Source organism: Solea senegalensis, linkage group LG19 (genome assembly GCF_019176455.1).
Source record: "Solea senegalensis isolate Sse05_10M linkage group LG19, IFAPA_SoseM_1, whole genome shotgun sequence".
Lineage (NCBI taxonomy): Eukaryota > Metazoa > Chordata > Actinopteri > Pleuronectiformes > Soleidae > Solea > Solea senegalensis.
The window spans coordinates 4652060-4780024 of NC_058038.1; the positions used below are offsets into that span (position 1 = coordinate 4652060).

At 43.4% G+C, this 127965-nt stretch overlaps 10 protein-coding genes, 2 long non-coding RNA genes and 1 other non-coding gene across 23 annotated transcripts; 4 read left to right on the forward strand and 9 right to left on the reverse strand.

The window, feature by feature from the left end:
• Positions 1-1865: 1865 nt before the first annotated feature.
• Positions 1866-6255, reverse strand: LOC122785251 (5-hydroxytryptamine receptor 3A-like). The gene is made up of 8 exons (XM_044050975.1): positions 6178-6255; positions 5611-5655; positions 5403-5512; positions 4855-5027; positions 4574-4734; positions 4186-4387; positions 3698-3856; positions 1866-3211 (listed from the first exon to the last, which is right to left on the reverse strand). The coding sequence occupies exons 1-8, from the start codon at positions 6253-6255 to the stop codon at positions 2916-2918; spliced, it is 1224 nt and encodes a 407-aa protein (XP_043906910.1). The 3' UTR covers positions 1866-2915.
• A 1909-nt stretch (positions 6256-8164) lies between these two features.
• Positions 8165-12802, reverse strand: LOC122785699 (5-hydroxytryptamine receptor 3A-like). 2 transcript variants are annotated; one of them, XM_044051606.1, is made up of 10 exons: positions 12228-12802; positions 11779-12017; positions 11521-11696; positions 11349-11393; positions 11126-11235; positions 10521-10693; positions 10139-10296; positions 9863-10064; positions 8986-9144; positions 8165-8681 (listed from the first exon to the last, which is right to left on the reverse strand). In XM_044051606.1, exons 2-10 carry the CDS (start codon positions 11843-11845, stop codon positions 8413-8415), a joined length of 1359 nt encoding a protein of 452 aa, XP_043907541.1. In that variant the 5' UTR covers positions 11846-12017; positions 12228-12802; the 3' UTR covers positions 8165-8412. The 2 variants fall into 2 exon arrangements, with proteins under 2 accessions (XP_043907541.1, XP_043907540.1); XM_044051605.1 differs by having other exon boundaries at positions 10136-10296.
• A 73-nt stretch (positions 12803-12875) lies between these two features.
• Positions 12876-19433, reverse strand: tsen54 (TSEN54 tRNA splicing endonuclease subunit). Of its 4 annotated transcripts, none has more exons than XM_044051600.1 (12): positions 19352-19433; positions 18905-19063; positions 18085-18148; positions 17263-17346; positions 17074-17172; positions 16914-16966; positions 16704-16817; positions 15952-16408; positions 15730-15865; positions 15022-15082; positions 14172-14285; positions 12876-13306 (listed from the first exon to the last, which is right to left on the reverse strand). In XM_044051600.1, exons 1-12 carry the CDS (start codon positions 19405-19407, stop codon positions 13156-13158), a joined length of 1548 nt encoding a protein of 515 aa, XP_043907535.1. In that variant the 5' UTR covers positions 19408-19433; the 3' UTR covers positions 12876-13155. The 4 variants fall into 4 exon arrangements, with proteins under 4 accessions (XP_043907535.1, XP_043907537.1, XP_043907538.1 ...); XM_044051602.1 differs by lacking the exon at positions 19352-19433 and adding an exon at positions 18393-18551 and having other exon boundaries at positions 18905-18969; XM_044051603.1 differs by lacking the exons at positions 18905-19063; positions 19352-19433 and adding exons at positions 18393-18551; positions 18654-18849.
• A 2393-nt stretch (positions 19434-21826) lies between these two features.
• LOC122785531 (pentraxin fusion protein-like) lies at positions 21827-25212 on the forward strand. Its single transcript, XM_044051369.1, has 4 exons — positions 21827-21877; positions 21953-22023; positions 22884-23091; positions 24592-25212. Exons 2-4 carry the CDS (start codon positions 21972-21974, stop codon positions 24995-24997), a joined length of 666 nt encoding a protein of 221 aa, XP_043907304.1. The 5' UTR covers positions 21827-21877; positions 21953-21971; the 3' UTR covers positions 24998-25212.
• A 206-nt stretch (positions 25213-25418) lies between these two features.
• Positions 25419-25490, reverse strand: trnat-cgu. The gene has a single exon. It is a non-coding gene; the product is annotated as a tRNA-Thr (tRNA).
• A 360-nt stretch (positions 25491-25850) lies between these two features.
• Positions 25851-29108, forward strand: LOC122784722. Its single transcript, XR_006362215.1, has 2 exons — positions 25851-26019; positions 26794-29108. It is a non-coding gene; the product is annotated as an uncharacterized LOC122784722 (long non-coding RNA).
• A 2819-nt stretch (positions 29109-31927) lies between these two features.
• On the forward strand, positions 31928-47602 carry LOC122785812 (dual specificity mitogen-activated protein kinase kinase 4). Of its 5 annotated transcripts, XM_044051775.1 has the most exons (15): positions 31928-32459; positions 34065-34100; positions 34975-34999; positions 35249-35250; positions 35488-35492; positions 37635-37783; positions 37972-38146; positions 38235-38354; positions 38725-38844; positions 38945-38996; positions 39094-39221; positions 44406-44483; positions 45481-45629; positions 46712-46757; positions 46882-47602. In XM_044051775.1, the coding sequence occupies exons 1-15, from the start codon at positions 32303-32305 to the stop codon at positions 46993-46995; spliced, it is 1356 nt and encodes a 451-aa protein (XP_043907710.1). In that variant the 5' UTR covers positions 31928-32302; the 3' UTR covers positions 46996-47602. The 5 variants fall into 5 exon arrangements, with proteins under 5 accessions (XP_043907710.1, XP_043907705.1, XP_043907706.1 ...); XM_044051770.1 differs by lacking the exons at positions 35249-35250; positions 35488-35492 and having other exon boundaries at positions 34967-34999; positions 37681-37783; XM_044051771.1 differs by lacking the exons at positions 34975-34999; positions 35249-35250; positions 35488-35492 and having other exon boundaries at positions 31929-32459; positions 37681-37783.
• Positions 46192-51889, reverse strand: LOC122785814 (microfibril-associated glycoprotein 4-like). 2 transcript variants are annotated; one of them, XM_044051779.1, is made up of 6 exons: positions 51723-51889; positions 50815-51012; positions 50109-50205; positions 49809-49976; positions 47951-48146; positions 46192-46991 (listed from the first exon to the last, which is right to left on the reverse strand). In XM_044051779.1, exons 1-6 carry the CDS (start codon positions 51723-51725, stop codon positions 46979-46981), a joined length of 675 nt encoding a protein of 224 aa, XP_043907714.1. In that variant the 5' UTR covers positions 51726-51889; the 3' UTR covers positions 46192-46978. The 2 variants fall into 2 exon arrangements, with proteins under 2 accessions (XP_043907714.1, XP_043907713.1); XM_044051778.1 differs by lacking the exon at positions 46192-46991 and having other exon boundaries at positions 47847-48146.
• On the forward strand, positions 48146-54507 carry LOC122785817. The gene is made up of 3 exons (XR_006362356.1): positions 48146-48534; positions 48960-49056; positions 54099-54507. It is a non-coding gene; the product is annotated as an uncharacterized LOC122785817 (long non-coding RNA).
• LOC122785813 (microfibril-associated glycoprotein 4-like) lies at positions 53425-60332 on the reverse strand. 2 transcript variants are annotated; one of them, XM_044051777.1, is made up of 5 exons: positions 60270-60332; positions 55471-55668; positions 54452-54548; positions 54180-54347; positions 53425-53764 (listed from the first exon to the last, which is right to left on the reverse strand). In XM_044051777.1, the coding sequence occupies exons 1-5, from the start codon at positions 60270-60272 to the stop codon at positions 53514-53516; spliced, it is 717 nt and encodes a 238-aa protein (XP_043907712.1). In that variant the 5' UTR covers positions 60273-60332; the 3' UTR covers positions 53425-53513. The 2 variants fall into 2 exon arrangements, with proteins under 2 accessions (XP_043907712.1, XP_043907711.1); XM_044051776.1 differs by lacking the exon at positions 60270-60332 and adding an exon at positions 56166-56385 and having other exon boundaries at positions 53443-53764.
• On the reverse strand, positions 57208-60333 carry LOC122785815 (microfibril-associated glycoprotein 4-like). The gene is made up of 5 exons (XM_044051780.1): positions 60270-60333; positions 59503-59691; positions 59275-59371; positions 58985-59152; positions 57208-58409 (listed from the first exon to the last, which is right to left on the reverse strand). Exons 1-5 carry the CDS (start codon positions 60270-60272, stop codon positions 58162-58164), a joined length of 705 nt encoding a protein of 234 aa, XP_043907715.1. The 5' UTR covers positions 60273-60333; the 3' UTR covers positions 57208-58161.
• A 1451-nt stretch (positions 60334-61784) lies between these two features.
• On the reverse strand, positions 61785-65274 carry LOC122785816 (microfibril-associated glycoprotein 4-like). The gene is made up of 5 exons (XM_044051782.1): positions 65097-65274; positions 63878-64066; positions 63345-63441; positions 63061-63228; positions 61785-62466 (listed from the first exon to the last, which is right to left on the reverse strand). Exons 1-5 carry the CDS (start codon positions 65097-65099, stop codon positions 62219-62221), a joined length of 705 nt encoding a protein of 234 aa, XP_043907717.1. The 5' UTR covers positions 65100-65274; the 3' UTR covers positions 61785-62218.
• A 3431-nt stretch (positions 65275-68705) lies between these two features.
• On the reverse strand, positions 68706-101454 carry notch3 (notch receptor 3). The gene is made up of 33 exons (XM_044050536.1): positions 101177-101454; positions 100134-100206; positions 89196-89338; positions 88763-89098; positions 88061-88183; positions 87728-87961; positions 87496-87651; positions 86713-86898; positions 84541-84654; positions 83407-83520; positions 81762-81995; positions 81286-81396; positions 80996-81188; positions 80730-80875; positions 79868-80101; positions 79626-79778; positions 79020-79248; positions 78662-78863; positions 78427-78583; positions 78151-78335; positions 77934-78066; positions 77578-77835; positions 77365-77477; positions 76600-77144; positions 76184-76510; positions 75951-76099; positions 75645-75864; positions 75427-75517; positions 74952-75120; positions 74251-74555; positions 74010-74157; positions 73820-73917; positions 68706-73322 (listed from the first exon to the last, which is right to left on the reverse strand). The coding sequence occupies exons 1-33, from the start codon at positions 101235-101237 to the stop codon at positions 71826-71828; spliced, it is 7437 nt and encodes a 2478-aa protein (XP_043906471.1). The 5' UTR covers positions 101238-101454; the 3' UTR covers positions 68706-71825.
• Positions 101455-127965: the final 26511 nt, after the last annotated feature.

Consider the following 127965-nt stretch of genomic DNA (forward strand, 5'->3'; position numbering starts at 1 on the left):
CCGCAGCTGAAGCAACAAGTGGACACGAGGAACGGTCAGCCTAACCAAACCAACAATAGAAGACGTATGATTGATTGATGTAATCAAGAGTGGACGTGAACACCTGCAGGCTTCAGGCTGTAGAAAGCCAAACATCTACTGTGTGTGTGTGTTTGTACAGTATGTACACGTTTTACAACAATGTGATGTGAAAATGGCATGAAAGCCAAAACATTGTCCTTGTTGTGAGTTTATAGAAAAATAGAAGATGTGAAAATAAATTTGCACACTTCTGCTGTGGTGGGACGAGTGATAACAGATATTATTCCCTACTCTCTGCATAGCTGTGGTGTGTCCCGATATGTCATTGCTAGGGTAGTCACTGGAAATCCTGTGATGCTGGTCCACCGATTTAAGACCATTTTAGACCAGCAAGGTCATGTGAAGATCAGACCTCCGTCAAGGCTTTGTCCTCTGTGTTTTGACATACCGTCTGTATAGAACTTCACCTGCTTTACTATCTTTGTACGAACTTTGTGACCGATTTTCAATGTTTCAGTCCTGAGAAAGGGGACACACGGTGGTGTAGTGGTTAGCACTCTCGCCTTGCAGCGAGAAGACCCGGGTTCGAGCCCCGGTTGGAACAAGGGCCTTTCTGCATGGAGTTTGCATGTTCTCCCCGTGTGTGCGTGGGTTCTCTCCGGGTACTCCGGCTTCCTCCCACAGTCCAAAAACATGCAATGTGGGGATTAGGTGAATTGGACACTCTAAATTGACCATAGGAGTGAGTGTGAGAGTGAATGGTTGTTTGTCTCTATCTGTGTGTGGCCCTGCGATGGACTGGCAAACTGTCCAGGGCGTACCCCGCCTATCGCCCGATGTAGCTGAGATTGGCACAGCACCCCCCGCGACCTTCTGGTGGAGGATAAAGCGGTTAGATGATGACTGACTGACTGACAGTCCTGAGAAAGCACAAGATGAGATGATCCGGCATGCGGGACCACACACACATTCAGGGAAGAGATTCCAGGGATTATGTGACTTCAGAAAATAAACAGACATGGAGGTGGACTGTCCCTGTCATTAGTTAATAGCTTTAGTTGGTGCGTGTGTGATGACCCCTGTGGATGAAGTCACCTGAGTCAACCTGGCTTGTATAAATTCTAAACAAAACTGGTCAACCAGGCCTGTAAATCCCTCACACTACAGGATAATTTGTTCCAGAAAATCTCTCTAGTGTGAAATCAATTCACCCTAAAATCCGAAGACACCCACGACTGTCGGAAAGGACCAGACCAAGGCCGGAATCTGGCCAATTATCCTCTACACTAGTGTGGGGGCAGGCTTAAGATGTTGCCCCCACACTATATCTATATCTATAAGCCTTCTGTCACGTCATCAGTGGGTAGAATCTCACCAAATTTCAAAGGGAACATATTGGGGTGATCACCTACTGATTTATCAGTCAACAACCTTAGACAGGCAGAGGGATCTGCAGGTGAATTTCTCTGTATCATAATTACATTACATGTCATTTAGCAGACGCTTTCATCCAAAGCGACTTACAAGGGAATTGAGTACAACCTGCAAGGGGTGGAGCTGAGCTTGCGACCAGTCTTTTGCACACAGGGTACCGGTCTTAACCACTGAGTTACCCTCGGTGGTTAAAAATAAGGAATGTGAGAGTATTTTGAGGACTCACAATCAAATGTATGATGTACATTTTTCTTGAGCTTGTCGAGAACAAGGTCAAGAATATTAAGACCACCTGCTGTGTGAACAAACACTTAAATAAACACTGCATTTATTATTTGTATTCATTTATTTATTTGTGTGTAGTTGTTATTGTTATTATTACAATGATTATTTTTCTCACGGGGAATTGTTATGTATTGTCTACTTCACTTGCCTTTCCAATTACAGAAATGTCACTATTACATACAAACACGTTGGTTATACAACCATTCATTTACCTTTTTGTAATTAAATAATTGTCAGCAGTTGAGAAAATCACACTCCGACCAGGAATTAAAGACATAATATTAATTCATTATTTTATTTTTATTGTTCCACTTTGGTTAGGGTTAGGGTCACCACAGTGAATCATCTGTATATGTACATTCATTCATAGAAGTATGTGTTTACTTTATTTATTAAATCAACACACAGTTGGTAAAACCTTGTCTTTATTTCGGTCACTAGAGCACCCCCTGCTGGTTAAACAGCATATGACCAGCATGGGATTCTGATTGATGCTGTTTCACCGGCACCAAAACACAACATATGCTGGTGATATTCTCGGTCTGTGCTGGTTTTTCTAGTGTTTTTTTTCTGGACGTTTACAGTAATGCTAATGCTAACCAGTAAGCTAACACTTTCCCACCATTTACATATTTCCACACAACACACGACCGTCACTGGTACCAGATTAAATGCATCTATATGTTCAACCTCTCATGTTAAGACTTGCTGTCGCTCTTGAAATCGAGTTACAGGCGCGCGCGTCACGCGAGTACTTCAAAAAGTCAGGTCATTTGGTGACTAATGCTAGCAATACAGCTAGGTTTGCTAACTAGCAAGCTAATCTAGTCCATTTTGATAAACACATGACATAATAGTCCTTCATGCATTAAAAAAACATTTGCAGACACCAGTAGGACAGAACTCTGCATACAGCTTATTACATGTGACAGGTTTAACAGGAAAAAACTGGGGAGAAATACGAACAAAATAACAGTAAATGCTGCTGGTTTACACAAGCTGTTGTTGGAGCGGCCATGTTGAATTGGGAATTTACTAACTAAAAACCATGAGTTCAACTGGAATGCACTCTGTAGCTAACACAGACCAAATACAATGTCAACCCCATGGATGTCTTTTACTATATTTGTGATTATTTGAAGCTAAATCTGAAGATTTTTTTTTTTTTACCCCTTTCAAATGTAGTCTTGATTACTACATTTGCTGACCGCAGTCAAACAAACGCCCCCAATCCAGATTGCGTACATTAACGTCAAATAAATGACAACCGTTATCGCGTAGAGGACAAAGTAGACATAGTCTATGATTTCAGCCAGTCTTGCATAGCATCCAGGTTTGCTCTCATCTTTGCATTGTCTTCCTGTTTCCTGTCGAGCGGCTTTCACTTCCTCCAGGATGAGCTTCAGCAGGTCACCCTCACGACGCCTTGTCATTGGCTTCACCTGGCTTTTCTCTCCGGCTTCAACAGGCTCTGGACGGGGAAACATGATTTACCAGAATGAGATCAAAGATGATTCTGTGTCCCATATCGGGTTTTAACGCATACCTAGACTGATTCAAACCTCATATGGAGGTGGGTTCTAATGAGATTCTGATCGGATTTGTTTCAATCTGAACGTCTCGGTCGCTCGGCTAGGATTTCAAAGTGTCTTCTGCGTCACTCACAGCACGTCTCGAACAACAGCAACAACAATGACGTAGATCCAGAGAGACAGAAGTCAATTGGGTGGGTCTGTCTGCGCCACACGCAATCCTGGCGATCAGAAGAAAGCTAGTGCCGCGGCTCCACATAACCATTTGAGATAGAAACGGGCACAGATTTGTGTCGTCCATTTTGTGTATTTTGTACTCCGATCACTTGCAATACATAATGTGGACAGTTGGTCAGGGTCAGATTCTGAATGGGTGTGGGCTGCAGTCTAAACGAGGCCTTTGTGATGAGACTCAAGTGTCTTACCTGTGTGGCCATTGGCCTCCAGTTGAATCTCCACCTGGGTATTGATGGAGCGTCGGGTTCTCTGAGCACGGTAATCGTCGAGCCCCATGAGGAAGTCCACCAACATGGCCTCCAGGAGGCTTAATCCCACCATGATAAAAACAGTGACGCTGTAGTTGGCTGGAACAAACGTGCACTGGTCAGTAGAGAACACTGTCAAGGTGTGTTCACCCAACAAGCCATACATTTGTGTTATGCTGTGAGAAGTTGTGTAGAATTGTCAATCAATACAAGTACAGAATCTCACAGAATTGTTGTTCCTGTGGACTAAAGGCTTCTCCATACTTTCACGCACTCTGTTCCGCATCATAGGCCCCCCTTTATACCTATATCAGATAGCACTTCACCTAATACATATGATGTCCGGGGTCACCCCTTCCTTTACGCTACCTCCCTTCTTCTGCAAAACAAAGACTTCCAGCAGCAGACTACAAAGTACCCGTGCTTACCGATCAGTGGCATATACCTCTCCGTGGAGGGCAACATGTCCTTAAGAATGAGCAGAAGGACAGAGATGGAGAGGACAATGGTCACTTTGAAGTTCAGCTTCTCGTCTCTGATGAAGAAGGTGGCCAGGTCCAGCATCAGAAAGTAGAGCATGGGCACGAGTAAATTAATCACATAGAGCATTGGTTTCCTCACTAATGTGACCTGAAAAAAGAAAAAGTCAAATGAATAGGAAACAAACAGTGGACAGGGAAGCACTGTCCAAACATTCGCTAGTTTTCCATCAGTATTGGAATCAAAAGGAAACAGGGAGGTGGGAAAGTTGGTGCATCCAAAAAAGGTAAATGCAAATGAGTTCAAAAAAAAATAAAAAGAGACAGGAATTCTTACCGTGTAAGCAAGACAGCTTTGAAACCCGTCTGATTTCTTCGAAGAATATTCCAGAATGGTCAAGTTTACAAGTTCCCATTCTCCTGCTGTGATCATCAACGCTTCAGACACTGAAGTAAGGATCTCGTCGCTGTTCATTGTTCCAAGTTGGATTTCCTCCACTGACAGACAGACAGACAGACAGACAGATATTTAATCAAGTATGTTCCTATAAACCTTGTTAGTAGAGTAGGTACCGAAAAACTGCTGAGGAGTAAAATGCCGATCAGGTGAATTTTTACCGTTGTAGTTCACTGATGAAAACGAGATGTTGCAGTTCTGCGTGTCAAACGGGAACAGGTACAGATCGAGCTCACAGGTGGAGGTGAGGCGCTGGCGTCCCTGAGCCGTCACCAGACCGCCAGAGGTCACTTTGACCATCGGACTCTGCTGGATGCTTCCAGTGTCAGAGATGCTGGAGGGTACCAGAGGAAGCACCATCATACCTTCTGGGTTTTTATCACATTTTATCATATACATATATATATATATATATATATATATATATATATATATATATATATATATATATATATATATGTGTATATATATATGTATATATATATATATATATATATATATATACATATATTTTAAGACACATAAGATTGTAACTCCAATGCACAATCATAACTGCCTAAAAGACTTTTCTACATGTATGTAATCATGTGATTCTTCCCATTCATTCATACGTTGAAGTGTTACACAAAGATTCGTTTAATGGATGAGTCAATTGATTGATTGGTTGGTTGAATGAATGAATGAATAATGAATGAATGAATATACACACTCCTCGAGGATGCCTATGTCCGGGTGCCACAGTTTTGATTTCGGGATGACCACCTTGTCTATCCCACAGAAGTCTGATGAATTCCAAGTGAGGAATTCATCTCGCCATCTCTGGTTAAAAGAAAGGAAAGAAGAAATCAGGTTGGAGGAAAAACAATTCCGCGTCAAAGCGTCAAACACTCACGTGGCCTTGAACGCGGGACTCTTACCAAGTGGATCCAGATGTGACTGGTGACCGTTTGGGTCTTTTCTCCCTGCAGAGAACCAGCAGCACTGTGACAACAACTCACAACTTACTACAACAAATTCACTTTAAAAGTCCAGGGTGCAACACTTAGGTGCAGAGACTGAATATGCCACCCGTAGTTCTGCTTGTAACAGGTACTTGATAGCTTTAAAACAAATATCATTTGATTTGCATTTGCAGAGAAATCCTCCCTTTCCTGTTTCCAGTCTGCCGTCTCACCACTAGATGTCACTAAATCTTACACACTGGATCTTTGAAGGATCAATTCATTCACATCGGAACAAAAGGGAAGGACGCGGGTTGACATGACATTATTCCATGATCTCTGAAAAAAATATAGTACTAACTTAATGGACGTAAGGACGAGGAGACAATTTAAACAAATTACAGATCCAAGCTTATACACGTATTTCTCTCTGAAATGTAGAATTATAAAGTTTAAAATATGGAAATAAATGACAAAATGTGCTAAGTTATTGGCTAAATATATAGTTATACACTGTAAAAACAAGCCAGGGGATCTGCTTACCAGATCTACGATGCCATACAACAGCATGTCAAGCAGGACGACGGTGGGCCGCTTCCAGTTTACCACAGGCCGTATCATCAGAGCATCATTTGGCTTTGTCACGTTTAAATGTTTGAGAATGCCAATATATGAGCAGTCTGAGGTCTGACTGCCGGAGACACCTGCTGCTGCTGCTGCTGCTGAGGAAGAGGAGGGAAAACACATCACAAAATGATCTCCATTTTAACATTTGTCATCAAAACTCACCCATGACGGCTAGAACAGCCAGAGCCTTTCGTCCCGACATGGCTGTTTGCCTTCAGCTCGGCGTGTGCGCACCCTTTTAAACAGTGTGTCATATTAACCGTGGGACAAAAGGACACTTTTGAGGGATGTGATAAACTGCTCTGTCAAAAAAAGGGATAAAGCTTCTCTTTGTCCCGGGGCTCTTAACGCAGAAAAACAAATGGCGGGTGCACGACAGTTCAATTGTTGACCAGCAGCTGAAGCAACAGGTGTGCACGAGGAGGGTTCAGAGTAACCACACCAACAACAGAAGGCACAATATGATCAAATGTTTTCATTTAAAATTGCACACGATCATCTGCAAACACCTTGCGAATGTGCTGTGGAAGAACAAATGGTTGATCGTTTAAAATCAAATCAACTTTTCTACTCTGAGCAGTTTGGTTTTCGACATTGACACTGCGTAGAAATAACACGTGTGAGTGTCGCATGGACAGAGGTGATGTTGGGTCGGCAGTGTTTCGTTGACCTAAAGAAGGCATTCACTGGCTGTTCACCACTGCATCCTTTTATCCACGTTGGTCGGCTTAGTATCTTAAGTCGAGGGAGCATCCTCAACAGAATAAAATGGGCGTTCCGCAAGGCTCAATTTTAGGCCCTTTGCTTTTTAGCCTTTCTGTTGTCAAGCTCTACGCTGACGACACGGTAATGTGCGTTTCAGCAAAGACATTAAATGTGGCATCAAACGTTAAATATAAATCGCATTTAGTGTTGTAGTACTGGAGATCGGTCTTTGTGAAGGTCTCGGTCTCGTCTCGGAATGGACTTCATTTTTACTAGTTCTTGTCTCCATCTCAGACAAAGCGGACTTTATTTCAAGACCATAAAATCGCATGTGCATTTTTGGATTAACTTGGTAATATTATTACTGTGATTTTGCGTAAATCGTATTCGGGTACAACCTATAACTTGACTCATTTATCATTTGAAATTTTTCTCACCGTTAACGGCTGTCACTCCTCCCGCCCCCTTTCACACGCCCCCCACAAAAGTGCATGTGAGTGACAGGAGAAGAGGCCGTGAGAAGATGTCAGCCAACTCATCTATAATAAGATGTGGTTACCTGAATCACAAAGACTTTTTGTGCATAAATACCTGCAAAAGAAAACACAGCGCAACGTGTAAATTCTGCAAAGCAACGCTAACGGCCTTGGTCTCGACCCCGCAAAGTCTTGGTCTTGTCTTGGTCTCGATACACTGTGGTCTTGGTCTCGACTTGGTCTCGGTTTAGGCGCTCATTGAATATCAATCTCGGGTAATTTATGGGGCTTTATCAACAGAAGCTCAACACCTCAATGTCTTCATATGCTTCTCCATCAACAAAAAAAAAAATATAGCGAAAAAAACAGTGACAGTAGTAATAATGCAGCAGACTGGAGTTGTACTATGTTAGGTCCAAGTTGTACATGATAACAGGAAATTCAGTCTCCAATGTTTTATATTATTCCAGATTTTCTTTATAGAAAACGTCCTTATGTGTAATGCAATATTTTATTTGTATAGCTATGGAGTGAGTTCTTCTACAGTATCGTTCACCATTTTTTTCCCACCACTTGATTTTGTATTTATTTTTATTTTTTCCATATTTTCAAAGAGTTTAATTACTCTTACCTCCACCTTCGTCTACACAGTGACTTGGGATGAATAAAAGAGGACACAGAAAAATGATAATAATACTGATTTTGCTTAAATGAAAGCTCATTTAATAGGTCATCTGTACACACACACACATACTGAGGCAGAAGGCAAGGGACAAGGAAACCTGACACAACGCTGACACTTCATAATAATAATGTTTGTTTTCATAATTCGTACCACAAAGTGCTTGACAACATCAACAGATGATCATGGTTGCCGCGGTAACCCACATACAGATCAATGAAAGGTAACGTTTCGATACAGAGATGAAACAAGGGTCCACGTAAATGCAGGTGTTATAACAGCCCATTTTTAAAATCCCGCAAATTCAATGCCGTCAACCCACGCCAAATACATGCACACTAAATAAATGACAACAGCAATAAAGTAGAGGGAAAAGTAGACAGAGTTTATGACAATGGCCAGCCTCGTGTAGCGTCCAGGTTTTCTCTCCTCTTTGCCGGGTCTTTCCATTTTCTGGTGAGCAGCCTTCACCTCCTCCAGAATGAGCTTCAGCAGGTCCTGGTCTTTGGGACTCATCACCGGATCCACTTGGCCTTTCTCTTCAGCTCCTGCAGGCTCTGTACAGGAGACATGATTCCGAGTCTTCAGTGTTTCTCAAACTTTCTCTATTATGAGGACCCACTTTTTTAAAAGGATGGCAAACTCTTGCGCATGCGGTTCTCAAACTGTGGTACGTGTACCACCAGTGGTACGCAAGCCACCTCTGTTGGTACCTGGAGGAGAATCTACCACCACCTATATTTGTCTTTGGCAATCACCAGCTTAGATGAATTGACTCCACTGTGGTGAAAAGCTGTAAATCTTCTACAATGAACTTGACAACAGACTTACAATATCAATATCCAGAGAAAACGATCTTACCAGTGTGGGAGGCGACTTCCTGCAGAGCCTTCACGTTGGTGCTAACGGAGCTTTGGTCCTTCTGAGGATAGCAATCATCAAGCGCCATTAGGAATTCCACCAGCATGGTCTCCAGGATGCTCATTCCCACCAGGGAGAAGACCACGACACACAGGTTGGCTGAAACAAACGTCGCGGAGTGCTGTCGTAAGCCGCCGACACTGCACTCACACATGTGCAATGTCACATGCACGTCAAAACATGCTAAAAATTCCGTTTGCGTGGTATTAAAGTATTAAAGGGTCACTAAGTAACCTCTTCCGAGGCTAACTCCACCCAATGCCTGATTTTGAAAAATGCCAAGAAGTGGGCTGAAGCCGAGTGAGGGAGAGGAGGGAGAGTGGGGAGCAATGAAGAGCTCACTTTTGAAAGGCGACATAAACTAAGTGTCAAAAAACATTGGATATCGGCAACATATGAGATTTCTGCCTCGAGATCTGCAGTGTGAACGAGATAAACTCCAGAAATTTGGTTCCAGATGTTTTCAGAGTTTGCAGGAAAACCCCTATATCAGATATTACCATTATACACTGTATAATATATAGAACTGTATAATGGAAAAGCTCCATATGTGAGTTTTCCAGAACTGCCTCCAGCTCCATAATGACATTTACAGAAAACAGCTGTAGGATCTCAGTAGGAAAATCCAAGCAAGCAACTACATTAGGGTCCTGTCTCCTTCATGTCTGACCCAGGCTCCACCCCCTCACCTGGTGTCGTGCACGCCTCTGACACAGATAATCTATGTTCTTCCTACGCAAGTGAGTGCACGTCTGAAAACATCGGGACAACGGACAATTTCAGGAGACGGTCAGTACTTCATGTTCCCGCGGCTCACCCATCAGCAACATCCTTCTGTCAGTGGACGGCAACATGTCCTGAAGAATGAGCAGCAGGACAGAGATGGAGAGGAGGACGGTCACTTTGAAGTTCAACTTCTCCCCTCTGATGAAGAAGGAGGCCAGATCCAGGATCAGGAAGTATAACAGGGGCACGATTAAATTAATCACGTAGAGCATTGGCTTCCTCGTTAGTCTGACCTGAAAGAAATCAACAATATTTCATTTAATGTGAAACAAACACAGGTGAGCGGTGGCGTGCGTCTTCTTACCACGTACAAAAGCCTGTTTCCGTCTGTTACTATGGACGTATAAGGGATGTGAATAATGGTCAAATTGTCAAGTTCCCATTCTCCCTCTGTGACCATTAACGTCTCAGAGAGAGTCGAAAGTACAGCAGCGTTATTCAGCGATCCCAACTGGAGAACATCACCTGTGAAGATAAACAAAAGAATGGCCTTACGTGGGATAGTTTCATTTTGGGAGTGTGACACAGACTGGTGTAAACAGTTGACTTCCTGGACCAAAGTCCATAGAGAAAATCTAGTTTTACAGCACAGCACGAAGGAGATGTTGATCCACTCCTGGCTAAAATGGCTATTTTGTCAGTGAAGCAATAGCCTATAGCGAGTCTGCAGCTGATCAGGGGAAATTTACCAGTGTGGTGCATGGATGAAAATGTGATGTTGCAGGTCTGCACGTCAAAGGGGAACAGGAAGAGGTCGAGCTGACAGGTGAAGGTGAGCCGATGGCGAGCCTTTGCCAACACCCAACCAGTGGAGTACAAACTGACCAGTGGAGACTGCTCGACGCTCCCACTGTCCGAGACACTGGAGAGACGAGCAAATGACCAAAGGTCATCACCAATGTGATAGGGGGGGGAGAAAAAACACATATTTTCTAGCTCTATAAGAAAGAAAGAAAGAAAGAAAGAAAGAAAGACCGACGCTGCCCTCACATGTGCGATGGAGGCATCAACTGAAACACTGCTCATTTATGACCAAAAGCCGATCATTAAAAAATGCCAAATATCGGCCCAACAGATTTACCGTTCTACCTAATGTTTAAACTCAATCAATACATCGTACAAACAACTCTCTTTATAACAAAGCTGTTCACCCCACTGCAGGTGTTTTAGACTTTAAACGGCAGACACCACGTCCACTATTACATACGCAACATTAGCAACTTTTGCTTAAAAAATACTAGGCTAGCCTCCGAAAGTTGCCCCCAGCATCAGGCAGACGATCGGCTGCACGCACTCCTCTTGGATGAAGATATCCGGGACCCAGAACTTCGATTTTGGGATGGTCAGCATGTTTATCCCACAAAAGTCTGATGAATTCCATCTCATGTATTCATTGTTCCAAGACTAGGAAAAGAAAAATGGAATCATGTGAGCGTTTGAGAGATTGAATGCGGTGCTGAAGTCGTCGCCGGTAGACGTAAAGCCAAAGGACGTTGGTGTGTTGACATCATTCTTACCGTCTGGATCCAGGCGTGGCTGGTGACAGTCTGAGACTTCTCATCCTAAAGACAAGAAGCGACACCGTGACGACAAGTCAACAAAAACAGCCAGTTGTGATGCTAAACAGTCTGGAGTGCAAATTCAAAATCCCTTTTTGAGTAAATTTAGTTTCTCAGAAAAGGCGCTTACCAGTTGCAAGATACCTAACAAGACCAAATCGAGCATAACGGCGGTCGGCGTTGTCCAGTTCTTCACGGGTCTCGTCAGCGATAGGGCTTCATCACTCGACGTCAGGGTCAAATGATTGAGGAGGCTCAAGTATGAGCAGTCTGTAGATTGACTGCTGGAGACGCCTGCTGCTGTTGCTGAGGAGGAGGAAAGAACAACTCCTCAGACGCATGGTGGTGACACCTTCAACCTTTGCCAAAATCGAATCTTACAACTCACCAATAAAGGCAAGAGAAGCCACGACCGTCAGCCCCAACATGGTCCGTCCGCAGTCCAGTGTGTGCATGCGACCGACTCCCGCGACAAGACTCTTTTTAAACTGTCACCGAGTCACTTCAAGCGTGGAACAGAAGGACATTTGCATCAATGGACGTAATTAACTGCTCTTTCAAAAAGGCTTCTCATTGTCCACTGACAAATAACGAGAAACAGGTGTGCAGTTTGGTTTCACCGTTGACCTGCAGATGAAGGAGGAGGGTGAGAGCGACCACACCACAAACAAACAAGCAGGTATGCAATTGAAGGTTTTTATTTAAAATTGGAAACAAAGGACGTGAACAGCTGCAGGGCTTGAAAAAAAAAACGGAACGTTATCAGCTGAACTCACTGCCGACTGATGCAGTTTCAGTAGATTGTATTAAAATGAGTCATCGTTTGCACACACACACCAGTAAGTGATAATGAATTTGGCCGCTCTGCACTTATCCCATCCTTATCACACACAAGCCGGATGCAGGAGCAGGGGGCAGCACTTATCTGCGCCTGGGGAGATGCCTTGCTCAGGGGGCATATCCCAGGATTAAACCAGCGACCTTCAAGTTACAAGCCCAATTCCTTTCCTCTTGGTCATAGGCTGCCTTCAAAGGAGGAAACCAACAAAACGACAAAAGGAAACATGGAGGAAACCATCAAAACGACAAAAGAAGAAGTTATTGTGATCAATATTAAAAGGGATTGTTCAGGACTGATTTCACAATTACACAGCTTGAGAGGATAACCTCAATTCAGCAACTTATCAAAAGACTGAAAGACTTTTTTGGTCAGGAAATTGAAGTTTGAGAACAGCTACACTCTCCTGCACCAAAGTCCATAGAGAAAATCCATGTTTTTAGCACCAACCACCAAAAGACATAAAAAAAACCCCCCCACATTTGAACTTACTGATGAAGGCAGCAGTGGCTGAGCAACATCTGTGTGCCATGACGCAAAAAACGCTCATTTTCTCTATGGAGTTCGGTGCAGGGAGTGAGCTGCTTACAGACGGACACAAACACGCAGCTTCCAGTACAAAAAAAAAAAAGATACAGTAGACTTAAGACAATGTACTTTTTATTGAGTGATAATTTCGGTGCCATCACTTTAAGCAAGCACATTCACAAGGCAAACAGCGGAACCTTCGACCACAAAATCTAATCACGTCCAAGTGAACTTTGCATAAGACAACATGCAGCAAAAATGTCATATTTTTGCTTCACCCGTCACAGAGCCATTGATCCCAACTTTGGCACCAAAAATGACACAACGATGTGAATGTAACCCTTTAGGAAACAAACTTTTTTTTCAAACAGATGCAGATTCAGCTTCGAGTCCTCCGTGTCAGGGATACACGTCCAGTGGCAGCTGGAAGTCTTTGAAGGTGTAAAAGGAGATGTCGCCATAGTCGACCACAGCGAAGACTACGGGGACGTCTCCCGTCTGGGACGCCAGCAGCTTGATGGCTCGCAGGTCGGGCACGGGGCCGTCGAAACTGAAGCGCAGCAGGGACAGACGCACATCAGAGAGGCTTCTCACCAGACCAGACAAACATTGTTGAGTCGACACACAGCCGAGTACAAATATTTAAACTTGAGTAAATGATTTGCATATAGCGACTGAGGGGGAAAAATGTGGAAGGAAAAAAGGGCGCTCTCTTGTTTTGTAATGGATGGACAAATATTTACGGGTTGTAAAAAACTATGGACAATCTCCTGCTATTATAAATTAACTTTTTTTTTATATTGGAAACTGAAGTTTATAAACCGCTCACTCTCCGGCACCAAAGTCCATCGAGAAAATCCACTTTTTTTTAGCTCACGGGAACACAGAACCCAAACGCCGCCTCGTTTGGTAGGCGTGCGTCACCCAAAGAAAGGGTTTTAAACCAAATAAGTGACACATCGGATCTTTAAACTCACAAACGGAGGGGGGGCAGCAGATCAATAACACCCTTGTCCCGTGATGTAAAAATGCTGATCTCATGTATGGAATTAGGTGTGGGGTATTCAGCAGTTTACAAAGTTGTGCAAAACATCAGCTTCCAGTCAGAATGGGCTTTCCAATGGTTGTGATTAAGTGGGCAACATTTTTGTTTGGCAGCATAGTTCAGTCAGACTTTCATACAACCACTTTTAAAAAAGGGTTAGGGTTAAAAAAAAAAAAGAGGACCAAGCAAGATTTTATTACCAATTTTCTGTCATTTCCAGGTAACCGATGTAATTACTGATTTATATTACATTAATGTAAAAGAGGCATTTATCTCTGATGGCTGCCACGCGAGTCATGTATCAGTTGTTTTCTGTAAACTGACGCTGAGTCAACAGGCTCTCTGATGGTCTCATTGTTCCATTACTTACCTGCACACACACATGTGGGAGTAAGGTTTCCCCGGGTTGCTCTTCTTGAATTCAGCCACCGAATCTGGTTGGTAAACACTGAAACAAATCCCCCACTCGTCCGACTCTTTCAACCTGAGTGAACAAAGCAAAAGCTTGTCAGATTCTGGACAATGCGTCACCTGGGGAGGCAGCGAGCCGCTCAGCTTTGTCTCACGGCCTTTGTGGGTTTATAAATAAAAAAAAGAAAGAAAGAAAGCGAGACAACCGCGATTCAAATGAAGACCAAACTCTGATTTGTCCTTCTTTGTCACAATGACCAGACAGGCGCCACACAAACTCGCACTTGAACGCTATATTTTCATGCTGCAAAATTGAATCAATGCATGTCACGTCAAATTGGACACACTGACCGTAGGTGTGAGTGTGAGAGTGGGTAGTGGAAGTTGTGTTCCCACTAGCATCCCACTTTTTTAGTCCCTGCTCTGCCGAGGTTCCAAGCGAGCTAAGGAATCTTTTTAAGTTAATTTATTAAGTTTTTCAGTCTTTTTTGTTTTGGTTTCAAAATAGTTTATTTATGTAGAGCAATTGACAACATTTAACCTGGCCCAAAAAAGAGAAAAAAAGCATAATTCCTGAGAGTAAATTAAAGCAACACTATGTAAATTTAGCTGAGCAATGACACTTGCGTCATGTGCATATACACGCGTCAATGCAACGTGGGCAATAGAAAGCGATTGAATGCAAATCTCGTGTTACTAATCCTGTAATTATTGTTCACTCTTCTTTTCTTTTGCCTAATCTCAGTCTTTTCTTTTTTTTTAAAACCAGTTTTCAATGTAAACTCAAGAAAAAAAGAAACAAATAATACCTGGACACCCCCTCGAGTAAATTTGTCGACTTAATCACACTGATTTTTTCCAACAGTTCCCCTGGAATAAGAGAAAATAGGAGAGAAAAGAAAAAAATCAGACACATGGTGTTGCTCTAAATTAGACTGTGAATGTGCTTTTAAGGTCCAAGAGGCAACAGTGACAGCTAAATGACAGGTGTGTTGTTGTTGTTATGTGTAACAAGTCATTTTTTATTCCAGACCTGCAGCGATCCGTCATCTTAAACGTTCCCTACACTACACAAGCTGAATCCCGAATCTTCTGTACTCAGTTGAGGGCTTGTTTACTCGTTTAGGGACACAACAGCTGTCCACCATATTCATGTTATATAAATATGGACAGTGAAAAGAAAAGTTGCCTGACATATTAAAATAATAATAATAATAATAATAATACATCGTATTTTTATAGCGCTTTTCTAACACTCAAAGACGCTTGACAAAACAAAAACAAAAACAAAGGACAGGATATTACCTGGTATATATGCATCTACAGATTAAAACGGAATAGTTTCCTGTCTATCATGGTGTATAGTCCTCCATTTTGAAAAGCATCAGGGATTAAAACCGAAAAAAACAGAGGCTTGACAACAACTCACAAAGATGGAGTGTCATCATCGCACCGATTCTCAGGCAGAATATTGAATAGTGGACCTTTATAGTTAAATCAATTGCATGTGCTCTCACTGGTGGGGAGTGGCTGTCTTGGGTCATGTAAAGGAGTGACTTCTCTGTTCCACAAGTGTGCTGGTCGACCGTCACATCTACTCTGCCGCCGCGCCATGAGCTCCTGATACTCTGTCCAGTTTCTGCACTGCTGAACCTGGAAGGCAGGAAGACAACACCGTCATTCCCCGGAAAAGACTCTTTCAGTGAGGTTGGGTCTCTTTTGAGTCAGCTGCTACAAACCTCTCTGTCTTTGTTGACGTCCCCCCGCCGCCTCCGTCTGTCGTCTTCCCTCCCCTGCTCCTTTGAGGACATCGCCACCTTCCGCAGGTTTATTTTCTGCCTCCAGGTGGCAACGTCACAGACTCCCACAGCTAAACCCCCCGGCAACAGCGAGGGGTCCGGAGACGTTAGGCTGTCGGACAGAGACTCCCTAGAGCCCAGGTCAGGGAACGGGATGGAGCTAAAGTCCCAGCGGGAGGAGGAGGTAGAGGTGGTGCTATGATTTGATTCTTTGCACTCGAGAACATCTCCCGCCCACCAGGTCCGACCCCCATCTTCATCTGCTGTACTTGTGGCGGAACACTGGACCTCCAGAGTCTCTGGAGAGGTCGTCAAGTGAGACCCGGGAGGTTTTCCATCCTTCTCGTCCTTGTCCACTTCCATCATCTCAGTGGTGGAGTCTTGTTTTTCAGTACGACTGTGGCAAGAACACAAAAAGCTGCTTTCAGACGTGCACCCAGGAGACTGTCCAGAATAGGCTGACTGTATATTGTCTACCATTACAGGTTTCAGTCCAAAACACTGTCATGTTGCCATATTTCTGGTGATAGCCTGTGCTTATACAGCTTCCATTTCTGATAATTCAGCAATTTTTTATCAATCTAAGCCCACGTAGTGATACAGAATATGAGGTCTGCTCATCATTAGTGTAAATACTGCCTGATCCTATGGATGAAATAGATTATTTAACAAACACAGGGTGCTGGATGTACCTGGATGTTGGCATGGGGGTGGGGCTGACACTGCGTTTCCTCTTTAGCGGTCTCCCCGCTTTGTCCTGTGACTGAGGCAGGTTCAGCTGCCTCGCGTACGTCGACGGTTGAGAGCTGCGAGAAGCCACGAATCAACGTCATCCAAAAAAATCCCCACAACTCAGTTTCTCCAAAACACAAAGTGCACAGAAGCTGTAAGTTTCCCGTTACCTGGGATCAAACCTGTGCACCACGTAGCCAAGCCTCTTCAAATGCCCGAACACCTTCGTGAGGAGAGAAAGTCGTGAGAACTGACAAATTGACGTGTGAGATTTCATTATGCAAACAAACTGGCATTGTGTTTGCCGTGAGTGTTCCATGGAACTTGTACCTGATACTGAAGGAGGCTCACGGTGTTGGAGGACAGAAATCTCTCATAACCGTCCTGAATGGAGAGCGGCAAGTCCTTATAGAACACCTGCAGGTTGCCCTATTCACACAGTGACACTCAAACAGATCAGAAACGTGCGGTTACTGCAGAAAGATTGTTATTTAAGCAAGAGTTTTGCCTTCCACTCACACACTCCATCAGGTACAGAGCCTCTTCAGGGAGGAGATACTGTTTGCCATTTGCAGAAAAACCCATCGTCTGCCAAAACTTTCCCTGTGTGAAAAATATATCATTATAAATGATAACTACTACCACAAATTTAAAAAATATTACAAGAGTTGATGGGAGATGAAGCCCAGTAGTTTGTCATGAGGCGTGTGAGTATTTATTGTTTCTTCCACTTAGTGTGATACCGACTATGACCACTGATGCATTTTATTTTAAACGCACATCACTGTTGCAATGGTTTCAGAAATGGGGTCTTGTATTGTGAACATTCAAGAGGTTTTGTTTTGAATGAACAGAAACGGGAACTTTGACGCAGATGCTGTGTTCTTTAAGTCACTCCAGAAGCTAGCAAAAACTGGTAAATTAAAGTGTTGTTAGAGTCAGATGCAGGTACATGGAAATAGTAGGGCTGCAACTAACGGTTATTTTCATAATCAATTAATCTGTTGATTGTTTTCTCGATTAATCAAGTACTTGTTTGGTCCGCAAATGACCAAACCTGGTAATGACGATGTTCTCGAATGTGTTGTTTTGTCCACAAACTAAAATGTCAAATCCGTTTTCATGATTTATTTGTTATATTGTTGTTATATGGAGCAAAGAAAATACTGTGTACCCCTGAGTTTAAAAAACATGACTACGGGTCACGATGGAAGAATTTTCAAAAATGCTTTTGCCTCTTTATCAGAACATCATTTACCATGGTTGTGCGTCGGCATTTGAATCAGTCAGCGTTTGTATGTGAAGGCAACGTAAATTTCTCTGAACAGAGAGCGCACTCACAGCTGGAGACTGAAGCTCCACAACTTGGTCACTTGGAATCCATGTCGCCTTTACCAGGTTTCCTCTGCAGGAAAACACAATAAGAACACACACCTTAGGTCACAGCCTGACTCTGCTGTTTGTGCATCTTCTTAAGACAGTTAACAGGGCACAAAGGCCTCCTCAACTGTGGACAGTGCAGATTTGAAAAAGGCATGCTTCTCCTTGATAGTGCAATCAAAATATGGTAGTATGAGGTCCCCACAAATAAAATATATGCCAGCTTCAGTCAATAATAGATTAAGAAACTATTAAGTGCTTTATCTCACCATTATACAGCCTTTTCCTGCTGGAAGCTGACGTTTGTAAATCAATCACTCTCCTGCACCAAAGTCCATACAGAAAATCAGCACATTTTGCTCAAGAGGACCAAAGAGCTGCTGGTCTACTGCTGCCTTGTGTGGTACGTTTGTGTCCCTTTGGTTAATCTGAATGAAAGGATAACACATTTCAAATTACTGATGGAGGCAGTGGTGGATCAACAAATCCAGTGTGTATGGACTTTGGTGTGGGGAGAGCGAGTGGCTTACAAAACTGTATGAACTTTAGTTTCCTGTTGGAAGAGTGAGATGAAGCAGTGGACATATTCTTAAATGACTATGTATATTTCATTAAGTTTCGCCGGTGAAGAGCCTAATCATCCGTGTTTTCACTGCTAAAGCCTGAGCTGTCCCTTTAATAGTTCACAGTCTGTGTATGAGAGAATTGTTTGAGTAGCCCTTAAACTCATCACCGAAGAAGAATCAGAGCCAGAGACTGTGTTGACATGACGTTCACTCACAGCCTCTCCACTCTCTCCTCTGACGTGAGGCTCCAGTGTTCACTCAGACTCTGCTCGAGTCGCTGTCGCTGCTCGTCTGAGTCGTTGGGGAAGAAGTCCTTCTGTCCCCTCACTGGGATCTTGTGACACCTGGACCGGGCGGCAAACAACTCAGATGGACTGGAATTAAAAACAAAACACAGGACAAAGATCAGCTGTAGTTGCAGCAGCAGCAGCAGCAGCTTTCCAAACGTGACTTTATTCCAGCTTCCCTGGTGGTGATAAAGCTACAACTTTTAAGCTACTTTTCCACATATGTGTCTCTACTCCATCACCCCATGTCCAAACATGTGGACAAAACAACCGCTCAAAAGCTCACACAGCTGAGGAAACTGAGAGGGGACAGTCGCTGAGTGACACCGACGTTTTGTTTCACACGTATTTACGTTGTTTCGGGCGACAACGCACCTTAATATTTCGCTGTATCGGCTTTCCGCGGAGTCCGTGCTGTTCCGTTCCGCCATGTTTGTTGCGAGTATGGCCTCCTGCCCCCTCCATGACGTCACGTCCCCTCCGGGTCCTAAAGCCCGCCGCGTTCGACATTCACTTTGTATTAATCTATACTAATTTCTGTTGTGGCTAAATGTCTGTATGTTCCTATTCTTGAATAAAAAGTTTTTAAAAAAATAATACATAAAATAAAAAGCCCGCCCGCAATAAATATGTTACCAGCAGGACTTACAGATGCTGGGTCACACCGAGCTTTGTTCTTCAGTTTACATATCTTGTTGTTTCCTTTCCCTAGTGATGTCACAGTGATGTGATGATACAGATGATTTATAGGGCTGCCAACAAAAACCTCCCTCATAATCTACAGACATTATTCCTGAACAGAGGGGAGGGACACAATCTAAGAGGGAACATGAGGTTTAGGCAGAGAAGGGTAAGAACTACATTAAAATCCTTTACTGTATCGGTCACGGGGGTCAGACAGTGGAACAATCTGGATGAGGGGATGAAAAAATCAGCAAAACTGAGTGTATTTAAAAAGAAGTAATGTAGAGATGACTATTAATCGATACAGAATGACACAGAAGGAAAGTATGACAAAGGTCAGGGACAGAAATCTGTAGACACTGTGGGAAACGGCAGGGGAAGCAAGGTTAACCAAACAAAAAAAAAAAAAAAAAAAATGTCGGAGTTGACTGTCTAGAGCTAGACCATATCTCTGAGTGCTATCGGATGCTGAAACATGTTTTCTTTGTCAAAATGTCATTAAAAAAAAGAAATAAATAAAAAAAAGAAAAAAAAAGAGAGGAAACGAAATGTATGATGATAATGGGGGCGGGACTAGTTAAGCTTTGCTTCTCCCGCATTCCCTTTCGGTTATGTATATTGTGTGAACTGCACTGTTATGTGATGAGTGATCTAAATGTCATGACCGAAATAAATAAATAAATAAAATAAATAAATGTCATCGAAATTAAACGGTAATACGTGAACGGCTGATGATCGTCAGTGGCAGCTGTCTTGGGATCAGGAACAGGCCCTGAACTCAGAAATTCCGAGTTCTGATTACAAATGGAATGCACCACAGGTCAGATATTTAACTTAAAGCATAGTCAGCTCTAACTATTGGGGCTTTTCCATTATACAGTTCAAGCACTACTCAGCTCGACTCTCCTTCTTCTTCTTCTTTTCCTTTCGGCTGCTCCCTTCAGCAAATCAACCTCCTCCATCTCACCCTGTTCTCCGTATCCCCCTCTCTCACACCAACTAACTTCATGTCCTCATCTCATTCTGGCCTCTCTGACCTTATCTCCAAAACATCTAACATGTGCTGTTCCCCTGATTGACTCATTCCTGATCCTATCCATCTTCATCACTCCCAAAGAGAACCTCAACATCTTCATCTTTGCTACCTCCAGCTCTGCTTCCTGTCTTTTCCTCAGTACCACTGTCTCTAGACCAGGGGTGTCAAATTAATTTTTGCTTTTTTTCTCCTTTGTTTTACATTTAATGAAGGCTATTTTTACAAAACATGAAATTTCTTGAGAAATATAAGTGCAATTTCAACAATATCGTGCCTAAATGTACTATTTACACATCACACTGGATCTAAAATGGCACAAACATTTAGTCACAGGTATCTGGAAGAGAAAAATATTGTATTTGACATTACGTTTAGATTGTAATCGTAGTGTGAAATTTTAACAAATTCATCCTGTGGGCCGGATTGGACCCTCTGGCGGGCCGGATCTGGCCCCCGGGCCGTATGTTTGACACCCCTGCTCTAGACGATACAGCATCGCTGGTCTCGCCACTGTCTTGTATATCTTTCCTTTCATTCTGGCTGATACTCTTTTATCACACATTATTCCTGACACTTTTCTCCAACCATTCCAACCAGCTTGAACACATTTCTTCACCTCTTTTCAACTCTTTTTTTCAACTCAGCTCGAAAAAACTCTACTTATGTAATAATAATAACATAAGTAGAGTTTTTTTTCTGCTTTTCCATCAGTGATAGTACCTGGTACCTGATGTTTTTTTTAGTACCTGCTCTGGTGAGGTTCCAAGTGAGCTGAGCCGATTCCCGGTCATGCAGGAAGTACTGAACGATTCATTGAACAAATCTTTTTTCAAATCAACTAATTCTAATGATTCAGTTACACCAAAAACAACTGCTTTACAAGTTGACAACCTTGGCCACACTAAGGAGGTTCTACAGTAATGGAAAACAACATGCCTGATCCCAAACCAAGCAGGGTCAGTCGAGTCAAGTATTATCACAAAACTAATATTTTACAGTGAACTGTAAACTGTGTTGTTTAAAAGTCTGAATATTGACCTGTTCACTGAACTCTGCATTTTAACTGATAATTCTTTATGCCATATGGACACTGGCCTGACACAATCTTAAGTCAACAGAGTCATTTTACCTTTAAAAACCCCCAAGTGCTCATTGTCCACAGCTCCACAACAGCACAGCAGGTAAGCAGCTTCATTTTAATTTAACACCAGGTCATATCACCATGTAGTTTTAAAATGCTTGATGCGCTCTTTCAGTGTCTGCAGGTCTGACAAGATGCGACTTCAAGCTGCCATTTTCCTCATCGCCACCTCCGCGGTGTTGGCTGGTATGTGTGAAATCTTTCACATGCACAATATTGAACAGAATGAAAAATGTTTGGCAAAGACAGTGGTGGAAATCTTACGGATAGGCAACAAGAGCTAAACAGGTAAATTCATTGGTGAGATGGAAAAAAGCAGCAATTTTGTATGACTAATGACTGGAATTTCAAATTTTCAGACTTATTACACATTTGTTTTGCATGAAATTCTATGCTGATTGACATGGGGTCTCAAAACCAGAATGTTGAATTCATTTCCCAAAAAGATAATCATTTTTTGTGAATCATTGTTTTGGTATTTGTTTCATTTTCTATGCACCCCAGTCAAAATGCCTCAGCACCACTCCAATCACATACGTACAGTAGAACAGTATTTCTGAACACTAAAATGCTGTGCTTTAGCTACTGACATATTTTCAATATTAGGTGGAATAGAGGAAGCTCAATACCCAGAGTTAAATGCAATGAATTCTAGACACCACCAGATGGAAGCAAACGTTCTCAAATCAGAACCATTCTTCAACAGAAGGTCTAACTTTCATCACTGGTCTATCTGGAGCCAAATTTGATGATTTATTAGGTTGAATAGTTTAAACATATATATTAAAACTAATATATGTATATATATATATATATATATATGTTTATAAATATATATATATATATATATTAACATATATATATATATTAACATATATATATATATATATATATATATATATATATATATATATATATATATATATATATATATATATATATATATATATATATATATATATATATATATATATATATATATATATATATGTGTCTCCATTTATAAAGGGGGTTTCTGTTTCAATTTGTTTATCTCTCTCTCGCAGGGAGCCTGGCCGTAAAGTCCGCTGTGTTTCAGAAAGAAACAAGTTCCAGCTACCTGGAATTGGTCCCTCTGAAGTCGCTCAGCCTCAGCGCCTTCACGCTGTGCATGCGCGTGGCCACCGAGCTCAAAGGAGAGCGCGAGGTCATCCTGTTCGCGTACCGCACCAGAGACTTCGACGAGCTGAACTTGTGGCGAGAGCTGGACGGCAGGTACAGCACTGACAACAACACTACCACAACCAAGTACTCCACAGACGAATCAGTACTGATTTGAAAATGTAAAGCTGTAGAGTGGAGACACAGAGTGATGATGCGCTTCACATCACTACTGATGGAGGGAAGGCGGAAGCATAACAACGAGCTAGTGAAGTGAGAGCATCTGATAGAGAGCATCCTCACCGCAGGCATCACTGTCTGGTACGGGAACACCACACAGGCAGAGAGGAAGGCCCTGCAGAGGGTCATAAAGACTGGGGAAAGGATTATTGGGACAAAACTTCCTACCATGGACTCCATGTATGCGCAGCCTTGTAGGAAAAGAGCAGAGGGAATCATCAGAGACCAAAACCATCCAAAAACCAGATCAAAACCACTGAACTCTCTGTAAACTACCAGACACTACCTCACCTAACCATGTGTAATATTATGTGCAATATTCCCTCCCTGATAAATGTGCAATGTCAGAAATGTGCAATACACCCCATAATCTGCTGTATAACTGTATATTTCTTTATTTTTATTTCCCCACATCTTCAACATTTTTTTTATTATTACTTTTTATACTTTTATATTTATATTTATCCTTAAGTGTGTTTATGTTTCGTACTACTGACTCGTAGAACCCGCACAAGATTTCCAATGTGCCTGGACTGTCTGTTTAAGCACAAATGGCAAATAAAAACCTTGAACCTTGAACCTTGAACCTTGAGGCAGCAGCAAACTTTAGGTTAAATAGTTAATCCTGGTTCTCTGAAATGCCCCTCAACGTAGAAATTCTGACATCCAACTACAACTGGAATGCTACCAGAATGAATTTTGAAAGAGACAGTTGGAATATAGACTGTCTAAGGCCGCGTCTCTACTAATAGGGCTGAAGGCTGTTCCGCTGCGATCTACCCCTACAACTACTTTACTTATACTTGTCTTACGACAATACTCATTGCGTTCACAAGTCCGATTTCAGTCAGACTAAGACAATAATTTAGTTTTCTTAATGTCATGTAAACACGTTAGTCCGACTTAACTCGAGCTAGTCTTAGTTGGACAAGCATACCTGGATAATGCAAGTCATAGTCTGATTACTCCTGCATGTATGCACTTAGTCGGACTTGGTGTTCTGCGCATGCTCCGTAACAGGAAACTGATTCAATATGCACTTACTTATAGAGAGATACAGTGCCACCTTTGGAGGCGGAGTCAGATGTGCACATCGATAATTATTGATTTTTTAGTCAGACTATGGTCTAAGCTTGAATAAATAAAAAGGAGTGTCATTATTACAACAATGCCAGTACCACTGCTAATTGTACTCCAGTTCTCCAGCTTCTACTGAAACGTCCTCTTCAATACTACAATTAATATTTCTCTTTTAACACTACACTCCCCTGTGCTGCTGCTGTATACACACAAATGCCCCCTCAATAATGTTACATCATTTCTGTTCATGAAGACCGAACAGAATTTACATGACTCTTGTCCCCTTGTGTCCAGATTGGCTTTCTACCTTAGCGGAGAGGGCGTTTTCTTCGATGTCCCTCAGCTTGGGGCCCTGGAGACTCACCTGTGTGCCAGCTGGGATTCCAGCTCTGGCGCTGCTACCATCTTCATGGACGGCAAGAAAAGCTTGACCAAAATTTACAAGAAAGGACACAACATCCGCTCTGGGGGAAAGGTCATCATCGGACAGGATCCAGACTCCTACCTGGGTGATTTTGATGCCAACCAGAGTTTTGTCGGTGAGATCTCAGACGTAAACATGTGGGACCATGTCCTCCCTGCCAGCACCATCCAGGACATTTACTCAGGGAAGAGGGGGCCGAGAGGGAATGTTTTCGACTGGGAAAATATAGATCTTAAAATAAGGGGATCGGTAGATGTCATTACTTTTGAGCTGTAGATTTCAGGCACCTGTATATCTGTGAGAATTACGGGTTGTTGAACAAATGTATGTCTGTGAACAAACATAATTGGCACTGAACTATCTGCCAGCTTCAAAATCTTAAGAATATCATGGAGTAGACTGGATTTTCTGACTGTTACCTAACGTGTGTGGTGCTCTGTAAATCACTCAATGGTCATTGTTATCAATAAAAAGAAATTGTATGACATTAACAATGCCTTTTTTGGTGGAATATAAATTGTGTATGACAGATAACTAACACCACTCACCCAATTTATACAACACACTGTTTACAGCTCATATTTTGTAGTTAATTAATTAATAACACTGATTTTCAGGCGCATCATAGGGTGGAGCAAACCTGCCAAAATGACACTACATTTATACTCAAAAATTGTCAAATTCACCACACTTTGACAGGCACGGACGGGGTTCGAACCCGCGATCTTCGGTTTACGAGACCGACGCCTTACCACTTGGCCACCGCGCCTGACAGTGCCGAGCGGTCACAATGTCGAGATTTAATCCCCTACATATAGTCGGTCTGACCTAACGATGTAATATATTCAATTTTTAAAAATACCATACTGTCTTTACTTTCCTATCCATCGCACTTACATTAATTTACGTCCACGTTGTCCACTCTGAAGAGCAGATTATAAATGAAGTTTGTCGTTATGTCAGCTTGGAAATGTCATTGAAACATGCTCCGAAACCTGTCCCACCTGAATGTCCCGGGGAATTAAATGTTATCTACAAGCATTGTTTCGTCGATTATATTTTTGACGGCCGCCCAAATTAGACAAAGTGTCAAATGTCTGACGGAGGTTTGACGTGCCTTGGCCACCATACACGGGGAGGAGAGAGGAGGGCACACACGGAAGCAGCTGAAGCGGTTCTGTGTCCCTGAAACAGAAACATGTGAAAGTTTCGCGTTTCGGATGTTTGGAAGTTTGTTCAGACTTCGCGAGGAACAGCTAATGCTGTAAATAACACTACGGAGATTTCTTGAACAATTGGTTTGTAATTTTGTTTGTTAATGTGAGATAATGAATGGTGTAAATAAGCTAAAGTGTTAGCTTGCTAGCACATAATAGCACATAGTCTCTTCGATATGTGTTTGTTGGTTGTGGATAATTCCTACATATTACACATATCAATCGGCAAATTTTGCTGCCGTGTTAATTTTAGATTCCACCGATCTCACTGTGTATTTTCAGTTTAAATGATATTATTTAGAGTTCTTGTTAGCCCCAACGCCTTCGCCAAATCGTTTGGAAAATTCCTAATACCTTATTAAATCCGTTTAAATCCGTACTGATAGACATCCTATGTGTGTGATTAACACGAATTAATTGTTTCTACATATAATTATGAGCCACTTGATCAATTCGGCATATAAAACAGGGGATCATAAGATTACATTTTCTTTTATTCAAAGCTCGGAGTTTATCAATTTATATATATATATATATATATGTATATATATAAACATATATGTATGTATGTGTATATATACACATACATACATATATGTATGTGTATATATATATATATATATTATACATAGCTCAATTTGTTGGACCTAAAATATACTCCCGATCACTTTTTAAGTCCCTGTGTCACTGACATGTTTGTGTTGTTTTCTTCAAGGCTTAGTTCTTGTGTCAGTAACAACAACCAATCAGAAGTAGAACTATGGGGAATTAAGTTTAATTTCCCAGGAAATACTCAAGCATTGATGTTGCAACTTCTCATTGCTTAGTTTAAATCATGATGTATGCTTGTTCCAGTTTTTGACAGCGCCCGATCTTCAGCTCAGCACCATTGTCTGCTTCACCATGCCGCTGGTGGTGGATGCCATGTGGGCACTGTGGAGCATTGGGGCTGGCATCTATGACTACTTCCACACCAGTGCCATGGAGGAGCGGATCCATACGCTGGAAAACGCCCTCACTATCCATCAGTTTGTGATCACAGCTCTGTCGGCAGGCTTCATCCTGCTCATGATGTACATACTGTGGAGAAAATACTAAAATGTCTCCTGGGCTACACCAACCAAGGCCCGGCATCCACTAAATACCTTTCAGTACACAGGCAAGTTTCCACCCAGATGTTGGGAAGAGACAGTTTTTTTGCACAGCACAAAATGTATGCTGCTCATACATGAAGATTAAACATGTTCAGTCGGGACATCCTGATCAAGGTCAGGAGACAGGCGGGCAGCAAAACAAAAGGAAAAAAGAAGCTTCATGAGGACTTGTTGTCTCTGAGAACTTGATTTGTTGTGTCTCACTGTGTTTTGGATGTTAAACTGGCCTGAGGTTATTTAAAGACCATTCATCCATCATCAATACCTCATAATCTTGGACGGTTGCAGGGGGAGCTGGAGCCATTCCTAGCTGATAGTGGGGGTATACAGTACATGGACAGACATTAACCCCAAATAGAGATGCAATTTTGCACTTTAACATTTTCTGGTGCCAAGCTTGAAGGTCTTTTTTGTCTAGTTGATAATATTCTGAGGTTATGCCCATAACCTAACACACCTTATCAATGTGTTTTGTCAAAATTGATGATCAAACTTTAGTAGGATGACCAAGAAAAACCATGTAAATGCTAAAACAAGCACAAAGTCACAATAGCAATCTAATCTGAAGATCCATAAAAAGAAGACAAATTGTAGCGATCACATGGGCAACTTCAGGCTACTAATTGCCATGCAAACAGAAGAGACTAGTTTTTACAAACTTATATTTATTTAAAATAACCACATTTTTAAATTGTATTGATTCCCGTAAATTGACGTAATTATCTGCCTATTATACATTGTAATCATGATTTAATCACCTCTGCCCTGAGATAACAAAGGGCCTTAAACAATCTCCACCTCTTTGGTGACTCAATTTTCCAGAGCTGTGAGGAGTCATGTGCTGAGAATCCAGTCTAGACACACTGTAACCTAGATTTTGACTTTAATCCAGAGCTACAGCGAGAGAGAGAAGTGTCGCAAGAAGGCATAACGTAAACATTCACACAGTTCTTGAGAAAATCCTAAGTGTTTTCTTGCAACAAAACATACCATAGTCATGTTTAGGAGTTTACACAGAAGCTACTGCAATTAATGAAGTGGAAGATTTCTATTATTGTGTTCCAGTTGCCTCTAAAGTCGGTACTTTTTATGACATACGAGGACTTGAGGAGTTTATGCAAATTGGGCAACTTGGAATTACAACTTTAGGGGGCGCTCTAATTGAACCTTCCTCCTAATTAGGAATGCACTATTATTCTACAAGGTCCAGTATGTATGGATGAGTCGCCTCTAGTGGTGAGACTGCAGATTGCAACAAACTGATGAGGACTCCTATGCCCACCTTTTAATTTAGTCAGGGAACTATAGTGGCCTTTGCATTCTAGAAAGGATATAAACACTCTTTCACAACTCTTCCACTCTCTGCTTCTTCCTCATCCTTCATTAATGCATCAGGTCTATGTGGACGTTCTGCTACGTTTGCTGTCGCTTCTGGACGATGGTGGCACTCGTTAAGAAAGGCCTTTGCCTCAAGTTCATAGTAAAGGCTTATTTTAAATCACTGGGAAAAAAAAACTGCCACTATAGCCTCCCAAATGTTACACACTGCACGTTTAACGAAATTAGCATAGTAAATGAGGTGATAATATTGAAAAGTTGGGTTGTGAATAAGTTCGTGGACGAACAGTTTAAATTCTAGGTTATAGGTGGATGTGACTAATTTTTTATTGTTACGGTGAAGCAGAAAATATCCAAGAGATGCCTTTATCTGCTGTGGTTTGCACTTATTCTGGTAGCAGGTTGAAAACAATTACATTCATATTGTGTGTGTGTGTGTTTATTAGTCTATAGCGCAAGTTTCCTGACTAATTGTTTTAAATGTGGTCAAGTAATGTAATCAAACATGTAGGTCACTTTTTGATCCTGTTGTACTTTGTCGGTGCACAGTACCAACCACTAACATGGCTACTACTAAAGGGAATGTGTTCAGAGCTCAGAGCCACGTGTTTTTAATTGTGCCCTTTTTGTTCACATCATGGTTAATGAGTTGTATTTAAATAAAATAATTTAAAACAACATGTTTTTATTGTTTTTACCACCAAACAAAATCTCCAGGTTGTCTCATAACATGTAAAGATCTGACACCCACACACATCATATTGACAAAACATAATAATAACCAGGTTTTGTTTCTGAGGTGGTCTACTATCAGGGTGAAGTGGAATTTGCTTGTGGAAAGTTTCCTTTTAATAACAGTCTGGATTTAGGTGGAATATATTTTAATAATGCTATTTCAGAGGGCTTTTATTTTTGAAAGTCTACATCCATTGCTATTATTTTGAAATTGCACACTCTTACGTAATGTCTAGTATATAAATGTCACCAATTTTTAGTTGGATACATTACATCACATGTCATTTAGTGAGAGTGAATGGTTGTTTGTCTCTAGTTGTGTGTGGCCCTGCGATGGACTGGCGAACTGTCCAGGGTGTACCCCGCCTATCGCCCGAAAAGCAGCTACAGGAAGCCAGTGAAGGGAGTGGTGTAGTGTGGGAGAATTCTGGTAAGTTGAAGACCAGTCCAGCTGCTGCATTCTGTTGCAGAGGTCGTATGGCACACGCAGCGAGACCAGCCAGGAGGGAGTTGCAGTAGTCCAAGCATGAGATGACAAGAGCCTGGACCAGAACCTGTGCCGCCTTCTGGGTTAGAAGAGACCGTATCCTTCTGACGTTGTGCAACATGTATCTGCAAGATCGAGCTGTTGCAGCAATGTTGGCAGTGAGGGAGAGATGGTCATCAAGTGTCACACCCAGGTTCCTTGTGGTATGAGAAGGAGCTACCACAGAGTTGTCGAGGGTGATGGTTAGAGCTGTGGTTGGAGAGCTTTCCTGGGAGAAAAAGAAACTCAGTCTTGTCAAGATTGAGTTTCAGGTGATGGTCAGACATCCACTGAGAGATGTCGGTCAGACAAGCGGAGATCCGTTCTGCTACATGTGTGTCAGAGCTGGGAAAAGAGAGAATGAGTTGGGTGTCATCGGTGTAGCTGTGATAGGAAAAACCATGAGGGAGAATAACAGAACCAAAAGTTGATGTATAGAGAGAAGAGGAGAGGGCCCAAGACAGAACCCTGAGGGACCCCAGTAGCTAGAGGACAGGGTACCGACACGGATCCTCTCCAGGATACTCTGTATGTTCGGTTTTGAAGATAGGACGCGAGTAGGGTGAGTGCAGAGCCTGAGACACCTAGTTCTAGAAGGGAGGAAGTAAGGATCTGGTGGTTAACTGTGTCAAACACTGCAGAAAGGTCCAAGAGGATGGGCACAGAGGAGAGAGAGGCAGCCCTGGCAGTGTGGAGTTGCTCAGTGACAGCAAGAAGTGCAGTTTCGGTCGAGTGACCTGCTTCAAAACCAGACTGAAGAGGATCAAGAAGGTTGTTCCGGTGAAGGTAGGATGAGAGTTGATTAAAGATAGCACGCTCCAGAGTTTTAGAGAGAAAAGGAAGAAGAGAGACAGGTCTGTAGTTATTTACTTCAGATGGGTCAAGGATGGGTTTTTTAAGGAGGGGGTCACTCTGGCCTCTTTAAGAGAGTCCGGAAAGCAACCAGATGATAGAGATGTGTTAATGAGGTGGGTGAGGAAAGGAAGAAGATCAGAAGCAATTGACTGAAGAAGGTGAGAGGGGATAGGGTCAAGGGGGCAGGAGGTGGGGCGGGCAGAGGTTATTAGGGAAAGAACTTGATCCTGAGATAGAGGGGTGAAAGAGGATAGAGAAGGAGCTGAATGTGTGGTTGGTAGAGTGGTGAGATCAGGAGGTGGGGTTGAGAAAGAAGAGCGAATGTCATCTACTTTTTTTGTGAAGTAGTTGACAAAGTGAATTGGTAGAAGGGAGGAGGGAGGAGGGGGGAGTGGGGGGCTCAAGGAGGTTAGAGAAGATCGAGAAACGTTTTTTGGGGTTAGAGAAAGATACGATAATATAAAGGATACGATAATCTCTGTAAGTTATTTCCAAAATCGTTTAAAAAAAAAACAGTGGATGCCAAAATTCAAAATGGCTGATTTTCTGTTGCAGTGAGGCCATGGTTTACGGTCGACTGTTTTGTTCGTCTCGGTCTATAACATCTTCCTACCAAGTTTGGGGAAATTCGGTGGAACTCAATTTTGCTTGGGGGGCGCTATAGAGCCCTTGAACAACGCAAAAGTCCGGAAACTATACCAATATCGCATTTTCAAGTTTTTATGCACGTTAACGCTCTCAAAAATGACTGGAATGCCACAGATATAATAATCTGAAGGATAACAACAATAGGCTCCTCACACAAATTCGTGCCTTTTGCCATTGTGGCTCGGGCCTTAATAATAATTCCTTCAGTTTCAATAGGGTCCTACGCACCTTGTGCTGCTTGGATCCTAATGGCGTGTCTCCATCGGCTTGACTCGCCTCTGCACGGTTAAGTTGCGTTTCCACTAGCAGAGTACCTGGTACCTCTGGCGTCCAACACGAAAACAAGCCGAACAATGTCGAACTGTAGATCAGTTAAGAAGACTTACGTAACAATCAATACTCAGGTCATGGAGGAAGTACTGAACAAGCAGCTTTAATGAACTGATTCCAATGCTTCAGTTACACTGAAAACAACTGCTTTACAAGTCACTAGTCACATGTGTGCGTGTGGCGTGTAAAACGAGTAGGTACTCCTTTTGTAGTGTAAAACCGACCTAAACCGTGCCCTGCCGTGCTGAGGCGAGCTGGGACCATAGTGTAAAAGGGCCATAATAATAAATAAATAAATTAGTGTTATAAAATAAAGTGTTTCCATTCGATTTTTACATTAATTGTTCTCGTTTTATTTTGAAAGACATACTTCCGGTGTCCTCTGCGCTAATAGCGTGTAGCAGCTATTGGGTAGCAGTGGGTGTTGACATGTCAGTGTCAGCTGATTGCGGTCGTAAAGCCTCTCGACTAAGCTAAGGTTGCTGTTCGAGTTAGCCTAGCTCGGTGTTTGTTTTTGTTCCCGTTACCGCGCAGGCAGCAGCTTTTAATCGAGACCCCAAAGTGGTTGTTTTTTAAAAAATCTCCAAAACAAAATCCCGTATCACCTCGACGTATTTGTGAAATATCGTGCCGTAATTCGGTCGCTCGTCGTACGGTGTGAGTTGCCGTGAGTGAGGCAGCAGTTGCTGTTGGCAGGGGAGGGAAGGGAGTGTGAAGTTACTGTGTTCCGTGTCTCTGCATTGCAGCCCGGTCAGTGCTGCTGCTGCTGCTGCTGCTGATGGAATTCAAACACACAACAATGGCGACTCCCAGTTCCAACAACTCGACGACACCGAGCGGTCACAACGGCAGCACGGGCGCCGGATCTGCAGCATCCCACTACCAGCACCAGCAGTCCCAGTCCCAGCACATCACCACGATGAGCGGCATGCAGGGTGAGTGAAGGAGAAGCCACGGGCTCCCATTTCTGCTGCAGTGAAGGTTAACGTTAGCATGGCTAGCCGTGGGAGGCTGAGGCTACTCCCAGGTCTGAAAATCACTCCCAAGGGGAACGGACCCAGTGTTCGTTCTCCCGAGAGGAACATACTGGCTTTAAATGGACCCGAGTCCACCGATTAGGAACATAATTATTCCCTTGAATTAATCCAATGCTCTCGTTGCTCATTTTTGACGTTTTGCTGCCCCGTCACGTTCTCTTCTGTCTTGACTCGCCAAACCCTGTTTAAAAAATGTGCAATTTTAAAGTCCCATTGATGGTTACGCATTTGATGCTAGTCAATTACTGTTATTTTTTTTTCCTTTTTATCAAAGGAATCATAAAACGCACTATTCTGTTTCGGTTCCAACCAGTTTGGCACGAATAGAGTTGCTGCAGTGAATTGATAACAACAACGTGAATTTACAAATGTAGTGCTGCAGCTATCGATTATTTTCATAATCTATGAATGTGTCGATTATTTTTCTCAATTAATAAAGTATTTGTTTGGTCCAGACACGTTGAAAAATGTTCATTGGTGTTTGTTTTTCGGTTTTACTGATTTCTTTGTCAAATGGAGCAGTGAAACATATTCACATTTATGAAGTTTAAAACACCAAAAGCTGGTTTTAATTATTAAAACACCCCCTGAATAATAGATTGTTAAAATACATGACGATTAATTTAGTAATCAATTACTAATCGAATATTCCTTGCAGCTGTAGTTTTGATGACTGATTAACCAACTTGTTTGTTTTTCCTTCTGATTTCAGCTTTTTGTTCTTGATTCTTAAACTGTAATAGTTTTGGTTTCACAATAAAACAAAACATTAAAGGGTGATGTCACTCTTGTGTTTGGAAAATACAGACGGGCACTTTTGTCTGATAATGATAATAATAATAAACATGATAATACTAATACAAAAATGAACAGGTTTATGTATATTGAAAAAGCCAATTGTGGTAAATGTGCAGGGGATAAATCCTTTTAAAATTAAACTTGAGTGACTCAAGACACATTCCTAGTGATTTATTTGATTTAAGTGCCACAAATCATTCCAGGACTTCACAATATATGTTGATCTAAATTTGACAACTACTGTGAATCACTATTATTTCGGGCAGGATATTTTTATATTTGTACATACATGGCTTGTCATGATCTATTTGAATCCTGGGTTCCCATGTCACTCATGACTTCTGTTATTCCCAAATTTGACTCACAATTATACAATGAATCTCCCCATCTTGGATTGAGAAGTACGGCTATGTTAAATATTCCAAATTAATAATAAGACCATTATTAAAAAGTGAGACATCATTAGAGGTCTTTTCAAATTGGGTGGGCAGTTGGGGAAAAATCAGAAAGCTACATTAAATTGCTAAATTTGGTGCGTATGTGTGCTTTCTGTATATTGTTACAATGGCGGTGAGTGAGTCCTTTTTTTAAGGCCCTGCTCGAATTGGTTACTTTCCTTCCCACCTGAACAACACTGAACCAAATGCTCTTGACAATGTTGTTGTTGTTGTTGTTGTACAAACGGTGTCTCGTTTCAATTTTCAGAGTCCAACACCTGCTGGAGATGTCAGAGTGAAACAGGTAGTTGCACACTTCCTTTGACTTGGTAGAGGGGAAATTTGATTTTGACATTAGTAAAATGATATAAATGTTACGTTATACTCTGATTCTTATTCTACGTTTTAGTGACTGTGATGTTTGGTTGATTTTTCAAATTAAATTAATGATTTATAATTGAGTTGCATGCAATAATCTACATTCTAAGCAACAAAGACGCTAACTTGATCAAACGCAAGACTAGTAACACTTGAGACTTGAATAGTTTGATTTAATAGATTTTTAGATGCCAATTTTTCCCTGTTATGTAATCCTGTTTTCAGTCCTCTCTCCCTGACCATGTGTCAACTTTTACCTTTTAATGCTTTTAACTAATGTTTCCCATCTGCTGACATGGTGCTGCATAATGGTGAGCTGTTCCAAGATTAGAAAAACAACTGTTTAATAATCTGTAATCTGCCTCCCTTGCAAAACTCATCTCATGACTACAATTCATGCGCTCTTCTCGATCCTTTTGTTGTCACATCTTGACGTCATTTTGCCTCCTTTTATTTGCTCATGACGTGCTTATAGTTGTCCCATGAATGCGTGTGCATGCTCATATGCATTGATCTCCCGATGATGCATTAACCTTGCAGTAGTATGTGTTTGATAACTTAGTAAAAACAAGGCCAATTTCTGTGATTACTTGTCAACCTTAAAGCTGCAGGATTCCTGTCATGCCTGGACACTTATTATTATTTTTTATTCCAGGAAAGGTTTTTTGTTTTTTTTTAAACTCAAGAAACTTGAGAGTCTACTAACAGATCAGTCTGAGGAAGATGAAAAACAAGGTGGCAAATTGTAAGGTGAAATGTGAAGAAAGTAAAAGCTGTCTTCTCACCTCCCAGGGTTTCAGATAAACCTGTCTGGAGCTCCCCCAAGTAAGCCAAACCTCTTTTGCTTCAGCACCAACAGTTCTCATCCCTTTGTTTCCGACTGACAGTCTGGTATGGGGGAGTCTGTCCTGCTCTTCTAATTACAACTAATCCCAGTCAAGACTTATGATGAGTTCACGTGGGCTTGTGCCGGTAGCTAAAAGAAGAGAGAATGAAGTTGAAGTTTGTCTCTTCAATCTCTCCCCTTTTCCCTTTAAGAGGCCGTTTGGCTTTTTTCAAGTGGGAGTGTATGAGGTGTTTTTTTTGCATAAATAGGGCCTGCACACGTGAGACGGAGTTTAGAAGAATCCGCATCGTACCGACTTTTTTCCACCGATAATCGGCATTTTAGGAGCCGGAAAATGTTATTTGGGGAATGCCGCCCTTGCTTTTTGGTGCATCTTTAATCCTTAACCTCCCCCCACTCGACGTCACTCTTCTTCTTCGCGTTTTAAGTTTTACACAATGCACAAGCTGTACAGCGCCCCATACAGGCCTGGTACATCTATTACGGTGTTAAGATATGTTTTGGAGATAATTGTGAGATGAGATATTTGTTCACTTTTTCACGTGACTCGTGTCACTCCAAATTGTTAGACAACGGGATTTTTAAAAAGATTTTAAAGCATATTATTTTATAATTAACGCAGTGAAGTTGTGACTCATTTTGATCAGGATAACGATGTCATGACGCGTTCATATTGCTGTCTGTGAACACGCTGGCGATGCTTAAGTACCTTAGACACCCCCACTTCAAAAACCCTGGGCTATTTTCTAAAATATATATATATATATATATGTATACTCGAGAATTGCATAAAAAGACATACTATTTTCTTGGTAATTCAGTAACTTCATCGGCACAAGCCTAAAGTTAAGAGCTTCCATTGATATTTTCGGCTTAGATGCTTTTAACCGCACAGTGTGATCGATAAACTCTCCCTACAAAAAAAGCAAAACAAAGAAGACGTGTTTTTTTTTTTCCCCGCCAAACTCAAACACTGAAATGGAAGCTCTACTTCACTGGTTTATCAGTGTGTCACTAACAAAGCCAAAGTAGTGCCTGTAGTCTTGTCACATAACTCCTGTTTTTCTTTTTTTTTTTTGGCATGGGTGCACTTGAGCATAAGCACTTGCTTGTCGAGACAAGGTACACACACACTCGAAAGTTGTCATTTCGGGGAGATGTTTTCCGTTGAAGCCCGTTGGAATTCCAGCACGCATTCTTGTGGTATTTTGGGTGGAGCGTATGGGGAACGCTGTCCTATGATTCAAGGTGAAATCAAAGCAGTTGGCCTTGAGAAGCATGTCCTTATCAAGATGTAGATGTACATGCACACGAGTGTCCTCCTCTTCCGTTTTACTTTATGTTGACCTGTGGTGGGTTTGTGTTTGCACTCTACATATCTGTGGTCATTTTTACCAGCATGCAACATTTCTTTCCGTGTTTCTGCATCCAATGCGGGATTCAAATGTGGGTCGCGCTCCCGAGGAAGCAGATGATAGATGAATGTGTTGCAGCAGCAGTGAAATTACAGATTTGTTTTTGCAGAGGTTTTCTTATTGAGTTTAACACTGAGTTCAGTTCAGTTCAGAGCACAAGGGGGAAATTAGCTTTGCAGGTGGTTGTACGAAAACAATACAAAAATAAACAAGGACATGGAGGAATAACGATACACGCAGCACAGCCAAACTAGACCTAGAGCAAGTGTATGTTTCCTCATGGTTTGGGAAGGTCAGACGTCAAGTTGAAAACCAGAATTTTAAAATCCATGTTTTCCAGCTCATTTTCCTCAAAGTTGGACTTGCACACCCAGATAATGTGATTGATTGGGAGTGGAACAAGCTTCTGTCAGCGCATGCTCCACAGCTCCCACCCTTGGGCTTTGACTTTTGAAATAATAATAATAATAGAAGCTGGAACACAAGAGCAAGGAAAACACGGCGGAATCCAGGCTGATGCACTTTTGACCCGACGAGGAGACCGAGTCTTTACTCTGCCTGCTCAAATAATTAAATATTTTTTTTAACAATAATGGACGGTAGGAAGACTGTGGTTTTCAGCAGTGTGCCTATTCTTTTCCCACTGAAGGTTCACGTCTCTCAGAACTGCTCACAAATATCTAGTTTTATATGAAGCCGCCAATTATTTCATTACAAGGCATCGCTCACCGTTGCTTAACTCTAACTGGAAGGAAACTGTGCATTAGTCGGGGAGTATTTGGTGCTTTAGTGAGAGTACGAGTTGGCAGCAGAACAGTGTTTGTGTTGATGAAAAAAGGCGATGAAGGAATGTGTCACCCAGTGTGACGGCAGTGGAATTTTAAAGCCCAGAAGAATAACGTATAATAAGTGTTAATTGCTGGTTTGGGTACTTTTCACGGGATTAGTTGACAATGCGAAACAAACCCGAGGCTTGTTGGTGAGTATGAAGTTTGACTTTGTCCTGTTAAATGTGTTGATGCAAACGTTTTCGGTTCCTTTTTCTATGGAGAGCATGGCATTCATGGATATGAGAACATTTCGTTAGATGTACTAGTCTCCTCATTTTTTTTCCCCATTTGTCCCATTGTATGGTTTGTGTCCTTTCACTCATTGTTCTCACATTTCTTTCGTTTCGCCGTTTGCTTCGGCATAAAAGCCCCCAACAAAACCTGATGGCGTTGCCGCTCTCTGTTGCCAATCAGGTAAACGCAAAGCCCTGAAGTTGAACTTCGCCAACCCTCCAATCAAACCCACGACTAGGTTCACACTGAACACAGCGGGGCCGCCTTTCCAGAACCCACACATGTGAGTGAACGAGTTCCGCTGAAGAAAATCCTGCTCCAATGTACTTGCATTTCGTTCCTTTTCTGTCTCAAGTGCACAAGTGGTGTCGTCTGTTTTGTAGCGCCGTCACTTTTTCAGCAAATCAAGTTCAGACAAATTAAAATGACACCTCACCCTGCGTGCGCTTATCCGTTTGTGTTCAACTTTAGAGAGAGGCTGAGAACACACAGTATTGAGTCATCGGGAAAGTTGAAGATTTCCCCAGAGCAGCACTGGGACTTCACCGCCGAGGACCTCAAAGATTTGGGCGAGATTGGCCGCGGGGCTTACGGCTCCGTCAACAAGATGGTGCACAAGCCGAGTAACCAAATCATGGCAGTCAAGGTGAATCCCTCGCTCCAGGCTGGACACACCTCGAAACCACCAAACTGTCGAGACGATTGTGGCATTTATAGTCTGTGTTTGTCCGCAGAGAATTCGGTCAACGGTCGACGAGAAGGAGCAGAAGCAGCTGCTGATGGACTTGGACGTGGTCATGAGAAGTAGTGATTGTCCGTACATCGTGCAGTTTTATGGCGCTCTGTTCCGAGAGGTGAGTTGAGCTTACTTTTCTACTTCAATGCAGCTCTGTAAGACCGGACGCATCCCGCGCCTTCTCGTCTTGCTAAAACTTCTGCCCCAAATCACTGGAGATCCTCGTCCGCGGTGGAATGCAGACCTCTGCATTAGCAGCGCACGCCTCTCTGCGTTTTATTGATGTATTGCGAGGCATGAAGCTTTTTAATCCTTTGCAGAGAAATTGATGGCCATCAGGACAGTGGGAGGATTTCAGCAAAACAAAAATGGTTCTGAAACAAATCGCAGACGTCCCCTTTAACTGCTGTGTACTGTGGATGTATTTAAACAAGTTTTGAGTCGTCATTTGCTTCTTCAACCTGCTGACTGTGTTTCTTGTGTTTCAGGGTGACTGTTGGATTTGTATGGAACTTATGGCTACCTCGTTAGACAAATTTTACAAATTTGTATATTGCTCATTAGACGACGTGATTCCAGAAGAAATATTAGGAAAAATAACATTAGCTGTAAGTTGTCCGCGACGCTCGTGTCGTTGTGTTTCCACAGATATAAAACGCCTTGTTATCGGTTGCTGCTACTAAAGAGTGGTTTCTGTTTGTTTTGCAGACTGTGAAAGCACTTAACCACTTAAAAGAAAACTTGAAAATAATACACAGAGGTAATACTTTGCTTTCCTGTCTTGTAATTCTTGTATCGTTTTAGGTGTCTCTGCATTAACTGAGATGGGTTTTTTTTTTTTTCCCACTTCCTTTTAGACATCAAACCATCAAACATCCTCCTGGACAGGAATGGCAACATAAAGTTGTGTGACTTTGGCATTAGTGGTCAGCTGGTGGACTCCATCGCCAAAACCAGAGATGCAGGGTGCAGGCCATACATGGCCGTAAGTACTGCCTTTTTAAAGTACTTTCTAAAGGGAGATGTCAATTAAGACATAAATTAGACGTTCTGTCATTTCTGCTTCATAAATGTGAGTACTTTCTTGGTTTTTCTATGAAAATCTTTTGGTAAATCAGCAGATAAATAAATCCACAGGGTCGCGGGAGGGTGCTGTGTCAATCTCAGCTGACATAGGGTGACAGGCTCAGTTCCATGAGTCTTTATTTAGAATATGACAAATGTTTTGCTTTTTAAATGGGTAAAATGGGTGCTTCCATATGGCATTCTCAACCGTTTTAGTCCCTAATTCAACAAGGTTTAGTACCTCAGGAATTACTAAACATTTCAGGTGATTTAAAATTAAAACATTGAGAAAACATGAAGACTGAGCCAGACTGAAGACAGTTTTATTTTATTTTTTGGATTGGATTGTCAATACAGTGAAGTATCTGGATTTCATGTCATGATTTGCTCCGTGCTCAGTGATACCTGCTTTTGTATTTTGCCCGATCAATCACGTGACATCCAAAATAATCAATTGACTAAAGCTGAAAAGCTGAATAATGCGCGTACATCGTGGCTACTGCTGGTTGATTAGAGGATGTTTCAACGTAACTGAAGAGCGCCGAACCTTTGGCGGCACAAAGAGGTGATCTCATTGTGTCGTCATCACTTATTTTCTGCCTCTGGGTAACGTCAGCCGTGGGTCCTCTCCTCCTCCTCCTCCTCCTCCTCCTCCTGGTCACTCGACAGCAGTTTCCATTCTAAATTTGGTTGCACACTATCACGAACGGGCAGCACATCAGCACCACCACTCACAGGCACACATGCTTCCTGCTCTGAGGCAGGTTTGCTCTCGGTCCGACCACAGTAGCTCGCGCCGACGTCTTCCCGCAGCTGTGAACTCAGAGCGCAGGAATCTCGGCTCCAGTTTCTTGTTTCCAGCTGGCACGTTGACCAGGTGTTTGCTCGAGGCGCTGCTGGTTACCGCAGGGTTAGTGACGCCGAAAAACTGGTGTCACTGCAACCAGAGTGGATTTCATCATTTGGATTTTTCTTGATTTTTAAATACGAGGATAGTCTTACATAAGGCTGCGGATTAAAACATACTGTTATTATAGCAATATTATTGTACTCTTTGAGATATAATGGAAATAAATGTTTTGTGAAGTGCTCCTGTATTTAAAGCTGCCGTCAGGACTTCCTGTCCATTGCTGCCGTTGGCGTTCTCCATGTCAACCTTACAAGCAATTTTGGCTCCCGATCGTGTTCTGGGACACGCGAGCTTTGCCTACATTTACTCGGGACATTGACTTGAGCCCTTGTCGCTTGACTATTCTGTGTTACTAACAGTACTAACAGGGGAATAACTGTATCGATTCATTAGGTGGCGATATGCCTGTTTTCAGCTTTTTAGTATCATGCTCTCCCTGGTCATTCTGTCATCTCACAGACAACAGCAACCTCAGCTGGGGGTTAGTCATTAGTAGGGCTGCAACATTCTGGAAAAAATGTGAATCACGATTGTTTTTTTTGCTTAGAATTGAGATCACGGTTCAGTGGCATGATTCTTTTTTTTCCACAAATTGAAATTCAAATAGGCATTCACGTGTCTGAACATGGCCCTGCATAATGGGCTTATTGTTGTTATTGAGTGCTGTCACAGAAAGAGGCACAAGTATTAAGCCGAACTGTAGATCAGTTTAAAAAGTCTGAACGATCCTGAAAACGTGGGTTCAACTCCAACATTTAGCAAAGGAACTGTGTAAATTCTCCTCATTTTTAACGGAGGAGCCTGGTGTATTTAGCGACAGCCTCACTCACTCAGCACCGCCGCTGCTCGTAAACTCTCAACTGCAGACTGAACCACGTGACGGAGTAAAGGCGCTTCACGTGCTGAGAGAGGAGGCAGCGTCATGGCTGCGTTTGAGAAACGCCGAGAGAAAAAAACAGGAATCAGAATCGTTGTCATTTTGAAATGAGATCACGTGTAGTTGTGAATCGAGGTCGCGATTCATTGTGCAGCCCTATTCGTTAGCATGTTGAGCACCATTCCGTGTCATTCTCCTTGTGTCAGTCCAAAAATGCGCTGCTCTGGATTTAGCGATGTTGTCTTTTTCTTCCTCTATTATTTCCACGTTAAAGTTAAAGGGCGGGAACTGTGGAACATGCGTTTCTGAAATGTGAGAAAGCAATGCAAATATCAAAGCACTTTATCGTGAAACATCGGACAGCAGAAGGTGGAAGTCAACAAACACGGTTGTCTAATCACTTCCTCACTAAGGGCCAGTTTATATACTGTTGCTGCAGAGACTAAACACTTCCAGTCCTGGCAGATGTGTGCAGCCTCTCTGCAGTAGTCCTCGGCTCTCTATAAAACTCGTCAGATGCTGCGGCACAGACTGTCCCACTGTGCCGGCTGACGTCAGCCTCTAATTCAGGCCCGTAAATGGGTCAGCGAGGTGCTCGCTCCTCTCGCCGCAGCAGCTGCAGAGGCAGGAGTGATCTCTGCATCCTCCTGACGCACCTCGTTAACACGTCTGCCGACGGGAGAACACGCTGTGAATTAGCGGCATCCACAGACGTCCCCAGAGGCAGAAAAAGAAGGGAGTGAGCTACCGCTCCCCCAAGTGTGAGCTCCAGAGCTGATGGCATCTTGTTGCGCAGGTAAAAACATGCCCAGGGGTGATGAGCAGACTTGGTATTCTCAAGTATTCTTGAGTGTCGGAGAAAAGCTTGTCAAACTCAATGTTTCCTCTCATTTACAGACACGTCTGTGACTGCGGATTTCATTCTAAACTGTTATTTGAATCATCTCCAAGAAATGTTAATTAAAACTTCATTGTATGCATGTTACTTAAAGCATATATGCAAAAACGTTTTTTTTTGGAATCACTGGTCGAGCTGTGGATTTGTTTTGGCTTAGACAACCGGTCGTGATGTCACCCATAAGAATCTGAACGCTGACTCTTTGGAAGCCTTGATTAGGTGTGGACACTACGGACCGCATGGTGGATTAGTTGGTTGCCTCGCAGCAAGAAGTTCCCGGGCTCAAACTCCCGTCCTTTGAATTTGCATGTTCTCTCCGTGTTAATGTGGGCTTTCTCCGGGTACTCCGGTTCTTCCAACCTTTAAAACAAGCTTCAATGCTCTCCGTCTGGAGTTTTTTTTTTTTGTTTGTTTTTTTTGTCCCTGCTCTGGTGAGGTTCCAAGCGAGCTGAGTCGATACTATGCGTGACGTCGCCAGACTGCCGGCCACTGATTGGTTAGAGTGCCGTCACAGGAACAGACGTCCGATACAAGAATCAAGCCGAACAGTGCAGAACTGTAGATCAGTTAAAGGGGACATATTATGCAAAATCAACTTTTTAACCATTTCAATATTTATATTTGGGACTCTGGAGGCCCTACCAGTCCAAAGTGTGGAAAAAGAATACTCAGTCCTTTTTTCGTGGTCCCCCTTAGTGTAAGTATAGGCGATAAAACACTCCCTGCGCACTATGACGGCAGCATGTGCATTTCACCACAAATGTTACCACCCCACCAGTAAGTTTACTTCGAGAGCTCCACCTTAGCTCCACCTTGTCCCTATAAAATGTGAGAGTGCAGGTGAGGGAGGAAGAGCGGTATTATGTCAACGCGGAGGGACAAATGTGCTGTTCGTGGCTGCACAGTGGAGCACAGTGTTTTACACAAACTTCCAGACTCAGAGGATTTTATATATGAAGCTAATGTGCCGGATAATGTCAGCAAACGCGTGTTTGTGTGTTCGCACCACTTCGCATCAGACTGCGGCCAGCGGTCGCCGTATTTAGTCAGCGACCGTATTTCACCGACGTACAAACACACATTTTTAAGAAAAGGTCAAATAGAGCTCATAACTGACCATTCTGACACGTCCTAATTAAAAATATTGCACACTAAGTGTTTTTAACTGATTTACAGTTGGGCACTGTTCGGCTTGATCCTTGTGTCGGACGTCTCTTCCTGTGACGGCACTCTCGCTGTTTTCCGTGCACGCTGCCATGTTGATATTGTCAGAGAACTAGTGGAGGGAGGGGGAGACGCAGTGAAAAAGGACAAATCAGAAACCCCCTGGAAGAAGTAGGTGTGTGTTTGCCTGTGTCTCATTTGCATATAAAGGGCCCATGCACAAAACCGAGCGTTCTGAAAGGGGCGGTTTTGGCAGGGTTATTGAACTGCTATGGTGCTTCATCCTTATGGTATTTTGACCAAAGCATGTCACAGACATGTTCATTAGGACACCAGGGAACTATTTTAACTTGCAGAAATAGGGTATAATATGTCTCCTTTAAGACGACTTAACGATCCTAAAAAAACTTGAGTTCATCTCTAACGATTACCAGGGAAATGTCTAAAATCACAATATTTAACAGAGGAGTCTGGTGTATTTAGTGGCATCACAACCCCTGCTGCTGTATTTCAGTCCAGTGACGGAGTCTGTGCTCCGGTCATGGAGGAAGTACTGAACAAGCAGCTTTAATAAACTGATTCTAATGATTCAGTTACACTGAAAACAACTGCTTTACAAGTCACCAGTCACTCGTTTGTGTGTGTGTGGCATGTAAAACGAAGTCACGGCAGTTTCAAGCAGCTGCGCAGTGATGACTCCGCCCACATTGATTAGGTACTATTTTTATAGTGGAAAACCAACTTAAACTGTGCTGTGCCGTGGTGAGTCGAGGCGAGCTGGGACCAGAGGTGGGAAAGGGCCATAAAATGCATGTGAGGATGAATTTCCCAACTGGGATAAATAAAGTAACCTTAATCTGCAACCAGGCTCCCATTGGATGATACAAGCTGTCAATCACATTGTTACCCACTCCATGCGTGCCATGTTTTGTCGTTTATTTTCCTCTAAATGGAAACATTTATGTTAGATAAGTTACATGAAATGTTCTATTGACCATTTAGACCATTTATTTCATTTAGTTCGCCCCCTGGTGGCGTTTCAGGATACTTTTAACTCCCTGATTGACTTTGCTGATTTCAGCCACTTGAAATGACTGTTTAATTCCTTCAGTTAATGCTCAGCAAGAACACATCAGCTGTTTTCCTATAGTATGCCAACACTTCTCATAATTATCTCTCTGTTGAATCTAATTTAGCCTCTTAGCTGTTTTTATTATTGGAAATTAAATACATTTTTTCCCCTCTCAATTTTCAGCCTGAGAGAATAGACCCCAGCGCCTCCAGGCAAGGCTACGACGTCCGCTCTGACGTTTGGAGTTTGGGAATCACACTGGTGAGTCTCAATATGTTGGTGGTTTTTGATTTTGGTTTGGTTTTAATAGGTTTGGTCATTTGTTGTCTTATCTGAGGTAGTCGTAATTGTATACCTCTTCTGTCGTTTTATAACGTCGGTGTTAATTTACACCGACATCACCCATACAATTTAGAGAACTTCCATTGTGAAGCCTTGAGTTTAGTATTTAATTCATCTGGAAGAAACTTGAGTGGAAATGACCAAGCGATTATCCACTTCACGTCCACATACACACGTAACCATGCTCTCATTGGACTTAACTAGCAGTCAATCCTGGATTAGCTTCCATTTTATTTGTTTCACATTAAGTCAGTCATACACAGTGTTGTTCATTTTAAATCCAACTAGTGTTATTGACTGGCTTTTCTAACAATGGCTGTCCCGACATGGCACATTTTGTTGTTCCGACTTCTAATATAAATGGAATCCACCGTGAGACCATAAAACCCTGAGGAATCAAGTGAGGATAGTAAATGTGTAGTCGCCCTCTGATGGCCATTCAAGTCAATACAGGTTTTTATGAAATTAGATTTTCAAACAACAATTTTTAAGAAGCAAATAAAATATCGATTGTATCTATTGTTCTTTGCGCTCCCTGATTTGTTCTTTGTGCCATTGTTTTGTTTTTGTTTGTGGGTGGGCCTTAGGAAGCTGCCTGCTGATTGGCTACTGAGTTTTGGAGTGACTCCAAGCCAGTGACAACTTATGTTCCATTGAGCTGTCGCTCAAAGGCAACTTCCTAAGGCCCGCCCACAAATAAAAAAACCATGCCGCAAAGAACAAGTGTATTTTCAAATGATAAAATACAATGTTTTTGAATGATTTAATCGATATTTTATTTGCTACATGAAAAGTTTTACAAATACAAAACGAGCAAAACTTCACACAGAAAGTCCATGTGGGATTTTAACTGAGAACTTTTTGCTGCGAGGCACCGGGGCTCATCGAAGTTTTGTGTGAATGTGACGTGTTTCAGTATGAGCTGGCCACAGGACGGTTTCCCTACCCAAAGTGGAACAGCGTGTTTGACCAGTTGACCCAGGTGGTGAGAGGTGACCCTCCACAGCTCAGCAACTCGGAGGAGAGACGCTTCTCCCCCAAATTCATCGCCTTCGTCAACGTGTGGTAAGGAGCGACCGCTGGGAATTACGCAGCTTGTATAAAAAAAAATTCACTCTTGTTCTAATGTCAGGAAATTGGCGAGTTGTTTTAACTTTAACTTTGGATAGACACCAAGTTGATGGGTGTTTCTGTTTGTTGTGGTAGCTGCAGGATGTGTAATCATGGGGAAAAAACCATAACGTAGCTAGTTAACGTTGTCAAATCCGAACCATTACCCATGAATATAAAATCATAGCAGGATCAGAGATGTTTTGATTCTCGCGCATCTTCACACTCCCAAAAATACTAATATTAATAATAATAATGATAATAATAATAATATTACTAATTATAATAATAATAATAATAATAATGATGATATAGCAATATGCAGATGCAAGCTGCACAGAGCTGTTACTTCATTTTCAGTCATCAGATGTAACTCAAAATGGCTCCAGTTAAAGGAGGAGTTCGCTTTGTTTTTGTAGGTGTTGCTTACGTGAGGTATTGTGGTTAGAATCATCGTGGCTTGTTCTTAGTGGAAAAAAAAGAAAGATTAACAACACCGGCTGGAATTTACACCATCTTAAGAACATGTTTATTGCTTTATTTTGCCATTGGTTTGAAATAAAGGTTTGTCTCACCAAATTCCACAGAGAAAAATCAGCAAACTTGCATCACCGTGCATGAGTTGTTGATCCACTGCTGCCTCTATCAGTAGGTTAAAATCTGTTATTTATTGACTTGCACGTTTTGAAGCATTTAGTCGCACGGAAGTAGCACAAACTTGAATTTTCAGTCAGAAGAGGCTGTCTCATGTCTAGATAAAGTGGCTGCCATATTCTTGAGCTGATGTCGATTTTATGAAGGTGAGCCTTTCCCCTGCTGGCATCTATGTTTGCACTGTGAGTGAGCCTGACTGCCTGGCTCAGGCTGATTCTCACTTAGCACTGTCTACACGTTAGCACCTCATAAAACCCATACCTTGAACAATCTGAGCTATCCAGGAAAGGTTTTATGTTGTGGGGACAGGCTGTTGGCTCCCCCTGGTGGACAACAGGCTTAAATACAACATTTTAACCCACTTTTTAATCTTTTCCCTCAAGCCTTACAAAGGATGAATCGAAAAGGCCAAAGTACAAGGAGCTACTGGTGAGTGTCAAGTTGACTAAATGTTGCCCTCCGTCTTTTCTTTAGTGCATTGTATTTGTTTTGGAGTTAGACATGTTTTGCAATCTTTTTTTTTTTCTTCTTTTTTTAATCTTCCCATATGCAGAGAGACCCGTTCATTCAGATGTACGAGGAGCGTTCGGTCGACGTAGCCAGTTACGTCTGCAAACTCCTGGATCAGATGCCTGCATCTCCCAGTTCCCCTATGTATATGGACTGAAAGCAGAAAAAAACACATTCACTCATCGCTAAAAAAAATACACCAGTCTACATCAATAAAGGTATTGGGGGTGAAAAAAGACGACAAAATCAACAAAAGAAGTCCTAATGTAAATTTTGCTTGGTCCATTTATTGCAGTGTTAAGAGAAATGTAAAGAAAAAAAACAAACGCCATTTTCAATAGAAGTGGTGTTAATTTCATGTCTATATAATATATAAACGTTAACACACCTCTGTTTCCTGCTCACAAACACACATTGACGCACAAAGTATAATAGCAGCAGAATCAATCAACTGTGGATGCATCTTGTTGATTAGTAGTGATTTAAATATGACGAGAAAATAACCTGGAACTTGTATTTATAAAACCAAAAAAATCATTTGGAAGATTCTTCTACATACTGGAATCGTGCTCTCTGTGAATCGTCTCCGCCTCGTCTGTGTGCGTGAATGAAAGCATCGTGTTTTGGTATCTTTAATGGAACTGTGCTTCTCTGGGTTTAGAGCGGTTTAAAGTGTCATGTCAGAACCTGCAGTCCAGTTAGGGCTCACCGTGCAGTGGACTGTACTGTCTGCTGATGTATGAATAAAAAAGAAAAGAAAAAGAGAGCTGGTGTTTTGTTTTGTTTGTGTGGTTTTGTTTTTTCATTCTTCTGTGGCTTAATTAAAGCTATAGTATGTATCTTTCAGGACAGGCGCACACAAGTTGGAAGAATTGCATCTCGAAGCTACAAAATATTAGAAGATCTACACTGCAATAAAATAAACTTGAGACTTTAATTGCGACCAAGAATTGAAAAAATGTAACCGTGAATCTAAAGAAACTTTTACACAAACACAGTATCACAAAATCTGCTTTACGTATGAATCCTTTATTCTTCACACAAGGGTTTTGTTTGCGCGTCACTGTTTGGGTCGTATCTTCATTGCGATTGATTTCAGAGAATATTCGTACCCTTTCCAAGAATGCCAGTTGATTCCCATTCCAAAGGTTGAGCTGCCCCATAAGTAAGCGCCGTTTGGGTTAACGGCGTGACATTCTCCGTACCACCATCCTCCCAGGTAGGACTTGGCGCAGTTCGTCGCATGAGTGTCCTGGTCTTTGTCAAATGTCGAAAACTTCAGACCATTATGGCCAGTGAATGAAGCTCCTGAATAAAAAAAGAGTTAAATGAATGACTTCATACAGCCGGAGCAGACATTATTCCAGTCCTGCGATATCTTGACATTTTCAACTCTTTGATAAACTTTCCCTACACCCTACATTTTAAAAAATAAACAAACATTTGTACACATGAGCCAGCGCGTGCAAAACAAGACCCACACCCTAGCCTGATAGCAGCATTACCTGTCAATCATCGGTATTCTTTACTATTATTGGAAGGTCATGACCCAGCAGCCAATCCAATTATCATCCCAGGTAAAGGGGCGGGGTTTAACCGTAGCACGCGGAGAAGTGTAGGAGAGCTATCATCGCAGTGTTGTCGGCTGAGGACCGAGTGATGCTGTGTGGTTTGGACTACTGTGATTCTACTAGAGGTAAATATTATCTGTTTGTGTTTTAATATGCTGTGATATATAATGTGTTACAGTTTTAAAAACGGGTGTGCCGCTAACTGCGAATAGCCGTTAGCATTAGCATACTTGTGTTTCACACAGCTGTCAGACCGTTAGCTCTACCTAAGTGTTATTAAAACATACACTATATACAGAGGGTATAATGTCTATTTTATGACTTTTTAGCACTAGCATCGCTAGGTTACATTACTAATAAAAATGTGATATAAATTGAATCATAACTTTAACTCAACAACACATAACAACACACTTTGCTGCTGTAACGATGTAAATGTCTCCTCTGCTGGTCAAATAAAGAACTATGTTATCTTAAGATGACGAAAACTGCACATCCCTGCTACATGAGCACTAAAGGTTAATATAATCTACTGCTTGTTCTTTTTGAGATGCTGTATGAGGACCAGGAAGGCTCCTTTTGACCACACAGAGAGCAGACTGACCGTTGCTTCTGCTCAGTTCTTTTCCTCCCTGACACCTTGATTCGTGAGTACAGATTAAGTTTAGCCCGTGAATTTTGTTTTACTGCCTTATTTACTTGTACAATTTGTAAATAAATTCCCAAATTTGGGTTTGTTTACTTGCCGGGTATTTCATAAGGTAATTCATATTTGGTAATAGTTAAAAGGAGGATAAAAAGGGTTAAAATTCTACAAAAGTCATATAGGCTGCCATTTGTTATAATTTCATATAGAGAAATATTCATTTTTAAAAAACAAGTCAACCAAGTAAAGTTTAAAAAAGGTTTTAAGAAGTTAAAAAGAACTCGTTCTCATAGTGCTACTACACCAAGCAGGCCTTTAGAGCTACATGGGAAAGGTGTTACATAAAGAAGCCCCAACAACTTTGAAATAAGATATTAAAGTTAATTTGCGTCAGATTTTGTACTAAATATGAAGTGATCACTCTATCACCGGAATCAGTTGTGTTTGGATTCATGTTTTTGAGCACATTTTATGGCAGTGATCCACATTTGTAGTCACACAGGATCTTTGGTGATCTGGTGAAATATTGTACAATTTGCTTGTCCTGAACTCTTTTGGTATCCCAGGCCACAACAGCTATCTACCATCTTTCTGAGTTTCTTGTCATTTTACCTAATATACATGCCGCTGTTTTATGTCTATGGATTTGAGCTGCACAGCTTCCTGCCAAAATGGTGGTGTTTTGATTCCAACTGCCAGAGAATTCATCAGCACATTCCTGCCTAGATACAGTATACTTTGATCAAGACCCACCAGCTCCTCCGTCTTTGAAGCCAGTGAGATCAAGCTTGTAGCCGTCTTGCTCTGGACCCACAGAGAAGGAGGAATATGTGGCGTGGGCCTTGTTGCCCTCAAAGTCCTCCATATCTATCTTCAGTTCATAGCTCTTCCTCTGAGTAAGGACATAGATGTTCTCCAGACCTGAAGGACAAGGTTGAAAACGGGAACAGTCAAAGACGGAGAGATTGACTCGGGTCATTTGTATGAGACAAGTGTGTCTGTGCTCATCTGACGATATTAATGAAGCAATAATTCAGAAGTCCCATTACTTACCCAGCCAGTATTCTCCTGATGCTTGTCCAAATCCAGTTCTGTACTGGTCCCATCCATGATAAAAGTTCACAGTGCCGTCTTTTCTTCTCTGAATCACCTGGAATAGATTTCTGTGTTAGACTGAGATCGTTTTTGAACCTAAAAGAAATGTCAATCACAGTTCAGTGGGTTTGCATGACCAGCCAATAAAACAGGCTCATTTGGAGTTTATTGTAAAACTCTATTCAGGTTTTATCAGGCTGTTGCAATAGAAAATCTGCTAATTTCAACCGTATACATCTTTTTATTGTTAAAATGGAATATTTGCCTGACCATTGTATCCCCCTTATACTTTTATGCTCTCTTGAATAGGTTCATGCAAGGTAACTGTCTCTGTCTGATATCTATGATCAGAGCTGGTTTTGGACTTGACCATGAGCCTAGTTGTAGCTGTTCAATCCTAAAAACAGGTAAACATTTGGACAGCATACATGTGCTGTCCAAATGTTTGTCTGTCCAAATGTCCAACCAACATGTGCACGTGACATGTGCACACCACCTACCTACATATCCATCTACTTACTTATCTACCTAATTAAATACTTAACGACCAACAGACCAGCTAATCACCCAAATAGCAAGAAACTCCTTCAAGGCTTTGTTCACATATCTATCACATTCACAAGAATGAAGCAGATCAACAACATATGATAGAACATATACGTACAGTCCATTTACCACTATCAGGGTCATCGGCACTGCCCATGTCACAGTAGACCTGGACAGGCGACACTGGTCCTGCTGGGTAGATGGTGTACACACCACTGTGACCAAAACCTCTGTTGTACAAGTCAGTGCAGTCGACTGGAAGAAACACCGGTGAGCAGATGACTGCTGGGATCAGAGCGAGTAAAAGAACAAAGCCCTGAAATCAAAACACAAAAAACGGTAATAAAACTCTTGGTTATAGTGTGAATTATGTCACCCATTTTTTTTTGTTTAGTCTTAGTCTTAGCAACAGCACGTACCAGAAATAAAACACCTGCACATGAACCATTACAGGAATATGTTGAGACGTATTGAGAAATATATATGTATATGTATGTATGTATATGTATGTATGTATATATATATATATATATATATATATATATATATATATACATACATACACACATACATATATATATATATGTATGTATGTGTGTGTATATATATGTATTTGTATGTGTATATATATATATATATATATATATATATATATATAGTTTTAATGTTTTAGGACAGTGATGCAGTCTCATCATTGTCTCATCTGGCGAAATTAACACTGCTTCGTATCAGTTTCCTGACCATGACTATTCAAGCATACAACATACAGAAAAAATTTACTTCTTCAGTTTAAAACAACTTTTAAAGAATTAAAATTAGACTTTACGCTACAGCTGGGAGGGAGATGCAATATTATAAATTACTGAATCAGTGATTAAAAAAAATGAAATTAAAATTGGCATTACTGTCGTATCATTTCTTGATGTAAGTGTGGGACACTGTTAATTACAGTGAGCCAGAATCAGAAATACTGTATTTTTACTGAACAAATGATTAGAAAATCTGTATCAGACAAACCACACTCACCATTTTTCTTCTGAAGTGGTAATTTTCAGGTAATCCTCAGGATTGTCACCAAGCAGTTTGGTACCGTTACAGAGTTTATTTTCCTGTTTGATACGTTTGCGGAGTTGCGTCTACTTTGTACCCTTCTTGGGTTTCCTGGTATTGGGTAATGACTAACAAGAGTTTCCAGTTAAACATTAAATAAATTAGACCTTTTACAGAAGGAGGAGTTTTTCGAAGGTGGAGTATGTTTTGTTTTTTTAACCCTGTCTTTAACCCTCACTGGCCAATTTATTGGGTACAAATGACCCAATAAAGGTAGGTACCCAAGTCAGTCAGTCTATTTTTGAAAAACACAAATACTCCCCTGTTTGTGATCACGTTTTTTGTCCCTGTTTTTCAAACATGTCCTTACTCAGAAGAAGAGCCGTGAACTAATAGACATGGAGGACTTTGAGGGCAAGAAGGCCCATGTCCATTGTTCCTCCTCCTCTGTGGTTCTGGAGCAAGATGGCTTCAAGCTTGAACTCAGTGTATTCAAAGATGGAGGAGCTGGCGAGTCTTGATCAAATATATCTAGGCAGGAATGTGCTGATCGATCCAAATATCAATCCTTTAAATGCCAGAAACTCACAAAGATGGTGGATAGCTGTTGTGGCCTGGGATACCAAAACTGTAGAGGAAAAGCAATTTGTACGATATTTCACCAGATCACCAAAGATCCTGTGAGACAACAGAAGTGGATCACTGTCATAAAATGTGCTCAAAAAACAAGAATCCACAAGGCAATTGATTCCGGTGATAAGAGTGATCGCATATTTTGGAACAAAATCTGACACCAATTAACTTTAATATCTCAATAAAATCGACAATCTGATGTATGAATAAAAAAAGAGAAGGGGAAACTGTTTTGTGTCTTTTTTCATTCTTCTGTGGGTTTATTAAATCTATTGTGCATAACTTTATGGGCACAAACACACTAGTTGGAAGAATTGCACCTCAAGGTTAATAGATCCGCAAATTAATAATAGTTTGTCCTTGCCACACACAAGCACAATATTACACAAACTGCTTCATGTATGAAACGTTTATTAATCAAACTCATCCCCCACTAAATATTTGATTTGGTTTGACTTATTTAGCACAATAAAATACACAAAGATGAGAGAAAAAAAATAATTCAGTGCAGGGCGAGGCAGAAATTCAACTGGACTTGTGTGTAGCCTTCACCAAAGTATATAGTTTCACAGAATTATACAGAAGATAAAATGCCAAAACTACATTTAGTAAAAATGTTGTAGTAAAAAGTAATAATCACATACAGGCTGTAAACGGACAAACGATTTGAATCAGGAAAATAAAACTGCTAGATTTTATGATGCATAAATGTAATATAAAGTATGTACATACATAAATTCTACAATGGGTAAAAAAATGGCATCAGTCGGCTGCTGTGATTTGTAAAGTTTGGTATCGTATGGAAGGGAGGCAAGTAAAAAAATAATAATGATAATTCTCCACCAAGAAAAACAATGTCTCCCAAAAGAATTGTCACATTTTTTCCCCATAAATATAAAATTTAATTAAGAAAACCACCCTAAAATTTTATTTCACCCTTGTCCCCCAAATTTTTTTTTTAAATTTGCATTTCAGGGCTTCCATAGTATTGTCATTGGTCACAGAAAAAAATCAACAAACCCATATTGGTCAACGTCTACACAATGTCTATACAAGACTGTCCTACAGTGTGTGTGTAGCTGTGTTTTTGGCCAGGACATGCATGTGGTAAGTGCGATAATCTGACATCTAACATCACTGTTTGGGTCGTATCTTCATTGCGATTGATTTCAAAGAATATTCGTATCCTTTCCAAGTACGCCAGTTGATTCCGATCCCGTAGGTTGAGCTGCCCCATAAATAAGCACCGTTAGCATTAACACTGTGACATTCTCCGTACCACCATCCTCCCTGGTAGGTCTTAGCACAGCTAGTTGTCACAGAAGTGTCCTGGTCTTTGTCAAATGTAGAAAACTTCTGACCATTATGTTCACTGAGTGAATCTCCTGAAAAACAAAGAAAGAGTAAAATGAATGACTCCATATCACAGAACCTGTCACACTCATACTGCCCCCTGGTGCTTTTAGTATGAAAACAGCCTGAGCAGACCTTATTCCAGTCCTGGAATAATTCTCTCTGATACTGTATACTTTACTTTATCCTACTCCAAGAAACACTTAAACAAAAAAAACTTTAACCAAGATATTGGTATCACAGAACTATCCACCATCTTTGCGAGTTCCTTGACATATAATGACCTCATATACATGTTGCCGGTCATATACATCTGGATTTGAGCTGCACGGCTTCCTGCCAAAATGGTGTTCTTTTTTATTCCAGCTGCCAGAGTTGGCGTCAATACTATCAATATTTGGATTGATCAGCACATTCCTGCCTAGATGTACTTTGATCAAGACCCACCAGCTCCTCCGTCTTTGAAGCCACTGAATTGAAGCTTGTAGCCGTCTTGCTCCGGACCCACAGAGAAGGAGGAATAATGAACGTGGGCTTTGTTGCCGTCAAAGTCCTCCATGTCTATCCTCAGTTCATAGCTCTTCCTCAGACTAAGGACATGGATATTCTCCAGCCCTGGAGGGACAGTCAAAGACCAAGAGATAGACTTGGGTCATTTCTCAAGAGCTGTGATGAAACTCAACAAATTGTGAAGCAATAATTCCAGTCTCAACTCTTACCCAGCCAGTATTCTCCTGATGCTTGTCCAAATCCAGTTCTGTACTGGTCCCATCCACGATAAAAGTTCATGGTGCCATCTTTTCTTCTCTGAATCACCTGGAATAGATTTCTATGTTAGGTGGAAGTTCTCCCGTGTAATCCATCACCAGCTGTAGCATGATCAATAATGATTTTTATGGTGAAAGATGATGATACTGATATAAAAGAATAAAGCATTTCTGAACTGAGATCATCAAAGTTCAGTGGTTTTGCTCGACCAGCCAATAGGACTGGGTTTGTTTATGACTCCATCTGAGTGTATTATTTTTACTGACAACACCTGTGTGGAGTCTTTCACAAAACTCTATTCAGGTTTTATCAGGCTGTAATAGAAAAGCTGTTAGTCTAACCCTTATAACCCTTTTTACAGTTCATATTTAATCTTTGCCTGGCCTTTGTACCCTTTTTTTGTTTGTGCTCTCCCGCACAGGTTCCTGCAAGGAATCTGTCTCTATCTGATATCAAAACTGGTTTGAACCGGCTCTGGTCAATGTTGTTTACTTCCTTAAGGGACAGACAAAAAAACCACAGGATTACAAAGGCTTTGGTTTTTGTCTCGATTTTCACTCCTGCGGTCTGTTGTTGGAGCACTCTCTGTATTACCATTTCGCACACAATTACAGACGTGCTTCTCAAATCTTAATTTTGATTCCAAGCCAACAAAGTCGGTTGACTTGGCGATGAAAATAAAAAAGTCAGAAAGATCATTACAAGCTTCAGTGTGTATTTGATCAGTGTGAACTCCCTCCCATGTTCTGCACCGTCAATATGAGCTGTTACCGTCAGGAAGTGTGTACTGTGTCTGGTGCTAATTAATCTGGTCTCGTTGAGCTCATGCTGACCTACCTACTGACTAACCGACCGACAGACAAACCAACCAACCAAATTTGGAGAAACTCCTTCAAGACATTGGCTGACATATTTATCACATTCACATGAACGGAGCAGATGAACAACATACGACAGAACATATACGTACAGTCCATTTACCACTATCGGGGTCATCGGCACTGCCCATGTCACAGTAGACCTGGACTGGTGACACGGGTCCTGCTGGGTAGATGCTGTACACACCACTGTGACCAAAACCTCTGTTGTACAAGTCAGTGCAGTCGACTGGAAGAAACACCGGTGAGCAGGTGACTGCTGGGATCAGAGCGAGTAAAAGAATAAAACCCTGGAATCAAAACACAGACACACAAAAAAGACATAAAAAAGACATTTCCTGACCAAGACTATACAAACATACAGAAAAAAATGACTTAAAATATACAGAATACAACATTTCAATTAATTCAATATGAAGGCACATCTGCAGCAACATCTACAGCCAAATGTCCCTGCCTCAATATGACCAGATCCTACAGTTTAATTTTACTTTGTAAATATTTGCAGTTAAAGGGAGACATGTTTTTAATTGTTTCCCCCCCAGAACTTATTATTTTATAAGTCCACATACCGAAGATGGTACCTTTGACTGGCATACTTATAAAGAAAATTTTGATTATTTCGATTATTATTGATATAAACAATGAAGTGTTCTTAGGACAGACCCCTGTGGGACACGGTTAGTTACAAAGGAGTGAAACCATTTGCCTGCACTGAGAACCAGAAATGCAGTGTTTTTACTGAAAAAATTATTAAAAAAAACTGCATTACATGCATCAAACTCACCATTATTCCTCTGAAATGGTCATTTACGGGTAATCCTTACGATTATCTCCAAGCTTTTTGGTTCTGTGAGTGACTCCCAGGGTTTGTTTTCCTGTGTCTGTTTTCTGTTCCTTCTAAATTTGCTGAGTCTTGTTTATGTTCCAACACATAAAATCCTTCTTGGGTTTCCTGGTATTGTGTAATTACTAACAACAGTTTCTGGGCAAGCCTACAGTAAAATGAGATCTGATGAGAAGGAGGGGTTTTCAAGGTGGTGTATGTTTTCTACCCTCTCTTTACACCCACTGGCCACTTTATTAGGTACACATGACACATATTAAACCTAGTGTTTTTGTAGCTCATCTGCTTCAAGATTAGACGTGTGGTGTGTTCAAACGATTCTCTGTAAACACTAGACATCGTTCGCAACCATGCCACTATCTGCCATTTAAAGCTGTCGTATGTAACTTCTGTTGATTAATAAGATCTATACCAGCTGAAGTGTACACTGTCTTAAGAACATGTTTGCTGCTTAATCTCACTGTCAGACAGACCTTTCTGGTTTGAAACCAACATTTGTAAACCGCTCACTCTCCTGTGTTTTTAGCCGGCGGGGGACACAGGAGCTGCTGGTCCACTGCTGCCTCGTGTGGTGAGTTTGAAACGGCATTCTTTTCGTCTTGTTTTGGTGAGTGTTTAGTTTATGTTCACTTTTCTTTTCTTTCCTTAGTCTTGGTTCTTTTGCTGTTTTTGGGGACTCCATGTGTATGCATGTATGTATTTTTTTTTTTGAAACGCTGCCTAAGAACAAAAAGGATTGTACGGGTAAAGTTGTGTTTCCACGTCTGTGTGGATAAATCTGTTACATTCAAACCATTGTCAAATGTGCCACTTGGTCTTGCTTTCTCTCACAGTCATAACAACCTAAGTTGATGACATCGAGAAGCATCATGAACAAACTACTGTCATGGTGGGGTTTCTTGAGAAAAATCAACTTAGTTTGTTATCTTGATACATCAGCTAAAGTTGCAGCACAAGTAATAAAGAGTTGAAGCCGTTGTCCTTCAGGTCAAAAAACATTTAATTCTGGATCCACAATCAAACACCAAGGTGAGCACACAGCATGACACTGTGACACTGACTTACATTCACTGAGCATCTTGTATTTATCCTCTGGGAATGGGCAATCCCCATTCATTTTCCCCGCCTTATTCTTTTTGTTCTCACAAATCACGTGTTTTCCACGATTAGCTTAGGCTAAGCTGTTCTAATGGTGGTTATCATATGTCTTTTCCCTTTTTTTACCATCTGTAAGGGAGGGGTTTGCCCCCTCTTACTCTGATTGGTTACTTTTGCTGCTGCGTAAACAGTTCTTGGCAATTGTACGTTGATTGATTACTTTGATTGCCAAATCAGCAGTTTTTGGAATATTTAGGTAGTAACGAACTAAGTGCAGGTCCAGCCTGTCCTTGGGTGATTGCCAAATTCTTGTGACACATGAACATGGCCTCCAAATGAGCCTGATAATAAAACAGATCATATTTATGAGAATATTATTATTATTGCCTTGATTGTCATTATTTTTAAACTGATTTTCTTCAACACTACATAAATGATGACGTGTATTATTAAACTCGTCATTATTATTTTGTATTTCTGACCCTATTTTCTCTAGTGTAACTTTTGTTAGAAATAACACTCTTATTTGGATAATAATTATGTCAATAGATCCATAAATTAATAAAAGTGCTCCTTGTTTTGTCCTCTTTGTACACAGTATTGCAAAAGCTGCTCCATGTATAAAATCTTTATTCATCACACAAGGTTTTTGCATTGATGCTGAAGAACTTATTTAGCACAATGAAATACACAAAGATATTTTACCCCCACGAAGAATAATGTTTTTTTTCCCCCAAAAGAGAGAGAAATAAAACAAACTTTAACTTCCATAGTATCGTCACTGGTCACAGTAAAAAAGGCAGTGCATGTGGTAAGTGTGATAATCTGACATCTAACATCAGTGTTTGGGTTGTATCTTCATTGCGATTGATTTCAGAGAATATTCATGTCCTTTCCAAGAATACCAGTTGATTCCGATCCCGTAGGTTGAGCTGCCCCATAAGTAAGCGCCGTTAGGGTTAACACCGTGACATGCTCCATACCACCATCCTCCCAGGTAGATCTTAGCACAGTTGCCTGCATAAGTGTCCTGGTCTTTGTCAAATGTAGAAAACTTCAGACCATTATGGCCAGTGAATGAAGCTCCTGAATAAAAAAGAAAGGGTAAAATGAATGACTTCATACCGCAGAACCTGTCACACTTATACTGCCCCCTGGTGCTTTTCATGAGTATGAAAACAGCCTGAGCAGACGTTATTCCAGTCCTGCAATATCTCACTTTCAACTCTGATAAACCTGCATTCACTCTACTCCAAAAAACACTTAAACATTGCAATAAAAACCCAACAACTTAAAACTAAACAAGATATTAAAGTTAATAAATGTCAGGTTTTGTACCCAAATCACCCTGTAAGCAGAATCCTTTGCTTTGGATTCAGATTTTTTGATTTGGGGAAATATTGTACAATTTGCTTTTCCTCTACTGTTATGGTATCCCGGGCAACAACAGCTATCCACCATCTTTGTGAGTTTCTTGACGTATTACCCGATATACCTGCTGCTGGTTATATACTGTAAGTCTTTGGATTTGAGTTGCGTGGCTTCCTGCCAAGATGGTGTCGTTTTTGTTTTGATGCGAACTGCCAGAGTTGGCATCAAAACTATCAGTATCTGTATCAGTCAGCACATTCCTGCCTAGATATACTTTGATCAAGACTCACCAGCTCCTCCATCTCTGAAGCCACTGAGTTTAAGATTGTAGCCGTCTTGCTCCGAACCCACAGAGAAGTTGGAATAATAGACGTGGGCCTTGTGGCCCTCAAAGTCCTCCATGTCTATCTTCAGTTCATAGCTCTTCCTCTGAGTGAGGACATGGATGTTCTCCAGACCTGGAGGACAAGGTTGATAAACAGGGACAGTCAAAAACAGAGATTGACTCGGGTCATTTGTCGAGAGCTGTGATGAAACTCAACAAATAGTGTAGCAATAATGCCAAAGTCTCAACTCTTACCCAGCCAGTATTCTCCTGATGCTTGTCCAAATCCAGTTGTGTACTGGTCCCATCCACGATAAAAGTTCATGGTGCCATCTTTTCTACTCTGAATCACCTGGAATAGATTTCTGTGTTAGGTGGAAGTTCTCCAATCTAATCCATCACCAGCTGTAGCATGATGAGCAGCACCTCAGTGATTTATAGAATAACAATGTAAATATACAAATGAGGATAGAACATACGTACAGTCCATTTACCACTTTCCTCATCACAGCCCATGTCACAGTAGACCTGGACAGGTGACACTGGTCCTGCTGGGTAGATGGTGTACACACCACTGTGACCAAAACCTCTGTTGTACAAGTCACTGCAGTCGACTGGAAGCTGTGTTGAGCAGATGGCTGCTGGGATCAGAGCGAGTAAAAGAATAAAAGCCTGAAATCGAAACACAAAAAAACTGGAATAAAACTCTTTGTACGAGTGTCTTGACCAAGGCAGGCATCAGAACATAAAAGCTATATACTATTGAAACATACAGCATACAGAACAAATTTACTTAGAATACAAAATGTCAATAAATTCAATATAAAGGCACATCTACAGGAACCTCTACAGCCAAATGTTCTATGAGTCTAATATGACCAGATCCTACATTTTCACATTATTTTGTAGATTTTTCCGGTCGAAGGGAGCCATGTTTTTGAGAAAACCATAGGTTCTTTTTTGTCTGAATTGAAATAATTAAAATTAGACTGAAAGCTGCAGCTGGGAGGGAGCTAGGTTGGGTGTGGATGCTGAATTATAAATGACTGTATCATCAGCATTAAAAAGCAAATTAGAATTGGCATTACTGTCAACATTATTGATGTAAAAAATGAAGAGGAGAGGTCTTAGGATGGACCCCTGTGGGACACCATTAATTACAGAGGAGTGAAGCCATTTGCCTGCACTGAGAACCAGAAATGCAGTGTTTTTTACTGAACAAAAAACTGCATCAGATGCACCAAACTCACCATTATTCCCCTGAAGTGGTAATTTACGGGTAATCCTCAGAATTATCTCCAAGCCTTTTGGTACCGCAGTTTACTCCGTGAGTTTGTTTTGCTGTTTGACTCTCGTTTGTCTTCCAACACATTAAATACTTCTTGGGTTTCCTGGTATTGTGTAATGACTAACAACAGTTTCTGGTCAAGCCATAAATAAAATAAGATCTGATGACAAGGAGGATTTTTTTCAAGGTGGTGTGTATTTTATAACCCTCTCTTTACACCCACTGACCACTTTATTAGGTACACATGACACATATTAAACCTAGTGTTTTTGTAGCTTATCTGCTTCAAGATTAGACGTGTGGTGTGTTCAAACGATTCTCTGTAAACACTAGACATCGTTGTCAATCAGCAGTTTCTAAAATACTCTGAGCAGCAACCATGCCACTATCTGCCATTTAAAGCTGCCGTATGTAACTTTTGTTGATGAATAAGCTCTATACCAGCTGAAGTGTACACTGTCTTAAGAACATGTTTGCTGCTTAATCTCACTGTCAGACAGACTTTTCTGGTTTGAAACCAACATTTGTAAACCGCTCACTCTCCTGTGTTTTTAGCCGGCGGGGGACACAGGAGCTGCTGGTCCACTGCTGCCTCGTGTGGTGAGTTTGAAACGGCATTCTTTTCGTCTCGTTTTGGTGAGTGTTTAGTTTATGTTCACTTTTCTTTTCTTTCCTTAGTCCCACATGTCTTGGTTCTTTTGCCGTTTTTGGGGGCTCCATGTGTATGCATGTATGTATTTTCTTGAAACGCTGCCTCAGAACGAAAAGGATTGTACGGGTAAAGTTGTGTTTCCACGTCTGTGTGGATAAATCTGTTACATTCAAACCATTGTCAAATGTGCCACTTGGTCTTGCTTTCTCTCGCAGTCATAACAACCTAAGTTGATGACATCGAGAAGCATCATGAACAAACTGCAAAATGATGACGTGTATTATTAAACTCAGCATGATTCTTTTGTATTTCTGACCCTATTTTCTCTAGTGTAACTTTTATTTGACAGAAGCTCATTACTGATGTAATTGTACTAACCAACTAAGTGCAGGTTCAGCCTGTCCTCGGGTGATTGCCAAATGGGTGATTTCCAAATTCTTGTGACACATGAACATGGCCTCCAAATGAGCCTGTCCTGGCCTTCAAGCATACCTTATCAGATGCTCTTATCTGCACACTAACATTGTGGAATAACACAAACAGTTCACATTTATAAAACAGATAATATTTATGAGAATATTATTATTATTGCCTTGATTGTCATTATTTTTAAACTGATTTTCTCCAACACTACATAAATGATGACGCGTATTATTAAACTCAGCATGATTCTTTTGTATTTCTGACCCTATTTTCTCTAGTGTAACCTTTGTTAGAAATAACACTCATATTTGGGTAATCATTATGTCAATAGATCCATAAATTAATAAAAGTGCTCCTTGTTTTGTCCTCTTTATATTACAAAAGCGATATTACAAAAGCTGCTCCATGTATGAAATCTTTATTCATCACACAAGGTTTTTGCATTGATGCTGAAGAAAAAATAATCACTGCCCTCCAGTGGTCACAAAGAGGAGTTACATCACCCATGACATATTTGATTTGATTTGACTTATTTAGTACATTAAAATACACAAAGATATTTTTCCCCCACTAAGAATAAAAATCATGTTTTTCCCCAAAAGTAAAACAGAAATGAAGAAAATCACCCTAAAATGTTATTTAAACTTTCCCCCAAAAGAGAGAGAAATAAAACAAACTTTTAAAAGAAAGGAACTTCCATAGTACCGTCATCGGTCACAAAAAAAAATCAACAAACCCATATTGATCAACCTCTACAAAAGGCTGTCCTACAGTGTGTGTGACTGTTTATTGGCCAGGCAGTGCATGTAGTAAGTGTGATAATCTGACATCTAACATCAGTGTTTGGGTTGTATCTTCATTGCGATTGATTTCAGAGAATATTTATATCCTTTCCAAGAATGCCAGTTGATTCCGATCCCGTAGGTTGAGTTGCCCCATAAGTAAGCACCGTTGGGGTTAACCTTGTGACATTTTCCATACCACCATCCTCCCTGATAGGTCTTAGCACAGTTGCCTGCATAAGTGTCCTGGTCTTTGTCAAATGTAGAAAACTTGAAACCATTATGGTAAGTGAATGAAGCTCCTGAATAAAAAAGAAAGAGTAAAATGAATGACTTCATACCGCAGAACCTGTCACACTTATACTGCCCCCTGGTGCTTTTCACGAGTATGAAAACAGCCTGAGCAGACGTTATTCCAGTCCTGCAATATCTCACTTTCAACTCTGATAAACCTGCATTCACTCTACTCCAAAAAACACTTAAACATTGCAATAAAAACCCAACAACTTAAAACTTAACAAGATATTAAAGTTAATAAATGTCAGGTTTTGTACCCAAATCACCCTGTAAGCAGAATCCTTTGCTTTGGATTCACATTTTTATTTGTTGTCTCACAGGATCTTTGGTGATTTGGGGAAATATTGTACAATTTGCTTTTCCTCTACTGTTATGGTATCCCGGGCAACAACAGCTATCCACCATCTCTGTGAGTTTCTTGACGTATTACCCGATATACATGCTGCTGGTTATATACTGTAAGTCTTTGGATTTGAGTTGCGTGGCTTCCTGTAAAGATGGTGTCGTTTTGATGCGAACTGCCAGAGTTGGCATCAAAACTATCAGTATCTGTATCAGTCAGCACATTCCTGCCTAGATAGACTTTGATCAAGACTCACCAGCTCCTCTATCTCTGAAGCCACTGAGTTTAAGCTTGTAGCCACCTAGCTCCGAACCCACAGAGAAGTTGGAATAATAGACGTGGGCCTTGTGGCCCTCAAAGTCCTCCATGTCTATCTTCAGTTCATAGCTCTTCCTCTGAGTGAGGACATGGATGTTCTCCAGACCTGGAGGACAAGATTGATAAACAGGGACAGTCAAAAACAGAGATTGATCATTTGTCGAGAGCTGTGATGAAACTCAACAAATAGTGTAGCAATAATGCCAAAGTCTCAACTCTTACCCAGCCAGTATTCTCCTGATGCTTGTCCAAATCCAGTTCTGTACTGGTCCCATCCACGATAAAAGTTCATGGTGCCGTCTTTTCTACTCTGAATCACCTGGAATAGATTTGTGTGTCAGGTGGAAGTTCTCCAATCTAATCCATCACCAGCTGTAGCATGATCAATAATGTTGGTATAATGATCAATTTGTTGGTGATAGATGACGATACTGATATAAGGGAGTAAAACTGAGATCATCCCAGTACCTTCTGACCTACCTACCTACTTACATATCCATCTATCTACCTACCTGTGTACCTACCTACTGACTGACCAACAGACCTACCAACCAACCAAATTTGGAGAAATTCCTTCATGGATTTGTTGTCATATCCACCACATCCACAAGAATGGAGCAGATGGTAAAAAAAAATCACAATGTCTGAAACTATTAACTTTTGCCGGGCAGAGAAGCATGACATCAGATGAGCAGCACCTCAGTGATTTATAGAATAACAATGTAAATATACAAATGAGGACAGAACATACGTACAGTCCATTTACCACTTTCCTCATCACAGCCCATGTCACAGTAGACCTGGACAGGTGACACTGGTCCTGCTGGGTAGATGGTGTACACACCACTGTGACCAAAACCTCTGTTGTACAAGTCACTGCAGTCGACTGGAAGCTGTGTTGAGCAGATGACTGCTGGGATCAGAGCGAGTAAAAGAATAAAAGCCTGAAATCGAAACACAAAAAAACTGGAATAAAACTCTTTGTACGAGTGTCTTGACCAAGGCAGGCATCAGAACATAAAAGCTATATACTATTGTAACATACAGCATACAGAACAAAATTACCTAGAATACAAAATGTCAATAAATTCAATATAAAGGCACATCCTACATTTTCACATTATTTTGTAGATTATTCTGGTCAAAGGGAGTCTATGAGGATTTATTCCTCATACCAAAGACTGCAACTCTGACTGACGTAAACCTGAAGATATGAGGGCAGCAGACTCAAGCTTGAGATCAAGTCAAACAAGTCAGACAAGTCTTCTTTTCAAAATTTAGTGAGGGCAACAATTAGCGACTGTTGTACCTGCTTTTAACCATTTCTATTCAACATGTGACTTATGTATTGTCTAATATTGCTTGTTGTTGATGTTTCTCTTCTTGTTTGTGTGCCCCCTTGTTGTGCTGCCTCGTGCCCGGGCCATCATTGTAAATGAGAATTGGTTCTCAACCACCTTACCTGCTTAAATAAAGGTTAAATAAATAAATAAAAAAACAAGTCAGACCACCTAAACAACAAGCAAATATATGTCAGCACTTTAAAGGAAAGAGATGCATCTAGTAAGAAACCCAGATATTTGTAAAGAGATACAGACTCAACCTGCAAACCCTGAAAATGTTCTGTGGCTGATTTTGAATTTAAATGTGAGAAAACCGTAGGTTTTGTTTGGTCAGAATTTAAATAATTAAAATTAAACTGAAAGCTGCAGCCCGGAGGGAGCCAAGTTGGGTGTGGATGCTGAATTATAAATCACTGTATCATCAGCGTTAAAAAGAAAATTAGAATTGGCATTACTGTCAACATTATTGATTTGAAGAAGGAAATAGATAGGAGTGGTCTTAGGACGGACCCCTGTGGGACACCATCAGTTACAGAGAAGTGAAGCCATTTGCCTGCACCGAGAATCAGAAATGCAGTGTTTTTACTGAACAAATTATTTTAAAAATCTGCATCAGATGCACCAAACTCACCATTATTCCCCTGAAGTGGTAATTTACGGGTAAGCGTCAGGATTATCTCCAAGCCGTTTGGTACCGCAGTTGACTCCTAGAGTTTGTTTTCCTGTTTGATAAATTGACAGATTTGAGTCTAGTTTGTCTTCCAGTAAAGCCTTCTTGGGTTTCCTGGTATTGTCTAATGACAGTTTCTGGTAAAAACTGATGAGGAGGAAGGGTTATTCAAGGCGGTGTATATTATTTAACCCTCCCATTACACCAACTGGCCACTTTATTAGGTACACATGACACATATTAAGCCTGGTGGTTTCGTACCTTGTCTGCGTTAAGGTTTTATTTGCTGTGTGTTCAAACGATTAGACATCGTTGTGTGTGAAAATCCCTGTGAAATACTGAGGAGCAACTATGCCACTATCTGCCATTTAAAGCCGCAGTATGTAACTTTTGTTGACTGTGTACCAGCTGAAGTGTGCACTATCTTTACAACATGTTTGCTGCTTAATCTCACCGTCAGACAGGGTCCATCCTGTGGTTTAAAAATGTGCTTCATAAATAAAATTGGATTGGATTAAAAATCCATAGAGAAAATCCACATTTTAGCCTGTGGGGACACAGGAGCTGTTGGTCCACTGGTGCCTCGTGTGGTAAGTTTGGGTCACTGAGGTAACCAAAGGATTTCTAAAAGTAACATCACAAAATGGCTCAGCTTATCCTGTGTGCTGTGATTTAAAATCAGGGATTTTCACTCTGGACTCTGATTGTAAACAAGTCTTTCATGAGACCAAATTCCCACACAGAGTTTCTGACACTAGCAAAATAATTTGTTTGGCACTGACACAAGATTTGGCAAGTTTTTCATGGGTGTAACTCACATACTCAACTCTGCTGTTGATGGTCATGCATGTTTTAGATGTTTATCTGCTCCAACACACCTGATTTAAATGGGGTGGGTTGTCAGGCTTTTGCAGTGCTTGATGACGAGCAGACTATTTGAATCAGGTGTGTTGGGGCAGGGAAACTACGCAGAACAAAGGTAGAGTCGTAATGACAAGCGGTTTTGTGGACACTGTCCAATGTCTCTCTCCACTGTTGACGTGAGATTCCGTGCAGAGCAATGAGCGAATAACATTAAGCAAGAATGAGCAAATTGCGTGATGCCTGGGAAATGCAAATTCCAAGATCTCTGTCCCACCAAAGAAAATGACAGACTGAATTTGAATGAATGAATTTGACCAAAATCCCAAGGACAATCACTTGTCCAGAGGTGCTGCAAATCAATGAAAGTGGACGCCATGGATGAAGTGGCTCTTACAAGTTGCTCTCCCATCTAAAAAGTGTGTCAGCACAATCGGACCCTGAATTTGAGGGAATTGGTCCTGGAAAGTCCTTGAATCTGATGTCAACCAAGGTCTGGGAACCCTGGTTAGCTGAGCTCTCCGCACATTGTGTCGGTGGGATTTTTTGATCAGTTACAGTCGAGATGCACAAGAAGAAAACACAAGTTAAAGGTAAATCTGATATCAGCACCTTTTTTTTTTTTAATCAACTTCTGAAGCTGAATTGCTGGTTTACTCATTTAATGTTGTGTTTTTATGTTTTGGTATGAAAGCTACGTGAGCTTCCTCTGGTGGGACTTTGGTATATAAAGTTTGGGAACCAGTGCTGTAGCTGTTCTTCGTGTCCAGTGTTTGTGTGTCTTTGGGAGTGCAGTGCAAATTCTAGGCCACACAGGTGGTTGCCTAGGGCGCCATCTACTGGAGACAACCATAAAGGAAAAAAGACGTTCAGACGTATCATATTTAAATGATCTGTAAAGTAACATTTTATTCTTGCGGTGTCCATAATTTTTTTTGTAAACAACCATAGTATGTAGTGTTTTCTGACTTGTTTGTTAACGTGTTAGTCTCGCTATACTCATATTCATATTTCACTTTTTCATGGAATTTTTCATGGAATTCCGGTGTCCCCAGCCCTTAAGGAGGGCATACGAGTCACTGCTTGTCCATGCTTTTGTAACATCCAGGCTGGACTATTGTCATGTGCCCAAGAAGAGTTTCAGACTGAGTCTTGTACATGGTCCAAAATGCATGGGCGCGTTATTATGACTGGAGCAGCTAAATATTAGCATATTAGTCCTGTGCTGGCCTCTCTTCCCTGACTCCCTGTCCAGACCAGGACTGATATAAATGGTCTTGCACCAGTGGCAGAGACATTTATCTTTGGGGTGCCCAAGGCTATTTCAGAAACCGATCAAAAGTGATTTTAAACAGTGACTCAATCGGTAACCACCGTAAAACTTTAGAACAAAGATTTCACTGTACATCAAGGCTGTTCATTCTTCTTCTTCTCATTCTGTGGTTATTCTTCTTCTTCTCCTAGTAAGGTGGATTACAACTCTTTGTGGTACATAGCGCCAACTACTGTACAGGAGGATTCAAAATGCAACTGGCTCCTTTTGACAAGACGTGCGGTGCCGTGACATGTCAATCAACTGAGGTGGCACCTGGGGTGGCCTATCAGATTTAATGGGGGGTCCAGTGCCACTCCTGCATCCCCTCTAGCTACATCACTGTCCTGCACCCTCATATTTGTCGTCTTGATGTCAGGCAGGTCAGCCTTATTGAGGTCTTTAAATTGAAGCTGAAGACGCACTGGTTGACTGTGGTTTATCAGCCTTAAGTGGTTGGTTTTTGTCCTATATTTTAGTTTTTTATTTACTTACCCTAAAGCACTTTGACGCAAAAAGGGCTTTCCAAATAAAACGGTATAGTCATTATTATTTAGGCTGCTCAAATGAATGCAAGTCAGTGCTGTGTCCCATTCAAGACGAATGTGTGACCGCATGTGTTACTGTATTTGTGTCTTTATGAGGACCAAAAAACAGTATAAACAATGGCGTCTTTGCATTAGGGGCACGGCCCCACCAGAGGGCGCTGCTGTGCAGGGTAGGATTATAAGCTTTTATGAGTTTTCCTGTGTCAAAAATGTCGTTGTGCCCGCTCGGTGGGGCACAGCCGAGATAGCCCTGCGCCTGCAGTGTTGTGGACTGGTGAACTGCTGCGAGTGCATGCGTGTTTTGCAGTGGGGCCTGAAGTTCAGGGCCCCAGAGCGCTTCTGGGTACTCGCTATTGTGCGCTTGTGGCTTTGTGTATTGGGTGTGTGCCGTTCACGCCATGAGTCATGCAGTGTGTTTTTATTGTTGTCACGTTGATGTTTCGATCTATTTCATATTGTGAGATTTTCAACACTGCCATGTGGTGGTGCTATTGATGTGATAATATATGTCATCAGATTGGCAGATTGTTTGTGTGATGGCATTATTCAGCTGCAGTTTAGTGTCAAAGGTGCTGTGGTCCCCTCGCTCACTTGCTACCATGTTTTCGTCGTGAGGGTATGAGAGGATGAGAAAAAGAATAAAAAAAAAGAATAAGACATATAGTACAGATCAAAACAATAATTAATCTAAAATGATAATGATTTTTGACAGACATTCTGGCTTCAACAAACATAGCACCTCCTGCGATTATAGTGTGTGTGTGTGTGTGTGTGTGTGTGTGCGTGCGCAATACCTGGCACAACAACTTCCTTCTGGATAAGTACAGTTCATTAAAGAGGACACACAGATTGTAGTTCCCTACAGTTTTTATTATAAGTAATTTATTTTACAACTTTTGACTGTAGAAAGAAAAACTGTGGAAAACAAAGGTTTTATGTACAATGATTTCTTTTCTTTAAAACTACTTTTAAACAAGTATTGAAATTAATAATGATAGAAAATAAAAATCTATGACTGTTCTAATAAAAACAAGACCAATAAAACATCAGTCACAGCCTCCGCTTCAAATAATGCTAAATGAAGTACATTTTTTATTTTTGCCCCTTTTAGTACACAACAAAACATAAGACTTCTCAAGCAAAGATCTACCCACAGCAAATGTACAAATAGACGTTGGGAGGTTGAAATGTTTAAAAACACTTAGTGCGACCTGAAAAAAGAAAAGACCATACATATATGTATGTATACATATATATATATATATATATGTGTATATGTGTATATGTATATATATATATATATACATACTACATATGTGTATATATATAGTATATATATATACATATATATGATTAAAAAAATAATTTTGTAGACTGAGAAGACAAGTTTCTCAGTTCTGACAGAACAGTGGCACCTACGGTCAACAGGATGATGAATAAAATAAAAGATTAGATTACCACAAAAGGAGTAGCTAAATGTGGTTGTTTGAGTAAAAAAAAAAGGTATTAAAAGGTTATGTGCTTGAAATTCTACTATTATAAAACTGACTTTATCCTCAAATGTCCGTAGTATGTAAAGGAAATCCTACACACTCACTCAGGTTTTGTCAGGATAAAGAGTTGGTCAGACAATGCGCACGGTGTTAGTTGGACAAATGGGAGTTTCATCTCAGACTTTTGTCATTTAAAAAAAAAAGAAAGAAAGTTAAAGGGTGCTGCACTACATAGTAGCGTCTCTTCTAACAATCATCTTATGATGCAACTCCACACGGCCTCTGGACTGGAAGCTACTGTAGATGCAGCGGGAAACATTGAGATGTTTCCCGCTGCATGCCATAAAACACCTCCCTGAGGAGTGACAGGGCACAAGCAGTCACAGCCCAGTGGCCACACCCCCCACGCTGATCACCTGACCACCTCTCCACCGCAAGACGAGGCTGAGAATGTTGGCTCCATCGTCCCGGAATGTTTTCACTTAGGATTTAAAGTGATAATTCAGGTCTTTTTTCTTTTTCATACGTAAGTGTGGTTGTATGTCACGTAGTCACTGCTGCCCCCTGCTGGCCCCCCTAGCACAAGAACCAGCATGAGCAGGCATGAAACATAAAAGCTACTCCTGCCTCAGTCTATGATATCTTGACAATATGTTTGCAGCTTCATTTCACTATTAAACAGTCGTTACCAATTAAAAACTGAGGTTTGCAAACTGCTCACTCCACTGCACCAAAGCCCATAGAAAGAAATGGTCGTTTTTAGCTCATTGAATTCCAGAAGCTGCTGGACCACTGCTGCCTTGTGTGCCAAGTTTGTGTCAATTTGGTGAATGCAAATGAAGGAATTCAAACACTGAGGTCACAAAATCACACATTTGAATTTACTGATGGAGGCAGCAGTGGATCAACAACTCCTGTGAGCCGTGATGTAAAAAGTAGTCGTTTTTCTCTATGGAGTTTGGTGCAGAAGCAATTTACAAAGTGAGCAAACTTCAGTTTCCAGTCAGAAAAGTGTGAAATAAATGAGCAAACATATTCTTATCATAGACTTAAGCAGGCATAGATTGGATTAGGTGAGCTTTTTGTTAAGTGGCTAAAATGTGCTTTTGCGTTGTGTCCTCACATTTTCTTTTCGTGAGAGCCAATGTCTGTGTCTCAGGCTGGTTCCTCAGTATCTCACACAACCACACTTTTGGAAAAAAAGCCTGAACCGTCCTTTAAACTTCCGCCTGTCCGTCTTCTGGAAATGCGCAGCGTCCAGACTCAACAGGACGGGCAAAATCTAGGAATGTTTGCAAGGGAACAGTGGTATAAAATAGCAGCTGATAAGCATAGCTTAGTACATCTGAGGCGATGTACTCAATAATAAAAAAAAACAACAAAACAAAACAGGTTTCCACAAATATACAAAGTATATATATAAAAAAAAAATACATTAGCAAAAAAAAAAAAAAAAAAAAAGGGCAGTGAGAGGCTGATTTGTACTTTTAGGCAAACCGTTTGTTTAAAGTGAATGAAGAGAAGCTTAAAAACTGAAGAGGTGGTAGTAAAACGAGAGGTAAGAGTCTGTGAGACACTACAGGTGAAAACAGGAGCTTTAACCCGGAATATTCTTTAACTCTGCTCACTTATTTGTTAAAGGCCATGAAGTCAAATTACAAGAAAAACCAAAACAAAAGCTGCCCATTTGTTATAAATATCCTCTGTAGTTGGGGGTTTTACCGACACTCGCCCTACGAAGCCGTTGACTGGAAGTGCTTCAGAGACACTCATCTACATTCTTACTCATATAATACTCATACGGAAAAATAATCAAACACCACAATTCAATTAAACACATCACTACTGCTGAGCAACTCTCAATATATGTTTGCTAGAACCAGTTTACCAGCTGTTGTGGGCCTGAATAAATATAAGTCGAGAGGTGAGTGTTCGTTATTTCTGCTCTAAATTATGAACCTGCCACGCTGGCTTCATACGAATGCAAGGTGGTGTTTGAGAAGCTGGGACAGAAAGAGGGTGACAAAAAAACTAAAAAAAAAAAAAAATCTTTTCAGAAAGATAAAAACAATAAATAAAAAAATAAATGAATTCCCTTCAACATTTTACTTTTTTTTTCTTATCTACTTTTTTTTAAATGTTAGTTTTCAGGAGAGCATCCCCTAAGTCTTTGAAATGAAAGACTTGGTTTTCTTCATATACTTTTTTTTTTTTAATAATAAAAAACAAGTCCATCTGTGACAGAATTACTTCATTAAATTGTCTGCCGTTTTCCTCAGACAACACACATTTTCCCTTTTACTGTTTCCTCTGCAAGAATCACGAGCAGACGGTCCTCAGAGTGAACACAGTCAGTCCAAATCCAATGAAAATCTTGGAAACAGGCTGACACATATAAACACAGACAGGCCCGGGAGCCAGTCCACTATTTTTTTCTTAAATTTTTCACCTCAGGTCCCTTTTCAAGCAGAGGCCTTCATGCAAACACCTGCATCTTTCCATTGGCCTCTGGGATTTGAGTAATTTGGGTCTGGGCAGGGCCAGCGACTGCCGGGCTGGGAGTGGAATCTGACCAGTCGGAGACGCAGTGAGGAGACGGGCTTGACCAGGGCTCGGGAGACTCTGGGGAGGGCGTCAGATACGGGTGCTCGCTGGGCAAACGGAGGTAACGCTTGGGCGTGGCGTCTAGCGTGGATGAGGAGTAGCTGCGCTGAGAGGGAGGGGTTGGGTAATCCTCGGTTCCTGCAGTGCTGCCGCTGGCCTGTGGGGGCAGAGCCTGAGCGGACTGTGCGGCCGGCGTGGCTGCCTGTGGCGGCTGAGCGGGAGGCTGCGGCTGAGAAGGAGGCATCTGCTGCTGCTGTTGGAAGAAAGACGGAGGAGGTTGTGAGGTCTGTGGTGTCGGCGGAGTGGAGGCGCTCATGCTCTGCTGGCTGGTGATGGCATGGTTGATGAGCTGCTGCTGCTGCTGCTGCTGCTGCTGCTGCTGCTGCTGCTGCTCAGCGATGGAGGGCAGCTTGACCGGGCTGATGGTGGGTGTGGAGGTAACGGGCGTCGGCTGCAGCATCTGATTCCGGAAGATCTGTTGGTGCATCAGCATGCTCTGCTGCTGCATGGCCGGGCTCTGCGGGTGCATGCCTGCCTGGCTACTGTGCACCAGATTCACCACCTGCTGACCACACTGGGAGGAGGGGGTCATGCGGGTGTGCCAGTCGAAGGGGACGCTGACGGGACTGACCATGCCCATGTTCAGCCCCATCTGCCCCGAGCTCAACACGTAGCCATGGTTGACGTCAGATGCCATGGAGACGCGTCCCTGCAGGGACATTCCTCCGGCTCCCAGGTCACTCAGCTGCGCCAGAGACACTGCGAACGGTCTGCCTCCCTCCATCATGCTGCTGTGCACCATCGGGGTTGTTGGAACAGACATGGACGAGTGGTAAAGCCCCGGCGACTGCATGGCAACAGGAGAAGTGGGGTTGGTGATGTAGCCGGCGTTGCTAGTTCCCCCGTGAGGAGAGTCCAGTGAGTCAACTGGGGACAGGGTGACTGAACTCTCTAGTAAGGCACTCTGCATGTCCAGGGTCAGCTTCTTGTTGCGGGCCTTGACTGACTCCTTCAGACTGGCAGCGTGTTGACCACCCAGGCCTGAACCTTTGGCGCCGGGCCGACGATTCTTCTTGCCCTGTGGGGTGTTCTTCAGACTGGGCATGAAGGCGCTAGGAGGACACATGAGAGGAGACAGGGTGTGTCCTCCAGTGAGGTGGTGTCCGGCCCCTCCGTGGCTCTGGGGACTCCTTACTGTGTTGTACTCATCGAGAAGCTGCACAATGTCGTGGTGCATGCGCTCCTGAGCAATGTCTCTGGGCAACCTGTCCATGTGGTCTGTGATCTCTCGGTTGGCAAAGTGAACGAGCAGCACCTTCACCGCCTCACAGCTGCCCTCGCGAGCTGCGAGGAACAGAGGGGTCTCCTCCTGAGGAGCAGAAGAAGAACAGAGGCTACGTGTCAGGCTATGTCCAAATGACTTTGCATCGCAGCATACTAAACAGGTGCAGGTTCTCCCCTGCTTTCTAATCAGATCTTGCTGAGAACAGACCAATCACTAAATCAGAGCATGGTTGTTGGTACATTTTTGACAACATGTAGTCACGACAGTAACAACTTTCAGGTCTAGCTATAAAAACTTTGCCCACTGCTTGACATTTGTCATCAACTTCTGGCTTAATATACAAAACAGAGCATAACCGTCGAGCATATGTCGTATCCAGAGCAGCCTCCTCTGCGAAAATACTTTCTGTATTTCTGCCACTAGAGGGCTCTCAATCAAAACAATATCAAAATACCTTATTTAATTATTTTACAAAGCAGCTTGGGATCATGGGAACAGCAGCATTTTAATGCAAAAATCTTACATATTATGTCTTTAAGGCATTGCTTATAGTGTGGTTTCAGTGTAAGTGGGCGTCATACCTTGAGATCTTGCATATCTTTGTTTGCGCCGTTCTTCAGCAGGGCAACAGTGGCGTCCACATTGTTCACCGCTGCAGCCCAGTGTAAAGCCGATTTCCCTGCAGGAGGTAACGCAACAGTGAGTTAACAAATCTTTTCAACGCGCAGGGAAAACCCGAATGTCAGAACATTCGCTTCAGTGAACACTTACCCAATTCATCAACTGCATTGACATCAGCATGACAAGTGATGAGTTCCTCGACCATGCCCTCTACTGCCAGCCGTGCAGCCAGGATCAGTGCGGAGGAGCCGTCGTACATGCGGGAGTCGAGATCCGTGGCCCGGTTCCGGATCAGAATCTGAGGACGAAGGTTTAAGATCAGCGTCAACATTACAAATTAAACTCATATAATTTTTATCCATCGATCTGATGTGACGATTGGTTTATTTACCTGGAAGACGCCCTGAGCATCTGCAGCCACTGCAGCATGGAGCGGGGTGCGTCCTGTGTTGTCCTGGGCATTGGCGTCCGCCCCGGCGTCCAGCAGCCTCTTGGCGGCGTCGGCACGAGCGTAGCGGGCGGCCAGGTGGAGCGCCGTCTCACCGGTGCGGTCTGTCTGGGCGGCTAGGGATGCGCCCTGGTAGATCAGGTCAGAAATGATGTTGGCTGAGCACTCCTCGCTCTCCTCCTCCTCTGCTATCTCAGCCTCTAATCCGCCACCGCAGAAAGACGCCAGCATCAGAGGCGTGAAACCATCTTGACGGAGACAGAAAAACAGATATGAGTCAGAGCATGGTCGTGCCATGGTCATTTCAAGTTCTTTTAGTGAAGCGTAGACTAAAATGTGGACGTACAATATATCAAGCTCATATTTCTGTTTAGAATTGGGGTTTACTAATTAAGACAGGACATTGACGGCAACACACAGGCTACTGAAGCCATGCAAGGTGTAATTTTATGGTTGGATTATGTTAATATTCTCAGTGGTTACAGTTCAACGAGAGCAGATTAAGAAGAATTGATGCCCGTTAATGGAGAAATTGTATTTAAGTCATAGTTGTGTGATTAATGTAGAATTAGACAAAAAAAAACAACGTCTCTCGCGTGCAGCTCAGGTTCGGTCAGTATAAAACCTCCCATCGTGTTACCAACCTGGGCCTCTGACATTAACGTCCATACAGTCGCTTTCAAACTCTCCCTGAGGTGGCGTGAGGGCCATGGTGGGAGGCACACGGATGTCTGCAGCAGCCAGGTGATGCTGTGTCCACTGTCTGCTGTCCACTGCGTCCTCGCTGTCTGAAAGCATACTCGGCTCCTCAACCTGCGTGGATGAACAAAAAAAGAAAAAGCCCCTTTCATTACTTACTGTATGTTATTGTATAGTTCACGTGAACATTCATGTGCGTGTGTGTATACGGTCGATGGTTTTATTGTGTCTTTTTTGCCGATACAAAGGAAAGTCTATGCAGGGCCGTAATTCTCTCACTCTCTCTGAACTGCTCTGTGATTGGTCAAAAGATGCAAAGGCTGTAAGTGGAACTTTGGGGAGGTTTTCGTTCCTTCTCTCCGATAATACCATAAAGATCCTATCCACTGTGCTTTACCATGAAGACGTTGTGTTACTGACCTTAAGCCTCTTTGCTTCTGGGCAGTCCGAGTCCATCCACTGGTCACTGTGATCTCCGAGGAGAGATTCCTCCACAGTTTTTGGCATGTGTCTGTTTGCAGATGGACGATGTTAGACCAAGTAAAGGAAATACAAATTCAATTCCATTCAACATTGCACTGCTAAAGCAATTCAATCCCAATGATCTGTAATAGAGTAGTGACCACAGGACGACTCACTTCATTCCCAGAGCATCCTGGCCAACGGGTTCTCTGCGGTTCTTGTTGCTGCTGGGTTCCTTTTTCAGGAAGAAGCCCTCGGGGAACCACAGGGTGCTGTGCTCCCTCTTTCGACGGGCAATCAACATGCCGATGACAAGGATGACTAAAAGGAAAAGGGACGCTAGTCCCACCAGTATCATCCACAGAGGTATGCCATCAGGATCATGTGGTTTCTCAACTATAGTGAAAAGAAGAGATGTGATCACATATGAGTGTCTCATTCATGTCACACGTCACGTGTTGCATTTTAGATCCGGTTCTCACCATAAGCTTGTTTCAGGGGATAAGGGAAGCGGAGCATATCCACAGCTGACAGTGCTCCCAGGTACTCCACAGCACCCTCCGCCTTACGGAAACACTTCCCAGAGTCCCGAGAGCACAGGCGGTTGTCCATTTCCAAATACACTTTAGAGCTACAGGGGAAAGCAGAGAGGCAGGTGTTCAGTGAAATGCAAAATCAAGAGGAAAGAGTGGAGTTTGAATGTTTTCTCACTGACCCGATGATTTCATGCTGAGGCTGTAGCTCCCTCTTGAGGCGTGCTTCTTTGCGCGTGAAGGGGCGAATCATGGCTTCTCCGTTCTCGTCCAGCCTGAAGCGCAGTGACGTGCGTAGGATGACGCTCAATTTCTGCAAAAATGCTCTGCCGGTGCGGAGCAGTTCCTCTGGAGGCAGCAGGACCACCAAAACCAAGATGCCATCGGCAAGATCCTCGGGAAGACCCTCCGCACAGTCCAAGCCATCCCAGCCACATTCCTCAGAGTTGCAGCCCTGGTCACATCGCCCATTAGCATAGTGGTCGATACAGTAGGTTTCATATATGGGACTGGAAAAGAGAAACAGAACCATCAGCTCCAGTTCTTCCTCTCAACAGTGCAGAAAATACCTGTGGAAGCATGTTTGCCGTAAACTCACTTGCAGACTTTCTCGGCCTTTTCCTTGATCCTGCACTCAAAGTTGTCAAACAGACACTCTGCGTTGTTGCAGGATTCGTCACACTGGCTGTTATTGAAGGCCCGCCAGCAGCGAGGGTCTTCACAGTTCGCCCAGGGGTTCGCCGCCAGAGAGCAGTCGCCGCCGTCCCAGCGACAGGGGAAGAGGTTGCACTCCTGGTCGCAAACACCATCGTTGGCCTTTTCGTGGCAGTCTGCCCGTGGGCACGAGACCGCGGTGAGTTCAGGGGATCTGAGGACCTGCTCGCGCTCGCACCGTTTACCCATCCAGCCACTCGGACACTGACAGTGGAAATACGGGAAGCTGGTCTCTTCGGTGCACAGCCCTCCATTCCGACAGGGCTGCGCCGAGCAGCCGTCCTTGGTGCGGTGCTGACACTGCGGTCCGCCGTAACCTGGAGGGCAGGAGCAGCGAGCCCCCCTGGTGGTAAGTGCACAACTGCCTCCGTTGTAGCAGGACAGCTCCCGACACGACATGCTCCTTTCACAGTTGGGCCCAGTGTAACCCTAAAAGGCAGAGACAATGCATACAAGACAAGTCACATACAAGAACACAACAAATGAATGAGTGAGAAGTGAATTCTGCTCAAAAAACACCCAGTCATTCAGCAGTTTAATGAGCTAGACTCTCCTCGCTCACCCCCTGCGCTGTCACTGTATACAAATAAATGCTCCCTGTGTCCACGCAGCATACAGGCAGAACAATAGCATCGACATATATACTTACAAGCTGACATGTGCAGGTGTATCCCAGTGCAGAGCTGCTGGATAAAGAACAGGCTCCTCCATTCTGACAGGGGTGAGACTCACACGCACTGAACCTGTTCTGACACCTGCGACCTTCAGAAAAAGAAAAAGGGAACACATCGTTGGAGGAGCTCTACAGCCAGAAGACACAGTGTTTTACATGAAGAGACAGCGGATGGAGAAGTCCTCTGACCTGTGAAGCCAGGTTTGCAGACACACTGGTAGTCATTGGGCAGCTGGATGCAGTCAAGACTGTTGGGCGTACTGCAGGGGTTAGAGAGACACTCGTTTATGTCTCCCTCGCATCTCTCTCCGGTGAATCCCGGGGGACAGTTGCAGCGATATCCACCCACTCTGTCCACACAGGTGCCGTTGTTCAGGCACTTGGGAGGAGCACTGCGCAGCCTCAGAGTTGGAGCGCAGTCGTCTTCGTTGATCTCACAGAGCACACCTTGAAGAGAAGGAGGATTCACACACGCCGTTATAAACACGTGATCTCACTCAAGTTGTTTTCAGGTCAGTAAAAATTGCAGTTTACGGTATGCGTACCCAGTGTGCCGGGGGGGCAGGAGCAGATGTAATGCCCCACCAGGTCAATGCAGGTGCCACCATTCTGGCACGGATGAGACTGGCATTCGTTGATCTCAATCTCACAGTTCTGTCCCGTGTATCCTGGCATGCACTGCAATGACAAGACAACAAGTGTCACCTCCACAGCTGCGACGAAGCCTTGTGTGAGTAGTGACTACGCTGGAGGCTGACTTACATCACACTGGTAACCTCCGACGTAACCCCTGCAGGTGGCGCCATTGTGGCAGGGTTTGTCCTCACAGTGGTCCACTTGGCTTTCGCAGTAGCTTCCAGTGTAATCGGTGGGACATTTACAGTAGTGGCTGTTCCCAGTGTTGACACAGTGACCGCCGTGGTGGCACAGATCATCAGTCTGGAGTCCTGATGAGACAGACGGGGGAGGATTTTACTTTACAGAACACAAACAGCCCAGAAAGAACATGATTAACAGGAAACAGAACATGTAAAATACCTCTTTGGCGAGCGGCTGTCTCACAGGAAACCCTCGGGATGTCGCAGTAACGTCCAGACCAGCCATTACTGCATTCACAGAGGAAGGAAAAGTCCTTTTGTCGACAGCGGCCTCCATTTTGGCAAGGAGAAGAGCGCCTGCACCAGTCGACTGGTGTCTGAGTGGATGAAAAATGAATAATCGTTATTAACCGATCTAAGAACTAACAAAGTCAAGGCCTTGAGTTTGTGCGTACCTGGCAGCGGTTGCCGGTGTAGCCCTTAGGACAGGAGCAGCGGAAGGACTCCAGGGCGTCCTGACAGATGCCTCCGTTGAGGCAGGGCTGGGAGTCGCACTCATTGACCTCGTACTGACAGTGCGAGCCAGTGAAGCCTGAGCGGCAGCTACAGGCATAGCCGTTGATTTTATCCGTGCATGTTCCTCCATTAAAGCAAGAGCTGTGAAGACGAGGCACAGAAATACATTTGAATCTCATCATATTCAGTAGTAACTTCCGTCCAGTCTTCTCATCGCTTAACTTTGACGTCGTTTGGACAAGAAATGCAAGAGATATGTCGGTATTAGAGGTTTCCTTTGAGCAAACACACGTTTACCTTTCAGTACAGTCGGGGATGTTGGTTTCGCAGTAAATGCCAGTGAAGCCCGGCCTACATGTGCAGGTGTAGGAGTTCACATAGTCTGTGCACGTGCCTCCGTTTTTGCACGGGTTACTCTGGCACTCGTTGATCTCCCGAGCACAGCGCAGGCCAGTGAAACCCGACAGACAACTGCAGTGGAAGGTGTTCATACCATCGGAGCAGGAACCTCCGTTTTGGCATGGATCTGTTGGGAAAAAGAGGGCAAAGGGGTTCAAGCACAACAGAAAACAGTGAAGCTTGATGTATGCTCCTTCACTTGACGCTTATTGAAGGTTGTCACTTTGATAAGCTTCAAGAGTCGCGCTTTCAAGTTATGCTTCTGCTTAAGGCTCCAGTCCTCACACATCCATCCATTTCTTTTCCCAACATTGCATCATCCTGATGACCTAATGACAGCTTCTCCGTTTGGATTGTTGGATGGATGGATATGATGAAACTGAGTTAGCGCTAGCGGAGGACATTTCAGGCTTACTTAGGAATACCATACACTTTTATCCGTGCAAATATTGTCAATTCTATCGGCGTATGGATCAGGTTTTACGGAAACGTGTGTCCACTCACTCGGAGCGCAGTCGTTGATGTCTGTTTCGCAGGTGAGCCCGGTATATCCCGCTCTGCAGGAGCACACGAAGCCTCCGACCGTGTTCGCGCAGGTCCCGCGGTTCTTGCACGGGTTGGAGATGCACTCGTTCACATCTACGGTGCACAGCTGACCTGCAGACGCAGAAGAAAATGTTAAGCTCAAAAAGATATAGTTTACGTCTCCAAACAGACTTCCTCACAACGGACGAACATGTGCTAACCTTGCCACCCTGCCTGGCAGTTACACTGGTATCCCATGTAGTCTGGTGTGTGGGTGCAGACAGCGTGGTTGGCGCACGGGTTAGGGGAGCAAGGCGTGAGGACCTCAGCGCAGGTGGGTCCGCTGTACGGAAGCTCACACAGACATGTGAAGCTCGCCACTCCGTCCACACACGTGCCCTTGTTCAGACACGGACTGGAGGCACATTCGTTGATGTTCACCTGGCACAGGTTACCTGTTGGGAGTAACGAGAGGAAGGAAGACATGAAGACGTATGCAAAACATACAGATCTGACGGATCAATGTCCCTCCATATGTATCTGATATAATTATTGAAGATTTGGTTGGAATATTTCAGAACAGAGCAGTTTCTGGTTTTTTTTGTTGTCATTTAAACAACAGTTGCTACCATAACACTTATTTTTATCTCACAATCATTTCCACTCAGCATGTGAACCTTTCTCCGTGCTCCATGCTGATGTGGTGAGCAGGTAGTGACACCATGTGAAGTGTGTAGTCTAATGATAATCAGAAACTCCAGAGTAATGTGGAACTGGGATCAGTTTCAAAGTCAAAAAAAGAAAGAACCAAACCTGAATTGAACCCAACCGGAATTCTGGTTTTTGTTTTCAAACCCAACCTTGACCATCGTCAGCCAACAGGACGGAGAACATGGCTACAACATCCTTTTTAATCTTTTTAAGAAAAAAGTGGCCAAACACAACTTCATTTGCTGAAGCACATGGATACTAAAGGGAATGGAAAGTTGTTTTCTGATTGGTTCACTGTATGTTTTCCCACAAACCCACTCTGTTTCTGTCGTGTACTGGTGGCTTCTAACAGTGTTTATCTACTCCTCTCACCTCTGAAGCCCTGGCGACACTTGCAGGTGAAGCTGTTGAGCAGGTCGATGCAGGTGCCAGCGTTCTGGCAGGGACTCGGCAAGCAGTCGTTTCTGTCCAGGTCACAGTTCTTTCCCACCCATCCCGGCTCACAGTCACAGCGGTAACTGGAAATAACGGAAAAGAGCCGATGAGCCAAAACGAGATGTCACAGCGCAACAGCGCAATAACGGCAAGCTGAAACGTGCAGGGACAGAAACAGGCAGACGAACACTTCTCCTTCTTACCCGTTGATGTCGTCCCTGCACGCGCCATGGACGCACGGGCTGCTGCCACACTCGTCCACCTGGGAGTAACAGTACGGAGGCTTAAAGCCCTCAGGACACATGCAGTGAAATCCGTTCTCTTCATCCACACACGTGCCTCCATTCCGACAGGGGCTGGACGCACACTCGTCTATCTCCACATTGCACTTAGGACCTGGCAGAGGAAGACGGTAAATGCAAATTAAGAATGTGCCCATTATTACATCAATTTCCTCTCATAATTGTGCTTTTCCGTTTTCAAACGGCCTCACCGGTGAAGCCGGGTTTGCACACGCAGTCGTAGCGGTTGATGCCGTCTTTGCAGATGCCGTAGTCACACGGGTTACTGGCACAGTCGTCGAAGTTGGTCTCGCAGTTTGGGCCTGTGTCAGGGTGAGGAATTCTCAACTTTAGAAATGCCCTTAACTTGGAAAACCCAATTTTCCCATTTTTCTGATCAAGCTTAGCCAAATACACAAAACTCTAGTGTTTTGTTTCGTTTTCTGATGTTGTTTTGGCAGTGGGTCCAACAAGTTGCATTTGAGGACATGTGCTGTGTTCAAAGGGAGTTTACCGTGTTAATGTGACAAGCACATGCGAACACTCCCTCATCATCTGTATGATGTCAGGCACGCAAGTTCTTACACGTTCACAACATCCACTTGAGCACAGCAAAAATAATGAGCTGCAGTAACAAGGCTTCAGACAAGCAGACAGATAGACGTTCGATCACTGCTGGCGGGGTTACCTGAGGTTCCGTGCAGGCACTGGCAGATGTACTTGTTGACCAGGTCGACACACTTGCCTCCGTTCTGACAGGGGTTGCTGTGGCACTCGTTGAGCTGGTTCTCGCAGCGGTAGCCCGTGTAGCCGGCGTCACAGTTGCAGGTGTAGCTGGCGATGCCGTCGACGCACGTGCCGTGGTGACACGGGTCGGGCTGACAGTTGTTGATGTTGCTCTCGCAGAGAGTTCCTTCATAGCCTGAGAGGGAAATCAAGCACAGACGGAGAACAGGTGTTGGTGACGTCAGGTGTGTTTGTGGAGAACAGATCAGAAATAACCACAGAGAGAGAGACGTCAACACAATTCTCCCGCCTGTTCCATACTTTGTACTGCAGAGGGCGCAATTGCCTTCTTTAAGAATAACAGCTTGTTGAGGCAAACACTGTGAATAGCACTCAAATCATGAGTGTGGGAGCCTTTTTTTTAAATGAACTGAATTTTTTCTTGACAAGATAGCAATAATGCCCCGAAACAAGAACTAACAAAACAAAAACAAGCAGAAATAACCTGAAATATACAATCTGAAATAATCTCCCAACAACACCAATCCACATTTTTATCCTTTTCTGACATTTTATGCATCAACTAGTTGGTTAATCAAGAAAATCTTTCTTCTAAAATCTTCAGAGAGTACAATAATTTTTTACACGTTGAAATTAAACCAGTAATAAAGTGAACATTAAATTGTGTTATTATGTTATAAGTGAATATCTTAAAGCTATTAAAGTGTATCGAGGAAAGAAACAAAATGTCAGGTTAAGGCATTTATGTTTCTTTCTTTGTCTTTTTCTTAACTTCATGTTTCAGGGTTTTTTTTCTTAATAAAGTCCTCCACAGTTTGGGGGTGTGATCACTTTGGTTTCCATGTCGACCGTGTCTGTGCATCAGACAAGTGAGTGAGTGTGTGTGTGTGTGTGCAGTCCGATGCTGAGCCGGGCAAAGCAGTAAAGAAGGGCCCTACACACAGGGCTCCCAGTCCTGCTTTTGTTCTCTGTGCTGGAGGCAACAATGGACTGCGCCACGTCAAACAGAGCCACTTCACTCAACACAAGGGGCCCGCAAACACAGCGAATACCAAGCAGCTGGCCACTGAAACAATGAAGCAGCCTCCTCCGTAGGCACAGTTCCAAACAAACATGTTAAATATTACGTGTGTGCGTGACGTCCGCTCACACACACGCAGACCGAGTGTCAAACTCTGCTCCAAGAAAAATCTGTACGGGCTTGTTTTCAAGTGAGGATGCAAAGGAATGGGAGTTATGATGGTGCATGAGGTGTTGGGAGGGGGTTTAACTGACGAACAGATGTCGAGGTGATGACCAAGGCTCCTTTCTTGGCAACTGCTGGTCCTCAGTGACCCCATGATCCTGAGAGCCTCTGAGGGAAAGTGGGGGATTAGGGGCCTCAAGTCAGTCTGCATCACCAGCAGACGTCCAGAGACCGACCGAACCCCCCCCCCATCCCCCTCCTCCTCCCTCCCACAACACTTAACAAAGACCAAACACAGCTCAACAAGTGGTTAAGGTGCATCTGCCCCGTCTGCCTGTGAAGACATGCTGAGCAATGTACTGTCTCTAACATTAGGGCCGTGAGGTCCAGAGGCTCTTACCTTCAGCGCAGCGGCACTCGAATCCATTGGGCCGGTCGTAGCATTTGGCTCCGTTCTGGCAGGGTGTGCTGGCGCACTCGTCGATGTCGATCTGACACATGGTGCCAGTAAAGCCTGGGACATGCAAACACATAGGTGAAGGGTCAGAAAGACGGTCCAGAGGAAGGGTACGCGCTCGGGTCAGAGGGCAGCTCTACCTCGTCTTACAAGGGCAGAGGTCTTCGGCTCGGTTAGTGACGTCTGGCTAAGGCTGGGGCCGGGCGTCTGAACTAGTTAAGGAATTGTCATCTGTGCACTTGGACCAGAACTGAGATGACCACTGGGCCCGCCCAACTCCCCATATACCATATGGCCAAAAAAAAAAAACTGTTCAAATTGAGTCAATATTGATAATTATCGCAAGATTTTTGAGTGAATGTTGTGGGAGTGGCCTGGACAGAGGTTTCATCATAATAATCATAATTCTTATTATTACTGTGTGAGATGTACCAGTGTAGAAAGCTTAAGAAACTGGTAGGGGATCAGTGGGCACGGTGCCCAGACACGGCTGAATCTGTCGCACACACACCGCTCAGTTGATTAACAGTGTCAGGACCGTCTGTGTGTGTGTTGGTGCTTGGGGTGTAAAGGGGGTGAGGGGTGAGTTTGGAGGAGACAGTGGGATTGTTTTCTCTTTTGGGGAACCCCCCCCCACCTTCTCCTCCTCCCTCCTCCCTTCTTCCTGCATCAGCTCCACTGGCTCAATAGCTAGATGGGGGGTGGAGTGTGGGGGGGGAGGTGGACGTCTGTCCCAGATGTAAATTGCGGACCTGGAAAAGAATCTCATTAGCAGGACTGCTGTTCCCCCAGCACCACCACCACCTCCACCTCCACCAGCACCAGCAGAACCAGGGAAGGATGAGGGAGTCTGCTGTCCCTTCCACATTCCACAGAGGAGGGGAGCGAGGGTCACAATAGTGTCTTTGTTCAGGAAAGACGATAGGCCGGCCTTCTTTTTTTTTTCCCTTTTTTTGGCTCTACCACACCAGACGGCAAAAGTAGCAAGGGTGACCCCCACCACCCTCCTCTAGCTCTTTCTGGGGGACATTTAAACTGTGGCTGCAGATATACAGTAAATGTGACAAAGGTGTTTACCTGGCTGGCAGGTGCACGTGAAGCCGTTGACCATGTCCCGACATATGCCGTCGTTCACACAGGGGTTGCTCTCGCAGTCGTCGATGTCCATCTCGCAGTAAGTCCCCATGTAGCCTGAGGGACACAAGTTATATTCTGTAACTTGTATTATGTCAAATAACAGGTTAAAGAAATTAAATTCACGACTATCTGGTCCAGAATACTTGTGGTCTAATTGTGTCACTACAGCAAAATCTAGAGTAAATCACTTTACCTTGCATCGCACACAAGACATATGTGTGCATGTTTACTCGTTTATCATCTTTTAAACTATGAAGTGACTGTTATTATTAACAATATTATTCACCCATAGAGAAGAAACAAACAGCCCATATTTTTACAGACTGGACAGTTTTTCTTTTTCCGATTTCCAATTCAGAGGTCGACTGATATAAGGGTCAGTGCTGATTTCAGGGCAGCCGACAGCTGATAATTGGCCTAATTTGGCCTATATACAGTGTAATTATACACTATTAGTCTTTTAAATAAAACTAATGTATTAACTATGTATTAAATATATGAAACCGGTCATCAACAATGTCAAATTTCTGGGAACAAAAACTATTTGTAATAATTGTCCAATTATGAAAAAATGGCAAATATTGGCCAGATTTACCAATTTATCGCTCTACCTCTAATCCAATCCAGTCATTTTGACCAGTACTGATACTGATGCTAGTATTATATCAGCTAATGCAATACTAGTATCAGCCAAACTAATACTAGTATTGTAGAGGCAAGTATCGTATTGGCTCATCAAAATAAATCACTAGGATTGTATGATGAGTGAGATAGACAAGTTCCTCTCAGGAAACAGTGACAATTCTCTCAGTGCATGCTAACCGCGATCATAGGAATTCATCAAGATCGAGCCATTGCAACTGTTTTTAAATCACGACACCAGACAACACCTCATACCATCAAAGCACATAAATACACATTATGATGTGGTGAAGCCGTCTGGAGGCCTTCACCACTGACCAGAAGTCACCACAGAGCATCGCTCTTCCCTCGGACAGTGTCCCATTCACCGCGACGCATGTTAAACATTCTTTGTTAGCAAACTATGGAGGAGTCCGTCACTGAGGTTAAGCAGAGTGTGGATCAGAGTGCTGCCCCCGGGGAGAGGTTAGGCTAGTGTGGAATCAGAAATAATCAGGCGCTCCCTGTGAGATTTTGCCGGGCTGGCTGAGGATGAGGAGGGTGAGGAGGAAGGGTCTGTCTCTGGAAATGAAGGGAGGGTGGGGAGGCGGGGGGGTTGAGAGAGAGGAGGCTCTGGGAAAAGGCCTCTTTCCCTCTCTGTGTGTATGAGGGGTGCAAAGTGGAGCACAGAGGGGCCCTATTGTTCCGCTCCATTCCCACCACTCTACTGCTCATTAGTATTCACAGCACACTCCTCCCCCTAACTGCTCGCCCTCTCTCACATCCAGTCCTATAGACCCAAACTCCCAGCTCTAATTTGTATAGTTCCCAAAACCCCGGGACGCATGTAGGACTGTGCGTGAGAGTTTCACTCTGTTTTTGTTACCCAGTGTCCAAACCATCACTTAGTCCAGGCTAATACCCCGTCTGTCTGTCTGTCTGTCTGTCTGTCTGGACGTACAGTGAATTGAGTGAGAAGAGCCTCCATACACCAAATGTTAATGAGACTGTATTACATAACAGTCTACACTGGTAGTCACTACAAAAAAAAAAGCGTCGCAGATAAAGCTCTTTTACAAGGTCAGGTTTAAACTCTTGATTATTGTGTTTAAACGGAATGCACAATGTCTCATTGGAGGAAAAACAACACCATCTTTGTTTATACTTGTCCCACAGAAGTTTTGTTTTCACCATGTTACTCCGTTTGACGCCAGGATGTAGTTTTTTGCGGAAAAATAGTGAGCTTATTATGTGCCTATTGCGACACAACACAAAAGAACCTGTTGCTGCATCTACATTTAAAAAAAAGTATTATTTCTGCTTCAGCTATGTCTGCCTCAATACGTTCAATGCCATTTTCAAAGAGTTTAATAGCATTGATGTAGCCTGTGTCCTGTTACATTGGTTTTACTGTTGTTACTCTGTCCCATCACGTGGTCGACAGCCTCAAACCGAGGCCCTGCTTAAATATAAGCGAGCAGTTCTGTTTACCTGGCATGCAGATACAGGTGAACTCTCCGATGCGGTCCAAGCAAGTGGCGTCATTCTGACAGGGCATGGACAAGCACTCGTTGATGTCGATCTCGCACCGCGGACCGGTGTATCCCCGACCACACTGACACTGGAAGGAGCCCTCGGTGTTCACACACTTCCCAAAGTGTTCACACGGGTTGGCACCTGTGGCGAGAAGACCGGTGATCAGTTTGTGAAACTTGGGATGAGTTCACTACCACTTTTTGTGTCCTATCCCGCAACTTTCAAAGCGGTGGAAGCAACTTTTTACAGCCTCCCGTCATAAAGCATCTCTGATATTTAGCATTTACATATAGCATCATTTATCCAATATTAGATCCAGTGATTTTGACCAGCATCGGCCCAATAATGACCAGTGAAAGGTGTAATTAACTCCTTGTCTACTTTTGATCTGGGTTACTGTGGCTACTTTGAGAGGGAATTTCATTTTCCACAAGGCACAAAAATGTGGTCCTTTTTGGAGGAGTGGATTTCTGGTGACATAATCGCCAAAAATGACAAGCAAAATCAAAATGGCTAACGTCCTGTTGTATTCAGAATATGGCTTTAAGGTTGCATGAACCCTACAGAACAGGTTTCAGGACCTGATCTAAGGGGTGCTCTTGAACCAGTTTGCAAAATCCCATGGTAAATGACTATAACATTGAATTTTCGTCAGTTTCTTGCATGTTCAAGCCCAAAAGAAGGCACACCACTCGATACCTGGGCCCTGATTAGCATATAATCCCAGCATTGACTTACCAATGGAACACTCATCCATGTCCTGGTTGCAGGCGCCTCCCACGAAACCGGCAGGACAGGTGCAAATGGCACGACCGTTGAGCGGGTTGGTGTCACACACTGCTCCCTCGTTGCATGGGTTACTCACACACGCGTCATCCAGATGACACAGCAAACCTGTTGAGGGAGCAGACATGTCAGTAAGGGAAAAGTCCACCAGACAGGGGAAATTTGCCCCAAAAAACAAACTTGCCGGTCGTTCCAACGGGGCACTCGCAGAAGAAGGATGCTACGCGGTCGTGGCAGGTGGCACCGTTGAAACACACGGCAATGGCACAGTCGTCGATGTTCTCGCTACAGTCGTCTCCAGTCCAGCCGTTGACGCAGACACAGGTGTGGCCGCCGATGGTGTTGAAGCAAGTGCCGCCATTGTGACAAGCATTTGGCTGCATGAGACACTCGTTGACATCCTCAGCACAGTATTGCCCTAGTGTGGTTGTGTAAAAAAAAAAAAGGATAAACGTAAGTCACACAAACAATACATTTTAAATGTAATATATGCTAAAAGAAAAAAAAAGATCTGTACCTGTCCATTCTGGTGGACACTGGCAATTGTAGGTATTGACTCCATCCACACAAATTCCTCCATTCATACACTTGTGACCTGGACAGTCGTCCACATTATTCTCACAGTTGTGTCCCTCAAACCCTGAGACAGAGAGAGAGGAGTTTGTTAAACATCAGCGCTCCAGACGCTAAACACTTCTACTCATAACCTTGAGTGATGTTTCCCACACAACGCGAATGTTAGGGCAGTAAAAGGTTCAGAGGGTGTCTGATTGTTTACATCTTCACATGACGGTTCCCATACGATGCCCCGCAGCAGCCGCGCCTCCCGCTGGACCTCGGACCTCTACACTCCCCACAGTGTTTGCTTGTTTTATAATCTCTCACAGTTTCAATGACTTCCTCTCTGGCAAGAGACATTTCCTGCCAGTTCCCCAGTGGGAAACCAGGAGGCCCATAAAGTAAATTCCGTCTGTTGTGAAGTAGAGAGGAGTGCGGGCGGGCTGCCTCCTCAACTCTCCCACCATCACCAAACTCCCATCAGCTGCTATTAATAGCAGACAGGAAACTGACGTCGGGCAGAAGCATAAATTGTACAAACAGCTACGTCATCAGGCTGAGAAAATCCTTTAGCAGTGAGCAGAGGGCCTGGGAAAACAGTGGGCTCACAGCCCTCTGGCTTTTATTTTGTGTGTGGGAGTGTGTGTTTGTCATATTCTACCTGGTAAGCAAGCGCACTCATAAGAATGGTCGCTGGTCTGTCGACAGGTGCCGCCATTAAGGCACTGAGATGGCGCGCAGGGCAGCGTGGACACCTCACACGTGCGCCCGCTGTATCCAGGTTGGCACTGACAGTGGAAGGACCCTTGGGCGTTGAGGCAGAGGCCGCCGTGGAGGCACACGCCTGGCTTGCGGCACTCGTCAATGTCGCTGCGGCAGTTCTTTCCCTGGTAGCCAGGTGGGCAGGAACAGTTGTAGTGGTTATTCCAGTTGGCACAACGGGCCCCGTTGGCACACGGGCTCGTGGCACAGGCATCGATGTTACCGCAGTCTTGGCCTGGAGATTTGAAGAGTGAGTCATGTTCAGTTCTCGTAACTAACCTTCCATGATCAGTTCTTTATGATTAAAACCAATTCTGATGGGCGCACTGTACCTCTGAACCCTCTCTGGCACACGCAGGTGTATTGTGGGAGGCCATTGACCACCTGGCTCTTGCAGGCGGCTCCATTCAGACATGGCGATCGATGACAAGGATCCAGGTGCTGACAGAGGGGACCAATGAAGCCTGGACGACATCTGGACAAATGCGCACACACACACACACATTTAATGATTGAGTCCATGGATCACGAAATGACAAACACAAGTATTAACACAGAGAGCCATGACACAATGTGACCCAGTTCCCATTATTTTCTGGGTTTAGCAATCAAGGCCCAATGTCACTTTGGCAAGAACAGTGACCTGACTCATGCCTTGGCATGAGTGATGCCTCTGGGCCCTGGGATGAATTTGTTTAAACAAAAGTTGCCCAATAAGCCCTAACCATGCAATGCATGAGACACACACACATATACTTTCACAAACAAACACAAGAATGGAGCGAGGCCATGTTTCCGTGTCTTATTTGTAACGTTTTCCAGCTGGAAGCCCTCGGTTTTCGCCATGTCGACTAACATTCCTTGGGTATTACTGATTTTCCGCACCTCAGCTCTTGTTTCTGTTCTTATAAGAACACACCCAGAAACAGCAGTCTGGAAACTTAACAATTGCCAACAAATGTGGACATGAGAAAAATGAGGACTATACAGAGTGTGTGTGCATAGACTGAACTAGAGAAGCTGCTTTATAGACAAAACATCGCCACACTTTCAGCGAATGAATGCCGAAAAGGTTTATATGGGGATCCACTCGATCCAGCCAAATTCAAAATTTAAAGACTGCCATTTCAGTCACCTTATATCATTTTGATGATCGGTAAAGCAGCCATTACTAAGAGATAAGCTTGACAAATCAATCTCAACTTCACAGAAAACATAAAGCCTGCAAATATATATATATATATCCTCACTTATGTTAAGTGTTTGCTCAGTGACAAGGCGTCTGGCAGTCATTTTTCCAGTGGCTACAGTAGTTTCTTGGGATGATGTCTGAATGAGTCCATGTGACAACAAATGGATAATTCACAGCGAGCATGTCCTGCTTCCTGCACGTGTGACCCAGATGCCAAACCTTGCCTTGTTTCTTTGGTTTAGTTTAACACATTTTCTTCCATCTCATGACACTGACTTGTAAATTAGCCTTAGCCGGGTTGATTTGCACTCAATACTGTCCCTGGAAGCGTCCTGTGTACACAGGTGGAGAACTGGAGTTGCTGCCGTTGCCTTGCCAACCTGCTGCTTTTGCTACATTTAGGCCCGGTGCAAGCCTGACCTAAACCTGCTCCACTGAGAAGTAGAGATAAACATATAAACAAGACTTCCTATCACTCTCTTCAGAGGTCTCATGGGAGTTTAGACTTGCAATGGAGGTCAGACTGAGCTGGTAACTCTACACCCACAGTGGAGCCTCTGGCTGGGGACGGGCCCTTTCTTTAAACCGGCTGTTTGATGCTGATGACAGGGCAGTGACGGCTGGATTTAGACCCGCCCCCGAGCTCTTCTCTATCTTTTTTTTTTTAAAGAGGAACCCCGGGGCAGGATCAACAATGGGTTTTCATGTGTTCTCTCTTACAGGACCATCACCACTACACTGGTGTCAGTTCATCTGTACTTTTTTGATATGCCCGCCCAAACAAAAAAAAAAATAAAACAAAGGCTATGACACTTTCCTGGCTCTCGTCCCAAGACCGCTTCAGGTCGGCTGAAGTGATCCAGATCGAGGCTTTTCACAGAAATAGTCCTGTGTTCTTTCTGAATACTAGTCTGCGCCGCTTCTGAAAAACTGGAGACTCTCCCCTGTTTTGTTTGGCTTTTTTTCCCCCCCAGCTTTACAAAGACAGTAAGGAGCCACAAGGCTAAGCATGAAGGAGCTGGGCGCACAAGGCATATCCACAAGAATGTGCACATATACACAGAAACTGTGCAAAGAAAAATAAAATGTTCTCTCCAAAGTGGTAGTTTGTTGGTCGATAAAAAAATTAATCAAACATAACAACATGGGGGAAAGAAGATTTTCCCATGGCAGCAGTAAAGCGCTGAGGCTTTGGCTTGGTTTTGGATGCTGGCATGTTGGGAGAGTTTGCAGTTACTACAGTGACTCGTCCATCCTCTAAAACCCCCCTGAACACCAGCTTGCCCCCAAACAACCCCCTCTCACACGCTGAGAGGTCAAATGTCAGAGGTCCCCGTCTGATTGTGATGATAATGTCACGGCTGCAGGGAGTGGGGTGGGGCTGCTGCACTGGGGCGGGCGGGGTTGACGGGGAGAGAATGTCTTTAGAAGGTGGCGGTGGAGAGGAAGGTCTGGTCCAGCAAGAATGTCATGTCATATTTCCTGTAATCCTCGTCCGTGTTCTGAAAACACCGCACTCGCCCCCGAATGCGCGATCCCCGTGCCTGGGCAACCCCACAGACGGACAAGCAAGCCCCAGCACCCAACCAATCACCCACCCCCCCTCACCACCCACCCTTGGTCCCCATGGCTATTTGTCATGGCTTGGCTGGGTTTATTTAGAGGCAAATTAACTATGTCTGGAATCTAGGGTATCACTAAAAAAAAAAAAAAATGAAACACCAACGTGGCACAAAAGGAGACTTTGAAAGGGCCGAGGAAGACAAAATACAACATGGAGTGACAGCGAAATACTAGTGGAGCCGCTCTGTACTGTGGGCAGTTGACTGAGGATGAAAGCCATGGAGGGAGCTGTCGTTTCTCTACAGTGGGGCTGTTGTTTTCTGAAGGCCGTTGTGAATTTCCTCTGACTAAGAATACCTGAGAACTCATTCCTGGGAGTATCACATCAGGTGTGTTGGTAAATATTTGTGTGTGTGTGTGTGCACGTGTGGGCGCGTATGACGGACAGGAGGCAGTTATGTCTGGTAAATCATTTTTCCACCCTAACAAATTCACAGCGAGGCGAGAAGCCAGAACACACATTCTTTTGTCTAGACCTGACTCACTGCCAACATGTTACTCCCATAACACACAAATCGAGAGCGCTATCAGCGAGCAGAGACTGTGAGAGACGCTCAAGTTTGTCCCGCTGCACACACGAGACTCTCCTTATCGGGCTCTTTACAACCTTGTAGATTTCGCTCTCTCTGGGAACAGCGGGGCAGGGAGCTGTGCCTTTGCCACGGCCCTGCTCTTAGATGTGGCGGATGTACAAAGCAGGTGCAGACTGCTGTTGTGCAACGGGCCCCTGAGTCATATTCAGTGAGTGTTGACTTCTGACCTTTAAGGAAGAGAGTGCAGCAGATGAAGAGGAGGAGGAGGAGGGTGCAGCAGCGGAGCGGGTAATCGCCCCCACGTCAACACGCGCGAGGGGTTCTGCCAGCTGCCGCCCCAGCCGGCACCACACATCTGTCCACATCTGTCAGTCACTGCACCTCTGTGCGTCGGGTTATTTACCTCGCTCTTGCCAGACACAAAGCCGAAGCAACTGGGCGGCCGTTTTTTTAACCCGTGGGACTGATCCCAGCAGCGACTGGCAACACAGAACACTCTCACACAAGGGCCATTTCACACCACTCGTGAGACGTGGTCATCCTTCACAAACACATGCAGTAGCAGCCCCCTTTTGTAAAAGGCTGTTGCGCGGAAAAAAAAAAAGAAGCACTGCAACAAAGCAAACACATGCAACAATCAGCGCACACGCACACACACGAAGGAAAGAACTTACAACCAGCCTCAGCGTCTGAGGGAGGAGGATACTGTGAAGTCAGAAGACAAGAGGATCAACTGAGGAAGTTAGACATGAAAACACATTTTTATCATTCCAAATATGTATTATACACACTTCACTTCTTCTTTTTGGAGTTGCAAGGCCTGCAGAACACAAAGATAGTAGATCTCCCTCAAGCCATGAGGACAGCGTTTGCTCTTCCTAAAATCAACTGCCTGAAATAACATGACCTGAGGAAGACCAGATCAAAATATCATCTTCCTTTTAAGTTTTTGTGACATGGCTTCCTCTTCCTCCTGCCGTACTTTATCATGTTAAGAAAATGACTTTCCAGCAGCGTGCTGAGGATCTTCTCACCAGAACCGGTTTGATTTATGGATGTGGGGTCTGTAAACCTGCACTGGTGTAACAGAACACTCGATTTCCTGCTTTCTGGGTCACTGAAGAAGAGTAGTAACCTGAGCTCATCCTCTCCCGAACAATAGCCACTACTCTGCCTGAGGTCAGAGGGGTGACTCACCTGTGAACAAAGAGGCTGTAATCTTTGACATGGTTCATACACACAGTCATGCTCCACAAAGCACCGTGTTATAAAGGAGTCTTCTGATCTCAGAGGTCATTTCCTGAGACAAACAAGAGAGGAGGATCAACTACAAGAGCCGCCATCTATTCCACAACTCTTGGTTTTGGTAAATGTTTTACAGGATTATAATCAAACGCTATAATCAAAAGTTGCTCGAAAGGCAAAGAAGTATTTGCACCTTTATCGTCCTTCTCCCCCACAATTGAAGCTATACCAGGGATTTTTAATCCGGATGATAAGTAAACACAGTTTCCATCGCTACTGGTTGGCCAACCCTGTGTCATTTAAATTATAGCTGAAATAACAAATACTGAGTGTTGTCCTAAGTTGTAAAAAGTAAGATCCACGGCTATCGGCTCTGCTTATGCCCTGGAAATGAACACCGCGTCACTTTGGCATCACTGCCAAAAATCCTACCCATGATCACACGGAGCTTAAGTTGATATACACACATGTACATTGATAATGTCCGTTCACAAATGAACCTCTGGATTTAACGAGTATACGGGCAAATAAGTAGGAATCTGCTTTTTATGAGTGTCCATGCTGACACCATACTGCCAACAGAAGCCCATCCACCCTCACTCCCTCCTCCTCCTCCTCCACCAGCCTCCTCTGCTCTTCTCTCCCCTTTCTCAGCAAAGAGCCAGATTGGGGGTTGGGGGAGTGTTTTTTTTTTGTGGCCGAATAAAAGAGCTAAAGTAGTCAGAACTCCTTTGTATGAAAGTGTTGGGGGGGGGGGGCACTGACCCAAACAGCTAGTCTTTCAGTCCTGCGCTTACACGGACCAACAGGCCTGGGCTGTAGCCTGGCAACAGTAACCCATGGTGAGGGACAGCAAGAGTGGGAGAAAAGGGGGCTGATGAGAGAGAGAGAGGGTTTCGTGAGGACAGATGGAGCACTCTCAAGGACTGATCCCCTGCATATGCAGGTAGCACCGGGCACAGAGCACGGACAATTCAGGCTGATAATTAAGTACGATGGTGTCTGCGGCGGTGTGTGCGTTTCTCAGTGGAAAAGTGCAAAAGTTTGTTTCAATAATTGTGCTTAAGACGCACAATGGAGGTATTGAAATCTCCAGTGGGGAGGTTTCCAGAGCGCCCCCCGGAGCATGAATATTAAACATGTGAATGCGAGGACATTTAACTTTCTCTCGAGGGAAAGTGGTCATGAATCTGCGGCTGAAAGGCTGAGGAGGTGCCGTCAGTGCATCCTTCTCACCTCTGATAGTCCCTCAGTGCTCAGGTTTAAGGGTATAAATTAGCAATGGAAATGTGTGGAGCATTTCCTTGGCAGTGGGTACCGCACCAAGTCTGCAGCAGGAAGAGGAGAAAACCACGCTGCCAAGTGCAAAAACCTGGACAAAAGCATTGCCATTGTTTTTCCAAAACACTTGTAGTTCATTAACTATCTGAGCACATTTGTTTTTTTGGATGAATACTCCCTGGCATTTTTCAAATAGTAACGCATTTACCCATAACCACATCGCATGAGTCCCAGGGTCGAGGTCTTTCAAAGCATTCGTTCTCCACTGAACTCAACCACATAAAACCCCACCCAGCCACCTAAACTGAACCAGATTTCTGCAAAACTTTCTTCTTCTTATTCAAAAAAAGACCCCATCCCAAACGTAGCATGAAAGATTGGCTAGAATTCCCCCTGCCCACTGTTTTCCCTCAAGTCGCCTTCAATGTGACAGAAATATCTCTAATGGCCCGCTATCGTTATTCATGTCACGGCAAACATTTGCTGCAGAACGAGGTTCAATCCAACTACAGCAGAGTCTGATAAACCACACTTCAGTTTAATAATGTTGACAAGCTCGCAGGCTAAAAGAGAATGCGTTCCTCTTTATGCAGCACTGGCAAAGGTTCTGAGTGATAAGCCGAAGGGAATGCCAGGAAAATAGCCAGAGAATGTTCATTATCTCAACTCCTGTCACTCATGGAAGCACTAGAGATGTTAAACAAAAGGCGTGGGCCGGTCCTACCTATAAAACCTTTGAGACAAATCTAAACGTGATTACAATCATGTGGCATTTCTGTTTTATTTCCATGTGGTAAATAGAGAGAAAGACCGCCTGGTTAAAATCATAATGTGTGTGGAAAGTGTGCTCAGTGGAAAAGTAAAAGCCGTTTCCTGAATCATTTAATCATCGACCCATCCCTTCCTCTTCTAAAAAAAAAAAGGGAGGCAGAGACTTGGGGAAATTTTGCTGACAGACCTCAGTTATTCCACATTGGGCCTGACGATCTTAGAAATCACCATCTCCTGGAAGGAACAGCCAAGGGATGAGACTTCAGAGGCTAAATTATCCCGACATAAGTCACTGGTTCAGACATAAATTTGACTCCAGAAAGAATAATAATGCACAAATCCCATCGGGAGGTTCCTGTGCCGACAGAAACTCGTCACACACAGCGAGTTTCCTCGTGTCCCAGTTTCATTTCCGCACACTTGGGTATAGGTTAATAAAGAACGGGGCAATTTCAGCACAACGTGACCGCGCAGCGAGAGGCTGGATGCAGCGGCGGACGAGAAAATTGAGGCGCACAGACGACCCCGGGTGCATCGAGAAAGCTGCATAAGCTTTCGATAAGACAGGATGTGCGTAGCAGCGAGGTCAGAAGGCACCATTTCCTGTGATGGAGCCTGGGAACCACAGCTCCCAGTCATGACCCGGGGAGAAAGAAGAAGGCACAACAAATCCAGATCTTCCTTCCAATGATGCTACAACCTCTGGGTCATCTCAACATGGACACGATATGACCACCGTCCTCCAGTGGAGTCACTTGAAACTTCTTCTTCTTCTACTTTTCCCTCAATAATGTCAGGACAATGGCTCCATCTGTCAGTCCTCGCATGAGGGATAATGCCCGATGTGCTGCCTACCCCCTAATGCAGAGTACCTAATTGCAAATCAAACAAGTCACTCTAAACATGCCATTTCCCCCGATGAGAGCAGGCTGACAGTATTGTTACGAGGCATTCCTGAAGGGGCTACTGGGGTGAATGGATGAGAGGTACAGACAATAACCTGAAAGCACCAGAGGGACAGGAGGAATCTTACCGAGCATTCCTCTCTAATCCACCATAAAGATGCCAAAGAAAACACCAGCCCTGAGGTTCTGTGCGCTAAGCTAACAATGTAATGTGGGTTTTTGTGCCTCCAACGTATGTGTGTGTGTGTGTGTGTGTATTTCCACTTTTTAAGTGAGAGCTGTGTTTCTCAGAAATGCTTTTCGCAGCCGGAGAACAAGCATGATTGATGCTGCACTTCTCGCTTGGAGAGGATGGAATCTACGCTGAGTAAATGGTAGAATTAGAAGACTATGGATGGCTCAGTAGGACTTTTTTAAAGTGTTATATGCCAGTATCAATCTAACACATGATTGTAAGACCTATCTGGCAATAACCGGCCATTTTAAGCCACGTTCTGGTCACGTGACATCGACGGACCTTTTACAGCATGTAGGAAATAACTGACGTCATATTTAGGGTTTTCTGACAGTTTGGCCCATATCGGATTGATACAGATACAGAGTGTCTGTATCGTATCAACACTGATGGCTATCAAATCAGCTCATCCCTATAAAATGGGAACTTGACTGGACAGTCTGCTTCCAATCAGAGGAAAAGATGTCCTCCTTTAGTAATGTCATGACAGGGTACTAACTGAATCTGCTACTCGGGGGGCAAAGGGCAAAGCACTTGTAAATGGGAGTAGTGGCTCCATCCACAGGCCTCACAAGACGGAGAAGCCTCACATTTATCTCTTTCTCTCTCTCTCTTCTTTTTTTTAGTTCAGAGGATGTGCGAGGAACAGATATGCTCCTAATCTGCCGAACCGAGGATGAGCCGCCAGAGCCGGGGCGGCACGCTGAGCGCGTTTAAACGTGCTCACCGCCCCTCTGTGAGAGAAGCAACATGTGTTAGAGGCGCCGCGAGCGAACCAGCTTCATTCCTCCACGAGCTTGTCTCTCACAGTATGGTGGCAGCTGACTGCTCAATGGCAGCACCTGGCCCTCTGCTTCCCCTTTGTCAAGATCTGACTTCACTGGATTACCATCACAACATCCACCAGCTGTCCTCTACAGAGAAACCCCCACCCTCAACCATCCCCCTGCTTCCTCCCCTCTACCCATTCCCTACCCCCATGAAGTCGGACCCCTCCAGCTGGATCCTCTCTGAATGACACCCTCTCAATCTGCCTAATTATCTGTCCTCTGGCCCAGCCGCCATCACGCTCGCTCCCTCTCTCCACACGCTGCACTTTCTGCAGAGCAGAGGCGCCGCAGTGACACTCCACCAGGGCTCCCAGACTGCTTCACCCACAAGGCCGCACTCTCTGTGACACGATTAATCCTCCACTGTCAAGTTCAAAACTCTTCAGGAGAGACCAGCGAAAGAATACTGTGAAGATCTCACGTGACATGAGAAGAAGCATTTCCACCGACCCAGCGACCTGGTTCTCAAAGCTGGTGTTTCTGAGGAACATCGAACACACACAGATATGTTCTCGCTACAGTTGCATCATTACTGATTGGTCTTGGTGATTATGAGGCCGCAGTTGTCCCTGCAGGATTTGTACGAGGACTGGCGATTATTTTCATTATGGACTGATGTGTATGACTATTTTCTCCATTTTACTGTCTTCCAGGAGCAAAGACACATCAAAGTCACTAGTGACTTTATTATGATTATGAATCAGTTGATTGAAGCCCTAGTTTTATATGCTGTTCCAAAGTAGCACGCGCCAATCGTGAGCGATAAAGAAAGGAATCAAAAGCCGACAAGCAACGTTTACTACCAGCACTGGGACCTACAGGCCAGATTACTCAACCCTTTCAGATTAAAACGCATTAACCAGGTTTTACCCGGGTCACTGGGAAAGATGAAATGCTTATCAGAAAGTTGAACAGTTTCCAGAGGATTACGACTCTAATCCTCTGTTCCAAACTCTGCTCTGTAACTTTAACCGAGCGCCTCAGAGGAGGAAGTGATGAAGCGAGCACTGACCACAGAGTCGCTGGTGACGAAGACAGAGTGTGAGAAAACTCAGAGATTTCTCACATTGTCTGGATTCTTCTTTAGATGTGTTTGCCAACAAGACAGAGGATACATCATTATCTGGGACAGTAACAATGGCACTACTGTCACTGGAGAATCTGCTTTCTTTCAGGAAAAACTACCAAATAAGAAGCAGGGGCTGAAGAATGTCTGTGACACAGAACAATGTGTGTTGGTTTTGAGGGAAAAACATTTCTCTTTAATTCCCACTGCTTTTTTAAATTCCATCCAAAAGCCAAAACACGCATCTATGGCTGCATTTGTTTCAGTCTTTCTGTTCCACTCTGGCCTCGTTTTCGCTGCCGCCTTTATTCTCTGGCTCTCTGTACGCCCTGTTCGGACGGTGCCGGGTTACAGGCAGGTATCTGGTGAAAGAAAGGATCTTTTCTGCTGCTTTGGATCTCCTGTTTCTGTCAGATCCCAGTGGAAGAGGTGGGGCGTTCACCTCAGTGCCGAGCCTGGTCGGACCCTTCTAATGTGGCCACGCTCCGCTCCGCTGCTCGGCCCTGCTGTGGGACTCTCGCTACAGTCTATGGTGCGACATGTGTCCCCTTCCATTAGAGAAACTTTCCCCTTTGCACTTTAAGTGCTTTTTCTCCCTTGGCACTGAACCAAGATAGTGATGAATGAACTACCAGCGTCTGCCAAGAAATGAATAAGAACACTCCCTGTGCTGTGATATGATGGCATTAAATCTGGACAGTAATGTCAACACTAAGACAAACAGTGAGGTTATTGTGTTCATTTTTGCTGATAAACCCTCAGAAAACATGATGTCAGGACTTATACATTTACTTCTTGCCACTCGTCCCTCTTTCCTGCAGCTAATGATTGAAGAAGCAAGTTACACATTGGCTTAAATGCCTTTGCAAGTCTTATTATTTGCTTGTGAGAAGTGCATTCACGGCACAGGCTCAACTTTGACCCCGAGCAGTAGGGTAAACCTGCAATCCCACTCCAATAAAATAATAAATTGGCCGTTTTGGAGGGAAGCAGCTGGCAACCAGGGAGGTTTTTTTGTTGTTCCAGAAATGACTGTATCGCCTCATGTGAAACACTGAGGGCTGTTTCCTAAACTAAAGGGTAAATGACCCCCTTAGGCAAGACCCTGTAGGCTATTTGACTTGACTATTGTGACGGGTTCCCACACAAACCCCCAGACAAATTTGGAAAACAAAAGCCTTGTCAGAGCCAAAAGATGTGAGAGCTCCAAAATGCCCAAAAGCAAGCGGGAAACAAAGAAAGCAGATCAAAAAAAGTTGCTTAAACCCTTGAAATTAACTCATACGGCAAATAAAAGGTAAACAAAGACGGAGAGGAAGGAAAGCTTTACTCATGTGCGGTGTAATGCTGTGATTTATGTCTGACAAAAGCTCCTCAACAGGTGCAAGGAGATGACTGGGGAAGAGAAACATGTCGAATCTCGCAGAAGATCTAATCAATTTCTATCCGTCTGTCACCACTTCTTCAGCGTGACGGAAGTAAACGAACAGCCAGCAGATTAAAAAAAACAGGTTAACAAAACTTCTTCAGCACAAACAATAGGTGAATCAAACAGGTGTCACCCTGGCATCATCACATGTTCCACTTACATGCATCGAGGGGGCGAATCTATGCACGTCCCTGCATTTTCACAAGGTCTGTATTTATCCACGCATCGGAACCCTGAGGAGATTGGAGAAATCCGTTAGAGAACCACACACTTGAGGAATTATTTCCACGTTAACCCATTTCACACGAGAGCTATAAATCCCATCTTATTGGGTCATTTAAAGCATAAAAATAACTTTACTTTTTTTGTAAAACATCATGAAACCACCCCTTCAAACTCACTCATACATTTTTTTTAAAGCAAATCCTTCCAGACTGAAAGTCTTTACCACTGTAGATGCGTAGTTGCTTACTTTGTCAGGGGGACAAAAAAAAATAAAAATGAAGTAGATTAAACATTTGTCTTTATCCTGATGGGGATGCTGGGATGTTTGCAGCTGCATGCTGGGATTGTTTCTGCCTGTTAACATTTCTGACACCAGAGTTCAGCTGCTTTAAAGGGGCCTTTGTTCAGAAGAAGCCGGGAAACTGCAGCTCATCATCACCCACTGCTTAAAGATAAACTCATTGTCGCCTCACCCTCCTCCAACTACAATTTAGACCCACAATAAATACTTTTGGAAACGTGTTGGGGTTAAACATCCTCCAGATAAACATGTGCAGCACTGAGTGTCTCTCATAAAACCAAGCACTGCGCTAAACAAAAAAGAAAAAACCCTGCGGTGGTCTCGTTTTACTCCATAAAGTAGCATGGAATTTAAATATACTCACACAATCTGCGTGCGTAAAAGTTTGGCACATGTTGCGCGTAAGCGTCTCAGCAATCTGTTACTATTTTGGCGTTTTAAATGATCTGAGTGACTTTGGGAAACGTATGTTTGCGTTTAATTTGATTGGGAAGACTGTAATTGAGTCATATCATACTAGTGCACAACAGTAAATCAATAAGAAAACGCATGCAATAACGATGTCAGCGCTTTATGGATCATCAAAGATGTCCCCAAATTCACGGGCTGTCCGGACATGTCCACTCAACAGGCAACGTGTGCGCTGCGACACTTTCAAAAAGTTCAAATAAACTCACCTTCACAAATGTGCATAAAAAGTAAAAATGACAGAATAATCCATGGAATATTCCCTTCCATTGCGGTGGGAAAGTTTCCAGCGTTTCGAGTCGCTCTTTCAGTAGAAATACATCCTTTTGTTAAGTTCACAAAAAAAGTTTAAGGCTCCAGAGTCGACGGGGAACTTGTCATGAAGAGAGCCGGAGGAGCGCAGCTGTTTTTAGGTCCCAGTCCCGTGTTTAATCCTCCGCAGCTCGGCCACGGCTGCTGCTGCTGCTGCCTGTGATTCTCGCTGAGCCTCCAGAAAACTTCTGAATAACTTTTCCTCTTTCCCCAAGTGTCCCAGCAGCGTCTCTCGTGAGCCCGCCTCCTCTGACTCCCCCCTTCCGTCCCCCTCCTCCACTGTGCACAGTCCCAGCGCAGAGATTTCTCTCTCTCTCTCTCTCTCTCCCCCTCCACACACACATACACACACACACACACACACAAACACACACATTTTGATGCATCACACTCGCTTTTAGACGTGTAAAACAATGCAGGCAGGGAAACACAGCAGTGTAAGACACTGTTTTCACGTCGCCAGCACAAATGGACACTTTGCTGTGTCATGACGAGACAAGTTAAAGGTCCACTATGTAACATTTAGGCGGCATTTATTGGCAGAAACTGAAACTACGATGTGTGTGCTGAAGTGTTTGACATCACACAGATGTCGTCAAGCGATCGACGACCGTGTTCACATCAGTCCGTCCCTTGAGTTCGTGCTCAGATCCGATTCCAAAAAACCCACATCCAGACACGGTTCTGCCCTGATGTGTCGCTTTAGACCCCGCCTCCTCAGCTGAAGTCCCCTGACCCTCTGTTTTCCGTTTTTTTTTTTACACTAATCAGTGCCCATTCGTTGATTTGCTCATAGTCGTCGGGTCATGGGGTCATTGGAAGTGCTTGAATTTGGTGCAAGAAAGAAGTGAAGTTGATATTGAGGGAAATGTCTCCCTTGTTTGCTACGACGCCACCTACTGTCTTCCGTGCCCTGCGTTGCTTGACGTGCGTAGACGATTCCATTTATATAATATACCTTATATTTATATAAAGTACCTTAAAGGGAGTAAAAGTACAAGTATCTTACCAAAAAAAATGACTTTGGCAGAAAGTTGTAATATCGTTCTACGTATTAGAAAAGTGAGTTTGAATTGGAATAAAAAAGAGGCTTGAGCTAAAATGTAAGAGTAAAATGTATTGAAGTAAATGTGCACAATTGGAGTGCATAAACGTAAAAGTTGCTGGAAAAATAAACAATAAAGTACAGCGACGATTACGACTCCTAAAGAGATGTTTGCTTTTACACCAACACAATGACTCTGGTATCCGAAATCTGTGCGTTACACCGCCTTTTTCCGGAAATGATGTGCAGCAAAATCCCAGATAATCACTTTAAAAACAACATCATCAAGACGCCAGCTCCTGTGTCATGGCCACAGGCTGGAGTCTGTCCGACCCCGAGGGCGAGCTCGGTTGTTTATTTGTGTTTACAGTGGATGAGTTGCAGATAAGAGAGTGAAGTGTGTGAACATGGCAGCGGCAGAGGCACACAGCGTTTCCATTATCCCAGGCGCTGGGCTGCAGTTCTTCCTCGGCCTATACGGCAGCGGCCGTGGACTCGCTCTCTGTGTATATAGTGCCTCAGTTGTTCTGCGGCACAGAGCGGAGCCGCCTGCTTACAGAGACAATAGCCTTGATTTGAATTAGAAAGGGAGTCCGGCATTATGACACAGTTTCTCTCCGCAGGGGAGGGAGCGGTGCGCGAATACTCAAGCACACTGCGCCGTCTCTCTCCCCGTCTTCATGGCACTGAAGGGGGCAGGACCATGAATGCAGCAGGCCGCTTTGGAGTGAAGTTCGTTAGTGCGTGTGACGTCATCTATAGGGGTCACTGAAAAGAGCCTCTAAAGGCCTCACAGACACCTGCTTGGTTTGGCACCCAGTGTGCGATGAAAGTCGGGGCAGAGCAAAACTTTTCAATGGCTTGATTTAGTCTGTTTGTGCTCCGGGACATGTTTAGGCCACTCCTGTTTTCTTTAGCGGGCGTTAATTCAAGTGATTAAAATCCTCTTTATAACCCAGAGACAGTGGGGAAGGTGTAATCAAGAGTATCTATGTTACAAATGCGTGTAATAATCAGATTTTTCCTCGGGGGGCTTTCACCCATCTGTGAGACACGTCTTTCACCCTGTGGGGATGCAGTAGCGGCACTCCCAGCTCACTCTGGCAGGTGCTGGCAGTATTTTGACTCGCTTCCAGTTGGAGGACGTCCCAGCGAGAGATTTCTCATGAGTGTGCTCAGGGACAGACGGCTGTATTTACAGAGCGTTGCTATCCAGACACTCGAAGTCTCCAAATGCCTCACGTACCTCATTCCTCTAAAAAAAACACCAAAAACACAACTATAGGTCTCGATGCGTGTGTGTTAAAGACATTTTCATGTCTGACCGTATTTAAACAGGAGCATATTAGAGTAGAAGCGATCATTTCTAGTTCATGTTTTTCGGGAATAAGCCTGAGAAATGACTGAAATCATGGGACACGTCTCACAGTGAGCTGTAGTTCCAAACTCCATTGAGAAAGTCTGCGTTTTTAGGTTCGCAAAGACACTGTTGCCTCGTTTGGTGCGTCTGAGTCACAAATATGAATCTTAACACGTTATTTAAAGGTGACATCGAATGCTTGTATCACACATATATGTTAGTTATGGAGGTCTACTTACATGTATTAACTTGTTTTCATGGTTAAAAACCTCCTAATCGCTGCAAATGAGCCGATCAAAATATCTCCTCACTGACGCTCTCATCAGCCGCGCCGTTTCAGACCAAAACCACACCCCCAGAATGTGGACTGTTTTGTGATTGGCCAGCCAACGAGAGCTTTCCCACTGTCCTGTGATTGGCCAGGTACCTGGAAGTGATGTAATAGATAGGCCAGCTCTCAGATACACAGCTCCCCCTCTGGCACGGTGGATGCTCTGCATCTCAGCAGCTACAACGAGAGTAGTTCTTCTTCTTCTGCGGTTGAATGTACGCAACCGGATGTGCCCGGACGAGTGCGCGCACCGGGAGGCGCTACGGTGGTGAGAGGAGTGGTGAGGATTTTTGATGACGACATCAAATTAAGGAAGTGCCGATCCGCTTCGCAGAGCCCAGGAAAACAATACAACACTATTTTCTCAGCAGTGGCTGAACTGTTTGTTCTGAAACTTTAGGGTTTCATAAACGAGGTAATGACGCAGATACACACACAAACGCAGCGTTAATTGGAGCTTCCGGTTTATGTGGGCTTTAAAATACTCAAGTTATAAAAGAACCAATTGCAGCGTAGTGATGGAGGAAAACGGTGGTTCAACATCTACTGTGTGCCTAAATGTATAATTGCTGATTTTCTCTATGGACTTTGGTGTGGGGAGTGAGTGAATCACAACAGAACACAAACTTCATTTTCCAACAGCACTATAAAGTGGCAAACATGTTTTTAAGATATATTTTAGACTTAAGCAGTCTAAATTTAATGTAGTTTTCCTGTCCCCACTGGTTCCCGCCGGGTGACATGCGTATCCGTACCTTTTACAACCACACCTAACACAAAACCCGGAACTCCACCTTTAAGGAAGCCACCGTGTGATCAGAATGTGAAAAGAAAAGCTGCTCATTGGACCAAAAGACTTGCACTTTTGTTCCTTCATGAGCTAAATGCTTTGTCTAAGAGGATTACAATCTCTGCCGCTTGACTCCAGAAAATGAAGAGCCAATAAGAAAATTACGGCTCGTCTTCGTTCTGGCTGATCTCATTAGGGGGAAGTAGCTGCTCCGACATTTCCCGGTGGAAACACGACCTGGCCGTGATTGTTCCAGAAATAAAAGAGAGCAGCCAACTCGATCCAATGTGTGTCCGAACAACAGCGGTGGGAGAGCCTCTAGTTTCTTTTTAGGACACTTTTTTTTGTGTCCTATAGCCCTGTAGTGTTCTTTCCTTCCACACACACACACACACCCACCCACACACACAGGACAAATAGGTTTTGTTTGTATTAGAGAGAAAGTGTGAGAGTAGAAGCCTTGGCGACAAAATTCTCGCGCAGGACTCAGGGGGAATCTCCAATCACACAAACAAAGATGCGACAGTTGGGGATTTATAGCTCAGCTCTCTGTCGGGATGTGACCACATCTGCACTTTGAACTGCTGTCAGTTTAGTAACATGGTCGTTGTGATGTGCAGACGAGACGAGATGGCAAATATCGAGACATCGAAGAGCACGTTATTTAATGCAGAAGCTGCTAATGCTAATCACAGGGTTCCCACACCTTGGTTGACATCAAATTCAGGGACTTTCCAGGACTAATTGCCTCAAAATCAAGGGCCGAATGTGCGGACACATCTAAAGATGGGGGAGCTTGTTCGTCCATGGTGTCCACTTGTCTGCATCTGATTGCAAGTGATTGTCCCCAGGATCTTGGGTCAAAGTCAGTCTTTGTAAATTTTCTTCTCCTCTTTCTTGCACAAAATTCAAGCACTGTCACAAAGTCATTTGGCCTGAGATTAAACACCATCCCACTCTGGTCAAAAAACAGTTGAAATCTAGGTTAAAACAGTGGTAATGGGATAGAAACTTTAATATTTTGAGGTAAAAGAGCTGGCGTTCATTGAAAACACTGTGTAAAATCAACTGTCACTGTGTGGATTTAGCTGCTTATCACCAGTCTGCCTGTACTGCTAACCTTTCTGTGTTAATATACTCGGCTGTACAAAGAACAACTTTGTTTGTAATTCCTCACACTGGGCCTTTGATACCTTGGGATAACATCGCTATTGTGATGCACAGGTTTCTTTATTCAGAGCTGCATGTGAATGGTACAGTACGACGAGACGACCACCCATGCACGAGAGCTAAAATGGTACAGTCATGTTTTTCCCTATCATTCGTAAACCAGGCTCATAGCAGGGGACGTGTGTTTAAGTACTGCAGGGGTCTCACACGTCATATGTATATATATATATGTATATATATATATATATATATATATATATGTATATATATATACATATATATATGTATATATATATATATACATATATAATAATAATATATATATATATATATATATATATATATATATATATATATATATACATACATTGATACATCCCACCACCTCACATCATTCCTGGCAAATTGACCTTTACAAACATGAGATGACTGGGCCTTTAAAAAGTTCCTCATCACAGTCCGAAGTTCTTTAATCACAGTCCGAAGTTCTTTAATCACAGTCCGAAGTTCTTTAATCACAGTTTAGAGTTCTTTAAACACAGTTTAGAGTTCTTTAATCACAGTTTAGAGTTCTTTAATCACAGTTCAGAGTTCTTTAATCACAGTTTAGAGTTTTTTAATCACAGTTCAGAGTTATTTAATCACAGTTAGAGTTCTTTAATCACAGTTCAGAGTTCTTTAATCACAGTTAGAGTTATTTAATCACAGTTCAAAGTTATTTAATCACAGTTAGAGTTCATTAATCACAGTTTAGAGTTCTTTAATTACAGTTAGAGTTCTTTAATCACAGTTCAAAGTTATTTAATCACAGTTAGAGTTCATTAATCACAGTTTAGAGTTATTTAATTACAGTTAGAGTTCTTTAATTACAGTTCAAAGTTATTTGATCACAGTTAGAGTTCTTTAATCACAGTTCAGAGTGCCTTAATCACAGTTATAGTTCTTTAATCACAGTTCAAAGTTCTTTAATCACAGTTAGAGTCCTTTAATCACAGTTCAAAGTTATTTGATCACAGTTAGAGTTCATTAATCACAGTTTAGAGTTCTTTAATCACAGTTCAGAGTACTTTAATCACAGTTTAGAGTTCTTTAATCACAGTTTAGAGTTTTTTAATCACAGTTCAAAGTTCTTTAATCACAGTTCAAATTTCTTTAGTTACTGCTCGAATTTTGAAGTTTTAATAACAGTTTAAAGTTCTTGATCACAGTCCAAAGTTCTTGATCACACTGAACTGGCCGGTCTGAGTCTCGTCACATGGTGCATTGGTGTTGTTTCTGTTATGGGTCCAGTAACTGGATCTGCCAGTATATGTACAGTGTGGTCAGCCAGCTCCCTCCTTTCATGTTCGCTGGCCTTTCAGAGCGAGCACGCTCCATGTGATACGGGTGCTAACAGGCAGTATGTGTGGACACAGTGGACGTGATGACTTTACCACCCAGGCCAGACTGATTTATGTGGGAAAAGCCCCCAAGAGCACCCACAGAGAGTGTTGAGAGGATTAGAAGCCCCTCTACAAAACTGGTCACGGCCAATCAGCGGCAGAGACCCCCTGTGGATGGACAGGCATGGGGACCAATGACAGAGCAGCGATAACGATGATTCGGCTGCTTCAGAACAATATCATCTTTTTTTGTATTTTCATTCTGGTTTTTTTTTGTTTTTTTTTTGTGGGAGCACTTCAAGTGAAGTGGACCTCAGAGCATAGGAGAGAAGGTATGGGCACACTCCTGTGTGATGTCATCTCAGAGAGTGACAAAGGCAGCACAAGGCTACCCAACATACTTCCCCTTTGTTTATTCGGCTCCTTTTATTTTTGCAAAGTTTCCAAATTGTTAGTATTTCAAGAAAGTCTATGAACATGTAATATCCATTTTATGTTTATACATGTTTCTGCACTTTAAAGGGAATGTTATAGGATTTATCCTCCTTCTCTATACAATGATACATGTACAATGGACAGAATGATGTAAACACACCTCGGAGAGGGGGATAAAAGAAGCCTTTAACAGGGAATACTTCAGGTTTAAGTGTGAAGTTCAGTTTTAAAGGTTTACTAATAAGCTACATATTTCGTGCCTAATAAATAATACATGGTCTATGATATCTTAAGAATTAAGTTTGTGTTGCTTATTAAAATTCCACACTCTTCTGCACTAAAGTCCAGAGACAAAATCAGTGTTTTTAGCTCACAGAGACACAGGAGCGGCTGGTTAACGTCTGCAGACTTTGGTAAGTTTGTGTTACTTTTTCTAAAATTCAAACAAAGGATTTCAAACACTTAAGTGACAAAATAACTCATTTGAACTTAACTGATAGAGGCAGCGGTGGACGGACATCTCTAAAATCACTGTTTTTCTCTATGGGCTTTGGTGTGGCAGAGTGCAGCGATTTTGAGGGCAACACAAATTTGAGAATCCGCAGTTGGAAGACACTTGAACGCACCAAGAAAGCATTTTGGTGACATTACTGTGAGAACGATTCGTGGAACTGCATTCCTGTGATGTTGACGTTTCTTTAACCTATTTGTCACTGTGTCATCAAGTTTGTTAAATAGTTTTAAATATACGTGTGTAATTAACCACTTCTCTGTGTCTTAAATTAAAACCCCTTAATTTATCATAGTTCACACATAAAAAAAAAAAGAATCTGCAGTAGTTGTGTGTACACACTCCCTCACACTCCCTATATCCTCTTTCATTATGAACAGTTTCTCCTTCTCCTTCCACCCACTTAGACACACACACACACACGCACACACACACACACATGCACTGCGTGGCTTGCAGACTGGAGCTTTTTGCCTAAAGTAAACACATCTGAATGATGGATCTGTCTTTGGATTGTGGGAAAAAGTGTTTGACTTTCACACAAGCTCTCTAAACGGTGATTAAATCCTCTGTGAGTCCTGTTTCTGCAGAGGACAGGGACAGAGACGAGGCAGGAAACTGGATTTTTCACCTCCTGTATACCCCTCTTTATCTGCCCCGTGTCTCCTTCTAATGCCACAAACATCAATCAATCACTCAAGACTTTTTACACCCATTGCCAATTCCTGTTAATACGTTAACTACAAAATGAAGAACATGTGTAGCAAGACAGACTTAATAAATACCTATATATATATCAATATATAGATATATATATCTATATATATACATATATATACTGTACTTGTTAAAAATGTACTGTATACTGTAAAAAATTATACAATACACTAAAATGTGATAGTGGATAAAATAACAATTGCTGTAAGACAATTTAGTTTTTGGCAGACCGGCCAATGGAAATAAAAAACACAGAAAAAAGGTTCCACACTATAAAGTAGTTAAAGTTTAATTATTTTATGGTTCAAATAAATAGACAAGGAATCCAAACATTAATTTCAATATCCTGTCACTTCTAAAGATGGGAGCATCTCATGTCCCCCCCCTCCCTTCCCTTTCAGATATAAATGTACAGACTGAGAGACTCGGTGGAGGGTCCCGGACGATCTGCATTCACAGGGCAGTGAGAACGGAGGGCAGCGAGTGCATCTCTGTGCAGGAATGCAATTCAGACAGAGCTGGAGAGCGGCCAGCTGGAGGAATCCAGAGAGCTATGACACCGTTTCCGTGTGAAATAGCTACTTAAGACCACTGTGAACAGCTGCCGGACAGTGCCCCCCCCCCAATACCCCTACCACCACCACCACCACCACCATCAGCCACCCACCCCCTTCCACCTCCTCTCATGGGGCTGTAAATCTTGAAGGAGAACGGAGGTGCTGGCGACTCGCTGAAAGGGATCCAGGGAAGATCCCGGGGGTTTAGAGCTAAAGGTCAGGTCTGTGTTAGCAGGCCGCGGTGCCGAGGCTCTGGCCTGATACCCACTCGTGACCCACTCAAATGTAGCGTGCTGTCCAACCTGGAAGCACCGTGGATCTTCACTGTGCCGGCAGAGTGAATTGATTGGGTGCAAAGGAGAGGGCACGGGAGTCTCTCTGCAACATGACAGCTTATCTTAGTGAAAGGCAGGAGGTCATTTAAGCTTTTTGACGAAAATGTGTTCGGATCCATGTAATCTGACCAATAAAGCGAGGGGATAACTCATCACCGTCCTGCGCAGTTATTGCGGCGACAGCCTTGGAAAGTGTTTGGAGTGGCATATGCTGCACTAAAAATGTCAAATAAAAGACATATTGAGAAAAATGACTGAATTATAACTGCGACTGATCCCCACATTTGCCTCTGAAAACCACGAGGAGAAAGACGTGGAGGGGTCCCGGGCTCTCTGTTCATCCTCTGTCCCTCCTGAGTCAATTGTTGGAGAAGCACGGTGTCAACCCTGCGCCATCAATCACCCGCTTTCAGAGGAGGGCAGACAAGGCAGGGACCCGCCCCCCAGGACAGGGGGGTGGAAGTTCTCATGCCCTCCCCGCCTCCTGAAGCCCCGCGCCCCTACAGACAGAACTCCGACAGCTGGTCCGGCCATTAGGAGTAGGCCGAGACCTGAGGGCCCCCGCACAGCAGCAGCAACAGCTGCCAGCCCACTGCCCCCAACTGCCCCTCCACCACCACCACAGCTCTATAAAATCTGTATTAGAGCCGCAATTTATTGTCATCCCTCCGCATTCCTTCACAAAGACGGGCACCGCTGCACATCACGGTTCCATCTCTCGCTCTCGCTAGTACACGCTGGTGGATTTGTGTAGAAATCCCTGCATGTCGTTTTCTGCGGGATGTGGCTTTGCAAATGTTACTCATTTGGGGTAAATGTCTTCCACTTTTGCCTGCGCATGACTAGCAATTATGTCATTTTTTTTTTCTCAGTGGGTGGTTGAGTTGTTTTGATGCCATGCTCTTCCCAGAGCTGAAGATGATAGTGTGCTGATGAAAACAAGGCATAATGACCTGGTGGTTAGTATAAATTACAATAATCTGTATTGCTATCATACTTTCTCCCATAGGGAGGCACAGAAATCCCTGTTAAACCCAGTAAGACACAGACATGTGGCACAAATTGGACATTTTTTCACATTTTTACGTATTTGGTTTATTTTTTATAGTTTCGTTTATACACACTGCTTTTTGTCCCAGTCTGTAACTCTTAGAAAACTAGTAATAACAGGCTACATCCCACCCCCACTCCTGTCGGCCCTTTTACTAAAGCTCCGCCCCCAAATCAGTGAATGTCATTGTCTGTAGAGGAATTTTTTGAATTTTGGCTGCACTTTCTTTGTCATTTCACTGTTATTTCAGGTCTGGATATCAGGAGTCATGCTATAGTCTATCGTCAACAAATAAGATTAGAAGTGTTTCAGAAACAAACCCCAGAGCTTTAAGTCCCTCCTGTAATTTATTCTCCTTGAGCTTCTTCCAGATAGTGAAACCTTTGTGGCCCAGATCCGGCCCATGCTGTACCTGACACTCAGTCTGACTCACATACCGCTTTGGAGTGATGCCACTTGGGCGGTTTCGCTACCGTTTGCCAGATCTGGGCCACAAGCTGGCTACTGCATCGCCACGTGTCGGCCACATGTCAGCGATTGTGCCACATCTTTACCGAAGCTGGCCCACACTTGCCTGAAGATATCCAGGCCATAATTATTACCGACTATTGCCAATGTTATTGCCAAGAGTCCCACATGTCCACCACGTTTAAGGACGTTTGCGGTCATATTCAGGCTCACAGGGCCAGATGAAGGCCAGAAGTGACCCACATCCTGACAAGACTTTTTCTGGTTTAATTACATTTTTTTTCTCCATTTTCAAACCATGTTAGTTCATTGTGTGGTCATTACACTTATATTGATCACAGTCGAGTGTTGGAATCTCTACATCTAGAGCAAAAGAGTTTATAGGCCAAAAGGATAAGAAATATGCATACAGCTCCTTGTTCAGCTGCTTCTAAATGCAAATATCATCCAATCACATGGCAGCAATTTGTACACATTTAGCCATGAAGAAGTTGACGTTCTAAAGTTCCAAATGTGATTTATGTGACTTTGGACGTGGCATGGTTGTTGGTGCGCAAATGGCCACTCTGAGGATTTCAGGAACGTCTGATCGACTTGGCCTGTTTTGGTCTGAGAAAAGAAAATATTGTCTCCCAGAAAAAAATGTCTTATTGAGGCCAGAGGTCAGAGGACAACAAGACTGGTTTGAAATGATTCAAAAGAAGAAAAAAAGCAAGAGGAACTCAAATAACGACACATTACAATGTTACAACCGAGGTATGAAGAAGAGCACCAGTGACCAGGTGTCCTGTGTACCTAATAAAGTGAGCGGTAACACTGTACTTCATGTGCTACGCTCACATGAACTCATTACTGTTTTTTCTATGGTGTCATTACAGTCACTAGTACGTCGCAAATCATCAAATTTAACTGTGTTTTCATAAAAGTCTACTATTGACGCAGCCGTTGCCCCAGGCAGTTGCTTGCTTTATTTACTTTATTACAACATGGGTAATTAAACTTTGCGTTATTTTTTTCTGCATTGCCAAGTATTGAAATGTTTTGAATGGATTTCATCGAGGTTAAACAGGTTTGGTTGGTCTGAAGCTTGTTCCAGAGAAGAAAAACAATAACCTCACAGAAAACTAAACCACATGCGACATATTTGTCCAAATGATTATTTATTCCTGCTGGGATTTGTCTCGCGAACGTCTTCATGGATGTTCACTGATTTCGGTCCAACAGTGGAATCAGTGCAGGCTATTACTTATCTGTATTTACAACACAAACACGCCTGTGTCTATGTGTTTTCAGTTTGAGCTTTCATTTGAAAGATTGATGTTTGGAAATGAGCAAGAGTGAACGCTGAGTGGATGCATGCGTGTGTGAGTGAGAGCGTTAGAGGAGATTACACCACACACTCCCTCACGGTCCTTGTTGCTCATGCACTACTTGCGGCGGAGTGGTTCCCACACTTGCACACTGAGGTGAGAGAGGCTGCACCCACAGCCCCACCTGTGCCTCTGCGTGTCCCAGCACGGCCCTCCAGAGCCCGGGATGTTCACCAAGAAAAGGAACAGGGAGAAAACACTAATCTCCGCTAGTGCGCAATCAAAACAACAGCCAGCGAGTAACAACGCCAGTGCTTCACTAACGTGTAATTACAGCTAAAGCAACCGAGGATGGGATAATTGGCCTGTACCTGTCTTATACCCCCAATCAATCTCCTGTTTCGTTTACACTTACACACTCGCACAAGTGTGTTTTCCCACAATGACATTAATCTGCACCTGCGTCAGAGGTAACACAGGTCTGCAAATGAGTGAGGAGAGATTTGTTATTGGCAGTGCGTTAAAATAACATTACTACTGTGTCGGGCTGAAATGTGCTAAATTGAATTTCTCGATAATGAGGCTGGGAGTCGAAATACTTGGGGGCGTTGTGCGCATGTTCCACAGTTCTTGCCCCGAGAGCAAAAAATAGAAGACAAAAAACATGGTGAAATCCAGACCAGTGCACCAAATGAATGCCCTTTCAGCTTCAAGAACTATTTTGGAATTAACGGAGCTACAAAAACCTCGGAATGGCAGTCATGGTACTAACTACCTGCTACCAAACGTCCAATAGGGTCCCCAAATACAACCCATAGCAGCTTTTCCTAACGCACTAACCAGTGGTAGGAGAGATACGTCACCGGTACAAGTGTCAGCGAGGTTAGGGTTCGGGTTAAAAAAGACTTGGCTAGGCAGTAAGTTACAGACAATGAAAAAACACATTACGGTGTTCGATCAAATGAGCATTTCATGTGATATTGACACCTCAAGGTACCAGATTGCTGTTATTTAAAAATACTTCTTTGTCAAGTCTAGAATACTATATCTCAACTTTGTGGAGTGTAGCGAGCACATCCTTTAATACTCCAGTCACAGTAGTTGTTCACTAAACTCTGAACCTCAATCACACAAAGTTCCTGAATCATTTAATGCAAGAGAGGAGTTTTTGTTGAGGCTGGTCATGTCCACAGCTCCCAGGTTTCGGTTGCCTAGTAATGACAGACGTGACAGGAGTGCATGTGAACTGCCCCCTCGTACTGACAGGATTCCCGACGAGTGCTCGTACACAGGAACAAAGACAGTTGTTTCATTGAATAGCACAGTCGAGCTACAGCCACTAACTGTACAGGGAAACTGAATGCTGAGTGTCTGCCATGACTCTGGCCAAAATCAACAGCAGTGTTAGTTTTGTCGGCCAAAGAATCCTCTGATCTCCAAAGTCTATCATGGAAGCCCGCAGCTTCTTTTGTCCCAGCCAGCTGAAGCGGTGTGAGATTACACGAGTGGTTACTACCCTTGCCACCCCCCGTCATTACACTAGATTCAGTCAGAGATGTTATCGAGTGCAGACTCGCCACAGCAGCTGTTGGACGATGTACTGTGGTCAGTGAAAGGATCAACTTGAGAGTAAGAAACCCGCGCTAAATTTAGGAAACGGCAGGTTTTAGCAGACACGGATTAAAAAGTGCACACCGCATTCCATCCCTGAAGCCGGTGGCCTGGCCCAGAGGCGCACTTTAGTGATAAGAAACTGTCGCGGTGGCCTGAGATGGGGTGAGTCCAGAGAGAAGTGTTTTGAGGTCGATATGGTTTAAGTGCTCTGCGCCCTGAGGGCTGTCGAACCTCAAGGAAACTCTTAAGAGGATCGTTGACCACTCCTTTTGAAGTGAATGGAAAATTATCAAGGCACAAACCATGACACGCTATCTTCTTTGACATGCAGTCTCTGTCATTTGGAAAGATCACTAAATTATTGTTTTTGTGCAAATAAGCACACAATGTACTGTAGCTGAACTGAACTCGTCATAGAAACTTTAGGTCTTTTTGTTTGAGTGTTATTTTGCTCTTTGGATATACTGTAGGTCACATGTGCATCACATTTTTGTGTTACTATTGATCAGTTGACTTCTGCACACAACATGTGTTTATTCTGTGCCGTATTCTGTTTTATTTGGTCATTTTCTCATCATTTTCCTCCTGTAGTAGATCTGTTTGATTCCACAGCCACCGGTTTGATTATAGGCCCCGCCCTCATTACTTTCACCTGTGTTCAATTAGCCACACCTGCAGTATAAAGTCTTCCCTCTTCAGTTTCTGCCAGTTTGTCTGTTCATTGTTCTGAGCGTGTTCCACTGTGCGGCCGTGTACCCCATCTTTTTTTTAACTGTTGCTTTCTACAATCGACTTCTGACAATCAGTACCAGAAGTCATTTGCGTCCACATGTGTCTAAAACATCATGGCCTCATGTGACCATTCCGATACAGATTAAGATTATACCATTCCTGGTATAAGCAGGAAGCTGATTCCTCCAGTCTGCCAGTGTTTGCTTAGTCAGTGCAGGGATTTCTGTTATCAGACTGATGATGAAGAGAAACTGAAACTGAAAATTTGGTGTTTGCAGAGCTTTTTCGTTCACATGTATTTGTCGAGTCGTGGCTGATAAGAACCAAAGGTTTCCATTATTGCTCATCCAGACTAACTCAGGTGTATACAAAGCAGAACATATGCATTTTCTTAAATGGAAACGGAGTCGTGTGGATGAAGCTTCTGTTTCCAGCCATGTCTGGAGACTTTAATCAAACATTGGGCAGATTGTAGGGCCTTTGTATTTGTTCTATTAAGCAGCTGCACATTGAGTTTAAATAAATGTTAGCATTTTCACATAAAAAGAAACAACAAAAGACTTTAATATCATGTTTTCTAACTACATGCGGCCATCATGCTGGGAGGAGCTTAGGACAGACGGCCTCCATCCAAAATGTCATCCAATATTTTCTAGTGATCATGCCACAACAGATCTAAGTGTGAAGCTTGTGTGAGAAGCGTGATTGTTGCGTGGAGAGGGTGGAGGTGGCTGCCAGCAGCAGACATTCCACACCACACCACCCAGGGCCAGAGGAGAGCGGAGGCCTTGCAAGTAATTCCACTTTTATTAAAACATAGTGAAGGAAAAACATCATGCTGGTGTATGGCAGGAGGACGACTGAGGGGAAGACAAAAATCCCCCATGACGGATGGATCCGTTTCTCCTTCTCCTGATCTGGAAGCTTGTACCTCTAAGCCGCCGTAGACGTTTCATCTTTCCCTCTCCGTCCTATTTTTCTTTCCGTCTCATCCCCTTCTCCTCTTGTTCAAACAGCTGTCCGGCAAACCCTCGCCTTTAATCTCTCCGCTCCGCCCATCTCCTCGCCCCCACTATATCAATCTCTTCTTCCTCTGCTTCCTCTCTCATGCCTCCCTATCTACAGTATCTACATGGTTTTTGCCGTCTGGAAACACTGTTTTCATTGCTCCTCCCTCACCGCCTGTTTTTGTCCAGTGCCCCACCCCCCCAGTGTCCTGCAGCTTTAGGTAAAGGTTGTGTTCCTGGGTGGATCCCAGTGCTGTGTCGTGCTAATCGCTCCTGAATGGCCACGACAACATTACTGAGCCTGACTTTATTGTGTAGGCAATTTTACAACCGTGCCTCTGAAAGCTCTGACCCCCAGTGACCTGGTCACTGTCTCCCCAGCAACTAATGAAGGGAGTGTGGTAATGCAGAGCACCAGAGGTTGCACCTTTTTTTTAGTGTGGCTGAGGGCAGAATCTGTCAGCCTGAACACGTTGGCTTTCTCTATCCCTGCTGTTTGCTTATATTAATCTTCCAATACCCATTCCTGGCATATGTGCCCCCCCACCTAGCATCTAATCCGGCTGGAATGTTTGGAATATGAGGTCAGGAATGCGTTTGTGCATAGATATGATGTCCTGGATTACACAGCGTCCTGACAGGGAAGGGAAAAAAAACAAAAAAAACGCAACAACCTAGCTTCAGCTATCTTCCCAGGATCCTGCGGAAGAGAAAGGTAATCCAGACACTCCACACATTCCTGGGTTCTGTTGTGTCCTCTCCTACTCTCTAATTTAGGAGCAGCTGTTAGGCCACACAAACCCAACCTCAACCACCAATGCCGGGTGAGGAGGCAGAGGCAGAGGCAGGGGCGGCCGGCCGACTGATGCCCCCTATATCTCACTCTTCAGGGGAGTGTCCCTGACTCTCAACTTGAACACCTGTAGCTAGGTAGCATGCAGGCTCGATTAGAGGATAAGAGAACGGCAGCGGCCCATAGCAAGAATGTGACCTCCAGCATGATGAGCTAAGGCTATACATCCACACTATCATTTAAAAATGCGTACATCCTGTTATCACTGCACTACCCTGGCCTTTTCAAACCCTGAAAATGGGACGTGCAAAACAAATATTTGACTTATTTTCTACTCAGGGTCGACGTGTACATGAACGTACTAGGAATATACTGTATTACTACTACAACTTCTACTATTCGCTGGGTGGCTGGAGCCAATCGCAGCTGACATGGATGGATCAAAAGGAGGGGTACACCCCGGACATGTCGCCAATCCGTCGCAGGGCCAGCACACAGAGAAGAACAATCATTCACTCTCACATTCACACCCACAGTCAGTGCCCAATTAAACTAATCTGCATGTTTTTGGACTGTGGGAGGAAGTTACCCTGGAATACCAGGAGAGAACCCATGCACGGGGAGAAACATATTCGAATCAGTGACCCTCTTGCTGCTGAGTAAAACTAAGGACAACTTTTACTAAAAAAATGCCACTTTAACTCAACTTCTGTCTGAAATCTCCTTGTGTTTTCGTCCAGGTTAGCAGAAAAGGAGACCCTTCATTTTCCAGGGAGTGTTAGTTAGGACTTCTTCTATACTGAGCTGAAAATGCTCGTCTGGATGCAGAAAGTTTCTTGCCTCAGTGGTTTGCTCACACTATAAAGGTAAAATACAAAAACAGGCCCTAAATTCACCTGTTGCTTTGCTTCACTCGTGTTCCCTCAGTCAAAGCACAGCGATGACGGCAGTTTATATGCGAGATGCCAAGCCTGATTTCCTCCCGACACAGAGAAGTTGTTCTGGAGTGTTACTGAGAATGTTATAGCGGAATTCAATTCTAATTATTTGATGTCAATCTTGTCCTGTCAGACTGTGATGTGTTGCTGTACATGCAGTAACCCTGGGTCTTAAGGTGTGCTTATGGACCGAGTTTCTCACACTCCAGTGAGCATGTTGAGACTCGGAGTCCCCGGGGGATCCCAGATGTGGTCCACACACTCTGCTCTGCACTAACCCCTAATTACACTATTGGCTTCGTCATGGGACATAATTACTGGGAATCGCTCTGTGATTCAAACTGATGGATGACAATTGATTTATTTCCTCCTCCTTGTCTCTGTGGCACATACATGAACTCAGAATAACACTGAACGTAACAAAAAAGCGCAGTCGGCACTCGTGCATCCACACTACTGTGTTTTCACTTGAAAACACACTGTAAATCACACAAACAGCACGGTACACTGCGCATGCGTGTGCCGGTGTGAAGAGGAAACTGATTTACTCCCCCTACATTTGTTTGGTTAGTTTTAGAAAGTACTACTGACAAGAAATAACACTGGTGAAAAGTAAAAGTAGGGATTAAGTAGGGGAAACAGCAGAAATGGAATATACTACCCATAATTATGTTTCAGTGAGTGTATAATCTATTTGAATTAAAAATGGTTTGGTGTTTGTAGGCTTAGATTAGGCCTTTCAAACACAGGAGCGTCTGCACCTCGTTGACGGGCCACTGTGTATTTGGAGTTGAGTCAAGTAAAATGGAAGAGCGCTATAATAAAGAGAGTACTTTGTTTGAAACTTCTGTTTTCAGGGCAGAGATATAATGCATCAATACATCCATTTCTGGATGTAACCTCCGTCCATGACTTAGGTTAAAATATGGCGCACAGACTCCTTCCTGCTCAGGCTTGGGAAGTTGATTCCACATATATGAGAAAGGCCATCTTGGGGGTCTCCTTGACCCACACTCCCATGGAAGCGGTGTTTCCACAGCTTGTTCCAATTCCACCCGTCTCTCCGAGCTCCTGGAGGACAAACAGGGAAGGAGGAAACAACACCGAATCCCCACAATACGAGCAGCCTCGGGGGCACAAGGAGGAAGCGGGTCAATGCAATCACAGTAGGCTTGAGGCGGAGGAGGGAGAGGGGGTCGCAAACAACGGAAATGCATGGGCAGCCCACACCCACGCTCATATACTGGGGAATTTCTCTCTCCTTCACATGGGGTCTGCTCGTTCCGTTCGGATGTTTGAAGTCCCTCTGAAAACCTAAATCCTCTGTGAAGAGCTCATTCCTCAGAGGACGCCGGTCCTACCCTCAACTTTAACGTTTCCATGTGTAACACCGGTGGCAGTGACAGTGATCTAGATAAGGCAGTGGGGGGGAATTTAACCAACTTTAAAGAAAAACTGAAAGAAAAAAAACACAGGGCTGAATTGAGGGATTTGCCACTATTTCCCATTTTACGACACAAAACCACATTTCTCGACACCACCTCATCAGTGGCTGCCAAAATCAAGGCTCTAAATGAATGACTGTGTGGTTCTGTTTAAATAATGATCACATCTGAAGCTCAGCAAGGAGACATCAAAGGAAAAGTGCACCGTGGCAAGTCCTCAGGAATCCTTTTTTCGTTTACTTGAAAGTCAGAAAGTCCCTCCTGTGACAACAGTGAAGGGGCCCGAGTGACTAATGCCTGGATTTCCTCTTCAGCGCAGCCCGCGCAAAAATACATTCCCCATCATGTCATGTCTTGGATAAAGGAGCGCTGAGTGATAATGAATGATGAGGGATGAAATGTGGAAGGCCTGCTGTTCACAATTCGCATATAACCACAAATGACTTTCCTTGAGTCTGCGGAGGACACAGGAATGAACCTTGACTGAGCTGAGTGAAACTCTCAAACAGGTGGAGGTTTCACGGTCACACACAAAGTTATTCGGATGTTTGGTCTTTTCTCCACACGTGCGGCTCACGCGGGATCTCCGCCGCCGCTGCTTTTTAACAAGGCCGAAACGTGTCTCATGTCTCTGTCCTGACGGGGGCCGCGGCCTCAGCGCTGGCATGTTCAAAGCAACAAGAACTCCTAAAGTGACAGGCAAACAATCCTCCTGATGATAGAAACACATGCTCTGTGTGAGCCAGTGATCCGGCTGTGCGGCTCGGAGAGTGACTCAGGCTGGCATTCTGACATTTTCCACCATCCAGTCACGTCTGGCTCGCCACGTCCTCTGACTCTCTCTTTCTCTTTAAGTCACGCTAATACTGGTATAATATTTTATGTGATAAGAAAATGCCAAATCATGAAGGTGCACTGTTTCTTATAATATTGATTGGGAATGCTGAGTCAGCATGTCCAAACTACTATTCCCTATACAAGCTTTCACTGACTTTTTGGTTGCTATCTCCTACATTCTTCAGCCAATTTCAACAATTCAACTTTTTCTGCTACTTGAAAAAAATAAAATTAAGTGAGCCACTTCCCCATTGAAAATGAATGGAAGCCTAATCTGCCTTTGATCTGGACTAGGAATTAGCAACTACTGAAGTTAGCAACCAAAGAACAGGGGAACAATAGATGGAAGTGCTCAGCATTCCCGCACAAATCCTTTAGTGGTTCTCAAACGTTCTATACGTAAGTACCACCTGAGAAAATATTGGTAGTTACATTGAAGTAACACCGCTTAAGTGAGTTGTAAGCCTCTATTGTGTCCGTTCAGATTTTTATTATTAGTGTCGGGAGCACAAACTAAAAGTATTCCTTTTTTTTGTTTTTTTAATTCTTCCGCACGAATATTGCTGCATTTCCAACAGCTTTAAGAAATCCCTGACAAATCACACGTCCAAACATGTGGTTTGAGGCTCAAAACAATCCCAAAAAAGCCAAACATTTCCCATAGAAAACAAATTAGCACTAACGACCAAATGTCCTTCTCATTTTTCTTTCCATAAGCCCCATCGCGCAAGTCTTTCAGGTCTAGTTTTTGCTATGTTTATAGATTTTTTTTTTGTGAATTGTGAACTGTATATTGATCCATATCAAAGCAAACTCTTTTATTTTGAAATTCAGTTAGCAATATCATCAAGAATATCATCAACTGCCAATTTCCCTTAAGGTTATATCGTTCCACCCCGACTCCTGATGACCCAGGTGTGTCACAGTTGGGTGTTTGAGTAAATGAGCTCCGTGAGTCTCAGCTCTGCTGGTTCACATGCCGACAGCAGGCTGTGTGTGTTTGTTTGTGCTGCTGGGTGAGGGGACTCTGTGTGGGAAAAGCTGCTTTCCAGGCTCGGGGATCGATGCGGGAAAGATAAGAGCGTGCGGTGGCCTTGGTTGAGCATGCACGGGAATCATTTTCTTGTGTGAAAACTCCACAATATGAGCAGCGGCAAAGTCACCCTGTGAAATGCTCTCTTTGATTTTAAAAAAAAACACAAATACACCACAATATAGCTAAAAAAATTAAATATTTCTCATTATGCAGACACGCAGAGAATAAAGCAACACCGTGAGTCTGTGACATACAGAGATTTATCAGCTGCTAAATTCTTCTCCAAAACAACAGATGTGGACAGCAGAGGTCCAAAAACTGCCATAAAACTACTACAAACAACTCGTGTGGTGTAATCACGATTCTTGAGAAACCAAACAATTGTGTTGTGGTTCCAAATGTGACGCAAGGCCAATATCTACAACTCAGATGTTCCCATTCTTTCAACACTCTCTCGTGGAGGAGGCTCAGTGTTCTCGTCAGCGCCGTCATCCACGTTTTATGCAACTTTCCCCTGATAATTTACTGTAGAAAAAGTGGAGCATAGTAAATTTTTGTCTGCATTAAAAAATCCGTGTGGATTTTACAAGTTCACCCTTTTCTTTTTTGCACAGTGACATTTCTTTTCCATCTTTCTTCTGGCTTGACAGATTTTTAATCACCATGAGAATCCTGGAATATTTGGGCTCTTTTTTTAGTGACATCAGTGGAATTGCTTCGTGTGGGAATCAAGGCCAGAGACAGGAGAGCGGCACAGGGCAGGGGGTGTTGCAGCAGTGTGGCATCAGCTGATAATGTTCAGTGACAGCAACAAACACTGTTACATTTCATCACTGACAGGAGAGTGAAATAACACCCCTGTTGGAAACTTGAGGTCGCCCGATTAATCACTTTAGCCGATTAATCTGCTCCGACAGTACACTTTACGACGTATTGGTATCAGTGGACCCTAGCATTGTTAGGTTGCCTCAGCTCAGCACACATTCTGGATATATTGGCTCATTTAAGGGGCCATTTCTTCTGAAGATGGGTCCACAGCATGTCGAGCTCAGAGGAGCAGCTACAAGATGCATTCAGGGAATCTTGTAAATGTCATCGCAAACACACGCGCAGACCTCCAACCAAAATGCTTTTCATGTAAACATTTGCATAGATGAGGAAATGACGTAGAGAAGAACAGAAACTGTGAGGCTGCAGTGCCACAGATAAACAAGGGAGGAGACAGAGAGCAGGACTGTAGCTACAGTGTGTCGCTACAGTCCTGTGTATATAGAAAAATCACTGACAAAGCACTGTATCTTTTTAATATGGTCAGGAATAATGTTACTGCAACTTTCGTGGAAAATTGTGACATGGATATTTTTCATTTTGTTTTTATTTTGGCTGACCTCTCAACTCGGCCCACTGCCACTAATACTGATGCTGTTTGTTGGATGTGGGGTCCCTGAGCCCCCACCAACCCAGGAGTCTCCTGAAACTCCCTTTAGCAGTAAAAGACATGACAAAATATCTGAAAACCTAGGTTATACAGAGTTTGTGGTGAACATGTGACGAACACAGTGTGAGACTCTCTGGGCAACAACATCAGGACAATGTCCAGAACACCTAGGTGAGCATGTAGGAGGCATGATGCCCATTTGCTCATAGTAGTTTCATAGTAGTCATAACTTCTCCTGCTGTATTCTGATATAGCCTCAGATAGATATCATCTCCCAAATTAGGTAAGGGAGCCAGAAGGAGAATGGTAGTGGCTGGAATTGTTCTTCTATGTGTCGGCCCTGTGATGGACTGGCGGCCTGGTCGAGAAGTATCCCACCTTTCGCCCTGAGGCAGCTGGGATTGGCTCCAGGGAAGTTCCAGGAAATGTCCAGAGCGACTTATGTAGACATTTTGCGTTCAGATACAGCACATCTGGACAATATCAGGAAAAAAACGTACGGACTTCGGAGCATGTCTGAGAAAGGCTTTATGGGAAGGGCTCAGCTAATGAAGCTCCCACTCTAATCACTTAACCTTGCTCTTGAGTCATAACTTCAGGCATAAATCTTTGGTATTGTACATGTGTCAGCCCCAAGTGCTGATGCTTCTTTGGGAAACCAACGGTAGATGTAAGGATAAAATCACAACCTGTCCATACATGCGTTTCCATGCAAATCTTCCACTCTCACTTGTCAAGCTGATCCCTATCTCTCCCTTTTCATACCCACAACGCCAACACTTTTTTATTGCAGCCTCTGCCCCGCTGCTGTCATGTTGTTATGAGATTTACATCTGGGAGCCTTGACTGTACGAATCTCAGATATCATCCCCGCATGCAGAGTGACGGCTGCTGAAAAATGTTTCTGGGAACTCGACTGTTCCCTTCTATCAGCATCACACAGTAATGAAGGCCTTCTCGCTCTGTCCGAGAGCAAATATATATCACCTTTAACAGGCACACATTCCAGCGCGAGCACCATGGGAAAACACAAACTGGGAGCAAGGACATTGTTTCCAGAGTGAGTGTAAGGACAAGAAAGAAAGAAAGAACAAGAAAGGCAGGGGGTTGGTGGAGGGAGTGGAGTGAAAAAAGAAAAATGAGATTGTTAAACACCACAGGCCAAAACTGAAGAAAGGTCAGGCATGAGAGAAAGAAAATCTTTTCTGAAGGCAGTTTTAAACCAGTACAGATACAAACTGAGGGCCTTAAAGGCATCTTAAAGACAGAATATGAACAGTGAGTGTGTCAGCCTCTCTCCAGGTCCTTTGTGATGGCTGAAACGACCCTGTGTGTGGTCTGAGTGGTTCCCGTCTTTCGAGGAGTTGAGCAGATCTCTGAGACACTTCAAGCTGCAGTCGCACACACACACGCACACAAAGAAACCAACACACACACTGATGAGCGCGGAGCAAAGAGGGAGAGGTCCAGTAAACAGGGCCCCGTTTGATCCAGCCGCAGCTCAGCAGCCTGCCAAGTTCCCTTTTGTCTTAGAGAAGACACCACAGCCGTCACACAGACTGCTGTCTACCCACTGCTCTCAGCTGCGGCGAGCCGTCATTCACACAGTCACAGAGACAGAGAGAGACAGACAGAGAGAGAGAGAGAGACAAAGGCCCCGTCCACACACGACTCCATTTTCATCATCAACATCAAATATTCTCAACCACACAGCTGCAGTGTCCAAAGATGATTAAAAATGCAACATATGGAGATCTTTGAAAATGATGGCCCCATATTCCCTTCCTGATTGGTCGTTACCAATTAGCAATTTAGCAATTAGCTGTGGACCCAAAACTCACCTCGGCTCGGGGATTAAACTTTTCACCATTGTTTGTTTTTTTGTTCTCGTAAGAAGTACTTTAAACTAAAGCTACATCCGTTTTTGTAAATGAGCGAATGTATACACCAGAGCTTTATTCTCTACGTCTGGATGTAGCCAAAAAAGTGCCACGAAGAGAAATGAAACGTGCATTACTTCACTGCAGCAGCTGCCGGAGTCTGTTGTGCAACATGCAGGTGATGGGGTGGCAATGTAACTGTAACTGATTCAGCGCACTACTGCTGGGGAGACGCCGGGGGGGGCGAGGTTTGCAAATCCTTGCGAAACGCACAAAGGGAGCACGCCAAATCCAGTAAATTTGATATTGGAGATAAGTGGAACCAGAATATTTGAGCTATTGTTCTTTTACACAGAGATCCCCCCTCCAAAGACTGAACATGAGAACCAAACAATGGAATCCCATTTTTTTCATCTGCAGAGGGATGCAAGTCATAAAAGAAACAGACATATTTTCAACAATACTCGTAACAGAGAAATTAAAACAGTGCCTAAAGGACTGCTGTTTAAATTCTTCTTCCTGTTTTTGTTATTGCTAACAGACCTAAATCAGGGTCTAATTCCAGTCTTTGGTGCTTCTAACATCCAACTAAGAATTCCTATAATCAGGCAAAAGAATTCACCTGACCTGACCTTGATGCGGACACTCAACAACTGTCCGCATCCTCTTCAGCCTCAGAAAGCCAAACTTCCCTATTATATAATGAAAGGAGGGATTTAGGGTTGAAAAAGGTTTCAGTAAAGTTGATTTTTTTTTTGGAGAGGCTCCAACTGAGCGTCAGAGATGTGCTTCTCCTAATGAAATACCAGTTTGTTGTGTCAATCTTTCATAAGTCGCTTTTTGTGTTGTGCTGGATCCCTGTGTTCCTCTTTGGACAGGAGGAAACTCTAAACTGAGCCCTGGATCAGGTGCAACCAGCGTGCCCATTTCCCACAGTCGAGGCCCAGACAGCAACAGCCAGATATCTGACACTAATCGCCCATTAAAAGTATAATGCCGCAGAGAGAGCGACGGTGACAGCTGCTGCGACTGCGTCCAACTGAGGGATTCTAGGAACACAGACAAAACCTCTCCAGCAGAATGGGCAACTGTACTTTGTTCTTTTTTTTCTCCCCCCCCTCATTTGCAAAGCTGTGGTGCTGCTTTGCTGTTTAGTGCCAGAGTTTGAGTGAGTTAGACTGTTGGGCAAGTGCAAGTGATGACACTGAAGGGAGGATATGAGACAATAGGAATTTCTCCATGTAGTAAATCAATTTGAGAGGGAATCCAAAAAAGCTGAGGCAGGAAAAAAAGCATGAACGTGTCCTCATTCCATTGTCGGTTTCCTTCTGAATTTGAAATTGTTTTGTCCCATCGTCTTCCTCTGTCCTTTGGCCCTCTTAAACCCAGATGTTCTGGCCTGTGCTTTGGTCACAGATCGGCGTTTGGTTTAACAGCATGCCACTCCACTGGCGTTTGCGAGAGAGGATCAGCATTAATCCAAAGAGAGCGTTTTCACTGCGGTTTTTAATGCAGCACCTGTCGGGGGGCTCAGCTCGGGCCCCTGGTTCTGCAGGACCCTTGCCCGTGCAGCTGCCAGCTGTGGGTCCGGTCTGGACCTCGGCCAGGAACCACTCTGTCTCCTCCCACTGGCCTCTGATCTGACACCGCACATAACAATGAACCTACTCTGTGGAGGCCCTGACCTCAGCAGGCCTATAATCTAATGATATGGAATGGATATGTCTTCAGTGACGCAGAGAGTCCTGGAATGAAACTCGGTTTCGAAACAGTCTTTCAGAGCTGTGCTGTAAGACTGTTGTTGTGCAACAGGCAAATATGCACTTTATTAGGTACACATGACACTCATAAAGTAGCAGGGGCGGCACCCCGTGTGGTCTTCTGCGGTTGCAGGTCATCTGCTTCAGGGTCTGACGAGTTGTGCGTCCATTCTTCTTTGGCTGTGGTCACTGGATATCAGTGGTTACTGTTGCTGTTTCTATCATCTCAATCCAGTCTGGCCATTCTCCTGAGACCTGTGGCATTAACAGAGTATTTCCTCCCAGAGAACTGGGTTAGAGTTCTGGATATTTTCTCTTTTTTGGACTATTTTCTGTGGCTGTGCTTGAAAATCTCAGTGGATTATGACATCTGGCAATTTGGCACCAACAATTATGACATTCAAAGTCACTTAAATCATCAATTTTAATGCTCGGTTTGAACTTCAGTAGGTCTTGACCATGTCTACCGTTTCATTAAAGTCCCTGCAAAGATATTCTCCTCTTCACACATTGTATTTGTTTAGTGGCTGGGAAAAATGTGGATTATGGAGCCTGGAAATAGATATTTTTCGGATTTTTACAGGGACTTTAAAACCTCCCTTTATCTCTATATGCTGAATATACGGTGGTTGAAGGCAGATACGCAAGAAAAAAAAAGGTCAGAATACAAATAATAACAAAATAAATCTTAAATGTGATATGATCTCCAGGGACTGAACGTTTCAGACAGTCAGTCTGAATCACAATTTGTAAACATCTCAGGTTACACACGAGGGGAAACCTGTCTTTCTGCCGTGTTGAATGGAAAAAAACCATCTCTTCATCAGACCACTGCTCCCCTGAGATAAGCAATATTAAAGCAGCTAATGTGACCACAGGGCCTCGGGCTGCCCTCGCGGGCCTAACTGTTTGTGAACGTCCATTTATAACCACACTGGTCCAAATAAGCAGAGGAAGCGGGAGCCGCACTTTCCCACAGTTCTGCAGGACGCCGACACCACTTCCCCCTTTTATAGTCCATGACTGCATGGAAACTGCACTCCCACTAAGAGCTCACAGAATGGGTGGACTGGTGGACCGTGGCAGCCCAGATAACACAGCCTGACCAGCGCTGAATCTGATTAGCCGAGTTGAAACCAACCATGCACACTGATAGTGGCGGTGCCGGTCATGGAAAGACTCAGAGCATCAGCCTGAAGAGTTTGATTCCTGCCACGCGAGAAACGCGCAAACACGTAATGTTGTTGCTTTTTTTTTAATGTGTCTGTTCTCGGGCTTCACACTGGGAATCGGTTTGGGGTTAGAAATACTAATAAAAGTGGATGATATAATCTTAAAAAAGCCTTCAAGTTTTAAGAAGGTAATAACTTATAACATGTGATCTGATACGATACAAACCAATGCACCAACTTAAACTTGACGGTTTAAGGTGAAATTCACAAGACTAAAAAGCAAATAAATAAGCTACATAAATCATTTTTAGTTTATTTATACACTTTATACACACACTACAAACATACTTATGGATACTGTGTTCAAATAAACTCACCTGTTACACACAGACTCCATTATACGGTTCATTTCTTTTTGCTTTTCCATCAGTGACAGTACCTGGCACCTGGTGCTTTATTTCTGGTACCCGCTCTGGTGAGGTTCCAAGTGAGCCGATGCAAAAATGTAACGTCAACAGACTGCCGGCCACTGATTGGTCAGAGAGTGTCGTCGCTGGAATAGTCATGAGTGC

Excerpts from the sequence above, each read along its gene's own strand:
- LOC122785814 (XM_044051778.1), bottom strand. Across the intron at positions 50,206-50,814 it reads CTGATAGTGGTAAATGGACT|GTGATTCAGAGAAGAAAAGA; the intron begins GTACGTATATGT and ends AATCTATTCCAG. Across the intron at positions 49,977-50,108 it reads ATCAGGAGAATACTGGCTGG|GTCTGGAGAACATCTATGTC; the intron begins GTAAGTAATGGG and ends CTTGTCCTTCAG.
- LOC122785699 (XM_044051605.1), bottom strand. The coding sequence starts at position 11,845 with ATGCACACACTGGACTGCGGACGGACCATGTTGGGGCTGACGGTCGTG. Across the intron at positions 11,394-11,520 it reads TGTTAGGTATCTTGCAACTG|GATGAGAAGTCTCAGACTGT; the intron begins GTAAGCGCCTTT and ends TCTTGTCTTTAG. Across the intron at positions 10,694-11,125 it reads GATATCTTCATCCAAGAGGA|TGTCTCGGACAGTGGGAGCG; the intron begins GTGCGTGCAGCC and ends TCGTCTCTCCAG.
- LOC122785816 (XM_044051782.1), bottom strand. Across the intron at positions 63,442-63,877 it reads AGGAAAGTGGTAAATGGACT|GTGATTCAGAGTAGAAAAGA; the intron begins GTACGTATGTTC and ends AATCTATTCCAG. Across the intron at positions 62,467-63,060 it reads CTTCAGAGATAGAGGAGCTG|GAGCTTCATTCACTTACCAT; the intron begins GTGAGTCTTGAT and ends TTTTTTATTCAG.
- LOC122785815 (XM_044051780.1), bottom strand. Across the intron at positions 59,153-59,274 it reads ATCAGGAGAATACTGGCTGG|GTCTGGAGAACATCCATGTC; the intron begins GTAAGAGTTGAG and ends CTTGTCCTCCAG. Across the intron at positions 58,410-58,984 it reads CTTCAGAGATGGAGGAGCTG|GAGCTTCATTCACTGGCCAT; the intron begins GTGAGTCTTGAT and ends TTTTTTATTCAG.
- LOC122785812 (XM_044051775.1), top strand. The coding sequence starts at position 32,303 with ATGGAATTCAAACACACAACAATGGCGACTCCCAGTTCCAACAACTCG. Across the intron at positions 34,101-34,974 it reads GAGATGTCAGAGTGAAACAG|ATAAACCTGTCTGGAGCTCC; the intron begins GTAGTTGCACAC and ends CCAGGGTTTCAG. Across the intron at positions 37,784-37,971 it reads CCTTTCCAGAACCCACACAT|AGAGAGGCTGAGAACACACA; the intron begins GTGAGTGAACGA and ends GTTCAACTTTAG.
- LOC122785813 (XM_044051777.1), bottom strand. Across the intron at positions 54,549-55,470 it reads CCGATAGTGGTAAATGGACT|GTGATTCAGAGAAGAAAAGA; the intron begins GTACGTATATGT and ends AATCTATTCCAG. Across the intron at positions 53,765-54,179 it reads CTTCAAAGACGGAGGAGCTG|GAGATTCACTCAGTGAACAT; the intron begins GTGGGTCTTGAT and ends TTTGTTTTTCAG.
- notch3 (XM_044050536.1), bottom strand. The coding sequence starts at position 101,237 with ATGGAAGGGAATATTCCATGGATTATTCTGTCATTTTTACTTTTTATG. Across the intron at positions 87,962-88,060 it reads GTGTCCACCAGAATGGACAG|GGCAATACTGTGCTGAGGAT; the intron begins GTACAGATCTTT and ends CAACCACACTAG. Across the intron at positions 81,397-81,761 it reads GTGCCTGCACGGAACCTCAG|GCCCAAACTGCGAGACCAAC; the intron begins GTAACCCCGCCA and ends ACCCTGACACAG.
- LOC122785251 (XM_044050975.1), bottom strand. The coding sequence starts at position 6,255 with ATGATACGGCCTGTGGTAAACTGGAAGCGGCCCACCGTCGTCCTGCTT. Across the intron at positions 5,513-5,610 it reads GTCACATCTGGATCCACTTG|AGATGGCGAGATGAATTCCT; the intron begins GTAAGAGTCCCG and ends TCTTTTAACCAG. Across the intron at positions 4,388-4,573 it reads AAAGCTGTCTTGCTTACACG|GTCACATTAGTGAGGAAACC; the intron begins GTAAGAATTCCT and ends TTCTTTTTTCAG.
- tsen54 (XM_044051600.1), bottom strand. The coding sequence starts at position 19,407 with ATGGCGGAACGGAACAGCACGGACTCCGCGGAAAGCCGATACAGCGAA. Across the intron at positions 17,347-18,084 it reads TGGAGCTTCAGTCTCCAGCT|GGAAAGTTTTGGCAGACGAT; the intron begins GTGAGTGCGCTC and ends TTTTTCACACAG. Across the intron at positions 17,173-17,262 it reads CTCTGTACCTGATGGAGTGT|GGCAACCTGCAGGTGTTCTA; the intron begins GTGAGTGGAAGG and ends CTGTGTGAATAG.
- LOC122785531 (XM_044051369.1), top strand. The coding sequence starts at position 21,972 with ATGCGACTTCAAGCTGCCATTTTCCTCATCGCCACCTCCGCGGTGTTG. Across the intron at positions 22,024-22,883 it reads CACCTCCGCGGTGTTGGCTG|GGAGCCTGGCCGTAAAGTCC; the intron begins GTATGTGTGAAA and ends TCTCTCTCGCAG. Across the intron at positions 23,092-24,591 it reads TGGCGAGAGCTGGACGGCAG|ATTGGCTTTCTACCTTAGCG; the intron begins GTACAGCACTGA and ends CCTTGTGTCCAG.